The sequence below is a fragment of the Zootoca vivipara genome, chromosome 9 (assembly GCF_963506605.1).
Source record: "Zootoca vivipara chromosome 9, rZooViv1.1, whole genome shotgun sequence".
In the NCBI taxonomy this organism is placed as follows: Eukaryota; Metazoa; Chordata; class Lepidosauria; order Squamata; family Lacertidae; genus Zootoca; species Zootoca vivipara.
Window position 1 is genome coordinate 74704038 of NC_083284.1, and position 144179 is coordinate 74848216.

General features: G+C 45.0%; 2 protein-coding genes across 2 annotated transcripts; one reads left to right on the forward strand and one right to left on the reverse strand.

Moving 5' to 3' along the window:
- Positions 1–24366: 24366 nt before the first annotated feature.
- On the reverse strand, positions 24367–65598 carry WDR1 (WD repeat domain 1). Its single transcript, XM_060279067.1, has 15 exons — positions 65393–65598; positions 64658–64779; positions 53201–53291; positions 42311–42458; positions 40196–40376; positions 39174–39251; positions 35341–35421; positions 33092–33325; positions 31359–31448; positions 30482–30636; positions 29772–29859; positions 28493–28603; positions 27984–28157; positions 26414–26558; positions 24367–25449 (listed from the first exon to the last, which is right to left on the reverse strand). Exons 1-15 carry the CDS (start codon positions 65406–65408, stop codon positions 25340–25342), a joined length of 1824 nt encoding a protein of 607 aa, XP_060135050.1. The 5' UTR covers positions 65409–65598; the 3' UTR covers positions 24367–25339.
- Positions 65599–79368: 13770 nt separating this feature from the next.
- Positions 79369–84002, forward strand: ZNF518B (zinc finger protein 518B). The gene has a single exon (XM_035102084.2). It carries the CDS (start codon positions 79500–79502, stop codon positions 80865–80867), a length of 1368 nt encoding a protein of 455 aa, XP_034957975.2. The 5' UTR covers positions 79369–79499; the 3' UTR covers positions 80868–84002.
- The last annotated feature ends 60177 nt before the right edge of the window (positions 84003–144179 follow it).

A 144179-nucleotide genomic window follows, 5' to 3' on the forward strand; every position in this document is an offset into this window, starting at 1 on the left:
ATTCCGCTTCCCATCTCCATGGGGAGCTGCTACCTGCTATCCCTTCCTCCTGCTCTTCCCCCTCTCCCTCCCTTTCCATGTGCCAGGGCTTGGGCCTGTGGGGGAACAGGGCGTGGAACTCTTCCACTAAAAATTCCTCAGGTACTTCCGTGGCCGGTATCCACTCATTGTGGGATGGCGGAGTGTCCTCCCATGCTATCAGGTACTCCAGCCCTCTCACCCCTCTCCTTGAGTCTAAAATCTCAGTTGCCTCATTGAGCTGTCGGGCGTTTCCCGTCTCCCCCCCTCCCTCTGGAGGTTGATCGCTGTCCCTGAACCTGGTACTTTCCCTGTACGGCGACAGCAGTGATCTATGAAACACTGGGTGCACTCTCATGTCCTCCGGCAGTGCTAGCCTGAAGGCTACCGGGTTGACCTGTTGCGTGACCGTGAAGGGGCCCAGCCTCCTGGGTGCTAACTTTTTGCATCGCCCCCTGGTGGGAAGACCTTCCGAGGATAACCAAACCTTGTCCCCCACCCTGATGACCTCTCCCGGCCGCCTGTGGCGATCTGCCCCCTTCTTGTACGCTTCCTTGGCCCTCTCCAAGTGTTCTCTGAGCTGCTGGTGCACCGTCTCCAGGTCCTCTGCCCAATCCTCTGCCTGTGGGCCCTCTTCCTCCTCCTCCCCCTCCCTCTCCGGGAAAGATCTGAGGTCGCGCCCGTAGTTGGCCTTAAAGGGCGACACCCCTGTGGAGACGTGCACCGCATTGTTGTAGGCAAATTCTGCTAGTGGCAGGCGATCCACCCAGTCCGTTTGCCTCTGGCTGACGTAACATCTCAGGTACTGCTGCAGAATGGCGTTGACCCGCTCCGCCTGTCCATTGGTCTGCGGGTGCCGAGCCGTCGACAAGCTGACCTCCACCTGCAGGAGGTTCATTAGCCGTCGCCAGAACCTGGAAACAAATTGGCGGCCACGATCCGAAATAACTCTTAAAGGCAATCCATGCAGTCGGAATACGTGGTCCACAAACAGTTTGGCCGTCTCTTCTGCCGAGACCGCCCTGGCACACGGTATAAAGTGGCACATTTTGGACATGAGGTCCACCACCACCAACACTGCGGTCTTGCCCCTGGACGACGGCAGGTCTGTGATGAAGTCCATGGACACTACTTCCCACGGCCTGTGCGGTGTGGCTAATGGCTCCAGCAAACCTGCTGGTGGCGCTCTGACCACCTTTGCTCGCTGGCAGGTGTCACATCCCCTGACATAATCCCGAACATCCTCCCGCACCCCTGGCCACCAGAAGTGTCTCATGACTAGGTGAGTGGTTTTGTCCCTTCCGAAATGACCCGCCGTTGGGTTGTCGTGCATCTGCTTGAGAACCTTACCTCTCAGCTGTTTGGTTGGGAGGTACAGGGCTCCCCTGTAAAAAAGCAAACCCCTCCTTTCCTCAAAGTCTTTGGCCTGCTCCCTCCCCCCTCTCAGGTCTCTGAGGATGCGGGTGGCAAATTCATCCGCTGCCGTCAGTGCTGTGAGTTCTGCCTCGCTCACCACTGCTGCACCGCATGACCATGCAGATGGGGGGAAAACGTGCCTGGGTGCTGGTGGCAACTCCTCCTCCATGTACTCTGGCTTGCGGGAGAGGGCATCCGCCCTGACGTTCTGCTCCCCCGGGATGTAGTGGATGGAGAAGTTGAAGTTCGAGAAGAACTCTGCCCACCGTATCTGCCGCTGGTTGAGCACCCTGGCCGTTCTCCAGAACTCCAGGTTCTTGTGGTCTGTGCACACCTGGATGGGGTGCTTGGCGCCCACCAGGAAGTGTCGCCAGTGCTGGAACGCAGCGTGGATCGCGAGAAGTTCCCTATCAAACACTGTGTAGTTGCGTTCAGGCTGGGTCAGCTTCCTGGAGAAGAAGGCACAGGGTCTCCACTCTCTGTTGGTGTCCAGTTGCAACAGAATCGCTCCCACAGCTTTATCAGAAGCATCTGTCTCCAGGCGTAGGGGCGCATCCTGCACCACGTGGAACAGGTGCTGGTCTGAAGCGAATACTCTCTTGAGGCTTTCGAACGCTGCTTGTGCCTCTGGTGTCCACCTGAACTTCTGCTTGCCTCTCAGGCAGTCGGTGATGGGAGCCGTGACACGAGAGAAGTTCTTGATGAACTTCCTGTAGAAGTTAGCGAAGCCTAGTAGGCGTTGGGCATCTTTGCGCGTCCTGGGGCTGTGCCAGTCCAGGATGGTCTGCACCTTGTCCTTGTCCATCGCCAGCCCCTTGTCTGACAGCTTGTAGCCCAGGAAGTCCACCTCCTTGGTGTGAAACTTGCACTTCTCCAGCTTCACATACAGGTGGTTGTCCTTCAGGCGCTGCAACACCTCCCTGACATCCTTCACATGCTGCACTGGGTCATTGGAATAGATAAGGATGTCATCCAGAAAGACCAAGCAGTTCTTGAAGAGGAGGGACCCCAGGACGTGGTGCATGAAGGCCTGGAAGCAGGCTGAGCCCCCTTGCAACCCAAAGGGCATCACCAGATATTCAAAAGAGCCCAGAGGCGTGAACATCGTGGTTTTCCATTCATCGCCCTCCCGGATCCTGATCAAGTTGTACGCCCCTCTTAGGTCTAGCTTGGTGAAAATCTTGCCCCTGCGTGCCGCTGTCAGAAGATCATCCACTCTGGGCATGGGGAAAGCCACTGGCTCTGTCACTGAATTCAGCCGTCTAAAATCCACCACCAGACGGCGCTGTTGCGTGTCTTTCTTGTCCACCCAGAAGACCGGGCTGCCCCCTGCTGCCTTGCTTTCTCTGATGAACCCCCGCTTGAGGTTCTTGTCGATGAAAGCGCGCAGATCCTCCAGTTCCTGGTCTGACATGGCGTACAGCTTGGCTGGGGGTATCGTTGCCCCAGGCACCAGGTTGATCTGGCAGTCAAAAGGCCTGTGTGGAGGTAGGTGGTCGGACTCCGCTTCGCTGAAGACCTCCTGCAGGTCCCAGTACGGCTTGGGTATCGCCTCACCCCCTTTGACGTGCATGGTGGCCACCGTGGCTATCGGAGGCCCCTCCCCTGGTTGGTGCTGCATGCAATGTTCCAGACAAAAGTCCGACCCAAACGTGATGCATCTCTGGTGCCAACTTATGGAGGGGTCGTGGCGCGCCAGCCAGCTCATTCCCAAAACGATGGGGGGGTCTGAGATGGTCGTGACGTTGAAAGCCAGTGTCTCTGAGTGCCTTCCCACTGTCATTCTCATGGGGGGGGTTTGATGAGTGATGGCCCCTCCCAGCAACTCTCTGCCATCAATGGTGGCCACATGCAGGGGAAAATCCAGCTGCAGAAGTTGGATCTGGTGCTCTTCTGCAAAGTTTCTCGAGAAGAAGTTGGCTGAGGCACCACTGTCAATTAAGGCGAGGACTGTCAGGGGATAGCCATTTGGGAGCGTCAGTGTGACTTCTAGAACCACTCCTGCTCTGGGAGGGGTGGGCTGGCTCTGCTCCTCTCTGTGCGGGTGGGCGGGCTGGGGCTGTTCACTGCTGACTGTGCCTGGCTGCTGCCCCTTGTCTCCTGCAGCCAGGCTGTCTCGTTTCCCTGCTGTGGTGCTACGTCAGTGGGGGAAGGTACAACCGTTCCCGCCTTTCCTTGCCACTCTCTGCGATGAGGGCAGTCTCTGACGCGATGCCGGGGGGAGTTGCAGAGAAAGCAATTCCCGCCTCTTCCCTCCTTGCGTCTTGGCGCCGCCGGGGTTTGAAAAGCCCGCGCGCGCGCTCCCCCAATCTCCATCGGTTCCGGCTCTGGGCTTGGTCTGGGCGGGTCTGGGGGCGGTCCCTGGGGTGGGGTTTGGTGATGTGGTCTGTCCTGAGAGCGTGGGAACCAAGGTTTTGCTGCGCGCGTCGCTTGTTTGTCATACCATCTGGATTCCTGTCTCACCCCCACCGCTAGCGCCGCTTTGCTGAGCTGATCCATAGTCTGCGGTCTAGGACCTCTTGCCAGCTCATCCTTAACGTCTGCATGCAAACCCAGGTAGAAGGCTGATTTCACTGGCTCACTGTTCAGATCCCACCCCAGTTTGTGCACCAGCATGGTGAATTTCGCCCAGTAGTCCCTAACTGTCGATTTTCCTTGGGTTAAGTCATGAAGCTCCTGTTTAGTGGCCTCCATTTCACTGTCGCTAGCGTACATTAATTTTAAAGCTTCTAGAAATAAAGTTGCGTTCTTCATGCAAGGATTTTTTTGCGCGATGAGCGGTCTTACCCATTCTCGGGCGGCCCCCGTCAAATGCTCTATGATAAAGTAGACTCTGTGCGCGTCATCTGGGAATTCTGCTGCATGCAATTCCAGCGCATAATTTATTTCTGTCTCGAATCCGAGGTACTCCCTCGGGTCTCCGCTGAACTTGGTGACTAGGCTCTGTCCCCTTCTCACTTGGACTAGCTGCGGCTGGGGTGCCCCCCCACCTCTAGCGGCTTTCTCCTCTTCCAACTTTTTCTGCAGGTCTAATACCATCACCCTTAGCTGTTTCTCAGTCTCCTCTTTTGTCCTCACCTGGTCCACCAGCTTGTTCAGCTCCTCCTGCGCCCCTCGCGCTTCCTCCTGAGCGGCATGCAATTGCTGCTGTGCGTGCGCTGTGAGGTTCTGTAGCTCCTGCTTCGCTGCTTCGGCCTCCAGCCTCCAATGCTCAGCCTCTTGAGCGCTCATCGCTGCACTCCAAAGTAGCCAAAAAAAGATTCGGGAGTTGCTGTCAGAGGGCTTGGTGTGGCTACTCTAGAGTAACGACTCCAGCATGGTCTTTTAAGGCTTTTATTAAGTGCTGATTATTTACAGTGTTCAGAGCAATGAAAATGCATCCTTAAGGTGAGGTGTCAGAACTCCCGAATGGCGATTGGCGCGTTTTCTTCCAGCACCACAACTTTGGCAGACCCAACCTCTTCCCCCTACGTTTGCGTCGCAATTCGGGAGTTGGGGGGATTGGCCTCCCCCCCGTGCGTCCAACTTCCTGTCCCACCTGAGGCATGGGCTCCACAACCCTGCCTGAGCCTCGGACACCACTTCCTGACTCTCCGCTGGAGGCAGAGCTCTCCTTACTCTCTCCAGCGCTTGGTGATGGGCTGGAACTTAAGATGGGAGGGACTTCCCTGTATCCCTTGTCCCTCACAGATACGTTGCTGGAATAAGGAGGAACATCCAATTTGACACAACATAGATGAAAGCTTTATTTAACTGAAGAACATGTATAATTCTTTATGGTTTCATTTGTATAAACTCTTAGTTCATCATCTTCTTTTCATATAACTCAGACTAGTTAATACAGCTCCTGCAAACCTCTCAAACACTCTACTCTCCACTACCACCCACACGCTCCCGCTCCCAAAGCCCTCTCAACTGAATTAATGGCTACCCATCCCCTTTAAACCAGTGGCTGTCCCACCCCTCATGGAATGGAATGCGTCAATCAACTAAGAGGCTGGGTTTAACACTTAACACCAGGCATCCCCAAACTTCGGCCCTCCAGATGTTTTGGACTACAATTCCCATCTTCCCCGACCACTGGTCCTGTTAGCTAGGGATCATGGGAGTTGTAGGCCAAAACATCTGGAGGGCCGCAGTTTGGGGATGCCTGCTTAACACCCTGGAGTTCTACTCAAGCCAGCCCAATCCGTCACAGGACCCGCCCCCCCCTTCACACTATGTTAATACAGTAAGTTGCATCCCACACCCATTTTTTTCTTTTTATAAAAAAGGATGGCAGAGGAAAACGTAGATAACAGCCAAAGACACTGTGAACAAAATCGGGTTGGGTTGAAACCAGAAAAATCAAAGGGAGGCAAATTAACATTTTCCCATAGTGCTCAGATAAGGTGCTATACATTATTTTTTTTAAAAAAAAATTTTAACCGGGGTGTAGTGATGTGACCAATGGCAAACATTTGCTATGCAAAAAGAAAGACAAAGACCTTTTCACTTTTGGAAAAATGTATGGACTGTTATAAGAGAGGTAAACAGTTCTGGTAAACGGAACTGGTCATACTTGTCTATTGTTTCTCGCACTGCTAGGGCTATCTGGAGAGCAGAATATGTTTGAAATAAATACAATGAAATTACAACCGCAGGCAGTTCTGGAACACACTGAGTTGAATGCAGTAGCAGCCAACAGTAACAGCTATTTATTTAGTGCAGGGCTTTAGATATTTCTGGTAGGGGAGCCTCCCAGTGCCTCAGGTGAGTAGCAAAGGCTGGCAAAGATTTCTGCAAGAGCGCTCTGTAAAAGACTGGAAACTGAGGCACATCAGATGAGCCATGGAAGTTTATTTTTTTGCTCAAGGTTTGTCTCCTGCATACCCCAAAACAACCCATTGTGGTAGTGGTTAGAGCAGGCACCCTCAAACTTCGACCCTCCAGATGTTTTGGACTACAATTCCCATCATCCCTGACCACTGGTCCTGTTAGCTAGGGATCATGGGAGTTGTAGGCCAAAACATCTGGAGGGCCGCAGTTTAGGGATGCCTGGGTTAGAGTGTTGGACTTCGATTGGGAAGATGAGAGTTCAAATCACTATTCAGCCACAATAGAAATGAGGGTGTGTTTCATGGTTCCCACACATAGTCCCACTTTTGATGATGAAATGGTACCCTTGTTCCCCTTTATCTGGTATGATAAAAGGGCTAATTTGCTAAGCCACTACATTTAAAAGAGGCTTTCATTGGGCAAGGATACAGCTGTCAACAAAACCAATAGGACTGGAAACAGTCAATTAATTTTAATGATATTTGAATTTACCAGCAGGCTATTAGACAGAATGTGCTCATTAACTGTTCCTTCCTGGATGTCACCAGCTCATGCCAATTAACTGATCATTAGGCATTTGTGTGTCTTATGAGGCTTCCACAGTTGCCGAGGCAAAGTGTGGTTCTAAGATCCCACAGATATCACCCATACAAGTTAATCAGATTAATATTGACCAATAAAAAAATTCTTTACAAATTTGATTTATGCCATTTGGATTGTTTATGGTTGAGAAGCTGGATGTCTTTATGGAGGCGAGGATGGTGACAAGAGACTTAATAACTTGATTTTACCGTAAATAATAATAAAAAAGCCCAAGAATTTATGGTTTGATTTTCTCCAATACTGTTGAAGACAAATAGGAGGTCAAATAGGAGTAAGGCTGTTTGGACTTAGAAGGCTTTTTAGCTACAATATGTACAAGCTACTAAAATTATATATTTTTAAACAAAAGATGAAGTAAAAACTGAAAGAAACTAAAAATATATCCCCTTTAATTTAACTGACATGGTACCATAAACTTAGCAAACATGGCAGGATCTAAATTTGACATTAATTGTAACATGTACCAATACTAATAGAACAAATAGATTAATGAAATAGAAAAAGACCACAAAATTTGAAGGATCGGTAAATACAGCAAGAAAGGTTGCTAAACAAAGGGAAAGGAGGATAGACAGAGACCTAAACACAAAATTATTGAGCAATGGTTGCAAAATTTTTCATCAGGTCACACTACAATTTCTTTGCATAACGTGAAGTCATTGAGTTTGCCACGAGGAGGGGGGGATAATGTTTCCATTACACGTACAGTGGTGCCTCACTAGACAAATTTAATTCATTCCACAGGTCTTTTCTTATAACGAAAAATTCGTATAACGAATCCCATAGGAATGCATTGAATTTTTATTTTTTTTGCCCATAGGAACGCATTAATTGAATTTCAATGCATTCCTATGGGAAACCGCAATTTGCTAGACGAATTTTTCATAAAACGAATTCGTCTAGCGAGGCAACCTCCGCTCGAAAAATCCTTTCGTTAAGTGGAAATTTCGTTAAGCAGGGCATTAGTTAAGCGAGGCACCACTGTATAAGTTTCCTCACATAATGTCACGTTTTAGGGTGGCCAAGAACCCAACATGGGAACAGATGAAAAGACGAGCTGATACAGAAAGGAACAGGCTTATTCTTAAGGGGCAGAGAGCACATTTGGCTCCCAACAGGAAATATTTCCAAACTGTGTCTCTGAATGGGTCCCATGAATATACCGTATATGGGAAAATAATGACATGCTTCACCCGTTTCTGAGAAAATGCAGGCAGCCCTCACAGAAAGGGAACTCTACAAGCCTTAGCACTACACAGAAGCCCCACCCACTGTAATAATGAGAAATAAAGACAGGAATTTATTAGAATTGAAGTCCGACAGATGGCATACTTGCCAGCACTTACTTTTTCTTTTTCAGCCCTTGTTCCTTTGCATCCCTTGTTCTTCAGACGAAAGTCTCTCTGCCATTCTTCCCAAGATGTGTCACGCTCTTTTATACATCTCTCCTCAGAGGGTTAAATGACCTTAATTTCAGTGACCTGGTTGGCTGAGCAATGCAATACGCCCACATTCTCTTTCTCCAAGGACAAATCTTTCATTTGAGGTTTTCATCAGAGGTTGGATGGCCATCTGCCATGGATGCTTTAGCTGAGATTCCTGCATAGCAGGGGGTTGGGCTAGATGACCATTGGGGCACCTTCCAAATCTACAATTCCATGATTTTATGAAATGGAGACAGAAGTCTATTTTGGCTCAGTTTTCCTTGACCCACAAGAACTAGTTTCAAGAGTCACTTCTACTCTCACATTCTTTTCTCCTAGAAGCAGATCTCGTATCCTAGAAATACTTTTTCTTGTGTGGCTTGGCCTGGATATACGAGGATGTTGGCTCAGCTGTGAGAAGACAAATTCATTACAGGAGATTGGTTCATTATTCACCCAACTCCTTAGCACTCTTACATTCTCTACATTTTTAAAGAAAGTAAAACAAGTTGTGTGGATTCTATATGTTCTAGGTAATTTTCCAGTTGATACTATTTTTACCAGGGACTGACTTTCTCAGTACATGAACATGAACATTTCCAATTTCCAAAACTGGAAATGCTTGATCTTTCACCTTTATTTCACCTAGAAGAAGTCACATCATCTAAAGATCATTTTTCTTGGGCCTGAGGTATGAGGACTTGGGAGGTGGCTCAGTTGAGACAAGACAAATCAGTTACTAAAGGCTGATTTATTACGCATTCAAATAGCACTCCTACAGTCATGCAATATTTTTTTAAAGAAAAAACAATATTAATGATATGTTTTGGGTAATTTTCCCATTGATATAAATTTCAACAATTACTGGTTTGATCCTCAAACCATGAACCCGTCCCTGCTGAGAACAATGCAATGTTTTGTATTATGTAATTAGAGTGTGTAAAGTTTAGACAAATTACAAAGACAAGCTATAGAAACTCTTTCTTAACTTTATTATGGATGTGTAGGACACCCCACCTCTAAATGTGGAAAGTTTCTATCAAAAGGCAGTATCAGTCCAGGTTCTCGAATCTTTATTCAGATATTTTACCAGAGGAGAAACCTCCAAATTTGCTTCTTAAAAAAATTGATTGAAGTGACATTTCAGGGACAACAATCACTTTAATCAGCAGTATAAAATTAATCCACACAAGCTGAATAAAGCTTATATATTCATAAATGACAGGAAGCACAATATTTATGGAACTTACATAAAGGTTGAAGAGATATTATTGTAGTATCCTCCCGAAAGGGGATGATGTGCAGCATGCATAATTCAATGATAAAAAACAACAACACCCTGCCAATTGAATGTTGGCTGAAGCACCACAAAAAAGGGGGACTTGGAACCAAGACTGATGCCTTAGCAGATATAAAAAGGTAAAGGACCCCATGGCGGTTAAGTCCAGTCAAAGGTGACTATGGGGTGCGGCACTCATCTCCGCTTTCAGGCCGAGGGAGCCGGTGTTTGTCCACAGGCAGTTTTCTGGGTCATATGACCAGCAGGACTAAACCGCTTCTGGCGCAACGGGACTCCGTGACGGAAACCAGAGTGCACGGAAACGCTGTTTACCTTCCTGCCACAGTGGTACCTGCTGGGTTGGCAGGAGCTGGGACCAAGCAATGGGAGTTCACCCTGTCATGGGGATTCGAACCTTCTGATCGACCTTCTGATCAGCAAGCCCTCAGATATACCCCACGATCCTCACTGATTTTGTGCAATGCTGTAGATGGGCTAGCTTACAACTTAACTCTCCATACACGCACAGTTTGACATCACATTTTAAGCTCATAGCCAGATAGGGAGGATGAAACACTTGGATCCAGCAAAATGCCCCCTATTGTCCTGGTCCTATACTGCATTATGGTCTTCCGCAGTGCTTTTCTTCTAGAAAAAAGGTGCCAGTACTGTGTACCCTTGAGTGCCCCTAGTATCTTCCTATATTGCTGGAGGGATTCTCTTGTGAGTTGTGCCATACCTGTTTGTTGCTCACATCAGTAGCTGGCAGGATGGCTTAACAGGTGGGAAATATGCGGGGCTCAGGGGGTCTCCTTTGTCACAAGTGGGGTGAGAGTGGTGGCGGCAGGGGTAATAATGGCTTGGAGTGCTGTGTTTAGCTGTATTTCCTAGCACCATTGCGATCAATGATGATAGTAGTCATGAAAAATAACAAAGCAAGTTTTTAGCACACTTGCGGTTGGGTGGGTGTGTTGGGGGCAGAGCTGCAATGTGGGACAAGCTGATGGTTCGTGGGGGTGGGGGCACATGTGGTTGCAAGATGTAGCTTCCCACAACAGATTCTCAGGTTTCCAAATGGGCACATGGGCTACAAAAGGTTGGTCATTCCTCATCTAACCATTGCACCACACTGTCATATTATCCCACTGTCAAAGGGAAAGGCATTGCACATAGTATCCACTAGGTGGCTTCCCCCTGTGGGCATAATTTGCACCTCACAATTTTAAATATGCACAAACCAGTGAAAGTGTACCTTCCTCAAATTTTTGTTGAAATGCATTTTTTGTTGTTATGTATTTTTAAAATTTAATAAACATTATTTTTAAATGAAAGTGTACCTTCCTCAACAAGCCTGAATGAAGCCCATCAGTAGTTTTCTCCAAATTTGGAAAAGAATATACGATGTGCCTTTGTGCAAATTATAGTGTCAATGTGCCAATTTTCAGCACTTTCAAAATTGTTTTTCCAGTGGCATTTTTTATTAGGCCACTGTAAAATTTGGCACATTCATAGACCCCCATCATATAGATGTCTTTCATTGTGCAATACCATGCATGCTTTCCTTATCCATTGTTTGTATACGTTATGCTGGTTGAATCTTTATTCTGTTATATTGAAAACTGTTATATTGAAAACTTAAATTCTGTTATATTGAAAGCTTTTAAAAAGGGGGGGGGGCAGGGATTGGGTAGAACATATTAAGGGAAAATCTAATCTGGATATTACCAAAGCATGCCTGACTGTGGTCAGGTCAGAACTCACCCCACAAAAGATTCAGCTGAAGTATCAAACTAAACAGGTCAAAGGCACTCGTGTCTTGACTGCCTCTCCAGCAGCAGAGCCAGATCTGCAATAACTCCCAGGCTGTGCTTCAAGGGGAGGGAAACTCCATCCACAACAGCCTTGATACAGATTGAGGAATGGGCAACATTTCAATTTCTCCTTTTGCCAATCTGAAGTACAATTCTCCATATTTTAACACCAGTTTGCAATTTTTAAAAATAGTCCACAAGAAAATCAATCAGCTAATCTCTCCCACTATTGCATATTTCTATGCATTTTTGCCTAATACACTCTTCTTCTTCTTCTTCTTCTTTCTTCTTCTTCTTCTTCTTCTTCTTCTTCTTCTTCTTCTTCTTCTTCTTCTTCTTCTTCTTCTTCTTCTTCTTCTTCTTCCAAAGCAATGTCCTCTAATATAATGCATTTTTGTATGTTGTTGTAATGAATAAATGTATTTTAATGGACATTTTTCTGCTAGCATATTCATTTTTGTACACATTACTAGGTTGGACAGCTCTATTGCAAACTTCAGAGAAGTCCAATTTTTGAAGGGTGGCTGTGTTTTGCTTTGCATATTATTTCAGGAAGTACAAATAAGGTAGGTTCACTTTTAAATGCAAATTGAATCTTATTTCTCCCCCATCACCTGGCTCAGCTCCAATCCCAGCCAATGGTACTGCTATCTTGTCTAAATTAGGATTCAGTTTATTAGTCCAGATCTTTGCTGACCTCAAGATTTTCATTGCCTTTCTCAGGCTGAAGGAAAAAGGGATAGAAGTACAGTATATACCAAGAGACTTCCAACTCATCTATGTGTGTGTGTTGTTTAGGCTTTTATATCTGTGCTGTTAAAGTTTCTCAAATAAAGCAAAGTTCCAAAGCTGTTTTTTTTCCAAAGCTGTAGAATTCCTCCATGCCTTTGCCACCATTAATTTTCCTTCTAGGAAAAATCCAATCATTAAATTTTCATTGTCTCCTTCAAAGAACCCAAGAACAATGTCATTTTTGGATCCTTACATATTGGTTGAAAAGTTATTTGTTGACATCCTTACTCCAAAGAGAACTGTTTGTGGAAATATCAGCCTGCAGAATCATACGCCTCCAACATTTTTGGTCTTGTGAAGATGCCTCCTTTCTTTCTGCCAAGGCTTCTGCAAAATCTTTATGGATTTTCCTATACCGTATGCTTACTGTGTGATAGATCCTAATGGCTTCTAATCAAGATTCTGTTTCACTGCTGCTCTTCTATTTTGGAACCCAAACTTTACCCCCATTCAATTGTTAACCCTGCTAGTGTCTCTGTAGATTCCCATATTGGTTGTTAATGGTTGGACTGCCAGATATTTATGAATGGGTTTCTAATAAAATGTATGGCCTGATGTGCATGCCTTCAGCTGACTGGCTCTTGCTCTTTTATCCTTTAAATGGTCTCAAGAGAGATGAACGATGTCATTCCCTTTACTGTACTTCCACAGCTCTCTCACTTAAAAAAGTTTGTGGTGTAGGAAAGTTTGCATTGGGGGCCTTTGTGGGGCCAGTTTCTCTGGCCTTTTCATCTGCACACAAAAAGTAAGTTTTAGAAAAGGGTTCTGCCTTTCACCATCAACAATGATTTAGCCTTGACCTTACTTCTCACATATTTAGGATACCCCAAATCCAGCTGCGGTTTATTTTTATATGCATTAAAATTGGTAATAAATTTACATGAGCTGGGAAGAGTCACAATTCTGTGTTTTGTTAGAGATCCCCAATCTCTCTTTGCTCCACTTTTTTATATTAGCCTTCTTTTGTTTCCCTTGTGAATGAAAAAGTTGGACAATGTTTCCATTACTTGCCCCAACAACATCCAACATACCATCTCAGGACTATTTAATTGCTCATCTTCTAACATTGTGTATGCCATCAAATGCCAACAGTGCCCTTCAGCTCTCTATATTGGACAAGCAGGCCAAACCCTACGCCAAAGGATAAATGGACACAAATCTGACATCAGGAACCACAAGACAGAGAAACCAGTAGGAGAACACTTCAATCTCCCAGGACATTCTATACAAGATCTCAAAGCAGCTGTTTTATTACAGAAAATTTTCAGAAACGGACTGGAAAGAGAAGTCGCTGAATTGCAACTCATTACCAAGCTTAAAACAATGGAGACACCTGGCATGAACAGAGACATAGGATTCTTATCTCATTATACATGATCAAGCTTTCCTTAGCACCTCAGCCCTTGCCTTTTCCCGCAAGACCAATTGCAGTCATTAACAGTTGTTAACAGTCATCAACAGGTTTACCACTCCTATCAGCCCATCACCCATTCCCATCACCCCCACCCCCACCCTCTGAATATACATAAGGGTCTGGTTACTTCTGTTTCAGTGTATCTGACGAAGTGTGCATGCACACGAAAGCTCATACCAAAATAAAAACTTAGTTGGTCTTTAAGGTGCCACTGAAGGAATTTTTTTATTTTGTTTCGACTCACACCAACAGGGCTACCTACCTGTAACTAATGTTTCCATAGTTGTCCTTGGAATATTCATAGGAAATACATGCAACAGGCACAACACCTCAGGGATTAGTCGTGATAAATTCAAAGTATTCAATTGCTTTAGTTTTTGTATAATTGCTTTTTTATAAGTGGCCTAAAGTTCATGTTCTTTAATTTTTCTAGGTTTCCAACCTTTTGTCTTTGTTTTTTATTGAAGCAACTGCCTCCTTTCTCATAATTAATATGAAGTCCAGAAAGCAATGCAAAGTCTTCCCATTTTGACATTACACTTTGGCCTTTTCCAGACTTAAGAATGTTAAAGCAATGTCATCCACAGATTCAATATCTATTGTGTATTCTCTATCTGTATTCCTTTATCCCTCTAGTACCTCTCATAATGTTTGCTAATGGTTTCCCTGAAAATGCAGTGGAGATAATAGACAGCCCTGTTTTGTTTCCCACCTCATTACGACAGGTCATTTGTCTACACCACCATCATACTATCCTTGTACAGTTGTCTAAGCAGAGGTTTAAACATATTTTCCATCTGCATACTTTTACATAACCCTAGCAGGAAATTCCATTCTACATTATCAAAAGCTTGGCAGAGTCAAGAGATATAATTGCTAACGGCTTCCTTGTTTCATTGCTAATAGAAATGGTATTTAAAATTATCTGTATAGAATCTGCAGTGTGTCTCCTTAAGGTTCATTCTCTCCAAGTTTATGGTTCTTTATCTTTAAAGCACACTTGGATTGAACAGCCCTTCAGAGTCCAGGTTTTTCTCTGACATACTTTTAAACAGAGAAGTAAAGATGGTGGCATGACTGGAACCTTGGCAGCAGGCATTTCACTACATGGAGCACCCAGAATAAATGTTTAAAAATGGAAAACGGAATCACCTGGTAAAATAGGAGAGGGAGAAGGAAAATGGGGTCACTAGAGCAATGGAATGGGGGTGGGTGGGTTGGGCCACCCAAGGGCAGTGAGGGAATAGGAGGGGTTGGGGAACTGCTCAGGGGGGTAGAGCACTGGGGAAGGAAAGAAGGAATGGCAGAACACAGTGGGAGAAACTGGTGTTGCAGGGAGTTGATTAGGAAAAAGTGGCCTCAAATGTTGCATTGCCATTGCCCACACTGCTGCTTTGAAAATCAAGCAAATGTACTTGGAAAAGAAGCACTAACCATTTTCTCTTATGCCATTTTCCCAGTGTATATTGCAAAGAAAAACATAACAAATACCATATAGGATATACGTTTTCCACTGTGTAGCTATCAGCTGTTTCAGTAGGGGGACAGGAGTGATTTATATTGATGAAATGGTGTGGAAGCTGGTTATTCTTCTCTGAATGCTTCTTCTTCAAACTTTATAGGAACCAATTGGGACTGCTAATTAATGAAAAAACTTTACCCCATCAGCAGCTTGAAGATGATCTCCCACATCATACCTGCTTTTGCCCTAGGTTTATACTAAACCATGAAACTGCATGCATTCCATCCAAGGCTCTTTGACAATGAGTTTATCTAGATGGATTTGATGGAAGCTTGGAGGGTAGGGAGCGGTTCCCAATCCTGCATGTGTTCAGGAAGGGCCAAGAAATATCTTGCCCCAGCTTGGAGCTAAGCGACTGTCAAATTGTTACATTGAGTTAATAGAACTTTTTTAAAAAATAAAAAAAATCATTGCTCATCCAGTCATTTATTCTTTAGGTCAAACATTAAATGAGAAGCAATGGGCTGTTATTTTAGTTGACCTGCTTATAAAGCTGATAAATCAGGGTACTCTTAGCAGCTAATTATTTTTCTGTGCAATCAAGGTCTTATTGATAATGGATATGCTAATGAAACTTGCCTTACAATGACAGGTTGAAGAAATATACTTGAGAAATCTTCTCTTAATTGCTGTAACAGAAATGTTTACAAACAGAAATTATTACAAATTAAACCAAGGTAATTCAATTTAATACAGTTTCCAAAACAGGTTTCCTGCTCCTGTTACAAGGTATGTCCAGGATATCCGCCCCCCCCCCCGGCTGCCTCTGTTCTCACTTAATCTTTAGTTGACATCACTTCACAGTTTCCATTGATGGAAATACTTTTATTACTAATGCATCGGAAGCACGCAAGATTCACAAGCACCCACACATTGGTGGCCAGCTATGTGATTAGCAGCCTGATTCATAATCTAGTTAAATCATTATCCTTGGATTTAAATATTTATATCTGTTTGAAATACTTCAGTGCTTATATGACTGGGTAATAAATTGGGCTGTAGGTATGAAGAGAGCAAAAAGCACAAACTTTCTAACTGCCATTTTTTGTGAAGTCCTAATGGTAAAAGGGACCCATTGAAATTTCTCCCGACAAGTAGTAAAAAGTGCTGGAAATGTCAAGAGAAAGATGGTGAATTCTATCATATGTGGTGGACATGCGAAAAGGTGAAAAGATACTGGGAAATGATATATAATGAATTGAAAAAGATGTTCAGATACACCTTTCCCAAAAAAACCTGAAGCTTTTCTATTGGGTATAATGGGAGGGGAAATTGCTAAAGAAGATCAGAGATTGTTTATGTATGCTACAACCGCGGCAAGAACTTTATTGGCCCCAAAATGGAAACTACAGGACTTACCGACAGTTGAGGAGTGGAGGACAAAGATGATGGACTATGCAGAACTAGCCAAGTTGACCTACGGGATCCGATACCAGGGGGAAACAAGGTTCCAAAAAGAATGGAGTAAATTCGTTGAATACATGGAGAGGAACTGTAGAAGTTTAAGGACACTTGCAGGACTAAAATAAATCCTACGAACTGACTTTGAATAAGTAGGTAAAAGAAACTGCGGGATAAGAGTGGAAAAACAAAGCCGAAGGATGGGAAGGAGGGAAGTCTTAGCTCGGCGGAGCGAATTATATTAAGATACAAGAGTATAAGATGCAAGAGGTTGTGTTATGTGTGTATTTCTTTGTGTGTGTTTGTTTTATGTTTGTTAATTTGTGTGTTTATGTGAAAACCAATAAAAATCTTTAGAAAAAGAAAAGAAATTTCTCCCGACAGAGGGCTTCACTAGAAGGGAGGCGTGAGAGGAGTTATTACCACGTCTGCAGAATTCAAGAGGTACCAAGAAAAATATACTTTCTTGCCACAATATGTCACTGAGGATTATTCTTTTGTGAAGCTAGTGTTAAAGTACGTTGTCTGTGAGTGTGCTTTGGGGGCATGGCCAAAAGAAGAAAGGACCAAGAAGGGGGAAATTACAGCCACCATCCCAGCCCCTCAGCTTTGAGCTGCTCCTGGTAAAGATGGGTTTTATCCATCTGCCTGTCAGGTAACTTGAATGTTATACTGCTTGTTTGCTTGCTTGCTTGCTAGAGTGTTTGCCCATATTACCACACTTCAGTTTGAGAGTTTTCATTACTTGCAGCTGGTGTGGGAAAGTTTTTCTACCCGTGAGCCAGTGTCCCAACTTCAGTTGGCTGATATATGAACAGGGGAGACACCAACAGGACTTACCCCCTTGGACTGCTACCTGTGTGGCTTAACCCTTGAGCAAAATAAGCATGTGCTTAGGGCATCAAGGGAAGGGGACACCACAGAAATTTCCCATTGCCGGATTTACCATGGACCCTATGGTGCAGCTGAAACAGGTCCCACAAAAAAAGGCTCCCACAATATGTGTGTCGTGAGTTCAGTGCAATAAAAAAATGTAAAATCAAGATTCAGTCATGCTGAATAATTGTAGAAGACAATATTTTATGGTTTATTGTTGTTTATATTTTGAATTAGATATATATGGGGACACCAGAATCATAGAATCATAGAGTTGGAAGAGACCACAAGGGCCATCCAGTCCAACACCCTGCCAAGCAGGAAACACCATCAAAGCATTCTTGACATATGGCTGTCAAGCCTCCGCTTAAAGACCTCCAAAGAAGGAGACTCCACCACACTTCTTGGCAGCAAATTCCACTGTTGAACAGCTCTTACTGTCAGGAAGTTCTTCCTAATGTTTAGGTGGAATCTTCTTTCTTGTAGTTTGAATCCATTGCTCCATGTCCGCTTCTCTGGAGAAGCAGAAAACAACCTTTCACCCTCTTCTATATGACATCCTTTTATATATTTGAACATGGCTATCATATCACCCCTTAACCTTCTCTTCTCCAGGCTAAACATACCCAGCTCCCTAAGCCGTTCCTCATAAGGCATCGTTTCCAGGCCTTTGACCAAGTCTGGTTCTAACATATTCCCCCCTGAGTGGGAGGAAGACAGAGCATAGTTATGGATATAATAGTGCTTAGATTATCATCTTATCCCTAACTTTTGTACTTCATGTAATTTTATTGTGGGGTGGTGTCAATATGCGTTTGAATGAGCCTATAGCAGGCATCCCCAAACTGTGGCCCTCCATATGTTTTGGCCTACAACTCCCATGATCCCTAGCTAACAGGACCAGTGGTCGGGGAAGTTGGGAATTGTAGTCCAAAACATCTGGAGGGCCGAAGTTACTATGACTCTGTTTCTATTTTTATATCAATTCCAGTGGTTATAGGCAGGAGAAGGTATACTGGTCGTTTGGGCGTGGGAGCTGATCATTATTTGGGATCAAATAGTAATCCCTGATCTGATCTCATTAATTCCCCTCACTCCCAGCCAGTTAATGTAACTTGCATTTTAGAAGCTGCATGCTCAATCCAAACAGGCATTTGATGCCACACATAATTTTGTCCTCATCAGAACAATTCCTGAGTGGCACCACTGCCAGACAATGAATGCATCCTTTGTGTTGTATGGGGACAGTATTTGGACTAATTTGTTGTGTGAAAGCTGGAAAGGAGCTGGTACGCTCTGGCCAGTGAGCACTTTACAAATCACTGGCAATTTTACCTGGAGGACTCCAGAAGCATTAATCTGCAATTTAGTTTATTGCACAGAGAAAACCATAATTACACAGAAAATGGATACTATCTGCAGAATAATCTCTCTCCAGATCAAACAATCAACGTGACTGATAAGGCGTGCACAAAATGACACTATAAAACTTCTGTAACAAAATATGGACATGAAAGGGATTTGCTACCATTTGACAAACAGCAGCAAAGAAGTCGCCTGCTGACCTAGGTGAATTGCAGAATTTTATGCAGGGAGAGTTCTATGCAGGCCTCTGAAGACGCCAATTATTAGGTTTGAGAAGACCCTGGTCAAAATCCCCTGTTGATGGGTCTTGGCATATTTACAGTACCTGGTGACATTAGTGACCCAAATAGCACTGGCAGTTGCATCTAGTCGCTATTGAAACTTACCACACTGCTTTGTCAGAACACTGCTTTGTCAGGGGAACATTATGGGTTATTAAAATGGCTGGTGCCATTTTAAGGGCATTAGTGATGGGCACTGAAAGAGCCAGAAGCTGCCTGATGCTGGTGCAGAGCCTGTCAATCTTTCCCCTGAATACTCTTGGCAAATGAACATTGAAAGATACTGAACGCTGTTGGGCTTTTGAGCCAAGCTGCTCATGCTTTTGTCAAAGGTCCACCAAATTAGCTATCAGGTCTTGCTGCAGCTCCACAAAGGGTGGAGGCAGGGCCTTCTTTTTCTGGCAGAATGCACCAGAACAGCATAAACACATACCATTTGAATGGCAATAACCATGAACTAGACAGGGGCGGGGGGGGGGGAGGACCTCAGCCCCTAGGAGTTGGCTCCTATGGTCTCTTGCTACATGTTATACATCCGAACTGCCTGAAACAGGGAACTCTCATGGGTTTGATAAAGCCGTGACTCAGTTGTGCATTAGGCTCAAGATCATAATCTATAATCTGACAAAAGTCCTCTAAAATGGGCGGGATCTTTGTTTTTGTTTTCGCTTTGGCAAGGCTTTGGAATTTCAACAAGACACGTATAGAATTTTATTGTTGCAATTTGTAAAGACTGTCAATATATCCCTTAACAATGTGCCTATTCACAATGTTTTATAGCAAAGCCATTCTGGGCTGGTCATGGGAAAAGATCATAGGACCGGAATTTCTTAGATGTCAAAGATAAGAAGAGGATAAAGACATTGTTTTGTAATGGAAGAAATTATAATGTTTGCTTATTAGAAAGTCCAACCAGCCAGGGTTTTACGAGAGGACACACCAAGAGCATCCGACATGCCTGTTCCACCCATCCTCCTATGAATTCCAATCACTACCAATAATGTTCTGGTACATAGGCTGCCCTGCATTCATCTCAAGTAGGTTTAGGTTTAGGTCTATTGTATTTATGAATCACTTCCCACAAGGAACGGCCCCAAAGTGATATGCAAGTATAAAATCACCACATACAGTCAAACCTCAGTTTGCGACCGCCTCCATTTGCGACCCCTTCGGTTTCCGACCACCGTGGACCCGAAGTGTTTACCTCCGGGTTCCACGGCGCTCGGATGCGCAGAAGTGATCTGTGCAGCATGCATGTGCGCAGAAGCGCTCTATCGGCACTTCGTGCACGTGCAGAAGCATGCCTCGGGGAGCGACGAACTCGGGGAGCGACTGGCTCCCCGGAACCAATTGTGGTCATAAACAGAGGTATGACTGTACACACACACACACACACACACACACACACACACACACACCATAGTCCAATCATTGGTGTCACCCAAAGGCCTGGGAAAACAAAAACGTATTTGCCTGGCACCAGTAGCATAGCATGTGTTGCCAGTACCCGGGGCCACGTGGATTTGGGGAATGGAGTACGCATGCGTATTCAATTACCTGACAGTGTCCACATCACCCAGAAGATCACAGCCACAGAGATAAGAGGTGTCATTCCGTTGTCTGGAGAGGAAACTTCCTGGTTTGCATGGAGAAGCTGTTTTCAATGGAGCCCAGTGACAGAAGCACACAGCTGTATTGAGGCAGCACCAGGTTTTGAAATTAAGCACCCATTAACAATTTTGCACCTGTGGCAACCGCTCCTGTGTCCCACCCCCCACCCCCCGCATCTGCATCAGCCTTCAACTTTTTTTTATTGTCAAATCACTTCAGGAAGTTTTATGGATAGTGATTCGTTAAATCAATAATAAATGTTGGCTGGGGGTGATGATAGCTGGAATCCAACATCATGTGAAGAATCACAGGATCATTCTAAGATAGCCATTGTAGGCAGGCAGCCACACACTTCACATTAGGAAATACAGTATCAATACTAAACCTGAAGCAGAGTCCCAGCTGGGCTGGAGATACATCTTGTAGAATACTTATGATAGTATTTAATCCAGCCCTGCTCTAATCACCTTTTAATAGTTATTTACCACTGCAAACCTTGTTGTAGTTTGGGGTTGTTTTTTTAAGTGTAGCTGACCCTTCTGATTCCACATGGGTTTTTTTTGGGGGGGGGGCAGTATTTATTAAGTATATGACAACGTAGTCACATAGGTAGCAAATCCCTCTGATTTTATTTGTTTGGTCTATAAATAGGCAAGACCTTTTCCTTTCTATTTCATTGTACAAGGCCAACTTGTGATTTTTATACCCCATTTATAATTTTCTAATTGTATTCATTCACCTCTGCTTTTGTTGACTTTTAACAAAAGCTCATGTTGAACTTTTTTGTTGTTACTGCTTTTCTCTTTGTGGGGACAAATAAACCCTACTTATGTGGGCAAGAAAACACTAGAGGGAAGAAATGAAGCCTAATGGAAAACCTAAGAGTTTGTCTCTATAACAGCAGAACTTCAACATGGCATTATTAGAAACAATCATTTTCAGCCACCCACAAAGCAAGGACCAAAAGCTGTGATCAGGGGGGTGCTGAATGCCCCATGCATAAGATAGGATGCTGGGAGATTACTGAATTGACAAGTGGAGTCACATCAGAAAGGACATGTGACCCTGCTTAAGAACTGAAACAGCAAACAGATTATTGCCACTGAGACAGAATCCTGTGTTTTATTGGGATCATTTAATCAGGATGCAGGTAATTATGCTATATTTATGGGGGCAGGTATAACAAGGTTGGTCAATGAATGGAGCTATTTAGTTACACAATAAAACCACTGGGCAACTCAGGCTGCTAAAACCAAGAACACAACGAACTCAGAACTGTACTGCCGCACAACTCTTGCCATGAGGACTCAATGGGTCTATTCATTCAAACTCCTGCAGTGCAAGTGGGTTAAACCAAGTGGAACCAATGCGCCACCTGGTGGTGGGATGGCAACCTACGTAAGTCACTACAGTACAGTGGTTTAAGAACAATCCTGTCTACAAACAATTCGGTTTACAATCTCCTGAAAACTGGAAGTAGTGTCCCGGTTTGAGAACTTTACCTCGGTCTAAGAATGGAAGCCGAATGGTGGAAGGGCACCGGTGGCGGGAGAAAGCGTGCCTCGGTTTAAGAATGGTTTCGGTTTAAGAACGGATTTCCAGAACGGATTAAGTTCAGAAACCGAGGTACCACTGTATGTAGAAGAGGGGACAATGGACCAGAAGAGCACAGTGATTGCTTGCCTCATTTCTTTCCTGCCATTTGCCCCTTCAAACGTACTCCCCTGGTTGGCTAAGGGATAGTATCTCCATTCCCCTCTGGAAAGAAAGGCAGCCCTATTCTGTTCTGCATCTCCTGTTCCCAGTTTCGTCCTCCCTCATTGCAGGGACCTGCCAGGGATGACATAAGTCCCCATAACATGTAGCTTAAGTCCAATGTGCAATGCATGGTTTTGTCATGCAGTGAGTCTACAGCAGGGGTCAGCAAACATTTGCAGCAGGGGGCCTGTCCACTGCTCCTCAGATCTTGTGGGGGGCCTGACTATATTTTGAAGGGGGAAAAAACCATGAACGAATTCCTATGCCCCACAAATAACCCAGAGATGCATTTTAAATAAAAGGGCACATTCTACTCATGTAAAAACACGCTGATTCACGGACTGTCTGCGGGCTGGATTTAGAAGGTGATTGGGCCGGATCTAGCCCCTGGTCCTTAGTTTGCCTACCCATGGTCTACACAAAGTGTATACATGTAGCTATGTTAGTCTGAGTCTTTAAAAAAAAGTGTGTTCTGGCATTGATAGCAGATTATGACAGAAGTTGTTGGGAGAAGCCTGTTCTTCTTTCAGAGCTATAATTCCCATAGTTCCCTGTGAAGAGGGATTATTAAACCACTCACAATTGCAACCCAGAGAGGAAGAGGAGTATCCTAACACCACCACCACCACCATCAACCCCCTTAACTAACTTCCCACAATTCTTTGTGGAAAGCCAGGGCTGTTTGAAGTGGTATAATAGCACTAAGTTCAGTGGCTCAGCAAGCCACTTGGTTCTGGAGCGCTGGAGCTCTGCGAGGTGCGTTGCCACTTTAGAAAACAGCTAGCTTGAAATGCAAGTAGCATCTGAAAGATCAGCCTCTTAGGAATGCTCTTTCTTTTCTGCATTGGCAGCCTCTACTGAGAGCCATCAACCGACGCTGCATTTAGGGAAATGTGTTTGTGATATGATAATCTGAGAAAAGGCTAAATGTTGATGAATTATCATGAAATATGTATCCTCCAAGATGTTTGCCTTGGATAGGTATGCACAAGCTGTAAACTTAAGAGTGAGTATGACACCAGTAATTTGGAAACACTTGCATCAAAAAGGTACACCCATTGGGGATGCAATGTGCCACCATTCATAGACGGCTGCATTGTTTTTACAAGGAAGATTGAGGCATGAAAGGCAGTCTGGTGAAGCAGGACAGATCGCATATCTGGAAATATTAGCAGAATTTTAGTAGCTTGAAATGAGCCAGCAAAGCAGCATGTGGCAGGCTGCTACAACTGGTTTTAGAAACAAGGAACCTTGCAGTTAAACTTCCTCACAATGCTACAATTTCAAAATGCTCCTCACAAGAATTTTTCCTTCCTCCTTTAGTTTCTCATGCAGTAGCTAATTCTTACACCCACGGCTCTCTCCCCCCTCCCCCAATAACAGTATGAACAAATTATGAGTCCCACTGTCAATTTCCTTAACTTCTAGTGTTTGAATGGGGGAATTGGCTCTATATTTTCTTGTCCTATCCTATCCCAACATTTCTGGCTGATGTTGATTGCAATTACCCATTTTTCCCTCTTGACCATGCATTTTCTGCCTGGCGAAAGTGGGGAACCCCAAGTCTTTACCCACCCAGCTTTCAGAAGAAGGAAAATAATATCCAAAGTGGACTCACTTTGTAGTTGTTTAATGAGCCAGCTTCATAACCCTTAAGTTGGCACGTTCAGAAACAAATCACTGCTTGTTGTAAGGCAGAATTCCCTGGCTCGTAAAGCTCTGGGATTTATAGAAAGCAAAACTGTACTTGGCCGGTGGAGCAGAGGAGACCATGCAAGTCAACGCTTTGCTCTGGGCTTATGAAGGGCTCATTCATGCAGCAATAAACCATGAATGGGAAAACCATTAGCCCCCCAGTCCTAGGCTAAACCATGGTTTCGCATTACTTGCAAGCACATGCAAACACATGAAAGAGATTGAAAGGAGGTTTATACAGTCCTAGAAACCACTGAAATAAATGTGACCCCACAAACTGTATTAAGCAGGAGATAAAACATACAGAAGTTCTTTATTGGGAGAAAAGGTCTCTTCAGAAGAAATATTTCTGTTTCTACAGTGTTAGAGATTGCTGTTTGTTGTAATGATCAGTTCAACTCACAGTAATTGCTTTACTTTACTTTAATTCCTGTACTGAAAAAGGCGTCTTCATAATTACTGCAAATGTTCTTACATAGACATATTTCTCCTTAGGAAAGAAGGTATATTTAAAGCAGATCTAGAAGCATTCATTTCCAAACAACAAACCATGATCAAGTATTCTCATTTGTTCAAAAAAGGTAACAAAGGTATATCCGAAAAAAATGCCTTTGACGTTTATCTGTAAACTTTAATTACTAAAAGAATGGCAAAATACATCAAAACCCCACATTTTCATCTTAAAAATAACTACAAATCTGGACAGGAAATACAGAAAAGGTTTATTATGAACACACCCCACTTTGTTGTCTGGTGAAGGAAATCTGAGGCAACAATTTGGTGCATTACAGACAAGCCAATATACAGTAGCTGCACACCACAATTAATTTTTGGATCACAACTAGCATTCTTTACTATGACTGTTAGTACAGAAATGTTCTGCAGTTAGAAAAAAATGAGAATACTCTCATGCTGTACAATACCATGTGCAAGTATGTGTGTGAGAGACAGATATTAAAAATTAAGGAACCAAATCAATTTAAACTCTTTCATGCCGACCTGCTAGGTTGCAGACCCTGGAATGTTCAGCACACAAAATGTTTTGCAAGCTCCAGACATAATTTAAGTGCTTCTCAAGTGCAAAGCATTCCCGACTAAAGCTTTTCAAAGGTCATTTAATTACAGATACAAACACCCTCTGCAAAGCTATGAGAATATGCTCTAGGACCCTGGAGGTCGTGACAGATTTGTATATTTTTAAGAGAAATGCTATATAGTTCTAGTCCCTGATGAGCTTCTCCTGATTGAAGGCATTTTATTTGTAGGAAATGGACCACTCTTTGACGGATGCATCGTGAGATGTTGTTACCAGGGTATGTTCATCCAGCCATGCCAAGCTGCTTACGTGATGTAATCTGTGGGCATCTGACAGAAGCAACAGACAATGTAAATGGATGCAACCAACCTCTTTCCAAATTTGCTCTTAAAAAGTTTACCAGAGCTCGTGCGTGAACTTCCCTGCCCCCTTCCCTCCCCACACCCATGATGTTTGCTCACCTGGGGCACCTGCACCATTGTTGCATGCAGTGTGATGGCAACACACTGGTCAGGTCTTTAATTTCTACTCAAGGCTCTTTTAGACCTCATCTTCCAGCCTCGCCAACCTGCACAACCCCCTCAACTCAGCCCCTATGCATGACTCTGCTTCTGTTGGGAGACCCGACACACAGGCAAGAGCCGCTGGAAGGACTTGGACGTATACGTGATAGGGAAGAGGTGGCATAGCTGCCAAGTCTCCCGCATTCCCCGGGAAATCCCCGTTTTTCCAGCTGTTCCTAGCTGAAAAAATGGGTTTTTTTGTTTTTCCCCGTTTATTCTGGCGCGGCGACCATTTTGGAACTGAGCGGAGCATGCTCAGAAGTGACTTTTGATGCTGCTCTGCCCAGTTCCAAAATGGTGGCAGTGCTACTTCCGGTCTGCTACTTCCACCCGGTCCCTTATTTCTCCGACAGCAACTTGGCAGGTATGAAGAGGTGGCGACACTAAGGGTCTACAGCAGCTGCTCTGTATCAGGGAGAATTGTGTGTCTTGATGTTGAAAAATCTGTTTACAAGTCTCCATTCTTCAGGATAATTTTAGCTCTGTGATTTCCCTCAAAAACACTATTTCCCAACTTTTGTTACCGTTTTCCAGTTAAAATATAGAGTTTGGGATATACTCGCTGTATAAGAAATACGACCTGGCTTATAAGATGACCCCTGACTTTTGAGAAGATTTTCCTGGGTTAAAAAGTAGTCTTATACGCAGGAATATACAGTATTCCAAGAATGCAATGAACAATGAACACAGCACTTTAGATTTCTCCGTAATGAGAAGACTGTACCGTTACCTTGTATTTTAACTTGGGTCTCTGGGTCACTCACTGTCCAAACATAAACCATCATATCCATTCCCCCAGAAGCAAAGTGCTCATTATCTGGTGACCAAGCAATACAAACAATCTTCGCATGGTGTCCATAGAAAATATTATGCTCCTATTAAGAAAGTAAAAGTAAGACAATCACTGGATTTTTAATCCTAAAAAAATGAATTAACCATTGGTAAAAAAATTGAAGCTCTTTATGTTCTAACTAGTGCCATTCAGTCCGTTTAATAAACGGGCGCTAGAACATTCGGCCTTTTTCGGTGGCAGCGGTGCGTGGGGGGCTTTCATTCCTTGTCTAATTGATTGTTCCTCCCCCCTCCCTTTGATCCTTAATTTATACCTAATTTTCTCCCCCCCCCCCGTTCCCAAACCCCAAGCCAAAATCCCCCCCCCTTTTACCTTTACAGCCCGGGCTCGGCTGGGGGGTGCGGGGGGTATTTCTTCCTTTACCCCCTCTGAAGCTTGTGTTTGGAGTGCGGATCCCTCCCCACCCTGTTTTCGCGCGCTTTTTGTGCCTGCCGTTTGGTTCCTAATTTCCCCCCGTCAATAGCGTTGCTGCTGCCAGGGCCCAGTGGTCGAATTCTGGCTCCTGGACGGCCCGGGCGGCTGCTCCGGGGTGTACGCCCAGTTTTTTTGGGGGGGGTGGGGGTGGCTCCTGCTACTTTTGTTGGCCTCCGCGGCTGTTTTTCAGTCGCCTGCTGCGTCCGGGAGGCAGCTTTGCCGTCTGGGGGGCTTGTGCCCGCCCCAGCGCTTTCTGAGGGTCCCGCGCTGAGCATTCGGTGGCCTCCCCGTGCCTTTCCTGGCCGTTCCGGCCCAGCGGGGGTCTCCCGGTTGCTTGCGCTGTTTGGGCCTCAATTTTGGGCCTGTTAGTGAGGAGAAGCCGGGGCCTTGATTTTTTGGTCGTCCCGGCTTCCTCCTCAGGCCCTTGAGCACGTTGAGAGAGGGCCTGCACTACTTAGGGGCTTTGCTGCCTGCTTCTGCCTTCCAGCTGGTGGCCTCTGTTTTAACTGCTTATTGAGCCAGTGCAGGGCAGAGGGGTGGGGGTGGGGTGGGGAGTGTGTGTGTGCAGTCTCTGCGTCCAATCCCTGTGTCCCTGGGGCACATGCTCAGTAGCGCGGAAAACAGGACACACGGAATCTGGACGCAGAGACACAGGGACTTTATTATATAGGATGGCACTGAAACTGTAATAAAGCCCAATGCAAGAACTACTGAATAAATTCCAATTCAATCTAAAGAGGGGCAACAGATTCCAAGAGCAGGCATTAATAATATAAATTAATTAGGACAGCACTCGGTTCTTCCACTGCTATTTACTAAGTTGTTTTCTATTTGTATTTGCAAGGCCCCACACAGTGTCAAGTTTTGCTTCAACAGCATTTTTATATAACTAAATAAAACTGCTCATGAGGGATATTTAATCTATGTGCAAGGTTTCTACATTGAATGAATGAATCTTTATTTGTGTCAGCCATTGGCCATAGCAATCAAGCAACAATACAATATACAAAGAACAGAAGTAAGTCCTCCTTACCGCATAGCCATCGGCAACACTAAAGACAGTGACCGCCTTGCTTGCATCCGTCACAGCCAGAAAGGCACCATCATGAGAGTACGCTAAGTCAGTCACAGGACCTTTCGCTTCCAGCGTCTTTTCCTCTTTTTTTAAAGACGTTCCCTGGATCGCATACAGGTACACGTTTCCATCCTGGAAGTTAAAATATGCGCAGGAGTCAGGCTCTCCTCAGTGCCCCAAAAGGCCTTGCTGGCTTTCAGATTTTTTTTACTGCCATGGGTGAGAAACCTCTCTCAAGTCTTGCACCAGAAACAGTTCACACCCAACTGCTGCTTTCGTATCCGTTATTAAGGTATAGGAACAGCACATTTATTGGAGAAAATTAAGGGATAATTAGAGCTGAGGCTAAGAGAGCATCTGAAATTACTATACTGAAAATGTTTCCACAAGTGTTGCCATGCTGTGGGAGCGGCCAAGTGCTTAATGAGCAGAAAAGGCTACCTTGAAGAGGAAAATAAAACCCTTACTGTTCCTCCGACGGCTGCCATACCACCTCCAGGGTGAACTGCTACCACTTCCGGTTCAAAGCCAGGGTTATCAATTGCAAAGCACTTCTTCTTGTCCTTCATCAGAACGATCTGTAATCCGAGGAGTATGCAAATCACATTGAGGTACTGCCTAGAAAATGATGTTCCACTACCTGCTACAGGGGGGCTTCCCTACTTGGTCCAAAGGATTTGCATCAACAGAGGCCCCCTTCACATGTCCAGAGCAGTGAGAGAGACACTAGCAAATGGGTGGCATTGCTCATTGCTGACTTATAGGGCTAGGCCAGGCATGTCCAACAGGTAGATCGTGATCTACCAGTAGATCATTGGACACCTGTGGTAGACCACTGGCTCACCCCAAAGAAGCTCAACAACTTTGGCTCCCCTAAAAAAAAGCTTAACATTTTTGCCCCTCCAAAACAGGGTTTTCCTTCTCCCTAAAAGAAGCTCAACAACTTTGACCTGAACCCCCAAAAAGGGGGTAGATCACTGCCAGTTTTTAACTCTGAGTAGATCGCAGTCTCTTGGGAGTTGGCCACCCCTGGGCTAGGTGATATATAGATATATTATCCAAAATCGGTTTGATTATATCAGTTTCATCATCTTTGACCTGGCAATATATCACGAATCATGGTGTGTGCGTGCGCACGCATGTTATGCAAAAATCACATTGTGGGAAAACTGTGAAGCCAGCCAATGTTTCTCTCTATTCCTGCAGCCCGTTAATACACTGCAAACCACCGTGCCAATGAGACACAGCCACCCACAATCTTAATTTGCCTAGAGGCAAATGTAAGAGCTCAATGGGGTGTGGCAGGGAGTGTGTGTGTGTGTGTTTCTTTGTGTGTGTTGCCATAAGAGAGTAAGCCCAGCAGCAACAGTTTGTTCACCCCTCAAAAAAGTTTATGCTATTTTACACATCAGTGTAAAATAGCATAAACTAACCCCCCCCCCCATCATCAGTAATAATGTCATCAGCCTGTGCTCTGACTCTTTCCAGAACCTAGTCATGCTTCTGCATCTAAGTACTACAAACTAGTTACCAAATATCACTTTAAAGAGCTGTGCTTTCAAAACCATTCTTATTGTTTGAAGTGCAAAGTGTGCATTACAGCTAAGAAACTTATTATGCAATCCGAACCACATCTACTTGGAGGTAAGTCCTATGGAAGTCAATGGCTCTGGGTCTTACTCCAAGGATGACAGTCTTTAGTAGTTATATTGCATTACAGTACAATCCATGTATCCTGATACGCACCTCTCCAATGCATATGACCACGGCGTACCCACCCGGTCCAACTGCAATGCATTTGGGCTGAACGTCCATTTTAATAACATCCTGGCCACTGAAAAGGTAAAGGGAAAGGGACAAAAAGAGATATATTTTTTCCTTAGCTGAAGGAGCTGAAGTCACTGGCAAGAATAGAACCAAAGGACCTGAGAGCAGATACGAAGCATGGGGATTTAAGGAGCGGTACTTTGTTATCAGGAAGACGGGGGATTCGGGCAGCAGGGTAGATGTAAAGGGACCAAGGTGGGACAACGGAAAGCTGTAGTAGTCAAGGTGCAATAATCCACCAATTAAAAAATATGAACTAGCACTTGGTACTTAGAGAAAGGCATGTTTCGGCACATTAAAGGGCATTTGAGAACATTTCGCACATCCCCCATCTTTTGAGCAGCAGCTTACTTTTTCTTACACATTTGGTGGAGAACGTTTTAGACACCGTATTTATTTTCCTACATTGCACTGATATTTTAACTTGCTATATAAGATGAGAAGCACAACTGCCCATTGCACATTATCAATCCCATCTGCTCAGCAGAGTAAAACTGGTAATTTAATTTTTTTTCTAGCGCCGACCAAGGATAATGTTGGTTGCGGAAAGAACAACCAAAGTTGCTTTTTATATCTGGTTTTCTGATATAGGGCTTTAACGCAGCAGAATTAGATGGCCCGAAACTTACCTGGTGTCTTTTTTGCTCAGACTGGTGTACCGCACGGTGTCATCCATGCTACAGCTGACCAGCTGCTCCGACTCATCCACAACCATTCGTGAAACCTGGTTTGTGTGTCCTTTCCCAGAAAAGCTGTCATTTTCCCCCGTCTCAGAATCCCAATAATGTGAGCAAAATATTAAGGAAGTTTTCTTCAGGATGAGCGCGACATCCAACATTTATTGCAAGGAACAATCAAACCAACTCAATTCCTAAGTTGTGCTATGCACACATATTGTCTCAGTCTCCCAACAGCTTTTTAAGCAGCATTAAAATGCCGCTGCTGGGGTGTGTGTGTGTGTGTGTGTGTGTGTGTGTGTGCGCGCGCTCACTGACTGGAGCAGCAATCTTGAGGGTTCGGCACCAAGGCTTCAAAGGCTCCTGTTATCATTATCAAATTTGTATCCACCCTTCATCCATAGATGAAGGCAAAGCTTTCCCCCTTTGCAAAAAAGATGCACAACTCTGAGCTGACCCCACCCCCCAAAAAACGGGGCGTTTCCCATTTGCAAAAAAAGCTACACAACTTTGAGCTGATCCTAAATTTTTTTAGAGCTTTCCCCATTTGCAAAAGAAGCTTCCTCAAATATTTAATTTGGTGGGGGGAGGGGGCAAAGGCACCTAGGCCTCTAGGAGTTGGCTGCTATGCTTAGGACAATTCAAGAAAGCAAAATATTTTTTTCTTGTTTTCCTCCTCTAAAAACTGGGTGCGTCCTATGGTCAGGTGCGTCCTGTGGAGCGAAAAATACGGTATTAAGAGAAAGGGAAGAAAGAAAGCCATATATAGCAGCATAGCACTAGAGAGTTTTCATCTGCAAAAAAAACTTTGCTTGGTTGCTCAAAGGATATTAATATGCCCATCATGGCTTCCAGAGTAGATATAGGATTTCCCCCCATTTTTATGCACCGTAAGACATTGTATTGATTTACTGTGACCCTGAAAGAAAGCACACATAATTAAACAAACTCTTACATTTACACAGAGAGCAGCTCAAGTTACTCATAGCGCATGGTGTGCACTTGTTTCTTCCTGCCCAAATCTGGGCTTCTTTGCACAGATTTCTGGAAGAAAACCCCTACTCCCCCCCCCCCCAGGAAAGCTTCGCCTAACCTCAAACTACTCTGATAATAGACAAAACGGAAAGTTGACAAGCTCACAAACCCTATCCTATGTGCTTCTGGGGCAGGGGGGGGGGGAGAAGAGGAATTGGTTCCAAGCCATTGTCTTATCCTTAAAATAGTCTGTTAAAAACAACAACGCAGGGCAAATATTATCCTATTACATGTTACAGGCCCAGAGGAGATTACAATGCAAATTATGACATGGGGGAAAGCAGACAACGGGCGAAAAGGAAGGAAGACTAGGCACCCTGTTGAGCTACAAATGTTTTGGTTTAGTTTCTATGCACAAGAGAGACTAAGACTGTGCCAAAGGCTACAAAGGGGGGAGAGAGAGGTGGAATGATGTAAGCAGTCTAATATGAAAGGGGAGGGACAGAGCCATTTAAGATTAACGGCTATTTTCAGGTGGCCAAGAGTGGTGGGGTGTCAGGCAGACATACACTGGGATGTTCTGCATGCCAACTCCAAGGGGCTTTTCCCTTTCCCTTGAAACAATATACTCCTGTGAGATGTGACTGCAACAGAACCTTCCATCAGTTTTAAAAAGGTGGTTGTCCTTGTGGCAATTTGGGTAGGGAGGGGGGGAAGGGCGGACTGCTGTTTAGGCTTGACATTCAGAAGCAGAGGCGCAGCTAGCTACTGCCTGAAATGTATTTAGGTATTTAGAGACAATTGCCTTATTGCACTTAGACCACATTTCCCCCAAACGAAGAAATCTTTAAAAGTGTTGATTCTGTTCTGATTTAACCAGGAATCCTCCCACCTGGCAGGGACCCAGGTGGCGCTGTGGGTTAAACCACAGAGTCTTCTAGGGCTTGCTGATCAGAAGGTCGGTGGTTCGAATCCCTGCAACGGGGTGAGCTCCTGTTGCTCGGTCCCAGCTCCTGCCCACCTAGCAGTTCGAAAGCACATCAAAGTGCAAGTAGATAAATAGGGACCGCTCTGGCGGGAAGGTAAACGGCGTTTCCGTGCGCTGCTCTGGTCTGCCAGAAGCGGCTTTGTCATGACCTGGAAGCTGTCTGTGGACAAACGCTGGCTCCCTCGGCCTATAGAGCGAGATGAGCGCCACAACCCCAGAGTCGGACACGACTGGACCTGATGGTCAGGACCCCTTTACCTTTACCTCCCACCTGGCAAGCATTGAGCATATTGTTCAGAACTGGCTTGTTTGGATTAAGTGAAGTCACTTCTCGTTTGCCACCCAGAGTGGCTGGGGCAACCCAATCAGATGGGTGGGGCACGGATAATAAATAAAATAAAGAATAAAATACTATTATTACAATTACTACTACAAAACAGTGTAGCCAACCGAACAAGAGCATCCACAATGTAGCTCAAGCAGCCTTTCTGTTCAATGGGTCTTCACAACCACACTCATTTCTGTTGGAAACAAGACAGATAATGCGAGCAGCGCATGATTAGGAAACGCGAAAGAGCCGGCTCAATGATTCCACACACCTTGATGACACGAAGGGGCTTATCCGGATTGTTCTCATCCAGATAGTTGATGTAGCCAGAAAGTGAGACAGTCAACAAGTGCCCTTTTTGCCACAGGCAACCCAACTGCTGATCCAAAACATTTGATCCCATGTTAAAGGTATTCACAACGCTATTAGCACCAACATCCCAGATCTTAGCTGTTTTGTCTCCAGAAGCGGAAAGTAGGCGATTGCCATCTGGACTCCAACTAATCTGTTGGAAGGAAACAAAGGGATTTAGAGGTATAGGCTCGCCCTAATTACCAGAGATAGCCTATATTTGTTTTCCATGCACATTTCCCCAGATGGCGAGTTTGAAGACGTTATGCAGACAAGCTGACTCGCCAATATAAGACTGTTTGCTGTTATTTTAAGGTTTATTATTTTGCTTTCAATTGTACTCTAGCAGAATGGGTATTTGCTAAAGAAGAACCTCAAGAAGAAATAATTGATATTAATAATAATAATAATAATATTCTTAATTTTTTTCCCTTCTAGCACAATCTGTTACTGTGCTCTGGAGGAAGGATTATGAATACGTCTTTTTAAAAAGTTGTTCCAAGTAATGATTACAGCTTATTTTTATTTCTGTGTAATTCTGTAAACTCAGCTCTGGGAGAAGCAAAGAATCAGAAATGAATTGAGTCCATTCTGGAATGCAAAGTTGAACTCTAAAGCATTTCGTGAATTAATCAATCAGAAGAAGATTCCACAAGCACCCCAAAGAAATATTACAATGAAAAGCATCACTTTCAGAATGTCTGTTACTTTAAAAAACACAACAACCACACATAGTGCTGCATCATCTTAGAGATCCCCTCATGGGCGTACCCAGGATCAAAACTAGGGGGGGGCAAGGGGAGGGGCCAAGGCACGGAAGGGGAGGGGCCACAAAGTGGGCGGGAACGGCGAACTCGCGCTCCACCGGGCTGTGCCCCTCCCTAGAAGCAGGGCTGGTGGGCGGAGGCGGAGCCCAGCCCAGCGGAGCGCGAGTTCAGCGTTCCCGCCTGCCGCACCGCGCTCTCTGGTTCCCTGCCACGCTTGGCCTTGCCAGAGGGCGCGACGGGGAGCTGGAGGGAGGGCGCAGCACGGCGGGGAACCAGGGAGCGCGGCGCGGTGGGCGGGAACGCCGAACTCGCTCTCTGCTGGGCTGGGCTCCGCCTCCGCCCACCAGCCCTGCTTCTAGGGAGGGGCACAGCCCGGCGGAGCGCGAGTTCGCCGTTCTCGCCCGCCGCGCTGCGCCCTCCCTCCAGCTCCCCGTCGCGCCCTCTGGCAAGGCCAAGCGCGGCGGGGAACCAGAGAGCGCGGCGCGGCGGGCGGGAACGCCGAACTCGCGCTCCGCTGGGCTGGGCTCCGCCTCCGCCCACCAGCCCTGCTTCTAGGGAGGGGCACAGCCCGGCGGAGCGCGAGTTCGCCGTTCCCGCCCGCCGCGCTGCGCCCTCCCTCCAGCTCCCCGTCTTGCCTGAGGGCACGCCGGGGAGCTGGAGGGAGGGTGCGGCGCGGCGCGGCGGGAATGGCGAACTCACGCTCCGCCGGGCTGTGCTCCGCCTCTGCCCACCAGCCCTGCTTCTAGAGTAGGGCAGCTGCCCTAACTTGCCCCGTGGTGGGTACGCCCTTGGATCCCCTCCTTGGAGAAAGACGGCAGAATCGTTATTCAAAGGTGGCCTCTTCTGCCCTTGGTTTTTCAAAGTACTTGTATCTTTTTTTAAAGGGACACACCTCCCTCCCTGATTACTTGGGACAACCTTTATCGATCAAGAGGCTTTTAAGCAGTCCATCTAACTAAATTCAACGAAATACTGCAGCCTAAAACTGGAACCAACTTTTTAACAAGCCTGGATTGAAATCTAGAGGGACTGCCCAGGAATCAGATCTTGTACTCACAGCATTTTGCTGGCCCTGAACTCAGCTGCAGACTCCAGCAGCACCGTTGCCAAGAATGCCCATTGCTCTTGGCATGGCTGGGGGTTGTAGCTTTGACCCCCAAAAAGAAAGTAAATGTTGGCATAACACCTCTTGGGTTTTTCAATTAAGAAACTCCTTCATGCCTGATAAGGGACTGAGCAACTCTGTCACACTTGCCCAAGCGTAAGAGGCAGCCTTAGCTGCTGTGGAGCGAGACACGCTTCGTGCTGTTGCAAGAGAAGCAGATCTATATAATGCCTGTGGAAATCAACATACCCTAACAGTCTGGTCAAAGAGAGAGGCGGATAAGCCCAATATACTCACTGCATAAATGCCTCCATCGTGTGCCTTATTTCCTCCTAGTGCACCAACTTTCTCTCCAGTTTTGCCATCGTAAATACATATCTTTTCAAAACCGAAAAGGAGACAAAGTATCCGTTAAGTGGGTTTTGGTTTTTTTTTGGCAGCAGTTAAATATACTTAACCCCACCCACCCACATATTGAAACACCAGCAGTTTCTTTAAAGTAGGTAGATATTTAAGTATCAAACTCAAACAGTGTATTCTTGACATCAGAAAGCAATGGAACGTGTTGAATGAAACACAGTTACCAAAGGATCCAAACATCTGAAATATAGGAAAATGCAGTTTGGCATTGCCTCTGGGTTAAGGCAATCAATGCCACGCTTGCTTCTTTACCTTCAGGAAGTAGTCTGCATTATCAGCCTAAGATGGCGGACCCTCCATATCGGAGAATATTTTGGTTCACCCATTGTGTGCTCTTTCCGCCAATGGTTGTAACCCGCATAGCATTTAACAGAGCCTCTGCTACCTCCTCCAACATCCCACCTGAGGCAGATTTCATAGCTTGAACATCAATCCACATTTCACCTCTCCCCATCTTCCATCTCCAGAACTCTTAGGCTGGTAGTCAAAAGCCTTTTTTTAGGATTGAAGTTGTAGAGCTTTTTATGATTTTATCCCAAAATTATTGAGGGTTTTTTTAAAGATCGAAATTGTGGAGGTTTTTTTAAGGATTTTACCCCAGGAAATAAAGTGCCGGCGGGCCGGATTAAACCCCCAAAGCGGACTTTGGACATACCTGCCCTATACAGTGTTTCTCCGCACTTCCGGTCCGTCGCGGCGGAGAGAAGGACGCAGGGACTTCGCGTGCCGAAGTCCCTGGCTTCGCGGAGGGGGGGGGAAGTCCGCAGAGCGAGCGGGCTCCCCGTAAAAACACCGGGTAGAGAGTCCCGGTGACTTACGCGCCCAGCGGCTGCTCCGTTTTGCGGATCCCCCGCTGCCCGAGAGCTCAGTAGAGCGATCGAGAGCCGGCGGGGTGGAACCGCGGGAGCCATTTTGGGCTACATCTTACCTCCAAGAAGTGAAGCTCCGAGTCCTGACCCGGCAAGCGGCGGATTCTTCCAAACAAAATAAAAGATTTCCATAAAGTAAGTGGAATTTTTATTTGGACTTTAAAATCATCAATTGGAAAAATAGGAGAGATTCTAAAGAAACGGAAGTCGATCTCTTCCTAATGGCAAATCGGGAGGCGCTTTAAATAAATCCAAGCCGAATGATGAAAAAGTTTCAGGGACGGTAGACCCGAGAGAAAGAAAGACTTTTCGGAACCTTCTCAGCTCCCGAGTCCGGCACCCCTTGAGGTACAGCATTGTTAAGGGGAAGAGTGTTTTGACAGCTGTCAAAAGCTGTCAAACTGTTAAAAGACCGGGTGGACTTATTGTATTGCTGTGAAAAGTAAAAATTGACTGAAAATGAGGTAGAACTATTTAAATTGGAATTAAGAATGGATTTGTGATTGAGCTAAAGACAAAGGAAAAGATCAGCCAAGATGGAGTCGATCGTCTAAACAGGAAGGAATTTTCCAGCACCCTTTGCTCCCTATCTCCTGTTCGTTTGTGGTTAAGAGAACTATGAAAACAAAGCATTCTCGAGCCTTCCAGGAGGCTGTGCTGAACTACCTACAAACATGGGAGGACATTTACAAGGAACGGCAACATCCTAATTTATCATCAGTAGAGGCTGAAGTCCAAGTTCAGGATTTAGAGGACAATTTGGATATTGAGATCTTTGATTCTGAGACTGTGTGTGAGGAGAAACAACCTGAGGAGAACTCTGAAGGCGAATTGGACTACAAAAAATATATTTTGGATGAAGCAAAGCATGGATTTCAAAAGGAAGAAAAGCAAGAAAAGCAAGAAAATGAGAAGCAAAGGGACACGAAGATTAATGGAATGGAAGATCCTGGAGGAGTTATTATGTGGAGTGGTGTTACTCAGGGATGGGAAGGACAGGGGCAGGGGGGAATAAAGGCCTGGAGATGGAATTGGGAAAGAACTGGTGTGGGGTGAAAATTTTAGTTAAAAGGTGTTTTTTTTTTCTTTGAATGACGGTCTTCGAAATCTTGGCTTGTTAACGGAAATGCTGAACCAATTGGGGGAAGGAGAGTGTAATAAAGTATATGGTTAAGATTTAGTGTAGAGATTTGATGTTAAGGGGGAAAAAAACTGAGTTTTCTGGAGGGAATTAAAAGAATGGCTGAGGAAAGAATTTTATTTTATAGTTTAATATTAATTTCTGTGAGGATAGGTGTCTGGGCAGAGAGCTGCCTACCCTTCTCTCTTTACTTGGAGACACCCAGTGGCAGGGGGTGCTCGGAGGGGAAAGGAGGGGGTGGAAGGAAACCTAGAAACAAAAAATGGAACCTTGGAAGTGCTGTGCCCTGCAGGTCCCTCTTGTGGCAGAGGGGGGCCTGTGGGAGGGCAGCATGGAAAAGGAGGAGGATTGAGTCAATATTATAAGAAAAAGATTTTGAATTGGAATAGAAAACCCGCCACAATTAGTTTGAGAAGTTAGGAAAACCAGGAGGAAGAGTATCGAGGAAGTCACAATTACAATGTTAAGACAATAAGAATTTGGGAATTCATGTTTTCCCTACTGTTGTGTGTGTTTGCTTAAATGTGGTTTTCTTTTTGAAAAAGCTGGGGGGAAAACCAACTCTCAGAGCTCCTCCATCCTTGTCCTTTCAGTGGCAGGGAGGGGATAGGGGGGAGGAGGGAGGGGGGAGGTCAAACCCAGCTTACAATGGACCCCCTTTGATTCTCAATGCCCACAGGTCCTACTGGTGGCAGAAGTGGACGGGTGGGTGGAGGGAAATTGAAGGGACAGTGTTATATTATATGTTTTGTGTGTCTTGTTTGTATAAAACTAATAAAAAATTATTATAAAAAAAATATACAGTGTTTCTCCGAAAATAAGACACTGTCTTATATTTCTTTTTCCTAAAAAAACCCCCCACTATGGCTTATTTTCAGGGGATGTCTAATTTTTTTACCTCCTCCTGCTGCTGCGGCTGTCATTGCTGCTGTGCCTATCACTATGTCTTATTTTCGGGCTAAGGCTTATATTCCTTGAATGCTTAAAAATCCTGCTATGGCTTATTTTATGGCTATGTCTTATTTTCGGAGAAACAGGGTACTATGGATTTTGACCCCTTTGGGCCAATACTTTTATACTTGTGTGACTTTGAGGCTAATCTTAATTTTTGCCTTATTCATCCTCTCCTTCATCTGTTGCCTTCTCCAGCATTGATTCTGGAACACCAGTTCCTGAGAGGCAACCCATTTTTTTTCTTAGAACCTAAAGGGCCAGAAATATTGGCATGGTTACTACTGTGCTAGCTCTAGAGGGAAAGTATCTTATAAAGAACCAGGCCACTGGTAGGGTTGCCAGACTCAATAGAGGATAGGACTTCTGTGCCTTTAATTGCCCTGCTCTCTTTTGAGTCTGGAAACCTTAAAGAGGAACCAGCAGACCCTTTGCTTGGAAATGAAACAAAGGGTCTGCTGGTTTCTCTTTAAGGTTTCCAGACTTAAAAGAGAGCAGGGCAATTAAAGGCACAGAAGTCCTGTCCTCTATTGAGTCTGGCAACCCTAGCCGCTGGTCCATCTGGTTCCACGTTGTCTCTTATGACCAGCAATGACACTCCAAGGTTCCTAGTGTTCCAGGTGAGATCTTTAGCTGGAGATGCCAGGGACTGATTCTGGGAGCTTTGGCACTCAAAGCAGATCCTCCATTTAGCTATAGGCATATCTGCCCCTCCCCCCCAAAAAAGGTAAGAAATGACTCGATTTTACCTGGCCATCTGCACTGGCTGTAGCAAATCTATTTCCATCTGGAGAAAATCTCACACAATTAACAAACCGGCTGTGATCCTATAGGAGAAACATATATATGTATGTATAAAAGGATGTCAATTTCCAAATGGATTACTCCAGCTGATTTTGTGCTGTTCATTGGTCTCCACCATTAGCCTGCTGTGGGTTGTGCAAGCAGCTCAAATCCTTCCTACTTCAAGCACTGTGTAACAGCAGTCTCAACAAAACGGCACGTGTTCCCAAGCCCAATTCTAAGTGCTTGTTTTAAGCTATAAAGGCTTACGTGGCTCAGGACACCCAATACCTGACAGAATCCCTCTGCTGACATGAGGCAACAAAGACCCTAAATCAGTGATGGCCAAACTTGGCCCTCCAGCTAGTTTTGGGACTACAACTCCCATCATCCCTAGCTAACAGGACCAGTGGTCAGGGATAATGGGAATTGTAGTCCCTAAACAGCTGGAGGGCCAAGTTTGGCCATCACTGCCCAAAGTCAACGAGTGGCCCTTCTCTGGGTGTGTCTCAAAGAGATTACTTTATCCACTGTCCATAGACTTAACTCACATCTGCACAAGGCTTTCTGAAAATTGTCTTGTGGACAAAATGGGGGTGCAATAGTTAGCATGCACTGCAAAGACAACTGTTTGCAGCTTTTAAACTCTTTAACTTTCTCCCTGGGCAGATAAGCAATCCTGCTTTAATTGCAGAGAAAGCTCTAGAGTCCCAAGACTTTAGACCTGCTGTAATTCTGAAAAAGACTGTGCTGGCTCCATGACAGCTTGGGCGATCTTATGCTTGCACACGAGGATTTCAAGTTCCCCCTTTCCAACACCAGCATGAAGTGCAAAGGGCTGCCGCTGAAAAGCAATGCTGCCTATTCCACGAAACACAAGAGAAAGAGAACGAGGAAGAGAATGGCTGCTCTCTGCTTGTGCAGGAATGGGGAGAGAGCTGGATCTCAAAGACAGATGGCACACAGGTGGCAAAGAATGACAACTCACACTTATTGTAAACTTGAATTTGAATGGTGGTCCTTCAAAGAAAGCAGCACAATTGTCATCGCTGCCGGTCACGAGGCGGTATGGTCTGGTCTGTTTAATATCCACACTATTGATCACTTTGTTGTGGCCGGTGATCTCACCTACTGAAGATCCGGTATCCCACAGAAACACAGCCCCAAATCTATTAAGAAAAAAACAAATCAAGTCACATAGAATGAGGACTGTATATAGGACTTAACATTTTGAGCACAGTCAGCATGTTGAGTGGATTTAAACAAGAGAAATTAGACCACACAGTTAATCTTGTGGAGTTTTAGCTTCATTCCCTATGGCAGGCATCCCCAAACCGCGGCCCTCCAGATGTTTTGGACTACAATTCCCATCATCCTTGACCACTGGTCCTGTTAGCTAGGGATCATGGGAGTTGTAGGCCAAAACATCTGGAGGGCCGCAGTTTGGGGATGCCTGCCCTATGGCATTCAAATGCTTTGCCTATTATGCATAAACAAATAATGCAACGAAATAGGGCACTTGCTTCGTGTACTGATAAAAAAGCAACACTAATATTTTTATTTATATACTCCCTTCCCTCGTGCAGAGCAGTGCACATATGGTAAAACGCAAGATGGCAATAATTAAAACACAATTGTAACAACTAAAGTAACAAAAATATAATAAGCATCAGTCATCTGAAGCTATTTTGAATTTTAGAGACTGTTCCTATCATTTTATCGCACAAGCCATGTCATACAAGAGCTGAACAGGCAAGAGTTTTATTTACAGTCGTAGCTTAGTTCTTGAACGTTTTGGCTCCCGAACGCCATAAACCCAGAAGTAACTGTTCCGGTTGGCAAACTATTTTTTGGAAGCCGAATGTCCGACACAGCTTCCCATTGAGTGCAGGAAGCTCCTGCAACTAATTGGAAGCTGCGCTTTGGTTTCTGAACATTTTCAGAAGTTGAACGGATTTCCGGAACAGATTCTGTCTGAGAATCAAAATACGACTGTGCTGCCAAATAAGCAGTAATGAGCCTTATTTTCAGTGAGTTTCCTGCTCTATACAGAAGGGAGAAAGAGGTTTTATGCCATCCCAAGGCACAGGACGAAACGCAGTATAAATACATTCACCTCGGAATACTCTGCAGCAGAACCGCAACCATGAAGGTGAAAGATCTCTGAAGAAGTGGTTGGCTGGAGCTCTACTGAAGTGTGGGCTGAGGTGCATTTATTTCTATAAAACTGATACTCTGTTTTGTTCTGTGCCTTGAGACGCTGCGGCAGCAGTGGCCTTTCATTCCAGGGAGAAGCTCTACAAGCTGGGCATTATCCATTAAGATTATCAATGTTAATAATCTTAAATGCTCTTTAAGGATCAGGCCGAGCTTAGAAAGAGGAGGCAATGATGCTTGCACCTTTTAAGCAGTTCTCGTGCCAACCCTTCCCTTCTCGTGCTGCATTCCAGGGCTTTGGAGAATTTTGAGAAGCACTTTCATTAGGAGGTGCTTGAATGCAGGTTCCCTTGGATTGTGGGATCCTTTACTGCAGGGGTCCCCAGACTACGGCCCGGGGGCCACATATGGCCCCCGAGGCTCTTTTATGCGGCCCCCGAGGACTGCCGCCGCCCGCTCTTACCGGCGCGGCTGCCGACTTCCGACTCGGAAAAGCGACGGAAATAGCTTGTGCGCACGCGCAAGCGTCATTTCCGGTGTACTTCCGGGTCGGAGCAGGCTTCTGCACATGCACACAAGCTATTTCCAGTGCTTTCCAGGACAGGAGTGTGCCAGAAATAGCGTTTGCGCATGGGCGCGCGCTCCCCCACCCTCCGGCCCACCACGCAATCGGCGCGGCGGGCATCTGGCCCAAAGCCAGGTAAGTTTGGGGACCCCTGCTTTACACTCGGACCACTACACATGTAGAACTCCTGCTACTGCTCAATGCCATTTAGAAACCATGTGGCTTCCTTGTGGAAATGGTTTCCAAGAATGTGAGCTATTAAAAGATCTCTAGCTCTTAAACGATCAGCTATCAACTGTGAATCTGGAAATTAAAACACAAGAATAAGCCAAGTTCTCCTGCAGGAATGTGCAAAATTTAATACTTTGATTCTCTACTCACTTTTCCCTTCCTTCCCCGACAGCGGCAAGCCTCTTGCTGTCTTCTGTCCATGCAATGTCTTTTAATTTTCCTGCAAATGGCTGGTATTCATACTTCAATAGATGTTCCTTCTGCGTGGTATCCCAAATCCTAAGCTTCCCGGAAATATCTGTCACAGCACAGCAATACACATAAAGTCACCATTCCAGCAAGACCTAGTTGCCGCACAACCATCACTTTGCCATAATTCAAATCTTCAGGCGTGCGAGAACTTGCCAGGGTGCACGTTAGGAATGCTAAACTCTTTCTGCAAACCACAGTTACAATGATGTGGCGACTATTATAAATGTTTTGCGGAGAAACTGCAGGTGTTTGATTGTGTGCAAATGCAATGCTGACTACATTTGCCTGAACATGCAATGAGCAAAACCAAGGATGTGGGGCAGGGACATCGGCAGAAGTCCCGCCCACAACATCTCCAGGCATGTGATTAGCACAGAAAGCCTTAAGAGGATTTAAGCATGTTCGACTGAACCACTTAGAGGCCTCTCTGTGAGTGGGGACCCTGACTTATTAGGGGATTACAGGGAGACTTTAAAATCCTCTTCAGACCTTTGCACTTATTGCACGAAGATCTGAAGAGCAGCCTGCACACCTAGGCACACTCAGGCAGGGCTTATGTGCACACCACTGCTCTTGGTTTTGCCTAGGAGATTGTCCATACCTTCTCCTGAAAACTTGACTGCAGGAAGAGCTTGGCAAGAATTATCTTTCCTTCCTCACCTTCTGTCGGAGCCTCCACTGAATCTCAGCCCCTCCCTTACGCAGAAGGACAATGAAATTCCAACCCATCCAACCCTCCATCTTTATACCTGACTTAGATCTTTGTGCCCGAATCAAGATGCTAAGCTGTATTATCTAATTTTCAATTGCTTTTTACCTCTACTTCTTAAGGAGCGTTCATTTGTGATTGTTCATAAGGCATGCATGCATTTCTACATTTCTAAAGTCCCCTTTTCAAAACGTTATTGGGACTATTATTTCTAAAATCATGCACCAAGTAACCAAAATGTGCTTGGCTCTCCAAAGGCCTCTGCAAAAAACCCGGAAGAGCCATTGCAATTCAACACAGTAGCTTTCCTGTTTTGACAGTAGCTTGCTTAACCTCCTCCTTGGGTTTCCTGATCTATGCAATAGCTGCCTGCTAAAATGGAGGCCACGGCACTTGTTCGTGAAACCAAGGTTCTCATTTCCCTATCACTGTGCAGGCAGCATCTTGAAGTCTAATAAGAAGGTGGTCTCTAAGCTCTCCAAGGAGCTTGAAAGAATACTAAATAAATAAGAGTCATTTCTATCTATCTGACAGTTTGGAGCTCAGCAGAGAAAGACAGCAGTGCCTGAAAAGAACAGTATCTACCGAGATAATGTCTTTCCCATTAATTACTGGCTGCACAAATTCAGACTATTCAAGAATAAGCTTCACATTCAAAATAGCCAAATCTTCTGATTTTAGGTTTAAGTTAGACAATGGGGTTGCGAATGCCAGTAAGCCAAGAAAGAATCCCAGAAGAATCGACACAATCCTCTTCCCTCCAATGGAGTGGAGGCACACATGTATGAAGTCTTGCATGTTTAGATCTTGTTTAGATCTTGGCTGACAGTCCTGGAAAACCTGAACCCTGCCTTGCAGGCCTTTTTCCAGGGCTGGGCCCGGACTGACTCCAGCTACAAAAGCCAAGGGTGCTGAACAGACTCTTGGGCTGGAGTATTGTTTAGAGGGCTTTTGTTGCTGTTGTTAATATTAACTTTTGTATCTTTATTTTAGATCTTATGATTTATGTTCAAACTAGTGTCATTCAGCCCGTTTAGAAAACGGGCGCTAGAAGATATGTGAGAGGAGCAGCGGGGCCGCGGCCTTCCCTCTCTCTCTGCGCTCGGCTGCGGGGGGCGCTGGGAACGCAAGTAAACAAACTCGCTCTCCTGTTGTGCTCTGCGGCCGAGCGCAGAGAGGGAGGGAAGGCCGCGGCCTCGCCGCTCCTCTCACGGGCTCCTCCGTTGCTGCTCCGCATTCTCTAGGCGCCCATGGAGGCCGGCCCCTTGAGGGCGCGGAGCTCAGGACGGGCAGAGGCCAGGGAAGGTGAGGCATGCTCGGGCCGGGCTGCTCCCGCTGCTGCTGTTACTTTTTTTTAAAAAAATATTCTTTATTAAAGTTTTCCAAAATACAAAAGAGAAAAAAGCACAGAAAAAAGACATTAAAAAAACATTACAAAAACAAAAAAACAAAAAACAAAATTAGAAATACAAAATCGAATTGTTAATTCCTTAATCCCTTCACATTGTCTATCGAGACCCCCTCGGGTTTCCCTCCCTGTGGTCCTTTGTTGAATTTATTATTAGCAAATTCTATATCATTTTGATCACTTATATAAATCCTATTTTTCCTCTAACATCTTACATATGAAAAATTTCCACAGTTCATTTACACTTAATTTCTATCTTAATAATTTACTTTAGCATATTTTTTAAGATATAATTTAAAATCTTTCCACTCTTCTTCCATCGCTTCTTCTCCCTGGTTGCGGATTCTGCCGGTCATCTCAGCCATCATCTTCATCTGCCAATCGTTGGTAATGTTTGTAATTTCCAGTTCTTAGCAATTAGCAATCTCGCTGCCGTTGTAGCATACATAAAGAAAGGTACATTTTTCTTTAAAATTTCCTTCCCTACAATGCCCACTAGAAATGCTTCTGGTTTTTTAACAAATGTGTTTTTAAACACTTTCTTAAGTTCATTATAAATCTTGTTCCAGAAGTCACTTACTAGTGGACACGTCCACCACATGTAGTAAAAGGATCCTACTTCTTTCTTGCATCTCCAACATTTATTATCATGACTGTGGTAAATCTTTGCTAATTTTACTGGTGTAAGATACCATCTGTACATCATCTTCATTAGATTTTCTTGTAATAAACTACACGTAGTAAACTTTATATTCACATTCCACAATTTCTCCCATTCATCAATCATAATATTGTGTCCCACATCCTTCGCCCACAAAATCATCACGTTTTTTGTTTGTTCATCTTTTGTATGCCACTCTAGCAGTAATTTATACATTCTGGAAAGCATTTTCGACATGGGTTCTAGCAATTCTGTTTCCAACTTTGACTTCTCTGATTGGAAACCAACTAATTTATCAACTTTGAACACTTCATTTATCTGATGGTATTGGAGCCAATCATTTAAATTACATTTCAATTCCTCATAAGTTTTTAACTTAAATTGGTCTCCTTCTTGAATCAACAAATCTCTATATTTCGGCCAACTGGATTCCATATTTACTCTTTTACGAACCTTGGCCTCTAATGGTGAAATCCATTTAGGTGTTTTTCTTTCTAGCAAATCCTTATACCTGGACCAAACACTATACAGTGATTTTCTTATTATATGTGTTTTAAAGCCTCTATGGGCCTTTAATTTATCATACCATACCGTGTTTCCCCTTTTTTAAGACACCGTCTTATAACTTTTTTTTCTCAAAAAAACACAGGGTGTCTTATTTTCAGTGGGGTGTCTTATTTTTTTAATTACCTGTCATCTAGCCCAAATTCTACCATCAAGTTACCCCAAAGCAGATGCAGCACATGAGTGTCTGAAGAGAGGGGAAAGAGACGGAAAAGGAGGGAGGGAGAGAAGTTCCAGAGCAACCCCCCAGCCCTCCGGATGCTGTGGGGCTGCAGTTCCCATTACCCCCAACCACTGGCCATGCTGGCTATTGGGAGTTGGAGTCCAGCAGCACCTGAAAGCCTGGCTTGGATGAACATCTTCTCCTTAGCCCTCCCCATCCGCTACGCTTTGAGCAAAATGCCTAAGAGCAACGTGACGATGGGGCAGAGCCGATCTGGGGAGGAAAGGTGGGGAGGCGGCAGCTGGGGAAGGTGGGGTTGGATTGAACCCTGAGAAAAGCAAACCCAAAAGGTCCACACCTCCTGTTTCTTGTGCCCATTTCTGCTTTGCTGCAGATAATATTTTTAAAAGGAAAAGGAAACTACCCAGTTATCTTCCTTTTTAAATGTGAAATTTAAACAGACAACAGAGTTCAATGGTTGTAAAGAACTAAAGAAAGACGTCTGTGCATTTCTCAATTGGCCGGGAGGGTTCCACAATTACACACACACACACACAGAAAAGAAACGGAGGGGTGAAATTGTAATAATAGTGATGATGATAAGATATAGTTTGCATTTCTGTACATTGCAAAAAGGGAAGAAAACAAGAAAGAAAATGCAAGTATCCAAAAGGCACACCCCAGTCGCCCTCCCACCCAGGCCCCTGATTTCTGCCGATCCGGAGGCTACTGGCTTACGTGGTCCGCCCGGCCCGGCAGGGCGCTCCAAGTGCTTGGCGCTGCGGAGCGTTTGGCGTGCTCCACGCTGCAGCTGCCGGTTCTGGGCGGCGGGGAGGCAGGTCTCCTTGGCCGGGCCAAGCGGAGGCCGCTGGCTCAGGCGCTCCGCCCGGCCCGACAGAGCGCTCCAAGCGCTCAGTCCTGCAGAGCGCTCGGCGCGCTCCACACTACAGCAGCCGGATCTGGGCGGCGGGGAGGCAGGTCTCCTCAGCCGGGCCAGGCGGAGGCCGCTGGCTCAGGCGCTCCGCCCGGCCCGACAGAGCGCTCCAAGCGCTCAGTCCTGCAGAGCGCTCCAAGTGCTCCATGCTGCAGCCGCCACTTCTGGGCGGCAGGGAGGCAGGTCTCCTCGGCCGGGCCAAGCGGACGCCGCTGGCTCAGGCGCTCCGCCCGGCCCGATAGAGCGCTCCAAGTGCTCAGTCCTGCAGAGCGCTCGGCGTGCTCCATGCTGCAGCCGCCACTTCTGGGCGGCAGGGAGGCAGGTCTCATTGGCCGGGTCAAGCGGAGGCCTCTGGCTCAGGCGCTCCGCCCGGCCCGACAGAGCGCTCCAAGCGCTCAGTCCTGCAGAGCGCTCGGCGCGCTCCATGCTGCAGCCGCCACTTCTGGGCGGCAGGGAGGCAGGTCTCCTCGGTCGGGCCAAGCGGAGGCCGCTGGCTCAAGCGCTCCGCCCGGCCCGACAGAGCGCTCCAAGCGCTCGATGCTGCGGAGCGCTTGGCACGCTCCACGCTGCAGCCACCGGTTCTGGGCGGCAGGCCTCCTCGGCCGGGCGGAGGCAAGACCGCTGGCTCGGGCGCTCTGCGCGCTCGCCGCTGCAGCAGCAGCTGGCTCCAGGCACCAAGCCGGCAGGCCTCCTGCTGCTGCAGCCGGCGTTCTGAGTCCCGCTGGCTGGCTGGGGCCCTCTGCGGTCTCGCTCCACACGGCATGGAGGTATGTCTTATTTTCAGGGTATGTCTTATATTTCACAAATGTTTAAAAATCCTGCCATGGCTTACTTTATGGCTACGTCTTAAAAAAGGGGAAACACGGTACATATGCATGCCAGCCATAAACATTGTCATATCCTTCTAAATCTAAAACATCTGAATTTTCCAGCAAAAACCAATCCTTCAACCAGCAAAAGGCCGCTGCTTCATAATAAATCTTTAAATCTGGCAGGGAAAAGCCACCTCTTTGTTTATCATCAGTAAGTATCTTATATTTAATTCTTGGCTTTCCCCCCTGCCATATAAATCTCGACAAAACCTTTTGCCATTCTTTAAAACAATCCAACTTCTCAACTATTGGCAACGATTGAAATAAGAACAACATCTTTGGCAATACATTCATTTTAACAGTAGCTATGCGGCCCAACAGAGAAAGTTTCAAGTTGGTCCAGGTTTCTAAATCCTTTTTCACTTCATTCCACATTTTCACATAATTATCTTTAAATAGATACAGATTTTTTGCAGTCATATTAACACCAAGGTACTTTACCTTCTTAACAAAAGATAAACCAGTCGCTTCCTGTAACTTTTCTCTTTCCTTACTATCTAAATTCTTATCTAAAACTTTGGTTTTTGATTTATTCAATTTAAAACCTGCTACCTTTCCAAATTCTTGAATTACTTCCAGAGCCCTTTGCACACTGGACTCTGGATCCTCTAATGTCAGGACAAGATCGTCTGCAAAGGCTTTAAGTTTGTATTGTTTCTTCCCTACAGTCACTCCTTTTATTTCATCGTCCTTTCTAATCTTGTTGAGCAAAACCTCCAGAACCGCTATAAAAAGCAAGGGTGAGAGGGGACACCCTTGTCTTGTACCCTTTTCGATTTTAATGTCCTCTGAGACCATATTGTTAACAATTATCTTTGCTCTTTGCTCTGAATAGATCGCTTTTACTCCGCTCAAAAAGTTTTGGCCCACCTCCATTTTTTCTAAATTCTTTTTTAGAAATGCCCAAGAAATATTATCGAAGGCCTTCTCTGCATCAATAAACATTAGCACGGCTTTTTTATTTATTTTCTGTTCCAGCATCTCCAAGATGTCCACAACATTCCTAATATTGTCCTTCATATGCCTTCCTGGCAAGAAGCCGGCTTGATCTTTATGTATAAAGTCTCATAGGGCCTTTTTCAGTGTGGAAGCCAGAATACTGGCAAATATTTTGTAATCCACATTCAACAAGGAGATTGGGCGGTAGTTCTTTACTTAAGTTCTATCCATGTCCGGTTTAGGTATCAGTGTGATATAGGCCTCTTTCCAAGACTCGGGGGCCTCTCCTCCATTCATGATTTCATTGCATAAGTCTTTCAGAGGTTGGACTATCCAGTCCTTCATTATTTTGTAATATGTAGCTGTGAGACCATCCGGTCCTGGGGTCTTGCCCAATTGCATTTGTTGTATAGCTTGCTCCACTTCCTGTATCATTATCTGTTGCGAAAGTAGGGTTTTCTTATCCTCTGGGATTTTATGCAAACCGTGTTTGTCCAAGAATTGCTCCAATTCATCTTTATCTTGTTTTTCTTGTTTGTACAATTGTTTAAAATATTTTTGAAAGCATTTTCTGATCTCCGTCGGGTGCTCCAGATGTTTTCCATCTTGAACGAGATATGTGATGGTGTTTTGCTTCTGCCTTTTTTTCAATTGCCATGCCAGTAATTTTCCACATTTATTCGCTGATTCGAAGGATCTCTGTTTCATCCATTTAATTTTAGATTCTATTTCCTGATTCATTAACTGGGAAAATTGTCCTTGTAATGCCTTGATCTCTTTCTGTATCTGTATGTTCTTGGGGTTGGATCTTAACTTCTTTTCCTTTTCTTTCATTTGATTCCAAATCTTTTCTTTCTTTGCATTATATTCTTTTTTCTTGATTGCATTTTGTTGAATCAGAAATCCTCTCATTACAGCTTTACTGGCATCCCAAATAACTTTCTTACTGACAGTTGTTCTTAAATTAATCTCAAAATAGTCCTTTATTGTTTTTTGTGTTTTTTTCAAGATTTTCTCATTTCTCAATAAGGCATCATTCATTCTCCATCTGTAAGTACCCTAAAGAGATGTTTTTAAGTCCAAAAGTACAGCATTGTGGTCGGAGCATGTTCTTGGGCAAATTTCCGCATTATTTATCCTCGGTCCCAATTCTCTTGAAATCCATGTGTAGTCGAGACGACTCCACGATTGTTTGGCATTTGAGAAGAAAGTTTGGTCTTTTTCCAATGGATTTTTCAATCTCCATGTGTCGATTAGATCAAAATTCTCTATCAATTCAAAAAATGACTTTGGGAGTCTTCCATAGGCCTGAGTGTGGAAATTGAAACAGGGCCTGAGTGTGGAAATTGTTACTTCCAGGGCCTGAGTGTGTTACTTCCAGGGCCTGAGTGTGGAAATTGAAACAGTTCTAACAAGGGTAATATTGTAGCATAAGATTCCTGGCTTTTTTGGGTTAGAAAGTTGCAGATTTAGCCTTAAACTGACCTTTATTCCTTTGACAGAAAGGCTGCAGTCAGATCAAAGCCTGTCAAAGGGTGAACAAGAGTTCATGAGCTGATTGTTCTCTGACGTCACAATAGCATTTCTGGCTAGAGTGCCGGAGTCCCGTTCCCAGGGTTTTGAAGCTATCCTTCAACAATTTTAACTTGATATTGCAGGGTTATTTTGGAGACCCTGCTCTCTTTTGGTATCAAAAAGTCCAAGAAATATAAGTTACAAAGTCCTTCTTTAAACAGTTCACTGCAGAGGCTTGTCTTTGCTCTCAGCGCTACCGCAGGGGGGGAATAAGCCCGACCTCCGTTTTAAAGGCTCTCCCGCTGACCAAATCTCTTAAAAATCTTGCTAAACTTCAGATTTTACTCACTGTGGCCAAATCCAGCTGTTTTGATCTTAATTTGGAAGGAAGTTGAACGCTGTTCCACCGGCGAACATCGGAGCTGCTCCTCTGAAGGAAAGCAATGTGCCTGCCGTATCCTTGCCTGCCACCTTCCCCGCTCTCACGCCCTTATTAGGGCTCTTCGGGAGGGAAGGGAGGTCCAAAATGGATATCTGCCAGGTCACCAGGTTTTCAGGTCGCTCTACCTGAAATTTTGGGGGGCTGCGCGCTCTGCAGACCCCCCCAGAAGCCTTCAAAGGGACGGGAGAAATCTCTCCCGCTGCCGCCGGCGCTCGCGTTCAACCCGGAAGTCCCGCTGCTGCTGTTACTGTCGCCGCCTCCTTCCTTCGCCAGAACAACGGAGGCTGGTGACGAAGGTGGCTCCGGGGGCGCCCATGGCTGTCGCGGGGCCGAAGCCGGGGCGGCGGGGATCCTCTAGGCGCCCATGGAGGCCGGCGCTGGGAGCGGCCCGCTAGCACAGCCTCCGGCGCCGCATGAGAGTGTCCTGGGCACGCAACCGAGATATTTCTCTGCGTCCAATCCCTGTGTCCGTGGGGCACATGCGCAGTAGCGCGGACACAGGGACTGGACGCAGAGACACTTGCATATTATTATATAGGATGCCTCAACTTTACTCCAGCTACAAAAGCCAAGGGTGCTGAACAGACTCTTGGACTGGAGTATTGTTTAGAGGGCTTTTGTTGCTGTTGTCGATATTAACTTTTGTATCATTATTTTAGATCTTCTTATGATTTATGTTCAAATGGCTCAACTTTGAATCATGTACTTTTTGATTTTTTTTTGTTTATGACTACTTGTTAAGTTTGTAATTTTACATCTTTTTCAGGTTGTAAGCTGCCTTGAGCATGGTTTTAACTGTGGAAAGATAGCAAGCAAACAAAATTCCGTATGTACAGCCATGTTCAAATGCATCTCACTATAGCATAACAAGCCAAGGCATTTGCACTTGCCAGGAATAAGAGAGGAGTTAAACTCCTCATGCTCTCAGTACTGCTGGAAAGCAGCAAAGGGCCTTTAACTGCTGGTGTGACATCCAATGACATTAGTGGAGGCTGGAGATCACTGCCAGAAGCCAATTCCTCTTCTTGATACAGGGCAGTTGTCCTACCGGAAGTTGTGAAATGTATGGAGTTCGGAGAAACCATGCATGTCTGTTGGTCCCTAGGATTGTGCTTATTGGAAACTCAGTAAAAACCATCTCGGGAAAATGCTACTTCTGTATGGACATCAAAGGAATTCATAAGAAACCACGTATCACTGATTAAAGTGTGTGATAATACAAAGTCAAATATTGCTAATGGGAACTAGGCCAGGTCAAAGCTTTCTTACCATGTTCACATGCTTCTAAACACTCATACAGTTTTAGCGTGCAACTATCTTTGACAAAATGGAAAATACACCCCCCCCCAAAAAAAAGTTTGCTTCCTCCTCGAGTTATTTGAGAATTTAGACTGCAAGTACCTTCAGCACAGGGATTCATCTAATTTTGCTTTCCACTGAAAATCACCATGCACAGGGTTATTATTAACTAAGCCTCAAATTTAGGTCTAGAGAGAGTTAAGATGCAGATCAAGTAAAGAGCAAGCTAGTATTATGAAGCACAAGAGACCACATCTCTTGAAATTACGTCCCCCCGCCACCCCCGAGTATTGAATCTAAAATTAACTATATCCTGGATGTTGTGTGTTCTGTGATTCTACACAACTGCAAAATGTGTGAACAATGTTATCTTTTGAAAGTTGGCCTTTTCTTAAAAGCAAACTTCTAGCCATTGTGGTTGGGAATATGCCAAAGGTATGTTTGCAACATTGGCTTACAAGCCAAGGGGAGCAAGCAACATCTCTTAATTTGTAGGAGGTGGGACTTGGGTGTCCTGGCCCTCCCCCATGACCAGCTGCTTAATTTGCATAATTTATAGCGCTCACAGAATCCATTTTTAATGCTGAGTGTGCCCAACACAGCTAAGGCTACATTCACAACATCTGAGGCAGAACAGCTGAGAGTATTGCACTCCTGGGAAAATAGAAGGGGCAAGGAGAAGAATTCCTGGCAGTATATGCAAAAGCACTTTGCAGGGTTTTAAACTCATCTTCATGGTGGGAAATGGAAAACTGCTACAGCTTTTGAAAAGTGACCTCATTTTTAGGCTCAAAACAAACAAGTTCTATCTGGAAACAAATGCATAACCATTTCACAAACATTTATGTGTTGCTTTAGAGTGTTTAAAGGACTTGAAATACATTCTCTTCTTGAAATCCTTATACTGCATCAATCTTGTAAGATAGTTAGTTATGTATCACTATCCCAATATTGCAGGTTGCAGGTGGGTGCTGCGGCCTGCCTACAACCATCGGGTGAGTTTGTGGCAGACTCACGATTCAAACCAGAGATTTCCAGATTCCTGCCTCAAGTCTCTTAGCCCTCATAGTACACTATTAAGAGAGGCACATTCAATGGCAATATTAAGCAATGTTGTAGACCACAAGCCAATACTGAGGCAGGCACACTTCGGCCCACTGAAATCTATGACCTAAAATGGCATAGGATTTCCACCACAGATTATAAATGGGCCCCATTTGGAGTAAAATTGGTAATAGCAAGATTGCACTATGCAAACACGGATACTAGTAGAATACCATACCTCCAGATGCGATGTAGAAGCCGCTGGGAGCATACTTGGCAACAACAACTTGATGAGCATGTTCAGTGTAGATGTCAGCAATCGCTGGATTCTATAAAAGAGTTATATTTTCATGTAAGAATTCGAGGAAGCTTCCCATCTGCTGCTCCTAGTCCCTCTCAACTGATAAGAGAAATCAGAAAAGTTATCTGCGACTACCATGTTGAGAGAAGGAGTGAAACAAGGTGGACTTCAGCAGAAGCCCAAAGGTCGGTCCAAAAGAACAACCGGCAAGCATCCATCTTCAGCTATGGGAACTCCCTTCCAATCAGAAGCCAGATAACTGGAACACAGCCCCACAGAGAGCTGCCATGTCACCAACACCTCATGATTAATGGTACTAGTGGATGCGCCAACATCTAACGAGATTATCAGGACAATGTTTTTCCAGTTTTGAGTTTCTTGGTCAAGGCTGCAGTCTCAGTGTCTGTCTGGTTTCATCGCCCTTTGACCCTCTCAGTCAGTCTTCCTGACTGGTCAAGGAAGGCAAGAGTGGCTTTCGCTTTTGCAAAACTAGACAAAACAAAAAGGTGGGACTGCCACCACTTCCCCGTTCTCACCAAGCACCCATAGGGGAGGGACCAAGGAAGGAATCCTCCGCTTTTTACAAGGTTGCACGGCTCTCAGTCTCACTATCGAGACACAGACAGAAACTCAACAGGTAAGGTTTTTTAGTTGCAACCTCCGACTCACTTTACCATGAGGCAGGCAGAAGTTCAATCAATGTGGTAGGTGACTAAGTGGCTTAGGAACTGAATTTAGCTTCCCCTCAGCAAAGCCCCAAAACAGAAAAGCAAAAGTCCGTTTCCAGGATTTATTGTAAAGTAAGACAGCTTAAAACAGTGCACATTTCTTTAAAAGTTACAAGCATAAAATAAAAACAGTATTTAGTATTTCTGTCTAAGGTACATATGAACCATTAGCATTTCAGAAGCACAGCAAGAGATCAGAAGTTGGTTTCAAAGTGGCCAAGTGCCCTCAGGCACGCGCACACACACACACACACACACACACAGACCCGCAGACTGCATGATGCCATGTTGCTTTGGCCAAGTTGCAAGTTGCAAAGTGCAAGTTTACATCTCAAAGCCAGGTATCTTTATTCTAATTTACCACGGGGTAATTTAAAATCACCAATAACAATATGGGCGAACTGTAACTCATGGTCCACACACAGCTGTCCGTGTTTTGACTCCCATAATGGACCTTGAAATAACTGAGGGAAACTCCCAAAGCTCCCATGGACATGTACCAGGCACTTTAAGGTGGAGAGGTGGCATGATCCTTTCTAACCCATTCCACATCCTCCCCCCAGATGCTAATCAGATAACAGCTCTGGCCTTTTTGCAGCCTTAGGTAATTAAATCACCCCCTTAGAGACAGGATGGGGAGGGAGAGAAGAGGTCGTTTTAAAGGGACCACCTTGCTTTCCTAGAAAACCATGGAGTTTCTTCCATTCCCATGATGCCACACTGGGATATGAACCAGAGTTTAATATTCTATTTTCTTACATTCACGACAGTGCCATAGAGAGATGAAATGTTGGACTGGCAGGTCTGAGAGTGCAGTACCAAAGCCGGTGTCAGAGTTCCAATGAATCAGCAGCACACTGCTGAGTATCCCTCAAGGTCCACACATGGAAATTTAACGCAATCTGCCCAGTCCACGCACACACAGCTTGCTAGATATATAGCAAAGATACCCAAGTTCTACTGCTATAATATACCACTATCAATTTCAAATAATGATGCTTTACATCTCTGTATGGAACAATTATTTTATTTATTAGACTTATATACCACCCTTTAGTTCTCAGTTTAGTGAGCAGTTAAGTTGACAGACAAAGGAAGAGAACGATATGCTGAGGCAAGAGGGGACAAATCTGTGGTTTGATGACGCACAGTGACAAGTGGAACCTCGGTTTACGCCTACCTCCGTTTACGAACGCCGTGGACCCGGAAGTGTTTACATCCAGGTTCCGCGGCGTCGGATGCGCAGAAGCGATCTGTGCAGTGCGTGCGCAGAAGCGCTCTATCGGTGCTCTGCGCACGCGCAGAAGCGTGCCTTCAGCGAGCGAACGGCGAGCGAGCGTTCGCAAACCGAGGTACCACTGTACCGTCATTATGAAATTTGGGCACCAGATCACACCAAGCCAAAGCTCTAGCTGCCCCATTTCTGGATTCAGTTCCATGCAATATCGGACAAGCCCCATGACTCAATACTTTTCGAATGGGTCTTGATCAGTGCTATTGTCATAGAAAAAGAGGTGCCAGAACCCACCATGAACTTGTTCTCTTATAATGGCAATGGTGCCCACCTGAGAGGTGCTGGAACTGAGTTTCAGCGAGATCTGGCTGAAAAAAGCCCTGGTCTTGATGACCCACTTCTTTCCTGCAGCCTTCAGTGGTTAATTATACATTGAGCCGTAGAAATGATGTTGTGATCTGGGTTTTGTTTTGTTTAACTCATCCTAGGTTATTGTGTTTTTTTCTGTGCTGACTGTAATAGTCACACGACTTGAATGCTTTGTTTTAAATTATATTTGCCTGCATTTTGTAAACCACTTTGGGAAGATCTTCATAAAAAGCAGGTTGTAAATCAATAACTTAAATACGGGTAGTTCACCCACAGGAACACCTCGGAATTAAGATTGCCGGAAGAAATATCAACAACCTCAGATATGCAGATGACACAACCTTGATGGCAGAAAGTGAGGAGGAATTAAAGAACCTTTTAATGAGGGTGAAAGAGGAGAGCGCAAAATATGGTCTGAAGCTCAACATCAAAAAAACCAAGATCATGGCCACTGGTCCCATCACCTCCTGGCAAATAGAAGGGGAAGAAATGGAGGCAGTGAGAGATTTTACTTTCTTGGGCTCCTTGATCACTGCAGATGGTGACAGCAGTCACGAAATTAAAAGACACCTGCTTCTTGGGAGAAAAGCAATGACAAACCTAGACAGCATCTTAAAAAGCAGAGACATCACCTTGCCGACAAAGGTCCGTATAGTTAAAGCTATGGTTTTCCCAGTAGTGATGTATGGAAGTGAGAGCTGGACCATAAAGAAGGCTGATCGCCGAAGAATTGATGCTTTTGAATTATGGTGCTGGAGGAGACGCTTGAGAGTCCCATGGACTGCTAGAAGATCAAACCTATCAATTCTTAAGGAAATCAGCCCTGAGTGCTCCCTGGAAGGACAGATCGTGAAGCTGAGGCTCCAATACTTTGGCCACCTCATGAGAAGAGAAGAATCCTTGGAAAAGACCCTGATGTTGGGAAAGATTGAGGGCACTAGGAGAAGGGGACGACAGAGGACAAGATGGTTGGACAGTGTCCTCGAAGCTACGAACATGAGTTTGACCAAACTACGGGAGGCAGTGCAAGACAGGAGTGCCTGGCGTGCTATGGTCCATGGGGTCACGAAGAGTCGGACACGACTAAACGACTAAACAACAACACCCACAGGAAGCGTTAATGTCCCAAGGAGAAAGGGGCAGGCAGCCTCTGGAGAGGAGCCTAAGAAAGAACATGGGGACATGGCTAAAGGAAACAAGTCACGGTCATAGCTACAGCTTCCCAAGTTGGCTTGTTTCTCTACAGCAGTGGTGGCTACTTCAGATGCTGTTGGACTCCCAACTCACATTGAACTCAGCCAGCATGGCTGACTTGGATGGAGGAATTGAGGAGAAGCTCGTCAATGTAGCAGAGGAAACCAAACAGGGAGGTGTAGCTAATGCCACGTATTCTTCGCAGAAGCTTACAAATAGCTTGGCCTATCGCTCAACATCCAAAAACCCAAAGTGCTGCACCAACAAGCAAAAAACCCCTCTGCAGCACCACAAACCAAACTCAATGGTGTAACGTTGGAAACTGTTGATCACTTCTCCTACAGCAGTTATCTTTCCACAACGGTCATCATTGGTGCCAAAATCCCTGAGCTCTGCAAGAGTGCAGAATGTTTGAGGACTGGGACATTCACAGGGAAACCAAAATGCTTGTTTACAAAGCTATTGTACTACCAACCTTACTGTATTGCTTGTGAAGCATAGACTACTTATAAATGCCATCTCCAACTCCTCGAAAGATTCCATTAACGGTGTCTCCGAAAAATTGTAAATATCACTTGGGAAGACAGTCAAACGTCAGTGTACTGGAAGAAGCAAAGATCACCAGTGTCGAAGCAATGATTTATCAACATCAACATGTTTGGATGCCTGATTATCGTCTTCCAAAGCAACTACTCTATTCCGAACTTAAGAATGGAAAGTGTAATGCTTGGTGGTTAACAAAAGAGGTTTAAAGACTCAAGACAAATCTAAAAAAAATGTAGTATGAACACCAATAATTGGGAAACACTAGCCTGTGAGTGCTCCAATTGAAGCCTTTATAAAAAGGTGTCATGGACTGTGAAGACAATCAAACTCAGGACAAAAGGAAGAAACTTGTTAAGAGGAGGGCACATTCGGCAAACCCTCACCACCATCAACTCCTGTCTGGAAACCTATGTCCCCACTGTGGAAGGACTTGTGGATCCAGAATTGGCCTCCACAGTCACCTACGGACATACCATGTTCATGGAAGACTCTTACTTGGCTACGAGGGGTCGCCAAAGAAGACGCCACGGAAGACAGAATCGTGACTCAATATGACCTTATCAGATTGGAGAACTGGGCCCAAACTAACATAATGAATTTCAATAGGGACACCTAGGCAGGAAGAACCACCTGCACAAAAGCATGCTTGTTTTCTCCTTCTCTGGGGGGGTAGGACTTGAACCAATGGCTTCATGTTACAGTGGTACCTCGGTTTAAGTACACAATTGGTTCCGGAAGTCTGTACTTAACCTGAAGTGAACTTTCCCATTGAAAGTAATGGAAAGTGGATTAATCCGTTCCAGACGGGTCCGCGGAGTACTTAAACTGAAAGTACTCAAACCGAAGTGTGCTTAAACCGAGGTATGACTGTACAAGAAATGAGATTCTGACTAAACATCAGGAAAGACCTTCTAACAGCAAGAGCTTACCGACAGTGCAACAGACTCCCTTGGGAGGCTTCGGACTCTCCTTCCTTGGAGGTTCTTAAGCAGAGGTTGGATGGCCATCTGTCATGGATGCTTTAGCTGGGATTCCTGTATTACAGGGGGTTGGGCTAGATGACCATTGGGGGCTCTTCCAATGCTTACAATCCTACAATTCGAAACTAACCACAATTTGTCTGGATTCAGAAGTAAAAAAAACTCTGAAATGCAGCCTGGGCGGGGAGAGGAGCTCGGCATTTGACTGCTGCCTATGCTATTGGATGCAAACACTTCTAACCCTGGTTAGCCATCATATACTCAGACCTAGTTCAGATACAGCTGTAAAGCAGAGAAGAATTCCTGGACCCAACACTCCCCTTCACACTTGAGGGCAGCAGTTTACCTTTCAACAGCTTGTTCAAACAAACCAGGTTCAAACCATGGTTTCAGAACCTGCCTAACTTATAGAATCATAGAACCGTAGAGTTGAATTAATGGTTAGAACCACAGGTTAATGTGCAGCTGTGGCTTTTTCTGAAGTCGCAGTGGAAGTTTTCACTGTCCTCTTCTCATATGTAGTAGAAAATCTCCCAAGTCCAGCACATTTTTGAGCACCTTAACCACCGCTAAGGGTGATGATCTGAACCAGGATCCCCCTCTCTGCCTCAGACTTGCCGAACAACTTCTTCTCCCACTCCCCATTGTCTCTGACCACCTCTCCTTAGAAGGGGAAAGGGGAGCCAATGGAGTCAAAACATTCATGAGACATCCACATCTAAAAGCCACCCACCTGTGAGCTTTCATAAAAGACACCAACTGACCATGAAGGACTACAAGCAAATACCCTAGCAAAATTGCCGCCTATCCTATCCTACCATAGCTGCTGTTTCCAGAAGGAGAAGAAAATATTACTGACTAGTCTCATTCAGCCCATTAAGAAAACGGGTGCTAGAGGTGCGACGGGGCCGCGGCCTTCCCTCCCTTTCTGCGCTCGGCCGCGGGGCGCGCTGGGAACGCAATTAAACAAAGCGCTCTCCCGTCGTGTCCCGCGGCCGAGCGCAGAGAGGGAGGGAAGGCCGCGGCCCCGCCGCTCCTCCCACGGGCCAGGTAGGGTTGTCAGGAGGCGGAGGAGGCGGCGGATGAAAATGGCGGCATCAGGCTTCGGGGCCGCGGCGGGAGCCGGACCGGGCTCCCGCCGCGGCGGCCCCGGAGCCCGATGCCGCCATCTTGGTCCTCCGCCACAGGGGGACGGGAGGCAGAGGGTTGAGGGGGGAGAGAGAGCATGTGTGTGTACGTCCCACCTCTTCATCCAGTCCCTGTGTCCGTGGGGCATGTGCGAATTAGCGCAAACCCAAGGACACAAGGACTTTATTATATAGGATTAGGCCAAAACTTCTGAGAAGCAAAGTATCTTCTTTGTTGATTAAGTCAACACCTTATTTGAAGGCTAGTATTAAGGCTACAATAAGGTCATCTTTCTGTAGTACATAACTGCTCTTTGAGCAAGAGGCAGCACACAAGCACATGCAAGAGAACCCCACTTTAAAAGTCACCGAAACCAGTTGGGATACCAGGAAATCTCTGAAAGCAATAGTTAGGATTCCAGACCCTCTTATGAAAACAAAAGATTAGCTGAATCCTAAAACACACATCCTGCTATGGAGTCCTCCAATTCACAGTCTATTCTTTTGGAAGACTGAAACCAGAGATGCCTGCAACAGCCACCGACTGGCTCTGTAACTTAGTGCTGGCAGAGGAGGCCACAGAAGTAAAATATTCATGCAACTGGGTAATCCAGTGTTACAGTTGCCCTTGTGGAGCTGTCTAGTACAGTGGAACCTCAGTTTATGAACACCTCGGTTTACGAATTTTAGGTTTACGAACGTAGTGGACCCATCTGGAACAGATTAATCCACTTTCCATTACTTTCAATGGGAAAGTTCGCCTCAGTTTATGAACGCTTCAGTTTAAGTACTCCGCGGACCGTCTGGAACGGATTAATCCACTTTCCATTACTTTCAATGGGAAAGTTCGCTTCAGTTTATGAACGCTTCAGTTTATGAACAGACTTCCGGAACCAATTGTGTTCATAAACCAAGGTACCACTGTACTCTTTTAGAACTTTAATGGGGTGCACAGAAACATCTGAATTGTCAATTATGGATGAGACAACAGCATAAGGAGCTTGATGGTTATCAAGCTGAATATAATCTGTCACCTTCTGTTTGTTGAATGACTCAACATTCTTAGATTTCCTGAATGTTTTTCTTCTGGGCTCCCCAAAACTGTGCCCTTTGACAAATGGAAGCGCCACCCCCAAAGTCAGCTGACCCTGGCTAGGAGCAATGGGTCACAGCATACAAGCCAGTTAGCTCCTCAGGGTGAAGGAGCATCCATTCCTTATAGACCCCGAGACACGTTTGTTTCTTGCATTATGAAGCAACCTAGGTACGCGAGAGGAACCCAATCACTTGAGCATACCACAAATACACTCAGGCTGCAAAATTAAAAAGGGTTTCATTGGGAAGAAGTCAAAGAGACCAGAGGGAAAAGCCAGGTCAAGAAGAATAAATCAACATTACAAAATCCAAAGCAATGGGTAGTAGGAAAGGCTCGTAGCTTCCGTTGGCAGCCATTGGTGAAAGACAAAGGGGAAGAAACACATTCTATAGTTAGTCTTCTGTGCCCAAGTGGCTTTGAGAAACAGCGTCCCCAGCAAGGCCAATTGGTTTCATTGCACTAGGCGTCTGGGACGAGTTGCCAACTCTGGGACGAGTAAAGCCCTTTGAGCACATTCTGGGAAGCTGAGAGATGAGCAATGAGGAAACTATTCAGCTTCTCTTCTAGACCACATCCAGCAATGGATTTGCTCAGCCTATCGATTCAAGTCAGAAGGAATGATGATATGGGAGAAAAGAGAGGATACACTTTAAAACATGGCTTTGTTGCACGCAATGAGAATTTTATGGATTCGTTGGCTTAAGAAGAGATATTGGCTTAGCAGCCAACTGTAGGCAGAATGCCTCTTCCTCATTCTGTCTCAGATAGGTATCATAGGTTAAGTAACGAATAAGTTCTTTACTAAAAGAACAAAAGTCCACAGTGCTCCTGGCTGGAAGTTGTTTGGAAAAGTCCCACCCAAAGAAAACCTATGGAAAGACTCTAAAATAATTCAGCAGAAGTCAGCTTCCTCAGTGAGGAAGTGCAAAGAAGGGAGAAAAAGCCTTGCCTTCCCCTCAATCAAGTCCAGCTGAGCAAGTAGCGTCTCCCAGCTAGGAAGGGACAAGAGTTCGGGGATTTTTTTAAAAAAACTGTTTATAAGTTCTGTGTCTTTGTTTCTCAATTTGATCCTTTTATGTGGTTTTGTATGTATTGTGGTATTTTATGCATTTTGACTTGCACTTATTTTTATTGATCACAGCTTAGTAATTATTTATTGTAATTGTTGAGAGTTGTTGTTGTTGTTTAGTCGTTTAGTCGTGTCCGACTCTTCGTGACCCCATGGACCAGAGCACGCCAGGCACTCCTGTCTTGCACTGCCTCCCGCAGTTTGGTCAAACTCATGTTCGTAGCTTCGAGAACACTGTCCAACCATCTCGTCCTCTGTTGAGAGTGAATTTGTTGAGAGTGAATTTGTTTAATTATTATTTGCTGTGTTGAGGGTTAATTTTACTGTTTACTACAGTGGTACCTCTAGTTACGAACTTAATTCGTACTTAATTCATTCCGGAGGTCCGTTCTTAACCTGAAACTGTTCTTAACTAGAGGCGTGCTTTCACTAACAGGGCCTCTAGCTGCCGCCAGCACACAATTTCTGTTCTCATCCTGGGGCAAAGTTCTCAACTCGAAGTAACTCTTCCAGGTTAGCGAAGTTTGTAACCTGAAGCGTTTGTAACTCAAAGTACCACTGTATTGTATTCTAATAGATTGTTGAATATTACTTTATTTGATGTAAGTTGTTCTATTTTAAAGTTATGTTTTATTATGGCTTTTTGTATTGGACCACATTATTATAAGGTGTGTGTTCTTTGCTGCTGTAAATCGCCTTGTGTATAGCAACATAGAGAGGCGGTATACAAATTAAAGTGAAAGGAAATAACACAATGGTTATTCCTGCACGATCCTCAACTGTGTCACTAGCGGCCATCCTAGCTGTGCCAGAAGACCCACCTGTTGCAAAGTATAATGAAGATAAAATTCTCCATGCTCTGAGGTGGTTCTGGTCCACGAATCCACAGGCATGGCCCTCCTGCTCCTATCTATGCACAATACAAACATCTGTTGCCCAAGTTATGTGTCTGGCCACCCATGTTTATTAGGCAGTGGTTTCAACGGGTCAATAATCCCCCCCCCTAGATTTTGTAGTGAGCCAAGATTTTTGATCACCAGGACCACAGGGGCTCACAGGGTCTTGTCGCACTTCACAATGAGAGGTGCACAGAATATTTTGAGCATGCAGTATCTCTGGGGACAATTCCCGCCCCCGCCCCTACCAGGATGATGATTTTGGTAAGACCAGGACAGATGCAAGAAGGTTCATCACAGAGCACATATCTAAGCTGTTGAATGTGCTGGCACAAGCATTATTAGATACTCAGATATATAAACTAGGTGCCAGACGGCTCCTTAAACCAAGGTTACACTCACCAAAACAAAATGTCTAGTTGCCATTTTTGGCTCTAAAGTCTTAGACGGATTGACTGTGATTGATTCGCAGTTAAACATCTGGCTTGTTCAGGTGTCAACCTTGAGCTAGTTTAAGAACGATGAGAGCTTAAAGAAGAAAAGTCCCTTGATCCTGGGCCTATATTCCAACATCTTTTCTTAATGGTGACTTGCTGGGGCTCAGGTAGCACAGAAAAAGCATTTTGGTTCCTGAAATATACACTGATTGTGCAGATAAAATATAACTGATAGAATTCTACAGGATGGGGTATTAGTCAAGATCCAATGATCCGCAGGCATGCACCTCCAGATGGTGGAGATGTGAGGCACCATCCTGGCCCCCAGGCATCTTCACTTTGCCACAAGTGGTCGAAAGCCGGGTGCAAAATGTGCCTGGCTAATTTCAATCACTGGGCGCAAGGTGTACCAATGGCTACCAACATTGTCTAGGCAAATACATGAAGGAGAAAAATATCAATGACCACCAGGCCTGATGTCAGTGTACAACCTCGAGTACTGGAGGTGGTATGCGTCCAATCACCTGTTGCTGGGGAACAATTGGGAAGAGTGGTGCTGTGCTCATGTTCCATGAGCCTCCCATAGGCATCCAGCTGGCCACTGAAACAGCATACCAGACTAGACTGGCTGTTGGTCTGGTTCAGTAGGTCTCTCCTTATGTTCTCACAGCCCTATCTTAAAAGTTTTGCCAAATGTATTTCTAGTTTCTAGAACGTGGATGCCAACACCCGAAATTAAAATGACTCCCATGACTAGTGTTTTTCCTAAAAGAGGAAATATACCGTAAGCAATCAAAATGTCCAACTCCCCACACATGAGTTCTGTACCAGTAATCCAAACCACAACGAAACCTCCGATGTAACAAATTGCTACATTGCTTTCAATGATACAAGAGAGAAAGATGAATTTCCCAGTTGTTACCAAAACTAAAAAGTTTGGTTCACCAGGTTCAAGATCTGTCACACGGAAGTAGGCCTATCAAAGCGTCAATAAATATATACTAGATAGATCTCAGGAGACTATTAAAAGCTCTGAAAGACAATTCCACATTGTAGGTACTATAACACAAATGCTCTACTTTTAATCATAGCTCTAAGGTACCCAGAAGTGCTTGATACAATCCTGTCTTAAGACAGTAAGCAAAGAAAGTATTTTGCAACTGTAATCCTACCCCATGGCTAAAACTTTAAAAAGGAGCTATTTTTTACTACTAACTGGGTTTCAAATATGAAAATATTCTCATACAAAACACAGATATTCCCATGAAGCAAGCAAGAAAGACATGCTGGATTTGAGCAACGCTGTTCACCAGATTAGGAAAAACACAACAGGAGAAAAGAAATACCCTTTAACTTTTATAGGATGTTTTCATACATTCAACATTCTATAAGCTTTCCATATTTACTTTAGTACAGAAAAATACTTCATAATACCACTGATCTCTTCCCCCCACTCCACTTTTATTTGTATTTTAAGAGCTTTCTTGTTTATTTAAAACATGCTGCCTTTAGCATGTTAGATTTCAGGGCGTTTCCACACGCAGCCTCAACAGCTCTCTCTGGTTATTCTCAGCTCCTGTGAGTCATTCTGCTTTCACTCCAATGCCCTCCTAAATTGTCACACATCCCTGACCTCAATAAGAACAGCAACAGAGAAGCATTAAAGCTTAAAAAGAAAACCATCAGGAAGAATCAATGTAAAAATGAGGGTACGTTACATCAATGTTGCGGATGATGACACATTTCCCATTCGTATACAGAAAGTTATTGCCCTTTGGATCTCCTCCAATGATCTTGGAGACGCCTCTCTCAACCTGTGGGAGACTGGCAAACACTTTTTCTACAAATTTGGGGGGGAGAAAGAGAAAAAGACAAATCTGTTAACAACGGGAGGCCAGCAAAAAACAAGAGCGCAAATAACTCCAGATATAGGCATATTTTCGATTTGACCTGTTGCTGAATGCTAAGTGGGGAAATTTTACTGGGGTGGGGGAGGAGACTTCAAGGGGGGTGGGGTGGAGGGAGACTCCCCGACCAGAGAAAAGACCACCCGCATCCTAACTTGGTCAATTGCAAACGGGAATGTTGCAAGGAGGAAAATGTCCTGGGCAACGTGGCTGCTTGCAAAGGCTGGATGGCGTTCCATACATACACCAGCTCTCTTTCCTCTTCCAGGGTAAATGCCCCCCTCCCGATTCCCTGCAAACTCCTCTCCCTCGAATGCACAAGCCTGGGGAGGTTACAGAAACGTGCCCCCGAATGACAGGAGAAAGGGCGAGCCCAAGCACCCGCGCGGGCAAATGGGCGAGGCAGGCTCCTCGCCCTCCTCCTCCTCGGAGGAAGCAGGAGGAGGAGGAGGAAGAGGAAGCTGCAGCAGCGCCGCTTGCATGCACTGCACACGAGCGGGGGGGGGGGTTCTCTCTCCCGGCGCCCGAGCAGCTCTGCCTACTCACTCAGCTCATGTGGCATCTTCGCCTCCCCCGGCTGGCTGGCTGCTGCTGCTGCTGCCTCTGATCAGCGAACGTAGAACGGCCAAGGTGTGCGGGGGGCGGGCAAGGGGGGGAGCACAATCCGCTTCGCAGCGCTGCAAATTCCCTCCCGCAGCAGCAGCAGCAGCGACGTCAACTCCCAGCTGCACAAACCAGGAAGCGCCCGCCCGCCCGCGCAGCTTTTCGCCCTCTCCCCCTGGCTTTGACCATATATAGTCAACTCTGCTCGAGCCGCGGCGCCGCGCGCGAGGAGGAGCGGCTTCCAGCTGACGGCGACGCTGCTGCTAGAGCCCGCCCGACCCGGAAATGCCGCCAAGCGGGAGACGCCGAAGCCCGGCAAGCCCCGCCCCCTCCGGAGCGAGAACTGGGGGAAAGGGCTTCGTGTCGGGCTGGCGTCATCGCGTGCGTGGCGTGATCGGGCGAAGGGCACACAGAGATACGGCGTGGGGAAAAGACGAAGAGGGATGCATAGCCTGGATTGTGTTCCTTTCTGAGGATTTCTCTCTCTTCCTCCCCTGGGAAGGTGGAAGAAATCTGTGGTCGTGTGGTGGTTTTTGTCCTTTCGCTTTCTCTTCTAACGAATGCACGCGATGCAGGGATTATTGAAAAAAGCAAACATATCAAAAACCAACCTTTAAAAGCATGCAAGTCATCAGCACAGGAAGGCCTCTGTTGCAACTGAGCACTTGTTTTTTTTGGGGGGGGGGGCAATTTGCTGCAACCCTGTTTTGTATGAATTTCTGGGCTCAGAAAGCTGCACCGCCCTCAGACCCACTGGTGGCATTAAAAGTGGAGTGCACTGGGCTGGGGCAGTGTCCAGTCATTGTGATCCACAGCACTGTGGATTATGCAGCAGTTTCGAACCCAGAGTCGCCACCTGAAAACGGCTGCATAACCCTAGTGTGGTGTCCACAGAGCTGCTGAACCAAACCCATACTTGTCTTTAAATGGCACTGTTTGTTTTCTGTGTGAGCAATTTTTTCATCCACCGCAACATCAAAGAATTCTATATGAAATTTGTGTTTTGGTTCAAGAATGGGGTCATCTGCTGTTTCCTCTAGGGAAAATCTGTTTTTCTGTCTCACATACTGCTCGGGGAGTGTTACCTCACTGGGATTATCAAATGTTGCAGCAATCAAGTCATATAGTCATGGATACTTTTCAGAAATCCCACTGCAGCATCTAGCTGTATTTTACATTACCTTGCTTATTTTACCTTCCTTTTGACAAAATGCCATACCAAATAACTGTAGAAATCTGAAGGATTGACACTCAGTCAAAAGACCATTGACTTCAGCACAAGAGTCCTATGCATGTAGTACTATACTGTATTCTGAAGGATTTATTCTCTCATATCAGATTCTGCTGCTCTGACGATGTGGGAGCTGGATGGGTGCAATTGGCCGACCTACTACCAAAGAAAACGCAGGATGGAGGCCTGCAGAAAGGACCAAGGTAGTTTGGAAGATGTGTGGCTGCCTAGAAACTGGGAGAGTAGCTGGAGTGACATAAATCCTCTCTGTCTTGTCTAAAGAGCATAGCAGGGAGGTAAGGAAGCAGGGATTGCAAAAGCGGCAGAAACGCCCTCCGATGAGGAGATGGCAACAGGAGAAGAAAGCCGAAGAAGCTGTAGCAGCAGCTCAGCCAGGGGCCTGGAAGATATGGCTTCCTGAGTCCAAATGCGCAGAGAACAAACAATTAGACAAACCATTTCCCAGAATATAGAACAGATATAGAGATATAGGTTGAGCATAGTTGGAAGCACTCCAACAGCCAACTCCAATGCGCTACATGAGACCTCCAGAGATGTTCTCAGGGCTTATCCATACCATATCATATCATATCATATCATATACCATACCATACCCAGGGCCGTCTTAAGCATATCTGGCGCCCTGGTGCGACAATCCGCCCGGTGCCCTGGCGCCCTGCGCCACCCAGCCTGGCCATAGGGCCAGCCCTGACCATACCATAAAAAGGTAAAGGGACCCCTGACCATTAGGTCCAGTCATGACCAACTCTGGGGTTGTGGCGCTCATCTCGCATTATTGGCCGAGGGAGCCGGTGTATAGCTTCCAGGTCATGTGGCTAGCATGACAAAGCCGCTTCTGGCAAACCAGAGCAGCACATGGAAACACCGTTTACCTTCCCGCCAGAGCAGTACCTATTTATCTACTTGCACTTTGACGTGCTTTCGAACTCCTAGGTTGGCAGGAATACCATACCATACCATAAATGTACAACTGAAGCTGTTTGCATTTCCAGTTAAGTAGCGTCACCCGGGCTGGTCCAAGACATTTTGGTCCCTGTGAGAAGTCAATTGCGTGGACTTGCAATCAGACAAGGAGACACCGAAGTAAGTCTTACCACTTCCTCTTTATTGTAACGCGTTTGCAAAGGCGGGCTCCACGACCTGAGTGGTGCGAAGAGCCCCGAGCAATGTACAGGCATAAGCTTATATCCCTACTGCTGCCGCCCCTCCTTAGAGGCTTGGCTTACAATCTATCTATCAGAGAAAGACACATTTCTAATACATTAACCAATCTACACTCTCTATTCTAAAGTTAACCTTATTAGGAAGCATGGGCTATACTTCCTTATTCCTACTCTAACTTAGCTGACACCCTGGAACTTTCCACTGAGTTCGAGGCACATCCTGTATCATCACTCACTCTCCCAATCCCCCCTCTTTCTGTATCTTGTCTCGAACTCACATAGTAGTTCGTGGCCTAGTCCACTTTCCTCATCTCCCTCTAGACCTCCTTCTGGCGCACCTGTTGGGAGGGGCTTATAAGCCTGCATTAGCATCATTATGCGAGGGGGAACTGTCCTATCCATCATTCTTTCCATCATTGACTGTAAGCATCGTAGCAAGCAGGGCATACAAAAGCAGAAAAGGATTAAAATCACAAGGGGTCCCGCTAATGCAAAAAGGATTCCTCGCAACCATCCACTGGGTAAAAACTTCTCCAACCAGGACATGTCCCACCCTTCCCAGGTCTGTACTGGGACATGTGCTGTTTTTTGGATTTTATCCGCTAGGTCTCTTATGGCTTGTCCGTGGTTGGAGATGTTAAAACAACATGCCTCTCCGGTCAAATTAAGGGCTCTACAGAAGCCTCCCTCCTTTGCCAGAACAAAGTCCAGCCCTAATTTTAATTTCATTACCGCTGTTCTTGTCTCGTCAAGCTGGGTAGCGACCAGCCGAAGTGCCTCGGCGGTGGCATTCGCTACTATTTCTACCACAGCCTGTAGTCGAATTATACGATTCAAATTGTAGATGGGTTCCCTTGCTCCCGCTATTGGCTCATTCTGATTCCATGAGGCCGGGTCATAATGGGCTAATATTCTTTCAGGGGGCCATGCTGAACCCCAATTCTGTGTGCTACCACTTGCCACACTGAATTTACTAGTGTCCACGCTGGTGCTTCTTCGGCTGCGTCTGGTAGGGCTACCGGGCAGGACCCACATGGGTGGTAACAGGAACGCAGGGAAACAGGACCCATACCACCGACTGGGTAGAGTCGTATACGCGGTTTTCCCGCATACCCAATAAAGGCCCACCTTTGCCTGCGTGACACGCGTGACACCCCCCCTCCCTGCGAAATTCAGCACTACTCGGTTTAAAAGCTCGACCAAAGGTTGGCACTTTCCATCACACCCACTATAAATGACTTCGCTATTCACGACCGTCACATCGTCTGGGTTACAGGAACAATTACAATGAGATTGGCCCACAAAGATGGACTGAGTGGTCCATCTCCATCGGTGGACACACAGATGCCCTCGGACCTCAAAAACCCTCAAGGGGGACGGGTGCTGCCACGTTGGCCAAAGCTCGGAATCTGGGAGCCTGGAAAAGTTGTGAATGGATGACATTAAATGGTAGTGGGAGGAATGGCATTCCTGCTTGTGCGTCTGTTGGGCCAAGGGTACATACCAGGCACATAGTTTTGTTAACCGTTTGTGCCATTATTTCAGCCACTTGTAGCCATTTATTATAGGGGTTCCTGGCCCCCCACTCGTGCATTCGTTCCGTGATGTTATAGAGGGAAATCTTGCCCCCTGACCTTATGTTCCCAGCGCATTCTGCTGTGAGGCAAAGGGCAAGCACCCCCAATGGTATTGTGGTACCACGTCGCCTCCCACATATCCGGTCTCTTTCATGCCAACAAAAATAGATAACCATATATAATACTAGGGCCGTGCATGTTACTCCCATCCACCACCACCAATGGTTCCAAGGCTCTTCCCACATTTCCATGATGTCTTAGCTTTGGGGTATGAACGAATAGGCCTTTCTAGGGGACAATGACTCTAAAGCTTGTATCACCGTTGGGCTTTCTACTAATTCACACTGAATTTCTCCTCCTAATTTAACTCTGCAATGTTGAATTATAACGTCTTCAATAAAAACTATGTTACATTCCTCAGTGCAATGTACACACAGCACACACCCCTCACAATGCGCACAGCAACAGCATTCAAAGAAACACTCACAAGTGCAGAATAGACACATTTACGGTCTGGGAGTACCCTGCTGGATCCCGGTCCCTGATTTTGTAAAAGTCACTTTCAGCGGGTCGGTTGGGTTAGCTGATACTGTCCAACTCTCAGGCGGAGCTCTTTTCACCCGGTGGTAGTGGGTCCATCCATGTTCCCTGGTTCGCACTGCTGATTCTGTTGTGAGCAAAACCTGGAATGGGCCCTCCCAGCTCGGGGTGAGCTTCTCCGTCCGCCACGCCTTTATCAGGACCGGGTCTCCGGGTTGGAAGCCGTGTTGCTGTTCCAATAATGGGGGCCTTTGTGCCAATACACCTTGCCTGTGGAAAGATAACAAAGACTGGGACAGTGACTGCAAATATTTCCGGGTGAACTGATCCCTGAATTCAATCTGAGGATTTCCCAGGTGTGCTAAGTAGGGGTGGCCCATCATCATCTCAAACGGAGACAGTCCCGTGTCTTTCCGGGGAGCCACCCTCATTCTCAATAAAGCCAGGGGGAGATTCTTCGTCCAGGGCAACCCATTCTCTAGATACAGCTTAGTCAAATGTTTCTTGATTTCCCCGTTTGCCCGTTCCACCTTCCCGCTGCTCTCAGGATGCCAGGGGGTATGAAAATTCCACGTGATTCCCACCGCTTTCATCACCTCTTGCATTGCCAATTGGGTGAAATGGGTCCCCCTATCTGAATCTATTTCTTCTGTTATTCCATAGCGGGGAAGGATGTGCTCCAGAATAGCTTTGCCAACCACTTGAGCCGTAGCCCTGCAGCTGGGAAAGGCCTCAACCCATCCTGTAAGATGATCCTTGAACACCAACAAATACTTTTGCCCCCCTCTTTCTGGTAACTCAGTAAAATCTACTTGTATTCTCTGGAATGGCCACACTGCCAAGGGCCGCCCGCCCCTCTCAGTTTTTCTTGCTCGGGCTTTATTAACTTTCTGGCATATCAGACATTTCCATGCAATAGCGTGTGCCATGGGCCACATGTCTCTGCTCCAATACAGGGGTTTCACCAGATTAACCATTCCTTCAGTGCCCAAATGGCTTCCCTCATGTATTTTCTCTAGGACATTTAACATTGCCGACTTAGGGAGAACCGCCTGCCTTTCTGGTGTCTCCCAAGCGTCTCCTTTCTTTTCCCACCCTTCCTTTTCCATATATTCCTTTTCCTTCTGAGTGAACACTAAGTTCTTCAGGTCCTGTGGATCTACCACAGGAACCTGGAGGAGATATTGCCTAGCTATTTCATCTCTGGGCTCTCCCTCCGCTGCTTCTCGCGCTCGGAGGTCAGCCCATGCATTTCCTTGTTCCTCTGGGCTATGTCCCCTGGTATGAGCTAAAATATGTACAATCCCTACCTTCCGTGGTCCCATCAGAGATTCTAGCAACCTTTCCAGCAAGGCTACGTGCTCAATCTGTTTTCCATCTGCCTTAATAAAACCTCTCTCCCTCCATGTCCTGCCAAAGGTATGGACCACTCCCCACGCATACCTTGAATCTGTCCAAATAGTCACGTCCAATCCCTTTGCTAATTCTAGGGCTCGGGTCAATGCCATTACTTCACACTTCTGGGCTGACCAAGTACTGGGGAGCGCTCCGCTTTCTACGGCCTCCCCGTCTTCCTTTACCACCGCGTATCCTGACCTCCTTTTACCTTCCCTGACGTAACTGGATCCATCCACAAACCACCTTTCTCCTTCCTTCAAAGGTACTTCACTTAGATCCTCCCTTACTTTTGCCATTAATTCTATACTTTTCAGGCAGTCGTGCTCATCTGGCTCCCACTCCTTCCGTTCTCCTCTTAGGAATTCTGCAGGATTTAGGTTCCTGTCTGTCCCAATGGTGATATCTGAGCCCGTCCTCAGAATTCCCTCATATTGTACCAGACGTCTGTCCGTCATCCAGGTAGGGGCCGCTCCTGTCATGACTGCCCCTATCTGGTGAGGGCTGTGTACAATCAAGGCTCCCCCAAAAGTCAATTTTCTGCTTTCTAGGACTAATTCGGCTGCTGCTGCCACCGCTTGTATGCACGCTGGCCACCCTCTAACCACTGGTTCTAATGTTGTACTCAAATAAGCCACCGGCTGGTATCTTCCTCCCCTTTTCTGAGCTAGCACTCCTACTGCCGTTTGGGATGCCACTGTCACATATAGGTGGAAGGGTTGTTGTAAATTGGGCAGGGCCAATGCCGGACTGGCGATTAGGGTTCTCTTAATTTCTTCCCATCTTTCCCTGTCTCCTTCATCTGATTCCTGTCCTTTTTCTCTTAATGGAAATTGCTTCATTGGTGGGTCTGGCCCAAAGAATGTAACATGAGACCAGAGTTCTATGTATGGCTTTTCCTTGTCCTTCTTTTCTCTGATTAAATAGTATTTCAACTGTTTGATCCAATATGGGTCCGTCTCCCCATCCGGGTTCCAATTGAATTCCCCTCCTTGTCCTATAGGGTATTCGGGCCATGTGACACGGCAGAGATTAATCATTGTCACTTTAGAAAGTCCCCGGCTATATGGCTTAATCTCCTTCTCGTCCCATTGTAACAATACTTGTCCCAGTGGACTATCAGGATCTATAGAGTGTTTCTTTCCTTCATTTCCCGGACCCCTCCTACAAGTACTCTGGCCCTTTCCCATTATTGTCTCTTAATTCTTGCACTCTCAGAGTCGCACGGAATCGCCTGGCCGTTTCCCTCGCGGGCGAACGGAACCGCAAGCTAATCCTCCCGCCGGAGTCCCGGGCCTCCGGTCCACACTCACGCGTCCGTTTGGAGCCTCTCTTTCACACTGAGACTTCACACATACAACTCTCCTCCCCAAATATTTCCCTTCTCAGAAAATCACACAATACTCACCCCCTTCAGTCCAGTGCCTCCTTCTCGGTGGCTGGTGAACTGGCAGGCGTCCCTGCAGGGCAAGGCAGTCCCCGACTGCAACGGTCCCTGACCGTTCTTCCTCTCTCTCTTTGTTTTCTCTAACACCCTTAAATCGGTTCTCCGTCGTTCAGCCCTCGGAACCTGTCGCCACGGGGTCCGGACAGTGGATCTCTCCGAAAAGGACGGAGTGCCGGCCGACCCTCTTCCAGTACCCCGCCGCGCAGACCGTCGAGGGCCCCACGTTGGGCGCCAAAATTGTGAGAAGTCAATTGCGTGGACTTGCAATCAGACAAGGAGACACCGAAGTAAGTCTTACCACTTCCTCTTTATTGTAACGCGTTTGCAAAGGCGGGCTCCACGACCTGAGTGGTGCGAAGAGCCCCGAGCAATGTACAGGCATAAGCTTATATCCCTACTGCTGCCGCCCCTCCTTAGAGGCTTGGCTTACAATCTATCTATCAGAGAAAGACACATTTCTAATACATTAACCAATCTACACTCTCTATTCTAAAGTTAACCTTATTAGGAAGCATGGGCTATACTTCCTTATTCCTACTCTAACTTAGCTGACACCCTGGAACTTTCCACTGAGTTCGAGGCACATCCTGTATCATCACTCACTCTCACAGTCCCTAAGGTGAACCACAAAATGGCACCCCCTCCCCCCGCAAAGGAAGGAGGAGTGAGTGAAGATCTACATCAGGAACAAGGGAGGAAATCAGGTCAACCTTGCCCGATGGTTGAAGCAGGAATCAAAGGCCATCATGGAGGATGGGGAGTCACCTGCTCTGAATCACGGCTACCAGACCCCAGAGGGCAGCCTCTGTCATTTTCTCCTTGTGGGTGGGAGGAGACCAGAGGTGGCACGTGGGGGGGGGGGGGAGCTGCCAAGGCAGCAGCCTCCAAGGAGTGAGTGGCAGCAGCAGCAGCAGTAGCGGAAGAGGTATTCTTTGGAGGCCGGATCTGCTGCTGCTGTGGATCCTGCCACTTGAAGCAGTGGCATTATAAGAGAACAAGGGAGGCAGTCGTGGTGAGTTCCGGTACCTCTTTTTCTAGAAAAAATAGTGCTGCATCCCATTCAAACAGCTCCTACCCTGCTGATTTACCCCTGCAAAAATGGATTTCCTTGATAATATGATAAGTTTGGGGAAATGCAACTCCAAATTGCTCCACTCAAGACAGCAGGTACATTGCCTTGCCCCCCCCCCCCGAGCTAGATAAAGCATCCATTTCCACTACTCACCTTTTACATCCTTCAAACACCAGTTCTGTTTCAGAAGTAGATGAGCTCTGCAGCTGTGTTTTGTGCAATACAGGAAAACGGAAAAAGAATTATTTCTCCAGATGCCCCTGCTTGATTTCTTATATTGATTTCACTGTGCTGATTTCTCCCACAATAATATACACCCCTCTAGTCTGTTCTGTGGCACTGCTTTTCAGCAAGATCTAGCAAGCACAGTAGTTTGATCTACCCCATTGGTTTTTAATCCCAGGTCCTAGTCCACCTCCTTGTCCAGTTTTGAAAAAGCATTTGTACATGTTTCATCTGCTGTATAATGATGTTTACCAATGTAACATTGTTGTTGTTTAGTCATTTAGTCGTGTCCGACTCTTCGTGATCCCATGGACCAGAGCACACTCCTGTCTTCCCAATGTAACATAGACTAGTGATTACCTTTTTTTCCAAATAAACACACAAAATGCAAGTTATAACTGATTGCTAGTAAAGGCCACCAACAGGTCCTAACAAATTAAAGAAGGGAGATTTCCAGAGGGGTGCTGAGTATTTTTTTTTCCTGAAAAGGGGGTGCTAGGCCTAATAAGTTTGGGAACCTCTGCTGTCAATCATGGCATGACCAAGAAGGTTAGCATTAATATGACAGAAGATCCACATTATGAGATCTTATCTCAAAAACACATCCTGGAAGGCACCAAGGAGACATCCTGTGCTCTCAATACCTTGTGTAAAGACCAGCATATGTAAACCTAGCTACTACTAAAATCTGTCACCATCCTCAGGCTCTGTCTGGCTCTGTCATTCGGAATGAAATGTCTCAACAGTTGCTTTAAATTATTCTTTTGACCCCAAGTGCTCAGAAAACTCTGTCAAACTTTCTACAATCTCGACTATTAGTTAGGTATTTTTTATTTATTTACTTGATTTGCCCCCTCTCCACTCCCCAATGGTTACATACATGGGTAGGAGGGTTGAGCCGAGTGGAGACGCTCTCCCAAAGGAAGCCCCACTGTGTTGCTCCCAAACAGGTCTTTTTTCCCGGGGGGACGGGGGACGCAGGGGTAGGCATACCCTAAACATTTTGTGAATCTAAGTTTGGCCTCATTAAGGGGCAGTATTTCAATATGAGTGGGAAATGAGAGTACCCCTAAACATTTTTTTCTTTTTTTAGAAAAAAAACACTGCTCCTAAGTAAGTGGGGAAAAGGCTCCAGGCAGGGCGGCAGATTTCAGCGACGCATAATAATCCTGGAGAGTTCGGTTGGTTAGAGCTCGGCGCTGATAGCGCCAAGGTTGCCGGCAGGTTGATCCCGGCAAGGGACAGCTGCAGATTCGTGCTTTGCAGGCGGTTGGACTAGATGACCCTCGGGCTCCCTTCCAAGGCTCTGATTCGATGAGTTGTAGGAGATTCCCGGCCCGGCGCGCACCCGCGCCTCGCCAGCCAACGCTGGGCGGGGAGGGGAGCGGGGAGGTGAGCAGCTGAAGGCGCGGAGCTGAGGTCAGTTCCTCCGCCGCGCGCGCCGCCAGAAGGGACAGAGGCGCCTCTTGGACGGGGGGGCGCTTTCGCGGAGAGCCTTCCTCCAGCATCGCCGGCCAAGCCGCTTCTCCAGCTGCAGCTCCGCCTCGCGAGGGCTGCCTAACCTCTTTCTTTCTTTCTTTCTCGAACGGCCGGATTCCTGTCCCCCCTCCCCCCCAGCCCCTTGCTCTCCTCGGAGCCCTCGCCATCCCGTCCGCCCTGCCTCGGCGTGCGCGCTCGGGGAAGCGGCTGCTCGGAGCGCGCGCGCGCGTCCCTGCGCCATTTCGGAGGAGCGCAGCATCTCTTTTCCTTGGGTGTAAAGGGGCCGCGAGGCGGGCCAGAAGAGAGGAGGAGGAATCCCGCCGGTGTTTTCTCGGAAGCAGGTCCTCCTGCATCGGAGCTCAAGTCCCCATAAGTCTCAGTTGGACTGGATCCGCGACCCTGCCTTTCCATGGTCAGGTCAATGGGGAGGCACAGAGCTGGCGCCAGAGAGATCTACTCACAGATGCAGGCTCTTTATTTGGATGTAATCCCCATTGTCCCCAGTGGAATTAACTTCCAGGTGAGCATGTATATTTACATAACTTCTTACATAAGGTACCTGGTTTTTTTGCCTCTTCAAGATAATTTGTCAACAGTGCTGGACTTTGGCAAAGTCAAACATTTGGCATACCCCTGCCTTAAATATTTCTTCTTTTCAGGATCTTTCCTTTTGGTACAGTTGCTTTTTCTTTATTGTGTACCCCCCTCAGCTTGGCACCTTGGGAGGGGGGAGGAAATACGTGCACCGCCCTAGATCAGATCCAGGGCAGATGATTATTTCATAACTTTGGAAGGGGGGAGAGGTGTTTACACCTATTATTTTCTTGGTGGCTTCATGGCAATGTATCTAATTTGGCTTCACATTCAAAATACTTCATTCTTCAGTATTGTGTTTCAATAATATGACAAAACTTTATTTTCTGTCACTGTTACCAGATACAATTATCATTTGGTCTTTTCCTCAACTTTTGAAGCTGCACTCTTACGCACTTAAGACCAATTGAACTTGGAAGGATCTGTGTAAACATGCATAGGATGAGCTGCAATAATACGTTTGCACATTTGTACAAGTTTATTTCATGTTCCTGATGCGAATATGTTACCGCTGAGTGTCAATTCCCTTTCTGCACAGCACACAGTCACAGTAATACTAAAACAGAATTTCAGCAGAACATTTTGCAGACCTCTGAATTAGCTGAATTTGAAGACCTTGCCATGTTAACAAAAGACACTTCCGCTTGTGGGATGGGTGTGTATCAAAGACCTCCCCATCCCAGTCTACATCCTCCTCTGTTTCACCTGCAAACCTGCTTCAGCGAGTTAGGGTGCCTTCCAGAATGCTTTTAGAGGAAACAGGGCAGTTCATAGGGGAGAAATGGGCAATAACCCATTCATAGTTTGCTTGGCAGGACCACAGGTCTCTCCCACCCCCTAATTTGTATTTGAAACCATGCCAAACACTTGGAGAAGATTGCAGAACATATACAGTGGTACCTCTACTTACGAATAACTCTACTTATGAATGTTTCTACTTACGAATGGAGCTCTGTCCGCCATCTTGGATGCGGTTTAGATAGGATTTTTTCTACTTATGAATTTTTCCTCCCAATGCATTCCTATGGGATTCGACTTACAATTTTTTTCGACTTACAAATGTGTGTTCGGAACGCATTAAATTCGTAAGTAGAGGTACCACTGTATATGGGCATGTTCATGTATTAAGTGGAGATTCTTATTTCTGCCTGTATCTGTATATGATTTGAAATGGTATTTATTTATTTATTTATTTATTTATTTATTTATTGTTAATTGCTTCAGGATGGTTCATGGGAACCAATTCATTAAAAAATAAAAAATAAGAAATCCAAACAGGGTTCCCAATCATAAGGAAGAGCCCTATGTTCATACAACAGTTTTTAAAGGCTGATCCAAGCATGCTTACTTGGAAGAATTTTCCATTTAAATCCATGGGACTTATTTCCATGCAAAGTGCTTGTGAGTGAGTACTGTTGTTGAATTAAAATGTGAGGAGTTGCATATACTTATTTAGAAACGCTTCTTCATTTGCTTCCTTTGCAGCAGCTTTGGGATGATCGTCGCATGACATCGCTATGACATCTGTAGCAGGTGAATCGGCGCAAGGTCAGCTTTTGAAATGCAGCTGAAGAAAACAAGGAAAGTCTTACCAATATTAACTGCCAGCCGAGGGAACAAAGGGCCTAGGTCATTGACTGCATTGCCAAAGCAAACAAATGTTGATAAAGCAAATACAATAAAGGCAAATGATAATAACTGCAATTTTGTATATAAAGAAGCTGAGGAAAGTGAATTGTACCCAATAAGTTGTGTTAAGTGTAGATGTGTGCAAGACATTTTGGCCCTACAGTTGCATCAGCAGAAATGCCAAGATATTGAAGATGACTACGATGTCTGTAGCAAGTGCCTGTTGAGGACTCTCAATTTTCAGATTGCGCCTGCATTGGATACTGAAGCCCAAGAGAAAATGTCCCCGACTAAGCCTCTAAGAGTCTTCAAAGTAAAAAACTTTCAGCCAGACAAATATTATTGTGACAAATGCCGATTTTCCACAAAGGATCTCTTGCGACATAAGAAACATGTAGCTCAACATGAAAAGATCAAATTTATTTGTTCCCAGTGCGATTGGGTGTCTTACACCAAAGGGGAATTCCAAAAGCATTTAGTGAAACATACTGGACGATTTCCATTCCAGTGCAAATACTGTGACTATGGTGCAGTTAGGCAAGATTATATTGTCAAACACACGAAAAGATTACATGCAACTGAGAAGCAAGAAATGATTTCAGTTGCAAAAGTTGATCAAAAACGAAATTGTTCACCGGAGCATAATTTGGAGTGGAAGAAACATGCCCTGAAAGCTTCTCTGTCCACTCCTTCAAGCTTATCTCAGATTTGTGGGATTAAAGACGAAATTCCTGAAATTGATTCATCGTCAGTTCATGATGAATGTACTCAAAGTACAGCCTGCATACAAGATAAAAATGTATGTAAACTATCTGATGTCAGAATCCATAAAAATGAAGATGCATTGATGGAAGTTGAAGTTTATTCTCCCAAAAAGGGGCCTATAAGACCTGGAATGCCATTAACAGTGGTTGCACCCACCAAATTTTGTGTTCCACATAATTGTTTGGCACAAATAGTAGAAATTAAAAGAAATAATGGTACACGACAGTTGATTCTTAAACTCATTCCTCCGAAAGGAACTACCTCTGAAGCTATGGAATCTAAAAAAGGAGAATATGGAAACCAGTGTGCAGAACAAGATGAAAAAACAATAAATTACTGTGTGCCCCCAACTCTTGAGTCTTGTGCTTTAGATAATGAGAATGACAAGAACTGTCTGGATTCTGCCAATTCTACTACTTTGAACTGCAACTTGATAAATACCCAGGAGGAAAATGCTACTTGCAAAGAAAACACACAGAGAGAACATGATCTTATACCACCTTTAGCGGAGTTTTCTTCTGAAAAAACAAATTGCCCAGAACTCTTTCAAAAGGGAAAATGTTCAGAACATAAACATAAAACTTCCAATTCAGATCCATCCATATGCCTAGAGGCTCCCTCTTCCAAAAATAAGAACAAGTCCCCAAATGATTTGTTAGATACTGTCCAGAAAAACAATAGTTTACTGCCGCCTTCGGTATTCGGTAACATGTGCTTCACTTTAACTAATGCCAAAAAAGAACAATGGAACGAGCTTAGAGTAGCTGCAAAAACACATTTGTTTGATTCCCATTTGTTTCACCCTTTGGAAAGAGTTGGAGTGTCACAGCAGACTACGTCTCTAGCTTCGGAGGAGTCTGAGAACGTCTTAAGTGTGATAAATGGAATTAATGTGAAAGAAAGAAAGAAAATATGGAATTGGAAGCACACAATATAAAATATGAAGGTGATTCATTAGATGGTCCGGTGATCTCATCTGTCTTTTCCCTCAGCTCTGGCGCTGTAAATATCCCGGAAGGAATTAAGTGGGATGATACATTACAGAAGAAAAGGTCCACGTCGTTGTTGTGCCGAAAGATTGCTCAGCTGATGTCTGCTGTTGAATCGAATGTGAAATCTCAATTAGCTGCTTCATTAAGACACAGTAACAGCCAAGCCTCTAAGGAGAAAGCGTTATTGCCAGAAAAAAAGAGTGAGAAAACTAGCTCAAATATGATATCTGAACAAGAGCTTGTGCCTTCTCCTCGGAGACCGAAGGACACCACTTTTTCTAATGAGTTTTCTAATAAGCAAGAACAACAATTGGAAACACTTAAAAAGGCTAAAACTAAAACCAGGGTGATTACAAAAACAAACACTGTTTCTCCAGCTTTCATTCCTCAAGGAACTCTACTGAGAGTGCTAAACTGCAGTAGTTCTGGAGCCCCAACTGAAAAACAAAATGGGAATGAAATGTCACCATCCCCTTCTCGATATTGCAACAAAATGTTTATCCCAAGGCCAGTTCCTTGCTGTGTTTCTGCCAGACTTGACAAAGGTCCAACTTTGTCCGCTGAGAATGAAGTTCATGAGGTTTCTAGAAATCTGTGTGAGTCACATAGTCAAACCTGCCGCTCTCTTAGTTCTGTGCCAAGTTACGGCCAACAAAATGGTATTTTGTCATGTCACAAAGGCAGCAGCCCAAGTGGGTTAAGTAAAAGGGCCATGAAAGGTGAAGATCCCCCAAACAAAGCTAAGCGAGCACATGCTGCAAACAGTTTGCCCCGGAAGAGACTATCGGCTCAAGAGAAATGCTTCCTTGAAGTGGTGCCTGCTCACATGAGATGCCTTAGACTTGTAGCATTCAAAAGTGATCAGCTAATAAAATGCCCTCATCCTAACCAGCCAGTAGTTGTCTTAAACCACCCTGATGTTGAGTCACCAGAAATAATTAATATCATGAAGGTTATTAATAAGTACAAAGGCAATGTCCTGAAAGCAGTTTTATCAGAAAGAACTATTAGTTGCCTCGGTGTGAAACGGCATTATAAAAGACTGACTTTTCAGACTTTTGGTAGATCAGCTCAAGTGAAACAACAGAAAAAAGTAAGAACGAAAAGAAAGAAGGGGCACAAAAATAACTGCAAGGAGGCGGAAGCAACAAAACAAATGTTTAAATGTTTGTTTTGTAGTAGGGTGTATGCTGAGCAAGAAGAATGGATAAGTCACGGGCAGAAACATTTGCTGGAAGCCACAAAAGGGTGGGACATCCTTTCATTTTCATTAGAAAGTGGAAAGTGAGAAGCACTGATTACAAATTCTAGTGTCTCCTATTTTACAAAGCAGTCTTGGAACAATTTAGTACAATCACGTGCTGGTGCCTGTGTACTGTAAGAGTGTTTGTTTTAGGCCAGCATTTTAGTCATAGAAGAAAGAAAGATGGTTGCTCTAGTATTCTGCTAGTGTTGATGGTAGAAATGTGATCCTGTGCTAATGAAATGGGACCAGCATAAGTAATCCTGTGAGATTAGAAATTAAACTACAGTCAGTAAGCATGGTCAAGTGAGGGAGGGCAGGAAAACGTTGGAGCAAAGAGAATGTTGACTATGTGCGGTACCCTAAGGTACTAGTTGAAAAGAACTGAAAAGAACTTCTAGTAGAAAAGAACTGAAAACAAAATGCTTCTAGTGCAGCCTCATCCTTTTCAGAGTCGAGGGCCATTCATTCGCATGCACACAGCCTTCCCCATTCATTCATTCTGGTCAGTCACTGTGAAAACAGAACGTTGGACTAGATGAGGCTTTCGCCTGCTCCAACAGAGCTCTTCTTTATAATTTTCTCACCCTTTTGGCATGCCAGGTGAAATTTAAAGGAACTGTTTTTCTGTGCCATTCCCTCCTGTCATTTTTCTTTGTCCCAACTTTATCTTGACATGCAGATCTTCAGGTCCCTTTGAGCATCAGCTTTGATGCTTGACCAATATGGAATGTATGGCATGCTCTGTGATTGGTTGCCACGAAGCTGGAAACTGAGAGAATAGGTTTGCAGGAATGGCTGGATCAGGTTTGAGGGCAGCTCTCTGTTGCTTTTGTTAAGTCTACAATCTGTTATTCTTTTCTGATAGATTACTGCAAGTTTGGGACCACATCGGTGCTATTTGCGAAGCTAAGACGTTTGGTCCTGTTGTGCACTGCTTTACATTGGTCTACATTTGCTATTTTGTGGCCTGTTCGTGTTATTTGTAGACATTCTTTTGTGACAGTCCTCTGATCTTAGGGAATCAAGGGCTGCTTATTGGTAACCATTTGCTGGTATCCATTTTGTTCATTAGGAAGGATAGTGACTAGGCAGCATCTATGCAAAGCTTCAGCCTGTTCAGGGAAATGTGAGTATATAATAATCACTTTGCCACTATTGATTCAGGTTTCATTTATGTGTTTTCTTTTTTCACCATCTGTTTAAACAGCAAGGGTACAGTCTGCTCAGGAAAGTGCCTTGTGTGAATCCCATTGAAAGTGAAGGCAGTGCTCTTGCCCAGCTCTCATTCATTTCCACAGAACTTGAGCAGGAGAACTTATTGCTCTTTCAGGTCTAGTTAGTAAAGCAGTGCAGTTGTGCCAAGGCCTGATTATAGAGGACTTTTCTGACAATTAAAGAGATTGGCAATCAAGACTTTGAAATAGAATCCCAACAGAAAAAGGCATTATTTTATTTTATTTTTAAATTGCCTTGTCACAAAAGAAAGTTCAGCATCAACTCTCTTATTAAGAATAATGAGCACATTTCAACAACCACTCTACTTTTACAAGAAAGAAAGAAAGAAAGAAAGAAAGAAAGAAAGAAAGAAAGAAAGAAAGAAAGAAAGAAAGAAAGAAGCTATTTATTCCATGTTTGGACTTCAATCATAGAATGGAAAGTGGAATGCTTGAGGTAGTTGCTGTTTTCACATCTTTTCTAATGTATTTAAGTCGGGGAATATTTTTATGCTTCTGGACCCTAAATGTTTTATTTTCTAAAACTTTCACAAAGCACATTTTATGGCTGGTCTTTTAAAAATTAAACTCTTTGTAATACAGTGTTAAAACTGAATGTCTGGTTCAATCAGACTACCTGTTGATCAATTCAGTAGAAGTTCTTTACTCTTCTCTTCCCCCTTTCAGTTATGGCTGAAATGGCTGTTCTTTGGGTCAGGTCTCATGTCTGCCTTTCACACCACACTGCAAGTACTTGAAAAGTTGTAAGAATCTGATGTACTTCAGTGACTGAAAAGGATGACAAGAACTAAGGTTTTGCCTGCTCTGAATGGTCAATTGGCAGCTAAGGCTGTAATAGTGCAATGGGTCATGAATGTGGTTAAACCTGCCCTGCACCCACCTCTAACCTCTTTCAGTGCCCGGTTTCATGGCTGATGTTCTCTGGTTTCATAGCAGCCTTGGATATGCAGATTGGCAAAGCCCTTTTGGGCTATCACTTGCTTATATCCTCCTTTATTCCTTTAAAAAGTCTTGCCTTCCTTAGTCTGGGGCAGCAGTGCCTCAGTTTTGAGATCTGAATTTCAAGGTTCATTAGCAACTTGCATGAAATTTAACCTCATTTATGTTAGTACCTCACAGGCTAGCAATTGCTTGTTTTTTTTATTCCAGTCCTTTTAATTAGAACAAGATGAACAATACTTCATCTTTACATGTGTAATACTGGAACAACTAGGGCAGGCATCCCCAGACTTCGGCCCTCCAGATGTTTTGGACTACAATTTCCATCTTCCCCGACCACTGGTCCTGTTAGCTAGGGATCATGGGAGTTGTAGGCCAAAACATCTGGAGGGCCGCAGTCTGGGGATGCCTGAACTAGGGCATTCATATTCCAGGGTACTACCATGCATGTTTGTTCAGAACTAAATCATATTATTTGGTGGTATTTGTTCCCAGACAAGTGCATAAGATAGCAACCTAAGGGCCAGAACAGATCAGAAGCTGTTCTTGCCATTAGGAAAGGTGTGGATGGTTTTTTAAAAGTGAAACTTTCAATTGTGTGAATATTGTCTTGTCTGATTTGGCCCTTTCTCTGACATCAGGATCCTGCCAACCTAGCAGTTCGAAAGCACATCAAAGTGCAAGTAGATAAATAGGTACCGCTCTGGTGGGAAGGTAAATGGTGTTTCCGTGCGCTGTTCTGGTTTGCCATAAGCGGCCTAGTCATGCTGGCCACATGACCCGGAAGCTGTACACCAGCTCCCTCAGCCAGTAAAGCGAGATGAGCGCCGCAACCCCAGAGTTGTTCGTGACTGGACGCAACGGTCAGGGGTCATAGAATCATAGAGTTGGAAGAGACCACAAGGGCCATCCAGTCCAACCCCCTGCCAAGCAGGAAACACCATCAAAGCATTCCTGACAGATGGCTGTCAAGCCTCTGCTTAAAGACCTCCAAAGAAGGAGACTCCACCACACTCCTTGGCAGCAAATTCCACTGCCGAACAGCTCTTACTGTCAGGAAGTTCTTCCTAATGTTTAGGTGGAATCTTCTTTCTTGTGGTTTGAATCCATTGCTCCGTGTCCGCTTCTCTGGAGCAGCAGAAAACAATCTTTCTCCCTCCTCTATATGACATCCTTTTATATATTTGAACATGGCTATCATATCACCCCTTAACCTTCTCTTCTCCAGACTAAACATACCCAGCTCCCTAAGCCGTTCCTCATAAGGCATCGTTTCCCGGCCTTTGACCATTTTGGTTGCCCTCCTCTGGACACATTCCAGCTTGTCAGTATCCTTCTTGAACTGTGGTGCCCAGAACTGGACACAATACTCCAGGTGAGGTCTGACCAGAGCGGAATACAATGGTACTATTACTTCCCTTGATCTAGATGCTATACTCCTTGATGCAGCCCAGTATTGCATTGGCTTTTTTTAGCTGCTGCATCACACTGTTGACTCTTTTTTAGCTGCTGCATCACACTGTTGTCCCTTTACCTTTACTCCTGACATCAGGAAGCCATGTTCTTTGGAATGGACTGGCCTAGCAAAAATGGAGGATTTGAAATCTTTACAACTTTATAAGTACATTAGAAATGGCATAAATGTTATAAAGTTAAAGGACCCCTGGACAGTTAAGTCCAGTCAAATTTGACTATGGGGTGCAGTACCTATCTCCATTTTCAGGCTGCGGGAGCCACCGTTTGTCCACAGACAGCTTTCCAGGTCATGTGGCCAACATGACTAAACCGCATCTGGCACAACAGAACACCGTGTCGGAAAACAGAGCACACATAAATGCCATTTACCTTCCTGCTGCAGTGGTGCCTATTTATTTACTTTGCACTGATATGCTTTCAAATTGCTAGTTTGGCAGAAGCTGGGACAGAGCAACAGGAGCTCACCCCGTCGTGCGGATCTGAACTGCCCACCTTACAATTGCCAAGCCCAAGATTCTCAGTGGTTTAGATCACAACACCACCTGCATCCCCAGGAAATGTTGTAATTCAGTACTTTATTACGGCCATAGGCCCATATCAAGATATCAACACAAAACAATGTACATCGTACAACAGAACAAAACAAAACAAAAGTAAACAAAATCAATTCCATTCATAAAATCCTATCCCTATAAATATTATAAAATTACAATTACAAGGTAAAAAATATCACTTAGATCATCTGGTCACCACTATAAATCAAACATTAGGGCAAAAAATCAATAATCATAAAGTAACCCATTTTTCCTCTTGTAGGATAGAACTGCAATCAGGTATCTAGCTACAAGGAGTGATCTACTTGGCTCATTATCCTGTAACAGATATGTTAACTGGGATTCCGAAGTCTTATCCAAAGTTTCAGATATTAAGGGGGATAAAAATCTGGTCCGAGAGACCATGTGCAAGGGGCAACAGAATAATATATGATGGAGGGATTCTATGGATCTGTTGTCACATGCACACAGAACTGAACTCTGACCTTTCGAGAACCTATTATTCACAACATTGCAAGGAAAGACATTAAATCTTGCCTTAATAAAGGCAAACCTATGGGCCGCGACTGATAGGGATGTCAAATAAGATGGAATCTGCAGGGAGGGCACTATGCCGAGGTTCGATGGTGAACAGGTACCACTTCCCATTATGACATTTTGCTGAAGGTCCATCTCCTCTAGTTTTTGCTTGAGGGTTCTTTTAGCTGTGGCAAGGTCTAGTTTCAACAAGTCCGAAGGGGACAGTCCATAGGACACAATTTTAGTATGGATCGTTTTTGCCCAGGGACTAGGAAACTCGTCTCGCCAAAGACATTGAATCAAATAACGATTCGGAAGCCTGTACCACAGAGACAGCCAATAGCATAGAATATGCCTCCAGAAAATAGTTTCTAGAGAGGAGATTTTTAATTCTAAGCGAATGGCTGAATTACTGACACACTGAGGCAGTTTTAATAGACGTCTCATGAATTGATTTTGGATTACCTCCAAAGGCCTTAAATTTACTGCGGCCCCCCATAGTGGGGCGGCATAGGTCATTGTCGCGATCACTTTGTTGTTAAATACCTTCAAGGCGGATGGAACGTGGAGAGCCCCGTCAGAGAAGAAAAAGCGCAAAAGCGCGAAAGAAAGGGCTTTGGCCTTATTTAGGGTATATGCAATATGTGCTTTCCAGCCCATATTGTGTTGGAGATAAACTCCTAGGTATTGAAATTTAAAAACCTGTTCGATAGGTTTCCCGTCTAGTTCCCACTTATATGATTTTCGACTTTTGGAAAAAATTAGAACTTTGGATTTAGATTGGTTTATGGTGAGAAAATTGGATTTACAATATGAAGCAAAAATTTTGAGTGCCCTCCTAAGGCCAATTCTCGAAAAAGAGAGGAGAACTGCATCGTCTGCGTAAAGTAATAGTGGGCAGCGGTAGTTTGCAAGGCGTGGGGCATGGATGGTTATTTGGGATTCGGCTAAGGGTGCCCTCATATCACTAATGAATAAATTGAAAAGAAGAGGGGCTAAGATACACCCTTGCCGGACTCCTCTGTTGATGGGTACAGTATTTGTGAGGTCGCCGGCAGGGGTTATTCTCACCCTGGCAGCCGACCCTTCGTGAAGTTGAATCATTAGCCATAATAACCTCCTATCAATTCCCCAGCGTGCCAATTTTTCCCAAAGTAGCCTTCTGGGAATACTATCAAACGCGGCTTTGAGATCTATAAAGGCCGCGCAAAGTTGACCTCGAGTTGGAAAAGTATATTTTTGAGCTAGATGGTACAAAACTAATACATGATCGGTAGTTGAGTGATTTGGTCTAAATCCTGCTTGTTCAGGGCCTATCAGTTGTTTTTCGTCAGACCATTGGACAAGTCTGGTTAACAGGAAGCGTGCATATATTTTCCCAATTATTGACAAAAGACTGATGTTTCTATAGTTCCCCGGATCAGCTGGGGAACCTTTTTTGTAAATTGGAATTATAATTGCATCCTTCCATGTTTTGGGTACAAGTCCAGTTGCGTTGATGGCATCAAAAGTAATAGCAAGGATTTTTGCCCACCAAGCAGGATGGAGTTTTATGGCTTCCGCCGGGACCAGATCGGGCCCGGGGGCTTTACCAATCTTAAGTTTAGCGATTAAATCCAAAATTTCATCCGGCTCGGTGGCAGGCCAAATAGGGAGGTGTTCAAACAGATCATCAAACGTATAGGTCTTGGTTTCTGTTAGCGCAAAATATTTCCTTAAAAATAGTTCCCAAACTGGGGCAGGGATGACTGTTAAGGGGTACTTTTTAGATCTTCTATTAACGAGGTGCCAGAATTGTCGTGAGTTTTGGGATCTGGAGGCGACTATTAGCGCTTGCCAGCGATTTTGCTGCCACTTACGCTTGGCTATTTTCTGAGCCTGCTTGTATGCAGTTTTGGCTTGTTGATAACTCGGGGGTAATACTAGGGCGCCAGAGAATTTATACTCATTGTAGATAGTGCAGAGGTGCTGTCTAGCTTGTTTGCATTGCGAGTTAAACCAGGGAGCACCAATCTTGTATTGGGTCCGGTTAACTCGGTGGGCCGGTACTGTGAAGAAGGATGTGAGATCTTCCATAAACAAAGAGAATACATTAATGATTTTGTCATGTCCATATGAGTCTAGATTTGAGGCAATGTGAGATTGAACTATCTCTTTTTGGAAAAGTTCCATATATTTTTGGGCCTGAGTTGGAGACCATTTTATTCCTCTCACTTGTGCTGCAGCATTTAATCCTATATGTGTGGGATGTGTAGCCTCTACCGGGTGCCAATCCATTGAAAGTTTGGCAACCAACGGGAGGTGGTCACTCAGTTGGACATTTTCTATTTTAAAATAAAAAGGATTTGAAAGTAAGTCTTTGGAAACTATGAAGTAATCTAGCACACTGTTTGTAAATGCGCTCAGATGGGTGAATTCACCGGGGATATCCGGAGGGCAGTTACCATTTAAAATGATTAAATTTAAACGAATTATCATTTGGTATAAAAGGACACCCGCTTCATTCACTCTGTTATCTTTTGACCGCCTCTGTACATAGAGGGATAGATCCAGATTTTGGTGGCCAGGAGTAACCCACCACTTAGCCTTACTCAATGCCTCCCAGTTTGCAGCCGTACGAGCATTAAAATCACCTCCCAGTACTGAAGGGGTATTTGGGTACTTGGTGTAACAAAGAATTAAGTGCTCTTCAAGCATTTCCCATTTAGAATGGAGGTCCGCTATTTGGCCTCCAGGAGGGAGATAAACATTTGTAATTAGTAACTCAAATTCCCCCCCGGAAATCAGGCCTGTGATGGCATAAGGGGGTAGTGACTGGACAAGTGTAAATTTGGCCTGCAATTTAAGAGAAATGGCAATCAACAAACCGCCTCTAGGGCGTCCGCCTTTAAGGGAGGGGCAGGCTGGGAGTGAAATGAGATCGTAGCCATTTATATCAATTGCCTCCTCTTCCCAGGTTTCTTGCAGGAGTATTATCTGAAATAAATTTATAAACTTCAAAAATTCAGGATCTAATTTTTCCCCCCTCCATCCTGCAATATTCCAACATAAAAATGCCAGGGGGGATTTTCTAGTCCGGCTATTTAGCAGTCAATTCGGATACAAGAGAGGTTCTTTAGTAGAGGGAGTTGGAGTTGCAAAAAAATCTGTTATTTTACTTTGGGAGGATGACGAAAGGGATGGGCATCCCAAAGCGGTAACCGTATTAGGACGGTTTGGCTGTAAAGTTGGCATGCTTGTTCCGCTAGAGGTGGCTCCTTGTCCCAATATGGTCTGTGATTCTGAAGAAGTTGGAGAGCGTAGAGGAGCATTACTCAAGGAGATGGAGGTTAAATCGGCAGAGACAGGATCTCTATTAGAATTGTCATTTGGAATTTGGATAATTTTGTTTATACGACCCATCGGGTCTTCAATCAGATCCGACCTCATATCTTGTACTAAGGGAATTCCTTCCCATAGAGGTTGGGGTGGTCGGGGGTCAACTATAGGATCGGATATTATGGAAAGGTTTCTTCGAGGTCTCATTTGCTGGTTGGGTGTTCTATCCGGAGAGGGTGAGGATTCTAAGGTCGGCATGGATGAGTGTGTCGAGGTGGAATTTAGCTCTTGCTGGGGGGCCAAGACTTCGTCCTTCGCTGAGTCCGTCGGGGGGAGTGGGTCAAAATTTATTAAGGCTGATGTTGAGGGTCCGTCATGCAGATCAGGGCATAGTGTCGATGTTGCCCGGCGCGATAGAGCCTGCTGAAGACATTTGGATTTAGGCTCGGGGCTGAATTGAAGGAGGTCCTCTGCTTCTGTCGACGATGATGGAATCAGCTTATTTTTGACCTTTACTTTATCATGGACACGTAAAAGCTGTGATTTAAGCGCATCGAGTCTTTGAATTGTTTCTACTTGTTCATCCCACGGGAGTTCGCCAAAAGAAATGATGAGCGCGCTTTCGTCCAAGGAAGTTTGTAGGATATCAGGTACAGGTGAAGGTTCATCAAGTGGACAAGGGGGTGTTGAAATTGGATGGGGAAGATGTAAAGCGGCATCTTTATCAAGTGTGTCAGGGCAGTCTGTACTTTGGGGCGTGCCATCAGCTACTCTGCATAATAAGGGCTTAATCATTTTATCCACAAACACCCTTGTTGGAATAATGCCAGCCATAATCAGGTCCTTTTTCCGACGTACGATGATGGAGGGGATCTTTGGCGAATGAAAAGCCAAGATCACCTTGAGGGAGCCGTCCTGCTGTACCAGGGGCAGGACCGCATGTATGTCTATTTGTTGGTTCTTGATCTTTAGGATTTTACTGAGGCATTCTTTAGCCCCTTCTAAGCTGAGCCATTTTCCTGTTTCAGCCCGGGTGAAAAGGCAGATTTTCTTAGGTTGTAGGACTAGTGCTTGTTTATTTAATTGAGGATTAAGGTGATATTTGTGTTTTCTCGCCTCCGTTTTAACTAAGAGGGGATGGAGAGCCGAAGACTTTTTAACAATGGATGAGTTTTGAAATGTTTTTAGTTCGGATGTTTTTAAGTCAGATTTTTCCACTTTCTGGAGATTTGATAATTGGAGAGATATCTCATCCATTTTTTTGAAAATATAGTGGAGAGTTTGAATAACCAAGTGTAGCTGTTCGCATCTAGGGCAGTCCATCAGGTCAGGGGCTGTTCCTCCTTTCAGAGGGGTTTTGTTCCCTTTACTCGGAGAGTTCGATTGGGTCTTTGATTTGGGGGAACACTGGACCATCGCTGTAGGGGATAGTTCAAGGCCTTCTAGCGGGAGGAAGCGATTGTAGGTTTCCACCTCGGCATGGTGGTCTATTTGGTCATTCCCTCTTTTCCCCAGGTGTCGGTCAGTCCTTTTTAATTTTGGTTTTGGGAGCGACAAAGGTTCTTCAAGTTCTCTCAAACGTTTCCCATGACCCATAGCTAGCAAGAGTTAAAAGCCAATTCCTTTAAAATAAGAATTAAAAATCACCGAGGGGAGGAGCTGTAGAACTGGGGATTACAAGGAGTTTATCAATGCCTTTGAAATAGGAAGATAACAAATGAGGCAATCTTTCACAGCTTGCTGGAACGGTAGGCTCATGGGTTCACAGCCTCCACTCAATCCCCATAAACTTTCCTTCTAAAAGCGTGCTTAATTGCACACACACACACAGAAACTAAAACGACGACGTCAATCCACAATTTTTATCGTTGGAGCCGGCGTCAACAATAAAATATATATGCTTTCAAATAGATATGCTTTCAAATTGCTAGTTTGGCAGAAGCTGGGACAGAGCAACAGGAGCTCACCCCGTCGTGCGGATCTGAACTGCCCACCTTACAATTGCCAAGCCCAAGATTCTCAGTGGTTTAGATCACAACACCACCTGCATCCCCAGGAAATGTTGTAATGTTTTGTCTCCAGAGGATCGTGTAAACAGAACACTTTGTATAGCCATATGATTAGTTCCCCTAAATTGTATATTGTTCATAATATAGACATTGTTTTATTTTAAAAGACTAACTTTTAGTAAATTGCTAATTGTATTGCAAGTTTCACAGTAATTCCTTTTCCGGTATACTCCAAACATTGCTTTTTAATGAGAACCAATGTTCCATTAAGTCTAGTTTATCCAGATGTGGTTGGGTTGGTGGTAGAAGGCACTGGAATCTTAGTTGCAGCATCTGTGGGATGCCATAGCCTTAGAGATGCATGAACAACTCTCATGAGAAAGGCTGAGCAGCCCTTGTTACATTGCCACTTTAATTGAGCCTCTGCCTGGCTATGCCCTGCTTCTCATCCAGCTCTACAGTTAAAGGACTTCCATCCAATGAACTGGAGCCAGTTCTGTGTCAAGTTCTTCACAGGGAGAGAGTCTGGGACTGGCTGGAGGAGGAATGGTGGGGACCGCCTCCCCATATTGACCCTTCCATGGAGGAAGAAGAGGAAGACAGTATAGATTTACAACAGAGGTATGAGGCAGGTTGCAGCTCAGATGCAGATGAAGGGGAAAGCTGGGAAATCATGGGAGAGCCGGAACAACACCTGGCCGACACGGTGTCTTTAGAAAGCATTCCAGACCCTCCATCTCCCAGAACACGGCGAGCCTTAAAAGTAGGAGAGCAAAGAGCTCAAAGACAGAAGGCACGTAGCAGCACCCGTAGAGGAGACGAATGAGGAAGTGGGAGAGATGTGTGTGTGAAGAGTCACTCGGACAACACCATTATCCCAGAGGCTGGGTTCTATAGCCTCTCCCTCTCTAAAGACTGAAATAAAAAAGGACGGTAAGACACTTTTCCTCGGCCCTAATGCACTGAAGTGTTCATCCGTCATCCACTTTTGATATATTTTGATATTCTGAGACACCTGCTGTCAGAAGCACTAGAGTCAGATCTCTTTCCATATCTTGTCTGACTTGGATGCTACTTTGAGGAAGCAAAGACTGCAATATGATTGTCAGAATTGTGCTGGTGTGTCCTGGCTGTGTCTGCCACATTTTAAAAGATTACAAAAAGAGAACACGTACTAGATTGAGGGCGCTAGGAGAAGGGGACGACAGAGGACGAGATGGTTGGACAGTGTTCTCGAAGCTACGAACATGAGTTTGACCAAACTGCGGGAGGCAGTGGAAGACAGGAGTGCCTGGCGTGCTCTGGTCCATGGGGTCATGAAGAGTCGGACACGACTAAACGTCTAAACAACAACAACTATAGTGCATTGTGGGTAGCAGGCAGTTTCAGTGATTCTCCAAAATGATACATAATAATAGTAAGTTTGAGTTAGGGCACAAAGTGGCAGAGGTCACCACTATAGAAGAAGGTGAGTGTTGACCTTGTAGAAGTTCTTGCTTTGGGGACCTGGGTGTGAGTGCGGACTCAAGCATTCCCAGGTGTATCTGATGATTCTGTGCACACCCAGATGTCATATAACTCTATAGGAGGGTGGAGAGCAGGGTTTCGGTGTCAGCTACAACAGCTGCTTAGAGCAGAGTTTCCCAATCCAAATGCTAGGTATGTGCTAGAAGGGACTGTACACTTCTCCCCTATCCTGGCCAGTCTTATGTCTTCCCTGAGTTATGAGTCATAACTGGCTCCCAGGAACAGGAGGAATTTAGACCTCTTACTGGGAGCATTCTCCTTGATGTGAACATTGCAGTTTTTATATTTGATACACAAGTGACAGTTTTGTAATTCTACTTTTTTGTAAGATTCATTGTATGCTACAACCTACAATATGATTTGTTCGGGGTTTTTGTCTGTGTTTAGCTAAAACAGGGTCCTCTAGGTGGGATGGTGCACTTGCTGGCCCCCGTTTGACTTCTGGGGTGAATGTGAGGCCTGGGCAAATAAAAGGGTTTTTTGATCGCACTTGAAGACATCACAGTTGGTGCCAGGCAGTCAGTACCTGTACAGATTGGGTACCACAATGCAGAGGCCTCCTTTCTGGTTACCAACCATATTCCCACCTCAGAAGGTGGGATGATTTGTAGAAGAGCCTCTAACCAATGTAATCATTGGGCCACAGGCCAACCTGAGACTGAATGGAAAGAAAAGGGGAAGAGTGGGTGCCTGGAGGCGCAAGTGTAAGTAAGCACAATATTATGTGAATTTGTTTCCTGTTTACATTGCATAGAAGTTAAGACGTTTCCGAGCACAATTCAAAGTGTTGGTGCTGACCTTTAAAGCCCTAAACGGCCTTGGTCCAGTATACCTGAAGGAGCGTCTCCTCCCGCATCGTTCTGCCCGGACACTGAGGTCCAGCGCCGAGGGCCTTCTGGCGGTTCCCTCGCTACGAGAAGCTAAGTTACAGGGAACCAGGCAGAGGGCCTTCTCGGTAGTGGCACCCACCCTGTGGAATGCCCTCCCACCAGAGGTCAAAGAGAACAACAATTACCAGACCTTTAGAAGGCATCTTAAGGCAGCCCTGTTTAGGGAAGCTTTTAATGTTTGATGGATTTCTGTATTTTAATATTTTGTTGGAAGCCGCCCAGAGTGGCTGGGGGAACCCGGCCAGATGGGCGGGGTATAAATAATAAATTATTATTATTATTATTATTATTATTATTATTAGACCGTACAATGCATGAGGGAATTTCTAAGTGGTTTAACTCTTCTCTCAAATGGAAGTTAAAAAATAGACTAGGATAACAACCCCAGTTGCTTACAAAGCCGGATGCTTTTTGCTATTGGAACAGCAGTAACTCTTGCACGATGCCAACGCCGTGATCAGCCACCCACTGTTCCCTGTCACTAATATAAAAAGGTACTTTAAAGAAAAGCAAAAATGCCCTTGTTGAGAAGATGATCTAGTGCCTCCCTATTAGATGAAAAAATATTTGAAGGATGGCGAAAGAGACTCCATCAGGCAAGGCCTCCTTCCACCTGCCTTGCCCCATCCCCTCCAGCCCTGGGACTCCTCATAAGGAAGCTGTGCCTGGAGGAAGAACTGAGGGGAGAGACTCCATCAGGCAAGGCCTCCTTCCACCTGCCTTGCCTCACCCTCCAGTCTCTATTTTTCAATTTGTATTGTATTGTTTTATGCACTGTGGCTTGCTGTTGTTTTATTGATTATTGTTTTGAAATTATTTATTGTAAATGTTAAGAGTGGGTTTCTGTTTAATTTTCATATGCTGATATTATTCTATACTATTGTAATGATTGTTGAACGTTACATTATTTGATTGCTTATTTTAAAGCTATGTTTTATTATCATATTTTTGTATTGCATTAGATAGTTATAAGGTTGTTTTGTATTTCATGAGATTCTGTTTCTTCAGCTTGTAAACCGCTTTGAGTATTGTATGATAGAAAGGCGATATACAAATTAAAAGTGATGATGATGATGAATCTTCCTGTTGAATCTCTTCCTGTCGAGTCTATCACAGTCCTGCTGTGCATACAGAAAATGAATTTCATTATGTTTTATCTCTGTTTGCTTCTGTCCGTTTATTATTTTTCTCACCCGTGATGTGTCCAGAATCTTAAAGAAGTCTGCTACCAAAACTTAACAGTAATTTCTCAGGATTTTTCCTGCAACATTTTAAGTTACTAACAATAGAAAATTAATTTACAGTACATACACACCTTGGTTAAAGAGGAAAAGATCCCCTAATTATTCTAAAGGGCCTACAGAAATGTGGGCATAAAATAGAAGTGGAGAGAAGCACGGTTTGTGCGTTTGACATGAGCATGTCACATGGTGTGCGCACATTGCCACAGAACATTGAGGGGGCCTGACCCCCGCCTTGGGAAAAAAATGGGGGGAGGCTCCTCACTTGACCCCCCCCCCAATATGGTGCCCCTGTTTGCAACTGCCTGATGGTTCAAACAATCTTTGGATTTTTTTAAGGGGTTGTCTACCCACTGCTTCCTTTAGGCTACCTACTCTCACAAGAAGGTATTAACTGGTGTTGTCGGGATCCAGCAAATCTGCTTTATGTTACGAGTGCCACTGGGGATACGTCAGGAAACACTTGGTGAGCCAAGCTGGATGAGTCTCTCTGCCACTCAGGAACTCATCCCCCTGGGACATAGCTGCCAAGTCTCCCGTTTTCCCTGGGAAATCCCCGTTTTCCCAGCTGTTCCTAGCTGAAAAAATGGATTTTTTTGGAACTGGGCGGAGCATGCTCAGAAGTGACTTTTGATGCTGCTTTGCCCAGTTCCAAAATGGTGGCAGCGCTACTTCCGGTCTGCTATTTCCACCCGGTCCCTTATTTCTCTGACAGCAACTTGGCAGGTATGCCTTGGGATGTGTCCAGGACACAGGGCTGACCAGCTGCTTGCGACTCTGCCAGCACTTCAAGAAAGTGACAAAGCTTTGTTTCTTTAAATGAAGGGAAACCACAGCTGCCTTGTGGCTTGAAATTACCATAAGTCACCTGCCACAGAAAGTAAATAAATAAATAAAGCCCGGCCTTCCACAACTATGGCTGCTCTTGGGCGATTCTTTCTTCACCATCTTATTTGTCTGCTGCCTTTCCATAGTTATAACCAGGGTGTCCCCCCCCCCCCAGCTGGAACTCACCAGAACTCAGTTCCTGTCCGTCTCAAGTGGGCGTCATTGCCATTCTAAGAGAACAAGGGAGGCATTCGTGGTGAGTTCTGGCACCTCTCCTAGAAAAATAAAAAGGTAAAGGTAAAGGGGCCCCTGACCATTAGGTCCAGTCGTGTCCGACTCTGGGGTTGCGGCGCTCATCTCGCTCTATAGGCCGAGGGAGCCGGCGTTTGTCCGCAGACAGCTTCCGGGTCATGTGGCCAGCATGACAAAGCCGCTTCTGGCGAACCAGAGCAGCGCACGGAAACGCCGTTTACCTTCCCGCTGTAGCGGTCCCTATTTATCTACTTGCACTTTGATGTGCTTTCGAACTGCTAGGTTGGCAGGAGCTGGGACCGAGCAACGGGAGCTCACCCCGTTGCAGGGATTCGAACCGCCGACCTTCTGATCAGCAAGCCCTAGACTCTGTGCATTAACCCACAGCGCCACCTGGGTCCCAATAGCATTGGTTAAAACCATGCTCAAGGCGGCTTACAATGTGAGAAGATTTACATAATTACAAAAGTAGTCATAAGCTATAAATAACACACATCAAAAAGTGTGCAACCATTTTCCCCATAAATCGTAATAAGACCTAAAAATAAAGAGACAAGAAATTAACATCAGTAACGACAACACACACACCCCGCAACGAGACCGCCTAGCGAACATTCCAGCCCAAGAGTCTGTTCAGCAGCCTCAGCTTTTGTAGCTGGAGTCAGTCCGGGCCCTGCCCTCCCAGGCCAGGTGGATAAAGGTTTGCAAGGCAGGGAGCAGGACTTCCAGGACTCACACCCTCTCCCAACACCCCTCAAGATCCCTAGAGGCCTGGGACTAGATCTGCCTTGATTGCCAGTTCCTCCAGCTGCGGCTCCTTAGGTCCAAAGGTGGATAATACATACCGGCAACCCTCAAATTGTTCGAGGCCAAATCTTTTGCACAACTGTTATAAGGTGCCCAATTAGGCCCCTTCGCCAACTGTGTCCCATTAGAATTGGTGCAATCCAGATTCTTAAGATCTGCCCTACAAGTACCTAAATATGTCTCCAACACTACAATATGCCTTGAATCGAGGCCAGAGTGCACCTCGCCACTCTCCATCACTGACTGAGATTAGCCTCCCTTCCGAGTGGCCTTGCTCCCTTGACTATCAAAGACGATTTCCAATCGATATGGAAATGAGCAGTGGAAAAATATAATAACAACTCTAGGATTCAATCCACAGTTCTTACTTAGTATGGGAAATGAACAAGCAAAAAACATTATTAAACAGCGTGTGGTAGACATAGAACAACAGGCAGACCTAGCCAGGTCTCCAAAAATTTTAATTAGCGAAACCAGAAGATACTCAACTTCCCAAATGCCATACACAGCTAATCTTGAAATACCAAAACAATGAAGGGCTTTCACCTTGACCCGTTGTCAGGCGCTCCCTTCAGCAGTTGGGGTTGTCCGACTCAATAGTGGACAGGACTTCTGTGCCTTTAATTGCCCTGCTCTCTTTTGAGTCTGGAAACCTTAAAGAGAAACCAGCAGACCCTTTGTTTAATTTCCAAGCAAAGGGTCTGCTGGTTTCTCTTTAAGGTTTCCAGACTCAAAAGAGAGCGGGGCAATTAAAGACACAGAAGTCCTGTCCTCTATTGAGTCTGGCAACCCTATCAGCAGTACAGGAAGGCCGCTATAGGAAGATACCATATGGGGACAGGAAATGCCCATGTGGCTCTGGGCAGCAGGAAACACCGGAGCATGGCCTTCTTTATTGCCAGTATCCTATATAAGTTCCCTGGGCGTTCAGAATAACACAACATCTCCCTATTACTACAGGATGAAAGCCCAGAAGTCATATATTTAGTCACCAGATTTTGTGCTGCCATGATAGATATTTGTCGAAGGATGGTCTATGCTACAAATCAGTCCTAAATAGAAGGCCCATATTCTTAGCCCCACCCCATATAGCTGCTTTTTTAACTGATCTCCTTTAAATTTTCCCTATCGGGTTTTATTCATCCATTATCTATGCTTAATCAAGTATAGATTAAGGGACCCAGGTGGCGCTGTGGTTAAACCAGCTCCTGCCAACCTAGCAGTTTGAAAGCACGTCAAAATGCAAGTAGATAAATAGGAACCGCTACAGCGGGAAGGTAAACGGCGTTTCCATGTGCTGCTCTGGTTTGCCAGAAGCGGCTTTGTCATGCTGGCCACATGACCTGGAAGCTATACACCGGCTCCCTCAGCCAATAATGTGAGATGAGTGCGCAAGTCGGTCACAGCTGGACCTAATGGTCAGGGGTCCCTTTACCTTTACCTTTAATCAAGTATTCTATGTATATGTTTTAATCTATGTTTGGTTCTTGCTCCCAATTCATTTAATAATTATCCGCTTAGAGATACTGTTATGCTTTTTATTTGGATGTTTTGCTTATGCTGGTCTGTGACTGTAATAAACTAAATTCATTAAGGGTCTCTTAGAACCAAACTGCCCAACGAGAAGCAGCCGCCGCCAGTGAGACTAACTGCCCTCATGGCTGTTTCCACCCGATGTGGCTCCTTCATCTTGCACCCTATTCCTAGTGTAAAATCCAAGAAGGCACTTTTACGAAAACTGTGAGTGAGGGAGTTCTAGGGCTGGTTTTCTTTGGAGTTTTAATTATTTCATGCATTGTCTTCTACTTGTGCGCTTGCCATTTGCCAAAGAGAGGTCAATTCCTATGTCGGTCGAGGGCTTTAGTTTGGGTTAAGGGGAGTGATGGCAGCATAGCTGCCAAGTCTCCCGTATTTCCCGGGAAAGCCCCATTTTTCCAGCTGTTCCCATCCGAAAAAAACGGATTTTTTTGTTTTTCCCCGGTTTATTCTGGCACGGCGGCCATTTTGGAAATGGGCGGAGCATGCTCAGAAGTGACTTTTGATGCTGCTTTGCCCAGTTCCAAAATGGCTGCAGCGTGACTTCTGGTGCGGTGGCCATTTTGGAACAGGGCAGAGCAGCATCAAAAGTAGCTTCTGAGCATGCTCCGCCCAGTTCCAAAATGGCGGCAGCGCTATTTCCAGTCTGCTACTTCCGGTCCAGTCCCTTATTTTTCAGGCCGGAACTTGGCAGCTATGGATGGCAGCAGGAAAATATTAATGAAAATAATGTGCTTGCTGAGGTCACCAGTCTTCATGCTGCCCTACTGTTAACGTGGGTGGCACAGCGTGGCACAGGGACAGGTGCCCCCCCTCCACTTGCCATAGCTGCATCAAAGGAGGGGCGTTGTGTTGGTAGCACCAGCGTGGAATGAGGAAGCTGTCAAGAGGAGGAGGAGTGGCAGAACGGGTTGTCTGGAAAGCTCTGCCTCAAGCAGCGGCAGAGTGTTCCGTAACTGCACCCGGCGCATGGGCCATGGGGTGCAGTGGGTGCAAAGAGCCAACTGCATGCCAGTCTGGCCCTCGCTGCTGGAGCGACACCCTTTGATTGCAGACTGACTGTTGAGCCCTTCCTACCCCACTCTCCCTAAGCCAGCCCCTTGGGATCTGTGGAGGGCGACGTGAGAAGCATGCACTGGCCACGTGTCCTTCCATCCCAGCCCCTCAGTGAGGCTGCGATTGAAGGGCAAATGGCGTCCTCCTCATGCCACCCTCCCGAGCCGTTTTGTGAAGCTGGGATCTGATCAGCACCCCTGGCCTCAAGTACACAAGAAAGGGAATGTACAATTTCGTTGTACTATGTACTATGACAATAAAGTATCTATCCTATTCTAATTAGCTGGAGTGGGGAAATAGTTGAAATACCGGTATATTGGGGTTGTAAATAGGGGTGGGCAGATATGTCAGTTTTGGTTTATCTCAGCTTCTAATTTTTCCAATCATAAGTTCAGTTCTTTACCTTCCTATATCGGTTTGTGACTGATTTATTTTTAAATGCCCTCAGGAAATTTAATCAGTTTTTTTGTTCAAATTTCTCCTACCTAATCAAGTCAAATCAGAATTTATTAGCAAATTCTGTTCATGGGCATTGGGGAGGTGAGAGAGGAAATGTCTGATTGTATCAGCACCTACTGTCTGCTTCTTCTGTCTACCATACATGCATGCATTTAAATTTTGAAAAGCAGAGCCTTCGTTGGCTATGCATTTAGACACCTCTTAAGATATCGTAACCAAATTTTGCATGATGGTTCTCAGGGTCAAGGAGCAGGCTTTTGTCTGTGCTGTGATACAACCAGGCACCATTTTGAGTCTAGGTGGCAGACTGAACTTTTCAAAATTACAGTGATTTTGCCTTCTTGGAATTTCCAAGCTACAGCGGGTACAAGGCTGCAAGTTAGTTATTTTATCAGACATTTTCCTTCTGAACTTTTCAGGTTCGTTTTCCAAGTAAGAAAGAAGTCAGAATGTAACTGTTTCAGGAGCCAGCAGGTGGCGCTGTGCATTCAATTATAGCACACCTTTCCAGCTTTGCATGTGCCATGGTTTAAAGGGAAGGCGGAGAATATTTGAGCATATTCTCAAATTGATGCATTACCCTAGCGTAAATAGAGTAGCTCTACTGAAGTCCACTCAAGGTTAGTATTGTAAATTTGTATATTTATGAATTGAGCCGCCCTGTGATCTTTGGATGAAGGACAGTATCAAAATTTAATTAGTAGTAGTAGTAGTAGTAGTAGTAGTAGTAGTAGTAGTAGTAGTAAATAGGCTGCAATTCATTTACCTGGGAGGATGCCCCATAGAAATAAGTTCTACTGAATTCAGAGTAAATTTGCCTAGGATTATACTGTACATCATGCACAAACCAACCAACAGGAACTATTTTCTGCAGTTTCTGGTGGTGTTTTTTGGTGTGTTGTGTGTGGGTGTGGGTATTTGTGTGTGAGAGAGAATGGGGGGGGGGCGGAGGGGAATCAAGCTATCTCCCTGTGACCAGAAACTATTTCCCTGGCTTTAGGCATGAATGCAGCAAACTACATCCATCCCTGGAACTCAAGGCATTACAGTTACTTCCTTTTCCTCTGCCTCATTCCAGCCCTGGCTGGCTACGAAAGGGCATACCTGCCAAGTTGCGGTCGGAGAAATAAGGGACCGGGCCAGAAATAGCAGACCGGAAGTAGCGCTGCCGCCATTTTGGAACTGGGCGGAACATGCTCAGAAGTGGCTTTTGATGCTGCTTTGCCCAGTTCCAATATGGTCGCCGCGCCAGAAGTCGCACTGCAGCCATTTTGGAACTGGGCAGAGCAGCATCAAAAGTCGCTTCTGAGCATGCTCCGCCCAGTTCCAAAATGGCCGTCGCACCAGAATAAATCGGGGAAAAACAATAAAATCCATTTTTTCAGCTAGGAACAGCTGGAAAAATGGGGATTTCCCGGGGAAAACGGGAGACTTGGCAGCTATGCGAAAGGGTCACACTTATGTGTTGCTCTCTGCTGTCAATATTCTGAGGCAGTTTGAGGGGAGTGTGACCAGCTAACAGCCCCAGCTTCTGCCAGCTTCAGAGGTTGTTGGAGAAGAGCTTGTTGTTGCTCATTTCGAAGCATACCCGCCCCCAATTATATGCCAAGGCGGCTTCCCAGTACATCCAAACGTAGCCCAACGGGACACACATTGGGAACACTTTCTCCCACATTAAATAACCCCACTTGTTGGTGAAGTTTAGCCATCATTTTGCAACTGTTATCAACATTATCTGAGCTCAGGTTCCAGAAGGGCAACCCCGCCAGTGCGCTGCAGCCAAAACAATGCAGCCTTGTGGCATTTAGAGATTAGGGAATTGATTAGGGCACAAGCCCGCCAGATCTTTGTCAGGAACCTTGTTTTTGAAGCTATTCTTTTAATTCACAAATGACTACCTCTGCATGCCAAGGGTGTAGAAACTTGCTACCTAATTTTTTCCACTTCCAAATAGGCACTCATCTGCCTGTGCTTCCCATTAGAGGAAATTCTTTAGAAGGTACTGCCATCTTGTGGTGGGAAAGGAGAAGCTGTTGGCACTTTGTAAGGTCAAATTAACAGGCTTTGATAGCACATCTCCGAGCTGATCAAACTCTTTCTTTTAGTTCAAGCTCGATTCCTCATTCTACATGAGCACACAAACTCACTGGGCCAGTTTACACCTGGTTTCTAAGCACTTGGTTATTTGCTGTGGAGTCTGTTGAAAAATGCATTGCACTAGGGTGTTAGATTTAATTTTTGCATGTTTAACCCATCTTTACTTGTTACAGGTAGGTAGCCGTGTTGGTCTGAGTCGAAACAAAATAAAAAAATTCCTTCAGTAGCACCTTATAGACCAACTAAGTTTTTATTTTGGTATGAGCTTTCGTGTGCATGCACACTTCGTCAGATAAGTGTGCATGCAGACGAAAGCTCATACCAAAATAAAAACTTAGTTGGTCTTTAAGGTGCTACTGAAGGAATTTTTTATTTTGTTCCATCTTTACTTGGACATGGCTTCTCCTTTCCCCACTGACAGGGCGTTTGAGCTCACAACTCCTTGGTCAAATGTCTGGACCCTCTTTGCTACCACATCACACTGAAATGATACCTCAGACGCGAATGGCAGTCGCCATGAGACGTTTCGGTTCTCAAGGGGTGAACTTGCATGTGCGAACCAGTCCGCTGACAGGGATGTAATAAATGCCTCTTGCAGCTGCCCTGATTTCAAGTGGCCCCGTCTAATCCCCAGCAACACAAATATAGCACAAATTAATGAAGTTGCGTGACTTCCTGAACAGATTTCCACAGAGAACCTGGCAATGAACTGCATCAACAGGGAAGCGTTCTAGTGAGGATGAGTAAAGCGACGTGTACTATTTTTATACTCGAAGACATAAAAGAACAGCCCACTCTATTAGGTGAATCAGATGTTCTTCAATCTCTACTTTATTGCCTATTAAAGGTAAAGGTAAAGGTAAAGGGACCCCTGACCATTAGGTCCAGTCGTGACCGACTCTGGGGTTGCGCGCTCATCTCGCATTATTGGCCGAGGGAGCCGGCATATAGCTTCCAGGTCATGTGGCCAGCATGACAAAGCCGCTTCTGGAAAACCAGAGCAGCACATGGAAACGGCGTTTACCTTCCCGCTGTAGCGGTTCCTATTTATCTACTTGCATTTTGACGTGCTTTCGAACTGCTAGGTTGGCAGGAGCTGGAACCAAGCAAAGGGAGCTCACCCCGTCACAGGGATTCGAACCGCCGACCTTCTGATCAGCAAGCCCTAGGCTCAGTGGTTTAGCCCACAGCGCCACCTGGGTCCCTTATTGCCTATTATTATTTATTAAATTTGCATACCCACCTTCATCCAAAGATCTCAGGGCAGTTCACAGCATAAAAATATTAAGGTAAAAACACAAAATACATAGAGATATGTAAAGTTGGAAGGGATTGCAAGGGTCATCTAGGCCAACCCCCAGCAATGCAAGAACAACCCAAACCAATACCCCCCTCAAATAAAAACACTTTTTAAAGAATACAGGATGATAGTCAGCCAAAGGCCTGGTTGAAGAGGAACGGATTTGCCTGGTGCCTAAAGGTGTATAAGGAAGGTGCCAGGCAAGCCTCCCTGGGGAGGGCATTCCACAAATGGGGAGCCAGCACAGAAAAGGCCCCTTCTTGTGTTGCCAACCTCTGGACCTCTTGTGGAGAAGGCACAGAAAGAAGGGCCTCAGAGGATGCTCACAGGGGCCGGGTTGGTTGGTTCATATAAAAAGAGGTGGTCCATTGGCCCAATCTGTTTTGGAATACTTGCAGTGAATCAAGCATTTTGGCTTTTTTGTTTTGTTTTGTAAGGATGAATGAGGTTCCCTGCCCCCAGGGCTGAGAAGGAAAAACAGTGAGATTTGTTTAAACCCTAGACATCTCTTTGCTTTCTGAATCACACACAGTTTTAATTGATATGCTGAACAGAGATTATATTAGATTTCTCTTCCTCAAAATGTTCTATTACTATGCTTTCAAAGGAGATTTGAAATGAGAACATAGAATGAAGGGCAAATATATTCAGCTAATAAAACAGGTCTATATACTATTGCAGTTTCAGATGATGTATAGGAGCTTTGATTCTGCCAGGGGGGCAATGTATAGAGTTTAAATTAATATAGAGTTCAAATTATCCATGCAAATTACGGTATTCAAATTACACATCGTTACAGGCATTGTTGCAAGCGATGGCTCTAAAATAATATGGGCCTGATGCAATTGCCCCTTTGTGCACACGGCTAGGTGCACCCAGCTTCCACCAAAGCAGAGTTCTCTACTCAAGGGAGGAAAGGAAGTAATGGAGGAAGAGATACAAGGAGGCAATGCAAAGAATGACTGGGCCAGCAATGGAAAACCAGGGTCAGAAAGGATGTGTGTATGTGTGTATCCATTTAATTTGGCTGCTTGTAGTGGTGGCTGATGCTCATTGAGACTGGTAGGATGGAAGGCAGGGAGACCAACAATAGGCAGGGCCAGAGTTGGGTGACAGGCAGAGCCTGCTCATTCCAGTTTTGTGCCCATTCTGTTGCATGTTGAGTTGTACAAGGAAGCTGATAGGCAGTGCCAGCTGCTGAACTTGTAAAATCACAAGAACACAAGAATTGTCCTGCTGGATCAGGCCAATATCTAGTCCAGCGCCCTCCCTTCTTGTGGTTTCCAGCCACTGGCATTCAGAAGCATTGCTGCCTCCAGCCACAGAGGAAGATCAGCCATCATGGCTGGCAGCCACTGACACCTCTCTTTCATGAATTTGTCTAGCCCATAGCTGCCAAGTTTCCCGTATTCCCCGGGAAACCCCCGTTTTTCCGGCTGTCCCCAGCCGAAAAAACGGATTTTTTTGTTTTCCCCCCGGTATATTCTGGCACGGCGGCCATTTTGGAACTGGGCGGAGCATGCTCAGAAGCGACTTTTGATGCTGCTTTGCCCAGTTCCAAAATGGCTGCAGCGTGACTTCTGGTGTGGCGGCCATTTTGGAACAGGGCAGAGCAGCATCAAAAGTAGCTTTTGAGCATGCTCCGCCCAGTTCCAAAATGGCGGCAGCGCTACTTCCGGTCTGCTACTTCTGGTCCAGTCCCTTATTTCTCAGGCCGGAACTTGGCAGCTATGGTCTAGCCCTCCGTTCAAGCCATCCAAGCCATCCCTGCCTCCTGGGGGAACAAGTGTCATAGTTTGGACTATGTGCTGCTTGAAGAGGGACTTTCTCTTATCTTGCATCTCTCCTAAATCTTCCTACATTCAGCTTCATTGTAATTACGAAAGGCAGGTCAGGGCCCTTAACTATTTCGTAAGGGCCACAGGAAGGCTATAGAAAAAGCTGAAATGGAGTAACTGAATTGTAGACTTGGAAGGGACCCCAAGAGTCATCGAGTCGAACCCCCTGTAACATGGGAATCTTAGCTAAAGCATCCGTGACAGATGGCCATCCAACCTCTGTTTAAAAACCTCCAAGGAAGGAGAGTGCACAACCTCCCGAGGGAGACCGTTCTCAATGTTTAGTTGGAATCTCCTTTCTTGCAACTTGAATCCATTGGTTCAGGGTCTACCCTCCAGAGCAGGAGAAAACAAGCTTGTTCCCTCTTCCATGGGATCATCCTTTAGATATTTGAAGATGGCTATCATATCTCCTCTTTTCCAGGCTAGCCATGCCCACCTCCCTCAACCGTTCCTTGTAAAGCTTGCTTTCCAGAAATAAAAACACACATGGAATTATATTTTTATTTATCACCCATATTGCCAAATAATTTTACCTGATGTGTGGTGAAACCCTTCTTACCACTTGTATTATACTGAATGGTAAATGTGATATCAGTGATTCTGATAATTGATGACAAGGGCAAGCAGCAGTGATAATGAACAGAATAAATTGAAAGCGCCCATCTATATGCTGGAAATGCCGGAGGAACAGAGAGGTTGGTGGCAATGCCAGTTAGCAAAAGAATAGTGGAAACACTTAAGAGGTTGAATGCCCAAAAAGTTAGTTTACGCAATTCCATTAGACCCAGTGCTTTTTCTCTTCTATTATATGGATTGTGTAGTACAGTTTGCAACCCCTTTAAAATGCTCCATTTTCATCCTCACCCACTTTTCTCCCCCCCCCTCCTTTTTCCTCAACTCAGGGGTGCTTGAGTTGAGATTCCTGCATCGCAGGGGGGTGGATTAGATGACCCTCTGGATCTCTTCCAATTCTACCGTTCTATGCATACAGACAACCCAACTTCCAGGACCACAAATCTTCCAGCGGGTGTGCAATGGCAGCCATAGACACACACACACACACACACACAGAGAGAGAGAGAGAGCCTTTTTTCCAGTCAGAACTTGCCAGAACTCATTTCTGGTGCCTCTCAGGTGGGTGCCTTTGCCATTATAAGAGAGCATTCATGGTGAATTCCAGCAGCACTTTTTCTAGAAATGTGTGTTTGTGTGTGTAATGGAATATCCCAACAAATGTGTGTTTGTTTGTGTAATGGAATATCCCAACAAATATCACAACCTCAAAAATAAAAGCAACATTAAATCAGCCATATTTGCTCGCTAATTTATTATTATTATTATTATTATTATTATTATTATTATTATTATTATTATTTTATTATTTATACCCCGCCCATCTGACTGGGTTTCCCCCGCCACTCTGGGCGGCTTCCAACCAATACCAAAATAGATTAAAATATCACAGATTAAAAACTTCCCTAAACAGGGCTGCCTTTAGGTGTTTTCTGAATGTCAGGTAGTTATTTATCTTCTTCTTCTTCTTCTTCTTCTTCTTCTTCTTCTTCTTCTTCTTCTTCTTCTTCTTCTTCTTCTTCTTCTTCTTCTTCTTCTTCTTCTTCTTCTTCTTCTTCTTTTATTATTTATACCCCGCCCATCTGGCTGGGTTTCCCCAGCCACTCTGGGTGTCTTCCAACAGAAAAATGAAATGAAATAATCTATTAAACATTAAAAGCCTCCCTAAACAGGGCTGCCTTCAGATGTCTTCTAAAGATCTGGTAGTTGTTTCCCTTTTTGACATCTGATGGGAGGGCATTCCACAGGGCGGGTGCCACTACCGAGAAGGCCCTCTGTTTGGTTCCTTGTAACTTGGCTTCTCGCAACGAGGGAACCACCAGAAGGCTCTCGGTGCTGGACCTCAGTGTCCGGGCAGAACGATGGGGGGTGGAGACGCTCCTTCAGGTATACAGGACTGAGGCCATTTAGGGCTTTAAAGGTCAGCACCAACACTTTGAATTGTGCTCAGAAACGTACTGGAAGCCAGTGTAGGTCTCTTAGGACTGGTGTTATGTGGTCTTGGCAGTCACTCCCAGTCACTGGACTAGCTGCTGCATTCTGGATTAATTGCAGTTTCCGGGTCACCTTCAAAGGTAGCCCCACATAGAGCGCATTGCAGTAGTCCATTTACTCAACCTGAACAGTTCTGTAGGCACTTCTGTGCTCACTTTTATACCAAACGGACATGGATGAGACTGCGACTAAATCTGCTTGCGCTGGCATGGCAGTTCCCAAAGGTACTATTTCTACCTGTTCCAATCTTATACACCCCCCCTCCCCAACCCACCTATTTGTCTCTGAGGAAAAAAATTCTACAACAGCAAACAGGGAGCCCAGTGCTAGATTTGGCCCACTAATGAGTATCTTCCTCAGAATTCGCTTTAGAAGTCCAGGGATGCAGCGACTTTGAAAATGGGACCTTTAAATTCGGCATATCTGTGAAATTGGCCTGGCCTTTCCTTCTGTTGCTAAAAGCAAATGGCCATGTGGCCACAGGAGACAACCAAGAAGGAATAAACTAAAGGGGAACTCCTCTGCGTAATAATAACTAGCACACATCTAAATATATAACGGTTTGCAATAATTCCTTGTTATTAACTTTGTTCAAAGACAAAGCTTAGGGCTAAGGGTTAGCCCTGTGATCTTTCTGCCGTGATGAAAAGGGGGGTTTAAGTGGTGGTGGCAGATGACAGCTTTTGTCTCCCCCTTGTTCCGTAAAAGCAGACAAACAGAGGGAGGAAGGAACAAAGAAACTTATTAATTATTGCACGTGAAGCAAAAAGGCCTGGAACTGCTAGCGCACTTTATCTGAATTTAAATATTCTGCATCAATGCTGCTATTATATTAGTTTGGAGTCTTCTATTCTGCCACTTCTTGCCCTCTAGAATTTTGCTGTACTTTGGCATCACTATAATGGTATTCCGTATTTTAATATGCAGAAGTAGTTGAAATAAAGAGGCAATGGGAGTGGTCATGAATGGGCAGGCAAAAGAAGAAAGTAGAATGGAGAAAGGAACAGGGGAATCTTTATCAGGACAATGGAAACCTTGTCCTTTTGTTTCCTTGCTCACTCTTGCCTGTGCCAGCATTCAATCCTAAAAGGAGTCTCATCTGTTTTGTCTTGCTATGTTTCCCCACAAATTTAGGGCATGTTCATATTTGCAGCTTAAAATCGTAGAATTCTAGAGTTGGAAGGGACCCTGAGAGTCATCTAGTCCAACCCCTGCAATGCAGGAATATGCAGCTGTCCCTTATGAGGATCGAACCTGCAACCCTGGCATTCTCCACACCAAGGCTCTAAACAGCCGAGCTATTGGTAGATAGTGAAGTCATTCCCACACCTGCAGGGGAGTTGGACTAGATGGCCCTTGGGGGGTTCCTTCCAACTCTATTACTCTGTGTCTTTGGAATGTGACACTCAGACAGGTACAAAAGTGTCGTGCTGGACTACAGGTGGTTCACTTTCTGGTATATTTAAGGACTTATGGGACTGCTGGAAAAACTTTTTAAGTCTGAGAAGTGGAACATTTTGTCTTACTTTAGGTAATTAAACGTTCTTAAAATGCAAAAAGAGTTGATTTTACTTTGTGACATTAAGTCCTTAGAATTAAAAAAAAAGCTCTCTTTCTTTTTTTTTAGAAACTAGCACATTAACTTTGATAGCTTAGAAAATTGTAAAGGTTGGAGTTTCTTTTCATTCCTGCCCTTTTATTTTCCTTACAAAATGTCTTTCACCTCTTGTTTTTGTTCCATGCGATTGTTCGTTTCCTCCCATTTTTATAATAAAGAGTGCTGTTACGTAATCATTTCCTTGAGTCTACTGACAGGTGTCCTGAATCTGCCACAGGACACCTGGCTTCTTGCCATATCCCTTTCAGCGAGATGGTTCAGTAAGTGTTGTATTAGTGTGGCCTTGAAAACAGAAGCTGATGACCACAAATCTGGTTCTGAACTTTGCACATTAGATGGTTGGAAGCAGTGTCAGTGTTTGGATATTTTTATATTCACAAACCCTTCTTAATAAAATCTCAGTAGCTGACAGTTCTTTTAAAGGTAAAGGTAAAGGTACCCCTGACCGTTAGGTCCAGTCACGGACAACTCTGGGGTTGCAGCGCTTATCTCGCTTTACTGGCCAAGGGAGCTGACGTTTGTCTGCAGACAGTTTTTCCGGGTCATGTGGCCAGCAGGACTAAGCCGCTTCTGGCGAAACCAGAGCAGTGCGTGGAAACACAGTTTACCTTCCCGCTGGAGCGGTACCTATTTATCTACTTGCACTTTGAGGTGCTTTCGAACTGCTAGCTTGGCAGGAGCTGGGACCGAGCAACGGGAGCCCTAGGCTTAGTGTTTTTTTAACCCACAGCGCCACCCGCGTCCCCTGACAGTTCCTCTAGTTGCTAGTAAAAGACTTAGGCTGCATCGACACTGACCTGGTTAACATTATTAGATAAAACATCACAGGACCTTCTTGTTAATTAAAGTATGTTAATTAAAGAGCCAGTGTGGTATAGTGGTTAAGAGCAGTGGACTCGTAATCTGGGGAACCGGGTTTGCGTCTCCGCTCCTCCACATGCAGCTGCTGGGTGACCTTGGGCTAGTCACACTTCTCTGAAGTCTCTCAGCCTCACTCACCTCACAGAGTGTTTGTTGTGGGGGAGGAAGGGAAAGGAGAATGTTAGCCGCTTTGAGACTCCTTCGGATAGTGATAAAGCGGGATATCAAATCCAAACTCTTCTTCTTCTCTTCTAAAGCGTTTTTTACCTTGTTTCCCCCTCCCCCGTCAAAAGGCTATCTCTGATTGCTCTCCTGCACCCTCTGGTGTCACATTTTAATAATGCATTATGAACATTAAAAGGGGACCCAGGTGGCGCTGTGGGTTAAAGCACTGAGGCTAGGGCTTGCTGATCAGAAGGTCGGCGGTTTGAATCCCTGTGACAGGGTGAGCTCCCGTTGCTCGGTCCCAGTTCCTGCCAACCTAGCAGTTTGAAAGCACATCAAAGTGCAAGTAGATAAATAGGAACCGCTACAGCGGGAAGGTAAACGGCGTTTCCGTGTGCTGCTGTGGTTCGCCAGAAGCGGCTTTGTCATGCTGGCCACATGACATGGAAGCTGTACGCCGGCTCCCTCGGCCAATAATGCGAGATAAGCGCGCAACCCCAGAGTCAGTCACGACTGGACCTAATGGTCAGGGGTCCCTTTACCTTTACCTATGAACATTAAAAGTAGGACGTCATACATTATCAAAACCATTCCTTAACCCTTCCTTAATGTTAAACCCACGAGTGTCGGTCCACCCTTAAATTATTTCCTTCAGGTAGCAGATTTCCAAAAGTGAAGCATAATGCTCAAGCACTAGTATAAATGAAATTGGCACAAGGTGGGAATTTTCACCTCATTCCTAAGAGCACGTTATGTGTGCTCATGCGGGAAGCAGATGGTTCTAGCTGATTAGAGACCTAAAGAGCCAAGGAAGGATTCAAAAGTCTGGTGTTTGCTGCCCCCTGCCTTTCAAACAGCAGCAGCCACCACGGACATGTTTTTCAGAGCGCTTTCCCACAAGAAACCTCACCTTGATTTCCCCCTCCTAGTTTTCCTCTCTTGTCTGGCCCTCCAGCATGCTGATAGTAGCTAAAGATGGCCGTACACATGAGGCCAAGGAAATGTGCCACAAACACTGCTACCAAACTGGAATACCATTACTGTAGCTATGGTGACCCTCAGATTATAACTAAATACAAAAGATGTGGTCTGACTCTGGCAAAGAAACTGGCATGAAATATACCTTAAATGCATTTCTGATTCTGCTGCCACAAAACCTCTCAACTTATCTCCTAAAAGTCTTCAGTGTTAAATGCAAATCAGCTCTTGGTAATAATAATAATAATAATAATAATAATAATAATAATAATAATAATAATAATGTTGTTTAGTTGTTTAGTCGTGTCCGACTCTTCGTGACCCCATGGACCATAGCACGCCAGGCACTCCTGTCTTGCACTGCCTCCCGCGGTTTGGTCAGACTCATGTTCGTAGCTTTGAGAACACTGTCCAACCATCTCGTCCTCTGTCGTCCCCTTCTCCTTGTGCCCTCAATCTTTCCCAACATCAGGGTCTTTTCCAGGGAGTCTTCTCTTCTCATGAGGTGGCCAAAGTATTGGAGCCTCAGCTTCAGGATCTGTCCTTCCAGTGAGCACTCAGGGCTGATTTCCTTCAGAATGGATAGGTTTGATCTTCTTGCAGTCCATGGGACACTCAATAATAATAATTTATAAATAATAAATAATAATTTATTATTTATACCCCGCCCATCTGGCTGGGTTTCCCCAGCCACTCTGGGTGGCTTCCAACCAAATATTAAAAACAATACAGCACCAAACATTAAAAACTTCCCTAAACAGGGCCACCTTCAGTTGTCTTTTAAAAGTAAAATAGTTGCTTATTGCCTTGACATCTGCTGGGAGGGCGTTCCACAGGGCGGGTGCCGCCACCGAGAAGGCCCTCGGTTAGCTCTCCCTGTCTCCCTCAGAGCTTTATTAGAAGAAGGAAACATTCCAGTTTTCATCTCCTTCCTTAATGTATTGATAAAACATTTCTGAGATGTTTAGAGGACTGCTTGAGCTATCATTTGGATTCAACCTGTTGCCTCTAAACAAGAGTCTCAAGAAACGTATTTTGCCAAATAAATCATTTTCATTGCCCCTTTGAGGCCTATTTCTTCTGAGAGAAGTATTTTCATTAAAAAAAAACCCAGTTAAGTGCCCTCATTGAAAACATTTCTCATCTTTTTGCATTGTTCTGTGGATGTAGTGATTGCATTTCATTCTATTTTTAATTGTACCAGTTTTAATTAGTAGCAGGATTTAATTGTACCAAGTTGTTTTTTAGGAGAGAATGTGTAATTCAGGTACAGTACACAATTGGATTAAAGGAATTAGTGTTTATTCTGAGATTTAAGAATCACCTGTGTTGATTAATGTTTATAAGGAGACCAGACAAGTGCTTTGGTCTGGCCTTTGGAAATTAATTAAATTTTTATAAGAGTGTTTATAAGTGATTTAGTGAATCACATTGCAGTCAAGGAGTTTAATATGCCACAAATGTTTGAGTTTTCTTTTTATTATACAGTATATTACAATCAAATATAAATTATCCCATCTGCAGAACCTAGATTTGGCTTTCAGCACAAGGAGCAGGGATTAGGCTCATGAGAACATCCACCCATCCCATGATATCAAATTCTCCTAGTTTTAACATTCTATCATAGAATCATAGAGTTGGAAGAGACCATAAGGGCCGTCCAGTCCAACCCCCTGCCAAGCAGGAAACACCATCAAAGCATTCCTGACAGATGGCTGTCAAGCCTCTGCTTAAAGACCTCCAAAGAAGGAGACTCCACCACACTCCTTGGTAGCAAATTCCACTGCCGAACAGCTCTTACTGTCAGGAAGTTCTTCCTAATGTTTAGGTGGAATCTTCTTTCTTGTAGTTTGAATCCATTGCTCCCTGTCCACTTCTCTGGAGCAGCAGAAAACAACCTTTCATCCCCTTCTATATGACATCCTTTTATATATTTGAACATGGCTATCATATCACCCCTTAACCTTCTCTTCTCCAGGCTAAACATGCCCAACTCCCTAAGCCGTTCCTCATAAGGCATTGTTTCCAGGCCTTTGACCATTTTGGTTGCCCTCCTCTGTACACGTTCCAGCTTGTCAGTATCCTTCTTGAACTGTGGTGCCCAGAACTGGACACAGTACTCCAGGTGAGGTCTGACCAGAGCAGAATACAGTGGTACTATTACTTCATCATTTCTTGTTATCTCCTGATAATTACTGATAAAACACTTTGCTTTTATTGGCACATCGAAACAGTATTTATTGGAAAAGGAAAACCCACCATGTACATGGCCACGGTTGGGTTGACAGGTGCTGGACTAGTGGCCCTGCTCCATTATATGATACTTATAGCACATTCCAATAAATGTTTATTCAAAAGTAAGTCCTGTTTGAATAGGGCTCATTCACAGCTATGTGGTCACTGAACTATAACAAAGTCATTAGCATTCCTATGTCAGTCAGTCAGTTTTATTGCACATAGCCAAAGGTTGCCGCAACATACACAGCATTCATATGGAACTGTTAACCACCTTTTAATTCTAGCCTCTGGCAGAAGAAACAAACAGTGAAAACTGAATGGCTGCCATCTCCCTTATCATGTCTGTACATTGATGTTTGGACATTAATCCATTATGTGGACTGCTATATACAGTGGTACCTCTACTTACAAATAACTCTACTTACGAATGTTTCTACCTACGAATGGAGCTCCATCCGCCATCTTGGATGCGGTTTAGATAGGATTTTTTCTACTTACGAATTTTTAGATAGGGTTGCTTCGACTTATGAATTTTTTCTCCCAATGCATTCCTATGGGATTCGACTTACAAATTTTTTCTACTTACAAATGTGTGTTCGGAACGCATTAAATTCGTAAGTACTGTAGAGGTAAAGGTAAAGGTAAAGGGACCCCTGACCATTAGGTCCAGTCGTGACCGACTCTGGGGTTGCGCGCTCATCTCGCATTATTGGCCGAGGGAGCCGGCGTATAGCTTCCAGGTCATGTGGCCAGCATGACAAAGCCGCTTCTGGCAAACCAGAGCAGCACACGGAAACGCCATTTACCTTCCCGCTGCAGCGGTTCCTATTTATCTACTTGTACTTTGATGTGCTTTCGAACTGCTAGGTTGGCAGGAGCTGGGACCAAGCAACGGGAGCTCACCCCGTCACAGAGATTCGAACCGCCAACCTTCTGATCAGCAAGCCCTAGGCTCAGTGGTTTAACCACAGCGCCACCTGGGTCCCTACTGTAGAGGTACCACTATATATATATGCAGTATATGTAAAAAGGGCCAGAAAGTGGGAAAATCACGCAGGAAGGGCTGTCCAAATTCTTGCAGGATCATTCCCAGAGCTGGGTAACCAAGGTGGGGGGATTAAAAAGCTCTCCACCTTGTTGTAGGTGCAGAGATACCGAAGGAATGGAAAAGATTGTTCCTGTATGCTACTACAGCTGCAAGGATGTTGCTTGCCCAGAGTTGGGTAGATGATAAGATACCTACAAAAGCAGACTGGCGGATGAAACTACTAGACTATGCAGAGATGGCAAGTTTGACCAGGAAAATCAGAAATCAGGAGGATCAAAACTTCAATAGAGAATGGGACGAATATAGACTGCATCTAAAAGAACACTGTAAACACTTGAACTCTTTGGCATGCTTTAAAGAACTCTTGCAATGTCACAAAGACTTTGGATATAATGGAGGACTAAAATTTGGATGAATTTATAAAATGCAGTTGACAAGGAGAGGCTGCTCCTACCAGCTACAGAGAGCTGGGGATAATCACATGGGACTGTTCTGGGGGTCATTATGGCTTTATGCGATTTTGCTTATACATACGGTGGCCAGGAACACAATTCGCACATAGGATGAGATCTAGCTATAGCAGATTTCATTTGTACTGTTCGGTTGACCGACAGACGTAGCATCACAGCAGCGGGCCGCACTCCTAGCCTTTCTGTTTTCAGTGCGAGGTCAGTCACGGAGCCTGCTCGCATACAACTTGTATGTTAGCATCTCATGGGCTTTCTCTATGCAAGCAAGGATCCTACCTTTTATATGCACAAACTCTGTACAGAACTTCTGCTAAATGTATGCATGCTGTGCTTAGGGAGCAGCTCATGTTGGTTTGGGGGGACCTGCGGTTGCTTCCCTCTAGATCCACCCCATAACTGGACATGGAGCTAGAGAGGGAGATAATATCTACAGACCACAGCAACACCACCCCCTCCCCGACTAATAATAATAATAATAATAATAATAACAATAACAATAACAATAATAACAATAATTTATTACTTATACCCCGCCTATCTGGCTGGGTTTCCCCAGCCACTCTGGGCATCTTCCAACAGGAGATTAAAAAAAAACATTAAAACATCAGTCATTAAAAGACTTCCCTAAACAGGGCTGCCTTCAGTCTGCCCTGATGCTGCACCAAGTACCCAAGTGGGCACAGCTGGGTGAGGCCAACTCTACCCTGCTCACACACACACACACACACACACACACACACACACACACACACACACACAGGTCTCAGTGATAGAGACCAGATTGGCCGCCTCACCCACAATCAGATCATGGACGGAGGAGGTCTTGCTCTGAGCCGATCTGACATTAAACAAGGGCTGGCAGATAGGATAACCACAGGCTCAAGAAGAGTCTGGCACACGGCACAGTTACTAACGGCTCCCAACGGCTCCTCTCTTCCCAGGCACATCCTCCGTCCCTTACTTTAAAAACAATAAAAACTCAAACTTAAAAGGACACAAGTTAAAAGCAGTAAAAAACAATTAAAAAACATTTTATTTTAAAATAATTTTTATTGATCAAATTTACCAAAACACACAGTAATCAATATAACCCATTACATTTCCCCCCTTTTTATGCCCTCCCCTCCCTCCCTCTCCCAGCCTCAATGGACTTCCCTCAGCTCCCCCCCTCTGGTTTGTTTGCACATGTTGTTCTCTGAAATTGTACCTATCCTTGCCTTATCTATCCTATATTCTACTAATAAATTGTGAATGTTTATTCAAAACCTGCCAAGGAGTCAAAGTCCTTTTGTCTTTTTAAATAGTTTGTAAAAAGTTCCCATTCTTCCTTGAAGTCACGGTTACCCTTCTCTCATAGTTTATACCATTTGCCAGTTCCGTATAGCTCATCAATTTTTCTCGCTATTGTTCTTTCATTGGGACTTCCTCATTCTTCCATCCTTGTGCTAACAAGACTCTTGCCGCTGTTGTAGCATACATGAATAAGTTATTTGTTTTCCTTGGCGGGTCTTGTCCTAAAATCCCTAACAAAAATGCTTCTGGAAAAACAATTAAAAACATTTTAGACAGAGCAATAAAGACAGCAACAGACTCCCCCCACAAAACCCTCTAAACAATACCCCAAAGCAAGGGTCTGTTTGGCCTCCTCAGCTTCATGTAGCTGGAGTCAGTCAGGGCCCTGCCCAACCAGGCTAGGCAGGAAAGGCCTGCAAGGCAGGGAGCAGCATAGCTGCCAAGTACCCCGTTTTCCCCAGGAAACCCCCATTTTTACTTACCTTTTCCCGGTGGTCCCCCGTATCACTTCATCTCCCGTTTTTCTCCGTTATTTTCTCCTGCCGGCAGCCATTTTTTACCTTTCTGATTTGCCCTTCTATGGGCACAAGAAATGGCCGCTGGCGGCTTCAAAAGTCGCATCTACGCATGTCCGGAAGTGCATAGACGCGACTTCTGCTCTCAGCGGCGGCCATTTTTTGTGCCCATAGATGGGCAGAGTGACACCGGAAGTTGCGTCGATGCACTTCCTGACATGTGTAGCAGCGACTTCCGAAGCTGGCGGCGGCCATTTTTGGTGCCCATAGAAGGGCAAAGCAACACCGGAAGTTACGTCGACACAACTTCCGGTGTCACACGGCTGCCGGTCCCGGATTCTGCAGTCCGGGACTTGGAAGGTAAGAGGGAGCAGATCCGCCAGAACACAGAGGAAGAAGGTCTCCCACAAGGACTGAATGATGTCTTCGAGGTAGTGCCATGAATTAAATCTGTTTATAATTAATGTGGCAATGTGCAGCCCATTCCAGAATAAAACCAAAACGTTCAAATTATGAACCAAATGGGTGGGCCCCAAGGGATATAAAAATGACATTGAAAGGCAAAGCCTAACAGGTCAAAGACTTCTCGATGGATCAGGAGGAAACAGAGAGCCAACTTGATGTTGCCTTTACCCATAAGAAATTGGGCCAAACCATCTGGATGAAGCTGTCAAAAGAGGCATAAGGGATAGCATCGTTGATAAGGTCCCCATGGAGGTATGAGAGATGGTGAATTAGGCTGCCCTTGTGCTTTTTTGGGCACAGCGCCCAACAGATATACCCACAAAGTTGGCAAAGGAAGAGACAGAAACAGTCCCAGGACTCTGCCTTCCCAAATGTCCTTATCAAATTTGTCATTAGCCACCTGCTCCGCTCCCTATAGCAGATTTAAGATTGTCTCAAAGTAGCCCTGGAGAGCCCTTCATGCAGAATGTGAAAATCACATGTGAAATTTTCACACAGATAAATTTCAGCTTGAAAGGAACGTGATGCTTCCAGTGAGTAGAAAATTTCAGCAACGTTTCCTGAACCACCCCCCTTGCCACATTCTCGTTAATGAGGGCTTCCACTCATGGCAAAACTGACACCAGCGCTCAGTAAGCCCCCCCCCAAACCATGCTCCCAACAAAACAAGTTTTGAACCCGCTGCCCCATGGGTCTATGGGAAGTAGATGTGTTGTGGGATTAAGTCAAGATGTGACCACTATCAGCTCTGTTTCCCTGGACTGGCTAAGCCAGTGTCATAAATGGCAGCTGTGGGTTTGGCTCTTTTTGTCCCATCTTATTGAGGTGTTGAAGGCTACCCATAAGACTTTGCCTTACACCACTCATGCAAATCCAATATCTTCTGAGTAGACCCAGTAAATTAAGAAAAATCCCCCCTCCTTCGACTGTTTCTGAAGCACCACATTCCAGGTGCCCGAAATCCAAACTGGAAGGGGGTGGCGGCACAGTACCAATTCTTCTGCATGCCTGGCATGATATGTGCCCATACACTGTGCAGAGTATGTCCCACCTCCCTTCTCTCCCAGTTGCAACAATGCCCCACCGCTCAATACCAGACTGAACTGGGGAGGTCTTTGGATGGTTAGGAATACGACTGCATCTACTACCACTACGTCTAAGGATAATAATCATGATTTCAGTGAATTACTAGGGCACAAGACTTAAATTATGTAAGCAGGAGATTAATCAACTAAAGCATTAGTTGATTAACTATTGGGGGTGAAATGTGACCATGGCCATGTGTGTAGGCACGCATGCATTTGAGGAACTGAAAGGTAACTATTTTGCCTTTAGGCTATTAATGACAATGGAAGTGCCATGAGAGTCAAGTTGGAAAGGGCTATGCAAGGCTGCACACCATCAGCCAGCTTCATATTTCCATCTTATAGGTATTGTGGCCAAACACTTTCCTGGGCTAGGGTGTGGGGAATCTCCATAGATACAGGAGGTCCCCAATCACAGCTTCTGTGAGTTGAAGATGCCATAAATGATGATGGGCAGAGTTAGCATGCTCATCCATCCCCATCACATCCAAAGAGGGTTATTGACAGGGGCTTGTCATGTTCTTTGGCCTCAGCCATTCTCCATGACTCAAAGGAAAACTCAGGTGGGGAGGAAGCGTCACATGGGGAGCCATTGCCCCTGACTTCAGGACCTTCCAGGTCAAAGATTGTAGCTGTATCTGGTACCTCAGATGAAGAGGACACCCAACTCCCAGATGCAGCCCTCACCTCACCCATACTTTAGGACCCAGTGGCTGCAGAACCAGGCAGTGAGCCTTTAAGAAACAGTAGGTCCAGAAGAGTTTCAGAACACCACTGTCCAGGGTCCTGATATCATGATCCTCCATAGCCAACCTTGATACTCTGCTCTTTAGGACATGATCTTCCCCTTCCAACAACCTGGTCACTCCTGGGAGTCCTGAGGGTTGTGAGTTAGAGCCCCACATTGGGTGAAAGAGTCCTGCATTGCAGGGGGTTGGACTAAATGACCCTTATGGTCCCTTCCAACTCTATGGTTCTATGATTTTTTTGTGAGCAGGTTCATGGATCAATGCCTTGTCGTGGCGAAGGGGCTTGAATAACTCAGAGAAGCTATGAGCTATGCCATGCAGGGCCACCCAAGATGGACAGGTCATAGTGGAGAGTTTTGACTAAACGTGATCCACCTGGAGAAGGAACTGGCAAGCCACTCCAGTATCCCTGCCAAGAAAACTCCATGGACAAAATGGACTGCAAGAAGATCAAACCTATCCATTCTTAAGGAAATCAGCCCTGAGTGCTCCCTGGAAGGACAGATCGTGAAGCTGAGGCTCCAATACTTTGGCCACCTCATGAGAAGAGAAGAATCCCTGGAAAAGACCCTGATGTTGGGAAAGATTGAGGGCACTAGGAGAAGGGGACGACAGAGGACGAGATGGTTGGACAGTGTTCTCGAAGCTACGAACATGAGTTTGACCAAACTGCGGGAGGCAGTGCAAGACAGGAGTGCCTGGAGTGCTATGGTCCATGGGGTCACGAAGAGTCAGACACGACTAAACGACTAAACAACAACATGAGTGTGCTAACTTCCACCTGCCATCATCTTCCATGAATTGAAGCAAGGATCCCCTGTACTCATGGATGTTTTTGTGTGATTTAGAACCCTACAGCATTCAAAATTGTGCATGGAACTTCTATAAATGTAGAGGGCTCCCTGCTACAGATGTTCACCTTCTAAGTTATAAGACAGTGGTGGTGACTGGGAAAGAGCTTTTATGCTTGACCCCATTCTCTCTCACATGGGTGGGGGGTTAAGAATCGTCAAATAGGGCTATTGTCACACATCTCATTGAATAAATTGAACTTAGTTAATTTGTGACTTTCAATTGCTTACAATTGGTGATGTCTGACGTTTGTGGACTAAGTCCCTGCTGTGGCACATATGTCTATCAGCTATAAGCAAACACTGTAAGTATATAATTCCAAGTAGAGACTTGTGCATTAGCAAAGACTGGATTATAAATTCACAGTAGCATTGTAATAATAAACCCCTGCAAATGTCTCCCTTTTTTATGCAGAGTAAAACCTGAGATGAGATCAGCTTGAAATGTACTACTGTTGCTAGAAGGTCATAAAATAATTTCTTCAATTGCAATAGCTTTATATGAAACAGAAAAGTGGAGGCTTTATATTCATGAATTTTAACTGCATAAAATAAGTAGTTTAGATCTGTATAAATTTCTCCAAAGGGGCCATAATCTGTTCAGATTTGATTTAGTAGATACTGAGCTTTTAACCTTGATTAATATCTGTATCAATATCCTCAGTTCTTGGCATGCATAGCACAGTATTACAGCTTAGTTAAATGTCTTAATTGGTATTACACTTCTGTTCATCCATTCTATGGCACCTAGTTATTTTTCCTATTGGCACACCAGATGGCAATTTAAATTTAAAAAGATACATGTAATGTAAACCTAGAGATCTGCAATACTTCAAACCAATACTGTATGTCAATTTTGCAGAGAGAGAGAGAGAGAGAGAGAGAGAGAGAGAGAGAGAGAAAGAGAAAGAGAGAGAGAGAAGTATATGTTATTTTAATACTGAGATCCAGGGAAGAAGCAGCACATGAACACCAAGTGTCTTTCAGGCTGAAAGCTTTTGCCTAAGAGCTTGAACCAATTTCTTTTTACAGTGTACGGTATGGCAACAATGGAATAAAGGCCATGTTCCTTCAGAGGCACTTAGCAATTTGAAGAACAGCTCAGTCTGGGACAGAAGCAGTCCTACCCTGAGGCAAGTTTTGCAGGTTTAGGAATCCATTAAAAGATGAGAGAGTGACAGACAGATCTAACCCGGTGAAGCGTAACCTCACTGAAATCTACTGGGTAAGAGCACGGGCAGTTCCCACTAATTTCAATGTGGCAAGAGATATTCCCAGTAGATTCTGACCCGTATGAATTAGTTGGAGGGGTTGCCATTTTGATTTTCTGGCTCAAGCACAAAAATGGCTTGGCTTGGGCCAGGCTTGGCTAGGGGATAGTTCTGATGATGTTAGAAACATCAAAGCGATGATCAAAACTTACCATCTCTCTTCCCCTCCCCTCAGTGGAGCAAGAGGGGCCACTCTACCAGATTAAGAAGCATGTTTGCAGGTATAAGCCATTCAACACCAAAGCTGTCAGGTGCCAAGCTTCTGAGTGGGACAGTCTCTGTCCTCTGGGTGATGGAGCAGGAGTTGGGCCAGGGACCTGTGGAAGAGCCCGGTGGTTAAGGTGCCTGGAGGAATGAGGAGCTGGAAAGGAGGAGGAATTGGGAAGAGGGCAAGTGGAAGTGCCTTGGGGTAAAAAGGACCTTTGTAGTGTTGGTGAATAGCAAGAGGAGGAATCATTGGAGGGATGGAAGACGGTAGGTCCAGGAGGAGGGTAAGTGACTGTGGGGGTTTAGGGGAAGGGGGTTTAAGCAACAGCCTTCAGTTAATATGTGTTGTACTGATAAAAGAGAGGTGGGAGACTGAAGGGTTAATGTATCTAGGAACAATGCGTGTTGCAATTCTTGCACACCCACTGTCTGCACAGTTGTTGAACAACTCACAGCTGAATCTTTGAATCATCCCACATTGCTTTGGAGACCCCAACTTTGGTTCAGGAGAGATCCTGCTTCAGCTCCAACAAGCCCTCAATCTATCTGAAGCAGCCTGGTTTGGATTTGCCCCAATCCTCTGTGCACCTCCAGTGTAGACTGTAGAATTTCCTGACAGGCTCCCTCAGAACTTGGTGGGATCTCCTTTGCTACAGACTTTTAAGCAGAGACTAATTCTAATATAAATCCCGTTCTCTATCTTTCCAGAAGACTAGCTGGAGCAGAGGGAAGAAGAAGGGAGGCCATTGGCGAACATGACCAGGGGCAGACTTTGGTCTTTCAAATTTCAGTAGTGTCCTGTGTGAGCTCCAAATTTGGCACTCCTCTGCCTCTCATCTTCCATTCTGCTCAATTCACTACGTCATAGTTGTGATGCCCTTTGGAACCAGTCCACTGCCCTAAATCCACCTCTGACAGGGCAGGGGGGGGGGAGAGGATGGGCAATATACCTTCGGCCTCAGTGTTTCATCTAGGTCCAGTCCCAATCCTGCACTGGCAATTATAAAAAGTCTGGAGCAACCATTATTTATTATTATTATTATTATTATTATTATTATTATTATAGCAGATCAGTGGCAAATTGTATTACTGGATTTCAAAACTATTGCATTCTGTCACGGTCCGGTCGGCGGGCGGTTGAAGCCCTGGCTGAGGACGTCAGGACCAGGGGCAAGATGGTGGTGTAGAAGCAGGAACAGGTGCAGGGCTGAGGGTCCAGCAGCAGGCAGTCGCAGGGTCAAGGAGCAAGGCAGAGGCGAAGGTCTGGGAGTCAAGGAGCAAGGCGTCGGCAAGGCAAGGGTCCAAGGGTCGAGGATCAAGGCGTCGGCAAGGCAAAGGTCCAAGGGTCGAGGATCAAGGCGTCGGCAAAGGAGAGGGTCCAAGGAGCGAGACATCGGCAAGGCAAGGGTCCAAGGAGCAAGGCGTCGGCAAGGCAAGGGTCCAAGGAGCAGGAGGCCAGATGCAACCAGGCAGGGATAGCGTTGCTGTGGCAAAGAGCTGAAGGGAAATGCTGAGCTTTTATCCCTCCCAGCTCCTGCCACCAGGTGCAGTGAGATATCAAGTGGTCTCACCTGAGTGGTCACTCCTTGCCTCTCCAGCACAAGCTGAGGCCTCACCTGAGTGGCCACTCCCTGCTTCTCCAGCACAAGCTGAGGCAGGCCCCAGTCCTGCAAAGCACTACAGGCCCCAGAGCCTGACCCCTGCCCATACTCCTGACACACTCCTACCCAGTAACACACAGCTTATCCCAGGAGAACGTTTTCCTCTCCAGAGTGCTGCACATCAGTTCATGTTTTATGACTTACAATACAGTGGAACCTCGGTTTACGCCTACCTCCGTTTATGAACGCCTCCGTTTCCGACCGACGCGGACCCGGAAGTGTTTACATCCGGGTTCCACGGCATTGGATGTGCAGAAGCGATCTGTGCCGCGCACGTGCACGCAGAAGTGCTCTATCGGCGCTTCACACATGCGCAGAAGCATGCCTTTGACGAGCGAGCGCCTCTGCGGAACAGATTGCGTTCGCAAACCGAGGTACCACTGTAATCAGGATTTCACCTCCCCAACATTCACTGTCAAAAATGAAAGCTGGGAGTCACAAAGAGATCAAGCATCATTTTGAAAACTTTGTTGAGAAAAGGATGTCCTTGGGGTATTCTTATAGCAAATCCTATTATTCCCAGCTATTTAATTTAAACTCAAACACCCAAAAAAGAAATGACACCTGGGGGTCTGCAATTCGAATTGTTATCTACAAAAACTTGGTATTTCATTTAGCTCTCGACATGGTGTGCTGTGCAGTTCATATCCTTTTATAACCTTATTCTTCACTCTCCTCAGGAACACCTCTGACTTTACCCATCTTCTTATTTTTTTAAAATCCTTGCTCACCGCATTACTATTCTTTGCACACATTCTCTCAAAAGAGCTCCCCAAAATTGCTTTGTTCTCCCTTTCAGAAGCCACATGATGGCAGATTCCTTGCATAGATGGAACTGCAAATATTCATCCTTACAAAACTGACAGAGTCGCAGCTGAATTCATTTATTTTGTGCGGTTCATAGATCAAAACCACCCAGTACTAAAAAAACTTTCAAGCATGTTATGTTTGTCGGCATCTTAGTATGAATGCCAATGTATTAATGGACTTGTACACACTTTTTCCGAACACTTGAGTACCATATCCTGTTAACTAGGCAGGGCAATTTATTGTACTACCTCCATAGTGAAACCCTATGTAAACAAAAAAGAAATAGTGTCTTGCTGATCCGCATATTGTACAAGCCAAATCTTACTATTTTGGTCTCCTTTGCCACTGCTTGCTCCAGACTCCTGAGCTTCTTCTAGCAGAAGGCCTTGTACCAGCTCCTGCACTTGGCTAGTAGTTGTTTGAAGAAGTCACAGTGTTATGTCTTCACCAATCAAACATCCCCAAGATATTCCCTACATTGACCTCCTACTAACCTAGGTTAGATTGTCACTCCTTCCATAAAACCCACCATGGGACAGGATTTCAACTATGTCAGCTGGTAATAGTTAGCACAGAAGGAGGTGCAAAGAGGCTGGGTGTCAACAGTGCTATTTCTCCAGAATAAGAGGTGCCAGAACTCATCATGAACGCCTCCCTTGTTCTCTTATAATGGCCATGGCGCCCACCCGAGAGATGCCAGAACTAAGTTCCAGTGAGTTCTGAAAAAAAGCCATTGTAGCAAGCCTAGCGGTTGTATGGAGTAATGATCTTTTCGCTACTGTCATTCAGCTATGGCATAGTTTTAACATAATGATGAAGGAAAGGACATCTATTTAGCAGGGATACTTTACACTATTGATGTTCTCTTTCCTTACATGCACATGGTGCTTTTCCTTCTATCCCCAGTTGCAGGAGTGGAAAGAGGGTTGTTGTCCATTGATTGTTTCTGGAGTCCTGTAGATGTGAGGGATCTGAGAAGACAAGTGTTAGCAACATGCTCTTCCTTATCTGTTGGGTGGGGAACCTCCAGCCCACCAGCCTCTTTTCCAAAGCCCCGCCCACTCCCTTACCAGCCCCATTTTTGTGACTCCTCCCCAGTGTGGCCTTCACTCCCACTGCTCAGCATGGAGGGCTAAAACTCTTTATCCCATCAACAGCTCACCAGGTTTCTAGCAGTGATGCATGGGCAGAGCCCGCCCTCTCAACACCAGTCTTGCTACTGCTGGAGCAGGCTGGGTTGATGTCAGGGACTGGGCAGAGGAGGAATGGTGGAGACTACCTCCCCAGCCTGACCCTTCCAGGGAGGAGGAAGAGGAAGACAGTATAGATTTACAACAGGGGCTTTGAGGGAGGTCGCAGCTCAGAGGCAGGTGAGGGGGAAAGTTGGGAAATCATGGGAGAGCCAGAACAACACCCGGTTGACACAGTGTCTTTAGAAAACATTCCAGACCCTCCATTTCCCAGAACCCAACAAGCCTTAAAAGTAGGAGAGCAAAGAGCTCAAAGACAGAGGGCACGTAGCAGCACCCATAGAAATGATGAATGAGGAAGTGGGGGAGACGGAGGGTAGAGATTTACTCTGGACAACACGATTATCCAAGAGGTTGGGATCTATAGCCTCTCTCTGTAAAGACTGAAATAAAAAAGGACGGTAAGAAACTTTCCCTTGTCTATATACTTTCCTGGGCAACTAGCTGGGAGATGCTGACAGTATCCTGACAGTTGAGGCAGTGGTGAAGTCTGGGCTATGGTGCAGTGGGTCAGTGCACGTGACTGTTAACCAGAAGGTTGGTGGCTTGAGCCAGGGGTGGCAGGATTCCTGCATTGCAGGGTGTTGGATGGGATGACCCTTGGGTTTCCTTCCAACGCTACAATTCTATGAAACCTCTATCATTGTTTAAAAATGCCATTTCCCTCTTGATTCCCTCTATCCCTGCTTTACACAAACTTCTGTTGTTTTAAATCCCCACTCCCCCCCCTCTTACTCCCATGCCACAGATCCTGGTGTTGCGCAGCTTGCCTTCGCTTTTGCTCCCCTACCACACCCAGGACTGTGATGCAGCACTAAATATCCTATAACAGGGGCTGAGGGGTGTCTGTCTTGCATTTGTATGTATATGGGAAGATGTGTTTGTGTGTTTGAATAACAAAGTGTGTTGTTATTCCAATCCTGGGGACAGGCAGGAATCTAGCTGAAACACTTTGTCTTCGCCACTTTCTTTGTAGATGTGGCTGAAGTGAGATTTGAACTGGTGGCTACTTCCCAACTTACTACTCACATTTTTAGTCACTGTATGACAACAGAAAAAGTGGATTGTGCTCTTTCAGGGATGCCAGCATATACCAAAAGATAATGTGCTGATGGTAGGTCTTTCTTATGAAGAAAGTGACTGAGTTAAACAAATGTGTGTGCAGTGAATTAAACAATGTGTGCAGAACTGTGTGTACATTGGCTAGACATCTCTAAGTCTACTTAATTCCATGCCAGCACACTCTCTGAGCTGGGTTTTACACAGAGATCTGAAATAATCGGTGAATATTTATGAGGACAAAGATGGCTACCCTCCTTTCACAAACTCCAAAGAGACAAAACTCTTGGATGCCTCAGAACTACTGTACAGTACTTAAGAATGCCTTCCCCATGAATCTGCCCACGAACCCTGAGATCATCTGATGGCGCTTCAAGAGAAGTTCAGAGTGTGGCAAGCACAGGAACGCTCTCTCCAGGGACACCAACATTGTCATTGTTCCTCAGTGCACTATATTATAATGTTAAATCTGTTTTAATACTGTTTATGTGATTTTATTATTGCATTTTTTTACTTTGGTTGTAAATTTCTTGAATACTTTTTTTTAACTGCAAAGCAATAAATGTAATAAACCTATAATTTTATAAAACCTGTAAACTGCTCTGTGATCTTTGTATGGAGGGAAGTATATAAATTTAAATAATAATAATAATAATAATAATAATAATAATAATAATAATAATAGTTGTGATAACAACAACTGAAATCCTCCTCTCTGGAATAGGAAGTGAGCTTTTTTAAACTTTACAGCTATAGCTTTCATGGTAACAAGTGTTTGGCAATTGGCCTTCAGCCCACAGAGGATTTTCTTTTTATTCTGCTAATCTGGTTGAGACAGAGGTTTTCAGGCACGAACATAAAATTGGTTCTGTGGGCCTCAGAAAGCAAACTCATTGGATTCAGACACAGTGGGGAAAAGATTCCACTTCAGAGACGAAAAGGATTTTTGTAAGCTCATTTAGCATTTGTCTTGGCACAAAACAAAAACCAAATTAAGCCCTTATTTAACTCCCTTTCGCTTTAGCAGAATTACACCATGTATGAATTTTGAACTCCATTTTTTCCTGGTGCTTTTTGTTATAAGATGTATGCTATAACACATATATCAGAAAAGGTATGCAAATATACTTACGTACACTATTGAATTGAAACGATCTTGAAAATAGCTTAATATTTTTAAAATTGGAGGAATTTTTTTTCTGGTTATCTTTTAATGATGGAAGTAAAGAAAACAAAATATAACTTGCAGAAACACAAGGCTCCAAATCAAGATTAATGAGTAGACTAGAGCCATAAAGACCAACATGGCCCATATACATGTAAGGTGGAAGATTTAAACTTTCAGTTTATTAATATTTGCCCCTTCAGCCCGTAACCTGTCATCTGCAGGAGTGAGGAGACTATTTCAGCCCAAAGCCAGCATTTAGAACTTGCCCAACCATTTGGAGGCTGGATCCCAATGGTGTCTGGGGCAAAAGCAACAACAATAGGTAAAGGTAAAGGGGCCCCTGATCATCAGGTCCAGTCATGTCCGACTCTGGGGTTGCGGCGCTCATCTCGCTCAATAGGCCGAGGGAGCCAGCGTTTATCCGCAGACAGCTTCCGGTCATGTGGCCAGCATGACAAAGCTGCTTCTGGCAAACCAGAGCAGCGCACGGAAACGCCGTTTACCTTCCCGCCGGAGTGGTCCCTATTTATCTACTTGCACTTTGATGTGCTTTCGAACTGCTAGGTGGGCAGGAGCTGGGACCGAGCAACAGGAGCTCACCCATTGCAGGGATTTGAACCACCAACCTTCTGATCAGCAAGCCCTAGACTCTGTGGTTTAACCCACAGCGCCACCTGAAGGGGAAAAAATCCTTCTCATTGAAAAAAAAATCCTTCTCATTGTGACAGACACATCCACCAGACGCCAGGGACGCTTGCCCTTTCTCTCTCATGCATACATACATCCAGTTACACACACATACATATGCCCTCTTGCACCAGTTTGGCGGACGTGCATGCGCACGCACACACAAGCAACGTTTCTAGCATATCTATTCCAGTGGTGGAATGGAAGTGGCTGGAAAGAACTAAAGAACAGGAAGAGGGTTTTATCTCCTCATTTTAGTACTAGGTGCCACAGCACTAAGATGAACTCTCTGCGTGCTCAAAGATCTTAGTGCTGTGGTGCTCAATACTAAGCTCAGGGTTAGGAGATCGCTCTGCCTGCTCTGAGAGTAAAAGTCAGCATTTACACTCACCCTCAAACCAGTGCTGGAGTAGGAGTGGGGAAGAAGGCAGCCCTTTTGCTATTAAAGTGCAGGCAGAGGGGTTGTAGCTGATGTTAGCATAGGGTTGCCATATTTCAAAAAGGTGTTGAGCTTTTCTTTTCTTTGCCAAAGTTGTCGAGATTTTCCTGGACATTTCAGCAACTGAGGGCTGAATACTGGCTATGTCCAGGAAATTCCAATGATAGGAGATCCCTCGGCTGTGGTTTACTCTCAAAGGGGGCTAATCTCCAATCTTACTGCTGTGTTGCTTATACTGGTGATAAGTAATCCTTTTGATTGCCCTGCACCTCATATCATACAATGGCAGGTGATTGACAGGTGGGTGTGGTTGGTTTGTCCAAATACACTTGTGGGCCAAATGGAGAGGCCTGTTGGCTGGAGGTCCTTCACCACTGGGTTGAACAGAGAAAGGGATAGGAGACAAGAGTTCTATCCCACTGGAATTAAATCCCTCTTATTTCTAGACAAGATGAGAAAATGAGAGTTTGGCTGGCAGAAAAACATCCAGCCTAGAGCAGCAATAAGAAGAGCAGAAGTGACTGAAGCCACTGGCAGCAGATAGCCTGTGCATGTTTGCAGCGCGATCAGCCAGGTGTCTCCCTCCCTACCCTTGGGGAAGGATAGCAGTTGGAAGGGCATGAACTAGAAGCATGAACTTGTGACCTGGACTTACTGGTAGACCTTCTTGTACTTTGCAGCTTTCATCAGTAGCAGAAAAAACAGCACAGGGTGCACTTGGGCCTGGCAAATGTCACCATCACTGGGGCTACATGGTTGGAACCTGAGCTGTCTGTCCGCAGCATCTTCTCAGATTGCACTCAACCCCTATGGACACATTCCTATTGTGGAATGAGCTTTGGGGAACACTGTCGATTACCCAAATATAAATACCCAAGGCACACAGAAAAGTAAACTCCAGCCACAATAAAAGCTTTCCTTCCATTGCAAATAGTTGGGTGTGCCCTGCCTATGATTCAGGCTGCAGCAAGGACAAAAGCTTAAAGTCCTCCCCCTCCCATGGCCTTGAACAATGTAAATAATATCACATCCTTGTTGGACCCACACGTCCTTCCACAGTGGGGACATTGGTTTCTGGGTGGGAGTTGATCACAGTGTGGATTTGCCAAGCGTGCCTTCCTCTTAGCACGTTTCTCCCTTGCGTCCTGAGATCGAGTGTCTTCAAAGCCCATGACACCTTTGGTAAAGGCTGTTCTCCAACTGGAGCGCTCGCAGGCCAGTGTTTCCCAGTTTTCAGTGTTTATACTACTTTTTTTTTTAGGTTTGCCTTGAGACAGTCTTTAAACCTCTTTTGCTGACCACCAGCATTACGCTTTCCATTTTAAACTTCGGAATAGAGTAGTTGCACCATAGGGCTGGGCTGACTGAATTTTACCTTCTCTTGTTTTGTTGTTCTCTGAGTTGACCTCACCATGTGCTCTGCTCCACGTGCCTTCGGGTTTAATTTGGACATTTTCTAAAACCAGCTTCGGTATTGGAATGTGCAAAGTTTGCTGCATGTTTCTGTTCCCTTGGCCCCTCCCCTCTTTAAGTCACAGTGCAAAAAGGAAGTGCAATCTCATTAAAATCCATTATCTGCCATTTTTTTAAAAGCAACACACATGCACATTGGCTGGAGGGGGAAAGGCATAAACTTGGAACTTCAGCAAACAAGTCCACCTGCAGCAGCTTGAACAAAATCCAGAGAAATAAAAAAGAAATGGAAGAAGGGCAGATTGCGAACACATTGATGCTGCTCTGAATCAGCTCAGGTAATTTAGAAGCCCTGTTCTCTGGGGAGAAATGGGCATGGGGAATTTTGTAAACTTCCCCAAGTAGGGCTAAGTTCAACTTTAATGACAATCTTACAGCACCAGATGTATCTCTGATAACACATCACAAGGCAAGATGTAGCAAAGAATTGTTTATGTGCCAGAGCTAAGAAGAATTCAGAATGAACATCTTCCTTTTCATATGTATGAAGAGATTTGTTACAAGTCCTGCAGGGTTCTAAAGATTCCTTAGGAGAGAAGATCTGTGGAAACTTTCAAAAAACCATCTGTTTGGGGGCTGGCATCATCACCTTGTCAAGCTTTGAGGTACACTATGTCCAGTAGGAAATAACAGAGAGAGATTTAAAATTCATAGGATGTTTTTTCTGATTAATAATGCACATATCTTTCTTTTCCTTCCTCATTTTAAAATCTGTTTCAGGAAACAACTGAAGTCTTCCATTCTGTTTTGAAGATTTTTGTTTCTTTGAAGAAAGCTGTCTTGAAATCAGAACTAGTTTTTCTTTAGATCTAAGCTTTTATTATCATTGCTGCTTATATTTTTCTTCTTCCTTGCTTTCTATTTTAAATTGATCTTAATTGACATCATTTGTCTCCTTCAGAATCTCAGCTCAACACCTTGCAAAGTAACGCTTCCAGAACACCCATCATTTTATGATTAATACAAATGTGGGTTACACAATCTTCATAAACCAAAGTTGACATTATTTGGCTTTGAAACAGCACAAACATGAGTTGCTTTATGATGTTACTGCAAAATGTCAAAATGTCACTGAAGCATTTACAATTTGTCTGTCTGTGTGTGTGTCTAATACCAAGTACTGACCATCCCAGCTAAGAAGTATATGGGCAAAATCCTAGCACTGCGGAAGGCCCACAGTTACAAAGGAAGAGGAGAGGCCTTTTATGCTGGTTGATTTTCCTCCCTCTACCTGCCCCCTTTCCCCAAATTGCAAAATCTGAAAACCTCTGGAAGTGATTTGGGTTGGGGTTGAGAGCTGGAGGGAGGGGAGAACTGGTGAGAAAGTCCACCCCTTCTTTGTCCTTCCTTAGAACAGGGCAGCTTCTAGCTGGATCCAAAGTGCTTTTGCTTGCACAGGGACGCCAACTGGATAAAATCTCATAAGCTCATGAGCTACTTCATGGTTCCATAAAGAGCACATCCATGCGCACAAACAGGAACGTACCTTTCTTCCCTCACGTGGAAAGTTCTCATGTGTGGACCATATACAGTCATACCTCGACATCCGACGGTTTCGACTTCCGAAGTCGACAACCTTGGAAGTCTTTTTGCCATGCACGCCTGGTGCGCGCGGTCTACACCTGCGCTGAGCAGCTCTTGCGGTTGGCGCATGCTCAAAAGTGCGAAATCGCGCTTCGTGCATGCACACAAGCAGCGCTTCGACATCCGAAAACTTCGGCTTACGAAGATGGCAGCGGAACGGATCGTCTTCATAAGTCGAGGTACCACTGTAATCACATGCGTCCTCTTCTGTCAGGTGCATTTTCCGGACACTCACTTTGTCACTGCTGTACCCTTCCTTCCTCCTCTTCATCCAGGTGTGATGCAGTGACTCAGGGGTATACAGGCAGGTGCCATCCAGATATTATTGGACCACAACTCCCATGATTTGTTATCATTGTCCACGCTGACTGGCCTGGTGGGAGTTAGAACCCCACAACATCTGAGTGGCTACTTTCTGGCATGATAGTTCACACACACCCATCTATTGGCAGGAAACTTGATTAATCATTACGCATATAATTATGCAACACACCCAAAATGTAAATAAAAAATAAAAAATTGCCATCATAATTTAATAAAATAGGTCTGAGTCTTTACAGGATTTTGCAATAACTAGGATTTTGGCATTGTAACCAAAAATCTGGGAGTGTATCTGTCTGCAGAATCTCATTTGTAACATTTGTATATGTTTGTGTCGAAACTGATGCAATCGTGATAAGTTGCTGTTGATGGCTGCCAAGATTTCTCTCATTTTTAATAGCCTCTGTTTCCTAAATTGCTTCAGGTATTATTTAATTATTATGAGGCATAGCATTAGTGTGACTTAGTCAGGAGCTTTTATACTCTGTCAGGAACGTGCCAACTCCTAGTGTAACTCCACAGCCTGCAGCAGAACAGAGAGAGAGTGAGTTAGATCTGACACAGACTGAACAGCGGTCAGTGCATAGTGCAAATCCCCCGCCCCTTGGAATGTTGGTTGCGGACGGAACGACTGAGAGCGGTCTGGAACCCTGCCAAAGCTCTCAGGAACAAAATAAAAAAAATCCTTCCAGTAGCACCATAGAGACCAACTAAGTTTGCTATTGGTACAAGCTTTTGTGTGCATGCATACTTCTTCAAGAAGTGTGCATGCACACAAAAGCTCATACCAATAGCAAACTTAGTTGGTCTCTATGGTGCTACTGGAAGGATTTTTTTTATTTTGTTTCGACTATGGCAGACCAACATGGCTACCTACCTGGAACTAAAGCTTTCAGGAGTTTCAGACAGGTGCGAACAGGAAAAGAGACAGTTTATTAGAGCTAGAAGAGGCGGGAGCTAATCCAATCAGTCCAAGGAGGGCTGCTAGATTGGAAGCAAAACAAGAGACATAAGGGGCGAAAGTTCAATATCTTCTGTCAACATAGGAAGGAGTCTTCAGAAGGGTCATCTTAAATAATGATGCTGGAGGCTTTGTCAGAGCCGTCTGGAGCAGTCTGTTTGTTTTTGCAATAAATCTTCCTTTTTAATTACCAACACTTACTGTGTTCTCAAGCTGGGAACCTGGACTCCTGACATACTCCCAGTAGATTAGGGGGGGGGGGGTTGGAGAGAGAAAACAACAGTACCAACACCCTGCCAACCACTCCCTCAGCACCCATGACAATGCTTCCAACTCCCACCAAATATGCCCATGACACCCCCATTGCAGCCAGCTATGGATGGAGCAAATCCATGCACAGTGTGCAGGGATAACAATGTGGATTAAATATGTAGGGGTGCACACGCAGCATTTGAATTATCGACAACACTTTCTATGCCAAAAACAGACCTTAATTTCATTCACATGACATGGGTATAAATCCATGAATTGCCCATTATTACTTCTGTTACTGCGTGATTTCAGCCTGTGCAGGTGTACGTTGTGGATAATATTAAGAAGAGAATTAAGCCAAACAAACGTAGCCCCAAAGGAAGATGTTTTGAAGGTCACATATAGTGACAGCTCTCTGTGGAGTAGAACTCTGTTCTTTTCATTGCTGATCAGTTTTGGAGCATGGATGCACTTGTTGAGATGCATAAAGAGACAAAGGGTGCTGTAAAATGCCTTTTAAGAAAGGGAGTTGGGCAGGCTACTGGCTAGGATATTGGACTTGGACTAGGAAAGCATGGATTTACATCCCCACTCAGCTGTGGACCCACTGCATAGTTTATATAAATTCCCTACAGTTTGGAAAAAACACACACTTTAGAATGGAATTCTAGTACCTGGACTGGGTCCAGTCATATTCCTCAAACCAGGCGGCAGCATTCTGAGGGCCAGTTTGATGGTGACTCTTTGCTTATATAAAAATATAAATAAATAAATAAAGCCTTTGGTTGATCTGATTTACAACCTATACCCTTTTTAAATGTGTTTTTTGTGGGCGGGGGGGGGGGGGCTATTGTGTTGTTGTTTTATTTTTATTATGTATTTTGTAGCTTTATATCTTGATTTTATTCTGTGAACTACCCTGAGACCCCCGGTATAAGGCAGAATATCAAATAAATAAATAAATAAATAAATAAATAACTACAGACCTCCTTGTTTGTCCCTTACTGTTGTGGATTTTCTGATTTCATGGCCTCTTGCACAGCTGGGAAACCTGGCGCAGACAGTTCGCATCTGTCCCTTTCAATAGATGATACTGATATTACCCCAGCAGTAACTCTGAGCTAGACAGTAAAGCATCCATGACAGATGGCTATCCAACCCCTGCTTAAAAACCTCTAAGGAAGGAGAGTCCACAACCTCCTGGAAGAGACCGTTCCACAGTCAAACAGCTCTTACTACCTATCAGAAAGTTTTTGCTGAAGTTTAGTCGGAATCTCTTTTCTTGTAACTTGAAGCCATTGGTTCAAGCCCTATCCTCCAGAGCAGGAGAAAACAAGCTGGCTCCATCTTCCATTTGACAGCCCTTGAGATATTTGAAGATGACTATGATATCTCCTCTGAGTCTCCTCTTTTCCAGGCTAAACGGAACCAGCTCCTTCAACTGTTCCTCATAAGGCTTTTGAGTTCTATGGCAGTTCCAGGTTGCACCTGGGTCTGCTGGGAGAAAGAAGCATAACAATGGCTCATTCCCCATTTCTAAAAACACAAGAACTGCTTGTCCTTCAAACTGGTTCCCTATCTCTAAAAACCAGGGCTGGTCCAATACATTTTGTGCCTGAGGCAAACCACAGAATGGTTCCCCCAATCCTTGCCAGTGAAGAAGTGGGTGAGTAAAGACCTAACATCAGGAACAAGGAGGGAATAAAGAGCTATATCTGGACACGCTGCCCCTGTGGATCCTGTCGCCTGAAGCTGTTGCCTCATGGTTGGGCCAGTGATGCGCGCACACACGCACACACACAAACTTGGGTAACAGATCTATGCAAAACCCTGCAGGACTTTATTTATTTTTTAGAATCCCTTATTGGTATATTCAAATAAAAATACATGTGCACGTATAATTCGTACATGGCATATAAAATACATATATATCGTTATCGATAACATATCACATGAGCAAACATGGGAAAAGGAAAGGAAAAAGGAAAAAGAGGAAAGAGAAAAAGAAAAACGAAAAAAAGAAGAAACGGACAAAAGAAAAAAGAAGAGGAAAGAAAAAATGAGAGAGTACAGAAAGAAAATAAGGTAAGAAGGAGATTAAATAGAGAACGATAAAGAAAAGCTTATATACAATTTCCTTGACTTCCACCACGACTTCGTACAGTAATTAAGCTGATTAAATATAAGATATCTGTCTTTTTCTCATTATCTAGAATTAGCAAAATTGACAGATATAATTCATCATAAATCTAAATCTACAATCCAGAAAACAATGGGAGTGTCTAAATGAATATCTAGGAAAACAAGGTCTGGGAGCTAAAATCTGGTTAAGTCTGGAATAACCTTACTGGATTGACAAACGGGAAAATATAATCAGTCACGATGAAAAATAATTTAAGATGATGATATTGACCCTGCAGGAATTTAAATCGTGCCAGAGACTCCATGGCAGGGAAGTAGATCTTCACCCCAAACTTTTTCCAGGAACTGGACAGAATAAAGATGATGTGCCAGAGAGAGAGTAGGGCTGCTGCTCTCTTTTGTGTGATGGCATACATGGGAGTCTGAGGAACAATTGAACAGGGCTAAAAAGAAACTGAAATCTGTGGCAAACTGCACAGTTCTCTGTACAAAACTTTGGCAGGAAAAAACAAACAAACCCAATGTTGCATTGATTTCATTTTGGAAGCAAGACTGAAATGCCACAAAATCCAGGAAGAAACTCATCAGCATTCGACTTTCATTTTTTTCCTTTTGGTCTCTTTCCCAGACTCCCTTCTCAGCACTTACTTTAAGTGCCTGGGCTCTCCTCTGTACTCTTTACCCTAAGTTTTCACATCGCCTCCAGCTCTCTATTTCCCCCCATACAGAACTATGTGGTGCTTTGCAGTAGTGTTGTTGTTGTCTTCTGCAATGCTAGGCTCTGAGCACTGTCAGGAAAATTTGTAAAAGCCCTGATGGTTGCACATGGGCACCTCGGCAGCCAGCATTTTAGTCAATTTTATTTGGCTGCCAGCTCTGTGAGATGAGAGCTGCATCAAGGGAGAACAATAAAAGGAGAAAATCCTACAAAAGATTTCCCCCAGCAAAAATGAGTTCAAATGTAAGATGTGGTTGGCTCAGGATCAAAAGGAATGACAGACTCTGCAGGCTATTAGTTTTTGGATTCCTCCAGTTCCCTTTCCCTCTCAGAGAAGTTGGTGCACTATCTACCAACAGCCATTTTATCATCCTAAGAAAATTCAATTGATGTGCCCGATCTTTTGCTCCTCCTTACGCTCTGATTTTCGGTTAGTACTAGATGTGCCTTTGAATGCCATCTCGAGTAATTTTTGAAGCAAACATGAATGTTTCTGTTTCAGTTAAAAAGCTGAGAAATTTGAGGACAATTTAAAAAGAGCTTGATAAATTAGAACAAATAACATTAAATCAGAAGGCACATTATAGATCTCCATGCCACCTCTAATTGAAAAGAATCTATAATTAAGTAGCGTTGAAAGCTATGGCCGTTTGTTTCTTTTTATTTTTGGCTCAAATTTGAAGGGCAATGAAATTTGGGGGCATGCTACCTACAGTGTCTGGGATTTCACACTTTTGCAGTAAATTCTGAATAGGCAGCTATCCAATGTTTTGTTTCTGAATATACACCTTCAAATTAATCCCTTTCCCACAAAGGCTAACTGGCCCAAATTGGCGAGTTGTTTTGTAAAGTTCAGAGAGGTTAGGGTAGTGGAACAACCCTCTAAGTAAATTTCTGTTTGGCCAAATAGAGACCTAACATCAAAGATGGCGTGTGTCTTTCTGCGTGGCTGTGGTATACTTCCTGAAGGACCTGTGCATGGAACATAGAAAAGCATGTTTCAAACATCTATAGAGACACATGTTTCAAGGAAGCTTTGTAGCAATGTGTTTGGCTTGTGATACCACAACTTTCCTTTTGACTTTCTGGCCATGGGAAGCAAGCCAAATGCCTTCCAATCTACAAGACAACATTTAAGAGGAACGTAAGAAGAAGAAAAGTAGTGGTTGGAATCAGGGGGTGGTCTGAAAGTACATCAAGCCACTACCTTCCTGAAGCTCATCCAGTGAGATGATAAGGATAGTGAGAGTGATAATGACAATGATGATAATATTTATACCCCTCCCATCTGGCTGGGTTTCCCCAGCCACTCTGGGCAGCTTGCAGAATATATAAAACATAATAAAGCATAAAACCTTAAAAACTTCCCGATACAGGGTTGCCTTCAGGTGTCTTCTAAAAGCTGTATAGTTCTTTCTCTCCTTCACATCTGAAAGGGTGCCACTGCTGAGAAGACCCTCTGCCTGGTTCCCTGTAACTTTGCTTCTCGCAGTGAGGAAACCACCAGAAGACCCTCAGAGGAGGACCTCAGTGTCCAGGTTGAACGATGGAGGTGGAGAAGCTCCTTCAGGGCTTTAAAGGTCAGCACCAACACTTTGAATTGTGCTGGAAAGGTACTGGAAGCCAATGAAGATCCTTTAGGACCAGTGCTATATGGTCCTGGCGGCCACTCCCAGTCACCAGTCTAGCTGCTGCATTCTGAATTAATCGTAGAAACCACATGCATGCTGCCTTGGGTTCCATGACAGAATAAAGGTGGGATATAAATTTAACAATTTCTTTTTTAAAAAAAACCACACACACTCTCTCATACGGTGTGCCATTATATGTAATTGTGGATTACTTATAATTTTCCCTGCCAACTGCTCGTGCAAGCTATAAAATATACTATATATTGAGGCTGTTATTAATCCAAAGGATTTTCTGGAGAATCATTTCCATTTGACCTGGTGCAGCAACTGCATGGAAACACAGGTTTTGTATGACCACATTCTGGCTGAGGCAAAGTGTTGTGTTATTAAGAGGTTCACGTAAGTATGTTGCTGTGGAGACCATCACAGCAACAAATGGTTTCTGGCCTTTAAAACATCAGACAGATATTTGCTTCCCAGGAAAACTCAATGAACTAATGCACATTAAACAAATGTAGTTCCACAAGATGTTTGTGGTTTTTTTAATGACTTTTCTGTATCATCTGGGGCAGCCTGTTAAAAAGTTCTATGCACACCTGCATATTTAAGAAGAATTGGGCTTACATTGAGAGAGAGCGGTTGCTGAACAGCTTGGTAGGTTTTAGATCCATTTCAGTCTGGTTTCCATCCTGGTTTCAGGACCGAGACGGCTCTGGTCGCCCTAACAGATGGATTGAGGCGGATCAGGACTGCTGATTCTTTTAGATTTGTCAGCAGCTTGACATGGTTGATTACTATCTTTTGGACCACCGCCTTGCCGACGTGGGGATTCAGGGCACAGCCCGACAATGGCTGTGCTCCTTCATCTCTGGTCGGGGACAGAGGGTGGCACTAGGGAGGCAGATGTCGCCGCGTCACTCCTTGGTGTGTGGAGTGCCGTAGGGCGCAATTCTTTCCCTGATGCTTTTCAACATCTTTATGCGCCCCCTCGCCCAGATTGTCTGGAGATTTGGGCTGGGTTGTCACCAATATGCTGATGACACCCAGATCTATCTGCTGATGGATGGCCACCCCGACTCGGGCCCAGACACACTGACCAGATGCTTGGAGGCTGTGGCTCCCGATGGAGTATCGGGTCAGGTTTAAGGTGCTGGTTTTGACCTTTAAAGCCCTATGCAGCCTAGGACCCTCATATTTACGGGACTGTCTCTCCTGGTATGTCTTGCAGAGGACCCTAAGGTCCATGAATAATAATAGCTTAAGGGTCCCGGGCCCTAAGGAAGCCAGACTATCCTCCACCAGGGCCAGGGCTTTTTCAGTGACGGCTCCAACCTGGTAGAATGCTCTGTCCCACGAGACTAGGGCCCTGCAGGACTTGATCTCCTTCCGCAGGGCCTGTAAGACAGAGCTATTCTGCCTGGCCTTCAATTTGAATTAGCCTGATCATCCATTCCCTTTTCCCTTTCCTCTTCTATGAAGAAACCGTTTCTGGGACCCCACATTTAAATTCTTCCCTGGTCTCCTTGCTGGCCCTAGTAGGACCAACTTGGCCAGTTAGGCCTGGTGATCATTTGATGTCTACTGACTGGAGTTGTTTTTCTTCTTCCCCAAAATGTCTTAGAATTTTGAAGTGTCAGGCATAGCTCTAGTGGCTTTAGCCCAAACGTAGCAGAGTTTTCCTGCACAACGCAGAAGCTAGTTGAGGTGGAAATGACTAGTCGGCTAGACGCAGAATAACTATTTACAGGATTTATTAAAAGAAAATAAAAGCAGCAAAGTTTCTGCATACAAAGCAAAGCAAAATAAATCCTTACTCTTTCTCTCTCCAACCATATACACAGCACTTCTACTCCTAACACCTAACAAAAACCAACTGTGCTAGCATTCCTTGATAACAGAGTTCAGTGCTGGTCGTTAACCAATCAGAAGAGAGTAGTTTCTAGGTCAGGCAGACCTTGGCTTTCTGCCAAGAGTAAATTGACACTGCCTTGAGTTAATTGTGTGAAGCCAGAATCTGTAAGTTTCCCATGAGAATCAATTAACCAATTAACAGAAACTGAACAAAATGACCCCTGAAATTTTGAATTTTATTGATATTGATGCTGCTTTTTATGTTGTACTTTATGCTGTTTTAAAGTCACATTTTAATCAATGTTTTATATTTGCTGTTAGCTGCCCTGAGCCCGGTTTTAAACTGGGAAAGGCGGGGTATAAATAAAATTTATTTATTTATATTATTATTATTATTATTATTATTATTATTATTATAATATAAATGAAAGAATGTCACCACACTGCAGTTTGCTAGTCTAGAGGCCAGTGACACTGTGAACTACAGCATGATGACAGACGGTGGATGGGCAGCCAAAGCAGACTGCTTGTTGTTGTTTAGTCGTTAAGTCGTGTCCGACTCTTCGTGACCCCATGGACCATAGCACGCCAGGCACTCCTGTCTTGCACTGCCTCCCGTAGTTTGGTCAAACTCATGTTCGTAGCTTCGAGAACACTGTCCAACCATCTTGTCCTCTGTCGTCCCCTTCTCCTAGTGCCCTCAATCTTTCCCAACATCAGGGTCTTTTCCAAGGATTCTTCTCTTCTCATGAGGTGGCCAAAGTATTGGAGCCTCAGCTTCACGATCTGTCCTTCCAGGGAGCACTCAGGGCTGATTTCCTTAAGAATTGATAGGTTTGATCTTCTAGCAGTCCATGGGACTCTCAAGAGTCTCCTCCAGCACCATAATTCAAAAGCATCAATTCTTCGGCGATCAGCCTTCTTTATGGTCCAGCTCTCACTTCCATACATCACTACTGGGAAAACCATAGCTTTAACTATACGGACCTTCGTCGGCAAGGTGATGTCTCTGCTTTTTAAGATGCTGTCTAGGTTTGTCATTGCTTTTCTCCCAAGAAGCAGGTGTCTTTTAATTTCGTGACTGCTGTCACCATCTGCAGTGATCAAGGAGCCCAAGAAAGTAAAATCTCTCACTGCCTCCATTTCTTCCCCTTCTATTTGCCAGGAGGTGATGGGACCAGTGGCCATGATCTTGGTTTTTTTGATGTTGAGCTTCAGACCATATTTTGCGCTCTCCTCTTTCACCCTCATTAAAAGGTTATTTAATCCCTCCTCACTTTCTGCCATCAAGGTTGTGTCATCTGCATATCTGAGGTTGTTGATATTTCTTCCGGCAATCTTAATTCCTGCTTGGGATTCATCTAGTCCAGCCTTTCGCATGATGAATTCTGCATATAAGTTAAATAAGCAGGGAGACAATATACAACCTTGTCGTACTCCTTAACCAATTTTGAACCAATCAGTTGTTCCATATCCAGTTCTAACTGTAGCTTCTTGTCCCACATAGAGATTTCTCAGGAGACAGATGAGGTGATCAGGCACTCCCATTTCTTTAAGAACTTGCCATAGTTTGCTGTGGTCGACACAGTCAAAGGCTTTTGCATAGTCAATGAAGCAGAAGTAGACGTTTTTCTGGAACTCTCTAGCTTTCTCCATAATCCAGCGCATGTTTGCTATTTGGTCTCTGGTTCCTCTGCCCTTTCGAAATCCAGCTTGCACTTCTGGGAGTTCTCGGTCCACATACTGCCTAAGCCTGCCTTGTAGAATTTTAAGCATAACCTTGCTAGCGTGTGAAATGAGCGCAATTGTGCGGTAGTTGGAGCATTCTTTGGCACTGCCCTTCTTTGGAATTGGGACGTAGACTGATCTTCTCCAATCCTCTGGCCATTGCTGAGTTTTCCAAACTTGCTGGCATATTGGGTGTAGCACCTTAACAGCATCATCTTTTTAAATTTTAAATAGTTCAGCTGGAATATCATCACTTCCACTGGCTTTGTTATTAGCAGTGCTTTCTAAGGCCCATTTGACTTCACTCTCCAAGATGTCTGGCTCAAGGTCAGCAACCACACTACCTGGGGTGTACGAGACCTCCATATCTTTCTGGTATAATTCCTCTGTGTATTCTTGCCACCTCTTCTTGATGTCTTCTGCTTCTGTTAGGTCCTTACCACTTTTGTCCTTGATTATGTTAATCTTTGTACGAAATGTTCCTTTCATATCTCCAATTTTCTTGAACAGATCTCTGGTTTTCCCCATTCTATTGTTTTCCTCTATTTCTTTGCATTGCTCATTTAAGAAGACCCTCTTATCTCTCCTTGCTGTTTTTTGGAAATCTGCATTCAGTTTCCTGTATCTTTCCCTATCTCCCTTGCATTTTGCTTGCCTCCTCTCCTCCGCTATTCGTAAGGCCTCGTTGGACAGCCATTTTGCCTTCTTGCATTTCCTTTTCCTTGGGATGGTTTTCGTTGCTGCCTCCTGTATAATGTTACGAGCCTCCATCCATAGTTCTTCAGGCACTCTGTCCACCAAATCTAAATCCTTAAACCTGTTCCTCACTTCCACTGTGTATTCATAAGGGATTTGATTCAGATTGTATCTTACTGGCCCAGTGGTTTTTCCTACTTTCTTCAGTTTAAGCTGGAATTTTGCTATAAGAAGCTGATGATCTGAGTTACAGTCAGCTCCAGGTCTTGTTTTTGCTGATTGTATAGAGCTTCTCCATCTTTGGCTGCAGAGAATATAATCAATCTGATTTCGATGCTGCCCATTTGGTGATATCCATGTGTAGAGTCGTCTCTTGTGTTGTTGGAAGAGAGTGTTTGTGATGACCAGCTTGTTCTCTTGACAGAACTCTATTAGCCTTTGCCCTGCTTCATTTTGAACTCCAAGGCCAAACTTGCCAGTTGTTCCTTTTATCTCTTGATTCCCTACTTTAGCATTCCAATCCCCTGTAATGAGAAGAACATCCTTCTTTGGTGTCATTTCTAGAAGGTGTTGTAGGTCTTCATAGAATTGGTCAATTTCACTTTCTTCAGCACCGGTAGTTGGTGCATAAACTTGGATTACTGTGATGTTAAAAGGTCTGCCTTGGATTCGTATCGAGATCATTCTGTCATTTTTGAGATTGCATCCCATTACAGCTTTTGCCACTCTTTTGTTGACTATGAGGGCCACTCCATTTCTTCTACAGGATTCTTGCCCACAGTAGTAGATATGATAGTCACCCGAACTGAATTCACCCATTCCCTTCCATTTTAGTTCACTGATGCCCAGGATGTCGATATTTATTCTTGTCATCTCATTTTTGACCACATCCAGCTTACCTCTATTCATGGTTCTTACATTCCAGGTTCCTATGCAATATTTTTCTTTACAGCATCGGACTTTCCTTTCGCTTCCAGGCATATCCACAACTGAGCGTCCTTTCGGCTTTGGCCCAGCCGCTTCATCAGCTCTGAATCTACTTGTACTTGTCCTCCGCTCTTCCTCAGTAGCATATTGGACGCCTTCCGACCTGAGGGGCTCATCTTCCAGCGTCATAACTTTTATATGCCTGTTGTCTTTGTCCATGGAGTTTTCTTGGCAGGGATACTGGAGTGGCTTGCCAGTTCCTTCTCCAGGTGGATCACGTTTAGTCAAAACTCTCCACTATGACCTGTCCATCTTGGGTGGCCCTGCATGGCATAGCTCATAGCTTCTCTGAGTTATTCAAGCCCCTTCGCCACGACAAGGCATTGATCCATGAAGCAGACTGCAGCAGCCCCCAACTCCACTGCCTCTTCCGAGTATCAGCCTTGGCGTTGCTGCACCTGAGATCTCGATCTCAAGGCTGACCAGTGCCGCTAATGGCTGCCTCTATCCCCCACAGCTGGCCTTGAACCCGTTGAGGCCATAAAGGAGCTGGAGGAGGAGGAGGAGTGGACAGAGGATGAAGACAGAGCTGAGAGTGGAGGGGAGCCCGTTCCCCATCCTCTGGACCCTCTGGGAAACTCAACAACAAACCTGCTGCACCCACTTGGTGTGGAGAGTGCAGCTGAATGGGACATAGCTTTGGGCAGCCTGAGCAAGCACTGTCCATATTGGGCCTGCCCAGAACTCCCAGAAGTGCAAGCCAGATTTTGAAGGGACAAAGGAACCAGAGACCAAATTGGATTATGGAGAAAGCTAGAGAGTTCCAGAAAAACATCTACTTCTGCTTCATTGACTACGCAAAAGCATTTGACTGTGTCGACCACAGCAAACTATGGCAAGTTCTTAAAGAAATGGGAGTGCCTGATCATCTCATCTGTCTCCTGAGAAATCTCTATGTGGGACAAGAAGCTACAGTTAGAACTGGATATGGAATAACTGATTGGTTCAAAATTGGGAAAGGAGTACAACAAGGTTGTATATTGTCTCCCTGCTTATTTAACTTATATGCAGAATTCATCATGCGAAAGGCTGGACTAGATGAATCCCAAGCCGGAATTAAGATTGCCGGAAGAAATATCAACAACCTCAGATATGCAGATGACACAACCTTGATGGCAGAAAGTGAGGAGGGATTAAATAACCTTTTAATGAGGGTGAAAGAGGAGAGCGCAAAATATGGTCTGAAGCTCAACATCAAAAAAACCAAGATCATGGCCACTGGTCCCATCACCTCCTGGCAAATAGAAGGGGAAGAAATGGAGGCAGTGAGAGATTCTACTTTCTTGGGCTCCTTGATCACTGCAGATGGCGGCAGCAGTCACGAAATTTAAAGACGCCTGCTTCTTGGGAGAAAAGCAATGACAAACCTAGACAGCATCTTAAAAAGCAGAGACATCACCTTACCGACAAAGATCCATATAGTTAAAGCTATGGTTTTCCCAGTAGTGATGTATGGAAGTGAGAGCTGGACCATAAAGAAGGCTGATCGCCGAAGAATTGATGCTTTTGAATTATGGTGCTGGAAGAGACTCTTGAGAGTCCCATGGACTGCAAGAAGATCAAACCTATCCATTCTGAAGGAAATCAGCCCTGAGTGCTCACTGGAAGGACAGATCCTGAAGCTGAGGCTCCAATACTTTGGCCACCTCATGAGAAGAGAAGACTCCCTGGAAAAGACCCTGATGTTGGGAAAGATGGAGGGCACAAGGAGAAGGGGACGACAGAGGATGAGATGGTTGGACAGTGTTCTCGAAGCTATGAACACGAGTCTACCAAACTGTGGGAGGCAGTGGAAGACAGGAGTGCCTGGCATGCTATGGTCCATGGGGTCATGAAGAGTCGGACATGACTAAACGACTAAACAACAATTGTTTGGACCCTGGGTGAGAACCTGGAGGCTGAGAGGGAGGTGTGCCCAAATGTGTGTGTGTGTGTGTGTGTGCGCGCGCAAATGTGGTTTTTTTTTTGTGTGTGTGTGTGTAACTTTGTATTAATGTACATTCGTATTAATGTAACATTTTCACATTTTCAGTTTTCGAACGTAATCCGTTCCGGAAGACTGTTCGAGTTCCGAAACATTCTAAACTCAATAGCCGACAGCTAGGCCTCCAGATGTTGCACTCAGCGGATGGTGCACAGCATGTTCGACTTCCGAGGCATGTTCAAAAGCC

What these genes read in the sequence shown, in the direction of transcription:
- WDR1 (XM_060279067.1), bottom strand. An exon ending in AGCCCCTTCGTGTCATCAAG is followed by an intron (nt 31,449 to 33,091) that starts GTGTGTGGAATC and finishes GCTTTCTTTCAG; the next exon opens with GGTCACAGTAAATCAATACA. An exon ending in TGGTCATATGCATTGGAGAG is followed by an intron (nt 28,604 to 29,771) that starts GTGCGTATCAGG and finishes CTCGGATTACAG; the next exon opens with ATCGTTCTGATGAAGGACAA.
- ZNF518B (XM_035102084.2), top strand. Translation starts at nt 79,500, where the DNA reads ATGGAATTGGAAGCACACAATATAAAATATGAAGGTGATTCATTAGAT.